Here is a 143,488-nt window from a genome sequence, read left to right on the forward strand (position 1 = left end):
AGGGGATGTGAGAGTACTTTGACTTTGTAGAGCAATTTGGAGAGAATCAACATCTTAAAGCTATTGAGTCCTCTAATCCATGAACATTGTCTTTTATTTATTTAAGTCTTTAATTTCTCTTAGCAAAATATTGAGATTTTCAAAGTAAATATCTTACACATATTTTATTAAACAAATTTCTAAGGATCTTACACTTTTGTTGCTATGGAAATGGCCTTCTTAAACTTAATTTTTCAAATATTTGTTGTTAGTATATGGAAATGAAATAAATTTTTATGTGTTGATGTTGTATCTTACAACATGGCTAAATGTATTTAGTACTTAGGGCGGTTTTGTGTGTCTCTGTTAGCATGTTTTACATGAGTAATTGTGTCATCCACAAAGAAAGCCAGTTTTACTTCATCTTGTCAACCTCATGCCCTCGATTTCCCTCTCTTATATAGCTTCAGACACACTGCAGTGTAGGGTAGAAATGAAAGAGCCATCACCTGCCTTGTTCCCAGAGTCACAGGACAAGCATCCAGCATTTCACTACTAATTGCAGCTTTTCTATTGATCTCTTAAAAAAAAATTGTAGCTTCATTCTAGTCATAGTTTATTGAGAGTTTTTATACAAATGGAAGTTGGGTTTTCTTAAGAACTTTTTCAATAACTAATGATTATATAACTTATTTTTTTATTCTGGTGACTTACATATTTCTAGATTTGAATTGTCAAATTTAACCAAAAAATCTGGCATCTATGTTCACACAATTTTCTTTTATTATAATTTGTCAAGTTTTAGTATCTCTCTTATCCTGGTATTATTAAACAAGAGGGGCAGTAGTCACTGTTCATTTATTTTCTGAATCTGTTGTGAGAGTTTTAGATACGTATTCTTTAAACATTTGATGGAGTTCATCAGTGAAATCATCTGGGTCTCAGGTTTTCATGGGTTTTATGTTTGCTGTTAATGTTGATCTGGAAAGCTTTTGATTATGAACTCAGTTTCTTTACTCTTTGAATTTTCTTTTTTTTTTTTTTATCATTTGTGATTAGTTTGTTTTTTAAGAAATTTGTCCATATCATTCATTTTGTCAAATTTTTTGGTATTTTTTTCTTTATGTGTTGCAGTGACATTACCTGCTGATACTGGTAAAGCCACATCTTTAATATCATGAACCTGGCGGTTGTTCTACTTTGCAGGGATGCACTGAAATGGCTCCTCCTTCACAGAAGGTTCCCTGAACCACACCTGCTCAGAAGGCATGACCTTTGACTTTCCAGGGCGGTCACTGTCTCGAGTGTCAAGGGACAAGCCAAATCCAGTTACCACTTTCTAATAACATAATCGTGGGCAATTTTGCTGATAGTTTCTGACTCAGTTTCTCATCTATCCTTTTAAGGATGAAGTCAACTGCTCAGGGCTGAAGACAGCGTTGCCAATATTTAGGAGAAGTCACTTAGCCACAAGGGCCACCTCTCAGGATAGAAAACTTCTTCCAGCATTTGTCAGGACGGGCTGCTGCAGTGTTGGCTGGGATGTGGTGAGGGCCGCGGGGAGCCCCTGGCAGCCCGTGATGATGGCAGAGCACTCTCATTCCTTTCTCAAGATAGTCATCGAACAGCAGGGTCACAAGAGGGGGAAAATTCCAAGTATGTGTCCTCACCCCATGGCCTCCTGCAGCTGCTGTCCTGGGCACACAATGGGGTCGTGTTATAAGGAAGTCACAGTCAAGAGGCAGCACAAATGAAGTATTTAGTTTTATTGAGTCACATTACAATAATTATGGAGAATACTGGGCCCCAAATGTTGCTTATTCCATCCAGAGGGACAATGCCCTCACTGTCCAGTGGCTGATGGCCATGGGCCTGGAGGTGGCCCCAGCATGCTGCAGCCTGCACCTGCTGAAGCTGCCTGCAGGGGGCTCTGGAGGGAGAGGGCCCTGAGGGTGGCTCTTGGGGGAAAACGGGTCCCCAGACCCACGGTGGTGGGTCGGGATCTCCTGTTCCTAAGTGGTTCAGGCCTGCTTCTCTAAGGGCTTGGCTTCTGTGTCTGCTTCCCCCATATGAACCATCTGGGTCCTGCCAACCATCGACAATGTGCAGAAGCACCAGTCAAGAGATCGTCCTAAAGAAAACAATTTTTGAGGCAGAACTTGAAGGAAAGAAGCAAGTTCTGGGCTGAGAAATGATGATTCCGTGCTAGGGACAAGTGTTCCAGACAGGTCCCCCGTCTTTTGTCCTTGTGCATAGCCAGAGAGCCCCACGCTGGCTTTCTGATCTGCCCTCCCACTCCCCTTTCTCTAGCTAATGGGTAGGAGCTCCCCACTGGCAGCAGACACTCCCCAGAGAGTGTGTGTAGCCCTGCCAGTCTCCTTCCTTCTGTCTACAACCTGCTTCTTTCAAGATTAAATTTGCACATTAGCTCCCCTGGAAAAATCCCACCCCCACCACTGTGCTTGCTGGGAATTATAAACCATTATGTGTCATAAACTGTTAACCACAGGACATGACACCATTCAACCTCTGTGTGTGCGACATTAGCATAAGCAGGATCCCATCATCTTATGAGGATCTGTCCCCCAACCTGTCTGTCTTGTAGACCAGCTTCCCTGGCGATGAATGGCTCAGGGTCTCCAGGGAGTCACTGTGAAGGAACGGGTTTCTTACTGCCTCTGCGCAAGGCATTGGCAAGGCTCCGTGGGGGACGTGCGGAGCCAGGCCTGCTCTCGGACACGCAAACTCATGCGGAGCCTGGGCAGGTGCTCTGTCCTCCTGGTCGGACAGGAGCCAGTTGGGCATAACACAGATGGACAGATGTTTCTTGTTCAAGGAGCTGAGGACTGGAGAATGGGGGAGGGGTCAGAGGAACGTTGCTGTACAGGAGGGCACTCCGCAGGCCACACAGCCTGGGCTCGGGAGCTAGCAGAACGTTCCAGAATCATAGCTGCTATGGTTTGCATCTGTAATGTCCCCCAAGGCACATATTTTGAAGACTTGGTACCCACCCTGGTCCTATTAGAAGGTGGTGGAGCCGTTAAGAAGTGGAGTCTTCTGGTTGTTGTGTGCGTGCCGTTGAAGTTGACAGTGGGACCCCATGTCCTCACGGTCTCTCTCCCCTGCGATGGCTTTCTGCTGTCCACTCCCAGCCAGGGTGTGTTACCTCCCCCCAGGCCCAAAAGCAACAGGGCCACTGCCATGAACGGATACCTCTGAGCCAAAATAAAGCCAAACGAGCCGAAGTAAGTCTTCTTTCCTTACGAGTGGATTATTTCATGTATTTTCTTACAGTAGCGGGAGCTGCCTGGCACAGTGACGGTGTGACCTGGGAGGGCCAATTTGTGTCTCTGCCTCAGTTTTCTACCTGGGGAATACCATCATGATGGAATACCATCATGCCTTCAGTCCTCCTCGTAAGGACTGAAGGGTTCAGGCATGGAAAGGGCGAGGCCAGCGCTGGCAGAACGAGTACTGGACGAGTGTCAGCAGGTTACCATGGTGACAACCAAGGAGGCAGCAATGGAGGTCAAGCCCCTCAGTGCACCAGGCGCCCATTACTCTGCTTGCCTGGGGCAGGAGCTCCAGATCTCAAGGCTCAGTGGGGACATGCCACTCTCTCCAGTGGTAACTCTGGGTTAATTTGAAAAGTCACCCACTCCTCACAATGTGTTTCTTAGGATACTCTACTACCCTCTTCACTTAACAAGTCAATGAAAACCGCAGTACTGACCCGACGCCAGAGAAGCGCTCTGAACTCATGTCTGTCTTCACATAATATGGACATAGTGCGGCTCCTGCCCTCCCGCCAAGGGCCATGACCGATCTCCAACACGTGGCAGACATGTTCATGATCTAGAGTCACAAAGCACAGTGGGGAGTACAAAGGAGAGTGATTTTGCAAGGGTCAAACTTGAAGGAGACTGGGAAGGGCTTCCTGGAGGGGCTGCTGCATGCACTGGGTCTGGAAGGGTGAGCAGACCCTCCTGGGGCAGATGGGAGTGACCCCTGGCAAAGAAGCATCCAGAGAAGGGTCTGAGAGGCAGCAGAGCCCTCCGGGATTTCCAACTTGTCCGACACAGCTGAAGTGGAGGGTAGATTGTAAGCAGGTGAGTCTGGAGAGGTGTGAGAGGGTTCAGCAGGGTTTCACAGGCAGTGATGGTACAGGAGACAGTCCAGGGGAAGGGGAGACAGTGTGTAGAATGAGTGTCAGGCCCTGGTTCTGGGCCAGACATGAGTCCCTTTTGTGCCATGACCCCACCTGCAGCTCAGCCCCTCTCCACGAAGGCTCTTGGCTTCCAGCCAAGGAAATGCCTTCCATCCTAATATTTCAGAACATCTTCAAAATCCTGATTACTCAACATTTGTCCCAAAGTTGGTTGGTGCACTTATTCACTCATCCCACAAATATTATCACGTATTTGCTTTGTACCCAAGACCACCAAGTGCCAAGACCTATTGATGAAGATGCTGCCATTGTCACCAAGCAGCCATTCGGGTGACAGTAGTTGATAATGACACACTTTACAAGTAAGATACTTGAGAAAAGAGCAAGAATATACCATGGAAAAGACAGTGGGGAAGGAGGGGGTGGTCAGCACACCACAAAAATCGAGGAAGGCTTCTTGCAGAGTGCCTCTGACTCCGAGGTTCCTGCTGAGTTTTAGGAGGTGGACAGGCTCTTCTTCCTTGAATCCTGGCTCCTTTGTGCTCCTCAATTTTCCCCCTCAATTTCTTTCCTCCTCTCATTTTTTTAAGAAGCAAGAAAAAACAGGTCATACCTTCTACTCTGCTTTGAAATCTCCTCTGCGAAATACCCAAGTCCTTTGCTTACACGTCCTTCTTTCCCAACCAGAGGATGGGATCCAACTCAGCATTTCTGTAAGCACCCACTTTCCCAGTTCACAAGAACATGCTCCTTGCCGTTTCCTCTGAGCCTCACGAGTGGCCCCAGGGACTTCTGTATGTCTACCAGCAGTCTCCTTGCAGCGACCTCGGCATTGTCTCTCAACATTCTTGCAGTCTCGGCCCAGTACCCAGTTACAAAGCTGCTTCAAAGTTTTAGGCATTTGTTTCAATAGCATTTCTTCCAGGTACCGACACCTGAATCAACGGGAACTACCAAGAAAGGGAACTATTTGGAGGTGAGTCCATTGGGTGAGTCCAAAATGCGTAGGGTAGTCTGGAAATGCTTTCTCAGAAAATCCCAGCTTTTCCTTCTCCTAAGTTCTTCAGCTGAGGAACATAGGCCCGCCCTGAAGGTGGAGGATGATGTCCTTTACTTCAGTCCAGCCGATGACAGATGCTAGTCACATCCACAACACTCCTTCACTACGGCATCTGGATTACTGCTTCTTTGAATGACAGTGCTGCAGCCCAGCCACACTGACCCATGGCCCTGACCTCCACCAGACAGGAATCCCAACCCTGAGAACTGCGGTGCCAGGAAGGGCTTTATCTTGAACAACAAGTCTTACCCTTGACCTTCACCCACAATGGCGTTTACCTGTCCAGCGCAGCAGCATCGCCCTGCAGGTGCCAGGAGGTAACTGGAATCGGCAGACAGAGTGTAATAACCCACGTGAGGTGGTTTGACTAGGAAGAGAGGCTGTGGGCAGAACTTCTTATGTCTGACTATAATCAACGTCCTCCCCCATGACCCCTTGTTCAAAGAAGGGACGTGCTGCCGGCCCTCGTTCAGTCTCTGGTGGCAGGTATACAGGGGCTCTGGGTGCCTCCCTGCTGGGGAAGTCACATCGCTGTATCTCACATCTCGCCTGACAAGACACCTGCTGCTGGGTGCACCTTTGTCTCCTAACACTGCCATAAAAATAAAAATAAAAATAAATCACAGCAATGGCGTGGCTTAAAACTTGAATCTATTGGCTCCCAGTTTGGGGTTTAGAAGTCGGAGGTGGAGGGGTTGAGCAGGCTGCCTCACTTCCAGGAGTGGACAGAGCTCTTCTCCATCCTCCTTAGCTTCCAGTGGTTGCTGTCACCCCAGCTCTAATCGTGCCTCCCCCATCAGATGGAGTTCTCTTGATCTGTCTCTTCATTTGTTTCCCTACTGGGTCTAAAGGTCCAACTTCCCCTTGTTCTGTAAAGACATGAGTCATTGAATGAGAGCCCTTCCAATGCAGTATGACCTCATCTTAACTTGATCCCATCTATAAAGTCTTTATTTCCAAATAAGGTCACCTTTACAGGTAGTGGGTTGGGACTTCAGCACATCATTTTCAGGAAAAGAATTCAATCCACAACGGGCTCCCGCCAACGTAGGAAGGCATCTTTTGCAGACAGGTTACAGTTTTTCCCTTGACCTCATGTTGCCTTTCACACAAAAACTCCACTTTATTCTACTGAATGTGACTGTTGGAGCTTTATTTTTTCTAGAAGTCTCTCAGAATCCCCCAAATCAGGCTGATTAACAGTGGGGAAGCCCTGACATGTGGCAAGCACTGTGAATCTTCTCATCCATATGCCACATTTTTATTCGGACACAACCTTGTCATTATTTTAGCACTTCCATGCACAGAAGAGACAACTCAAAACCTCGAGAAGGTCAAGCAAAAGAACTGTTGACAATATATTGAAAGTTAAGCTGTTCCTTGTCTTTAAAAGAAAGACCTTAAACTATTTCAGGGAGTTAATCCCTGGGAACCCCCAGCAACTAGCTGGATGTGCATCTTCTCCTCTGCATTCATACAGAGCTCTTTACACAGGCTTCCAGAATCAGAGCTGGGCCTGAGTGCTCACATACCTGAACTCAAGTACCTCATCCTTGTGCTCATCCTTCCAAAATTTGGGAGGGATTACAATTAAGTGATCAGACTACACTTACTTATGAGTATGAGAGGTTCCTATGAGAACATGCTATTCTAAGTTCCAAATATAAGAACAAGAGAATGAGATATAGGAAAAATGAAAGAGAGGGGAAGGTATTCAAGTAAGAGACAGGTAGTGACTGACACAGAGAGAGAAAGAGAAAAGGAGAAACAGGGGCACCCAGAAGAAGGAGTGGAAATGAGAGAGAATATGACAGAATTCAAGGCAATGATGTTCTTAGGAAAGAAAGCTTTGTGAAAACAATCAAGCCTGGTGGGAGAACTTCCTACCAAACAGCTCTCTCTCCCAAGGTTGTTCTCAAAACAGGATTAATCTATTACTAAAGGCAGGGAGGGACCTGTGGCAGACACAGACTTGACAGCCCGACCCAGCCACAGCTTAACTTTCAATGCCTTGGCACTGAACGCTTGGCATATGCAGAAGACAGCTCTGGCAAGGGTGACCCAGGTGACTTTATGTTCAGATGCGCTGAATCAGCATTCATTGCGGTCCCCACAGTATATCACCTAGTGCATCCTTCTGGACAAGTCCACATGAAATCAGGAGGCTTGGAGACTGGCTAAGCTGATTGGCTTTATTCTAGGTACCACAGACCAAATGAAACCAGAGTTTTAGATGAAACTAGGTTCTCTGCTTCACCACATTTTGTCTCATGAATTTGAAGAATAAAATCCATGGACAATCATTGAAAACAAAAACGTTTTCAGTGGAGTAGGATTTATTTGAGTGAGAAGAAATACAACTCTTTCAAGGTGAGAGGGGAAGTGATAGTGAGTTTTTCCACTTAAATGTCCTAGTCCAGAGGTTGATATAGCTTCTGGGTAGGGGTGGCACACAGATTAGATATCATGGAGAATGTACATGTAATGTTTTATTGTTAATATTTTCCTCACTCTGTTAAAGGACAATTTATTTGATGATACTTGTTAAAGCACAAGAAGAAAGACCTCCATCCCAATTATAGCAGTTGAGTTTTGCTGTGAAGGAGAAATGCTGGGCTCAACTTAGAATACAGCATAGGTGAGTGAGAATTTATAGGAAGGAGCGTAGCACAGTAAGGGGGTGTCAGTCAGGTGTTGTTGTTGTTGTTGTTGTTGTTGTTGTTGTTACCACTGTGACAAAAGATCTGGCAAGAAAAATTTTACAGAAGAAAAGTGTATTTGGGACTCATGACTCCAGAGGGCTCAATCCATAGATGACCAACTCTTGGTGGAAGGGTGTGGGCAGAGAGGGAGTAGCACAGGACTTGGCAACCAGAAAACAAAGAGCTCTGCTCACCAGGCACAAAATAGAAACTCCAGATGCATGCCCCAGCAACCCACCTTCTCCAGCCACACCCTATCAGCCAAGGCTCTCCACTCATTTAACCTGTTCAAGTGGATTAATCACTGATTAGGTTAAGGCTCTCATAAATCAATCACTTTACCTCTGAGCTTTCTTGCATTGTCTCACACATGAGTTTGGGAGAGATAATACCCATCTAAACCATTATAATGGTCAAACCAACCTAACAGGATTCTTGCTGAAGACAGGCAATGTGGTCATCAGATGCCATCTGGGAGATTCTGGAGGATGATGAGAAACCTGATAAGATATTGAGAGTGATTAGATAGCAAGAGTGGGATGCAAGATTTTTTTATATAATTGCATTTTGCTAGAAAGTACACAGAGGTTCAGAAGTCTGGCAAGAATCTTTGTCAGTCCTCCTCTTATTCAAGATAATAAGAGTCTATCTTCTTTCTTTTGAACACTCTAAGTCCATTTTCTCATTCAATATCCTTTTGCTCATTAAGTAACAGCCGGATTTTCTGTTGGAACTTAAAAGTGGAGGACATTTGCTAAATCGTGCTATGAGTCAGGCATTAGCCTCTTCAGAAGGAGGGGCACAGGCAGCAGCAAAGTGGTGCATTTTCCTGGTTTGCAGTTTGAATGTCACAAAATCTGTCCGTGGTCAGCTGTTCTGATGATTCCTTGGCAGCCCATGCTGCGCTGTCCTGCTTCTGCTCACAGGGCTTAGGAGAAGACAGTTTAATTTCAGCAGTTCTAAGTCAGGGGAGTGGGAGAAAATTGGAAACATCATTTTGGAGAGTTGTAGTCAGCTATTGGAAGGAACTAGAAGAATTAAGGACTCGGTTCAGTTTGTAAGTAACAAAGCCTCAAATTCGATTAGCAAGGCCAGATCTTACTTAATTAGAGGTGCACTGTAGTTGTCTGTTGGGACATATATTTTCACTCTAAAGCATCGTCATTTCTACCAACGATAATCAGGAGGCTGACTTAAAGGCAAAATAAGCTTACTGTGGTTACACTTGGCCTTACTTCCAGAGTCCAGCAGGAATACTGATCAACCACTTAAGCTCTTTCTGAGCTTGCTTTGCTGGAACCTTTCATAAGAAACCTCATTTGGATTTCTGAAAGCCTCTGTAGGCCAGAAACATAAGCCAAGTTCTTGCAGAACACCTTTTAGAGCCTTTTTCATGAATGTCTTTGAAGAGGAAGAAACTTTGTGCTATAACTGCTTGTCAACACTTTCAAAGAAGACTCAGGATAAACCACAATTGTCCTTGAACAACTCAAGACTAACAATGGCCATGGTAAAGGTCTGAGGACTGCTCAGGAGGTGATGCAATTGGCAAGCAGACCTGTTGTTATTTCTGTGTTAAACAACATTCTTCATGTAATTTGACAAAGACCAAATTCTGGGTTTGCACCAGTTTGTACTGAAGCTAATTTCTTAAAAAGACTTCTAAATGAATCCATTCAATCTCAGCCAATTTTGACCACACAAGGTAAAATTTCTTTTCCAAGATTCCTTTTTCCATAAAAGTTTAGCCCAGCAAATAATCCTTGTCAACTCTCTCACATTTCAGAGACCCTGCCCCTCTAGCTTTCCAGTTCCACATGGTCAAAATAGCAATAACCACTTTGACAAGAGGTTCAGTCCCCAGCTTTAGTCGATGAGGCCAGAGAAATGCACTAGATCAGTTTATTCCAGGAATCAGAGGTTTTCCACACAAATATGGATTTGGAGCCAAGAGATTCCTGCATTAACCTCGTCTCTGAAAACGGAGATGCAACTTAACAAGACTCACCAGCAAAAAAATAAAATAAAACAAAACAAAACAAAACAAAACCCTGATGTTTAGGAAATCTATTTTATCAGTCTGCAGTTGAAGCAGAAGAACCAGGGAGAATTTTCCATATTGACAAGAAAGCCCACACCCTTTTATGTCCAATACCAGGGTCACCTGCATACCCTTACCATGTCATGAATCCTCTCCCATTTTCCTGCATGATTAAGAGAGCTACATTTGAAACTTGCAGCCCAAAGTATCTGAACCAATACTTGAAGAGAAGAGACCACTCTGCCCTGGTGAGAGGGCTGCCCTTGGGGTCAGGGAGCCTGGAATCCCGTTCTGCCCTGTTGCTAATTAGCTGTGTGACCTCAGGCCAGTTACTTCACATTTCTGTCTCCTGTGCTCAGTGGAATTGAGAGTACCAAACTCATACTGTGCTTGGGGGATTACATAAGGGAATGTGTCTCAGATGCTAAGTTGTTTGCTGGGAACTCAAGAGGGTTAGCTCTGCCCTTGTTAGTGCGGCCACCAAGCACATTCCTGATTCATAAGCCCTTAAAGCTCAATAGCCATGCTCATAGAACAAACCAGAATTCACATCTCTGTCCTCTCTCACAAACCAGTCTTCGCACTGCTGCTGGGTCACACTGTTAGCTCTGATCAGGTCACTGGAAAGGAAGCGGTCAGTTCCTGATCCACTCGGTGCTGGATGGTGTGGAACCAGCTCACTAATCCCTCTGTGCCTGATTTCCTCGCATGGGGGTTGGGGAGGACAGCGATACCTGCCTTGGAGATGATTAAAGGACTGCCTGATCAGCACCCAGACACGGTTGGCGTGGTGCCTGGCACAGGGAGGTGGCCGGTGGACATTGGCCACCATGACCCTTGCTCTGCTGTGGGAGCTCCCTCCACCCCGAGCCCCAGCGGGTGAGTCTGCAGGAGCTGGAAGCCAGTTTCCCTCATCTGTGGTGGCCAGAAAGACCTCTACTGCCTCCAAGGTGGTGGTGCCAACTGGCTTGAAGCAGGTTCTGCCTGCTCTGCGACCTCCACAGGTCCTCAGGGCAGCTCGGAGCTTCTGGGGTCCACCTGATCATCTCACCTGGATAGGCTCAGCTCTGTTCTGGACAACCAGGGTCTCTGTACTCACATATCAAGGTCAAGCCCAAACAGGGTCTTTGATCCCTGCCTCTCTCTGAGGGAAGGCGGTCTTCCCTTCCCCACCCTCTGGGCTTCTATCAGAGCAGTTTCCAGAGTCTCCTTCGGTCTGCAGTCTGCAGCTCCGCCTCTGATGGAATGCTGCCAAATCCAGGTCCATGCTCCGCCCACACAGGCCCCTGTGCATGGCAAAGCTTACTGTGCCTCTGGGCAGCTCAGAGCCTGCCCTCTGGACAGACAAACACCAAACCTTTCAGCTTTTCCAACTCTTCTCAGTACTCAGTCACAAACACTTCTGAAAGAATGTTTGTTGTTGCAGAGGAAGGACATGATCAGGGTTCACCAATGATCCTCTCCAGGCTCATGGGATCCGTCCCATCTGTAAGGTGGCCACTCACCACTGTGCAGTGGGGTCAGAGCTCTGTCTCTGAGCTGGTCAGAGATCCCGGAAGCTGCAGGGAGTGAGGATTGCCTCCAGTGAGCAGCCAAGTTCTGCTCCCACCTCTTTCCTCAGAATCCTCCCCTGCCCACTCACCTATTCCGCTCATTTTCTGAGTTGTCTATCATAGGCCTGTCTTGACTCAGGGCTAACGAGTCCTTCCAACCCTGGACATGCAGTGTCTTGGCCTGTCTTGAGGTTGAGAGTCTCCTTTCCATGACTGTGTTCCAAGTAGCACACACATTTCTCAGAACACATCTGTGATTGATTGATTTCACAGCCTCCCTCTCCACAACCTGTGCAATGACACTTTATAGCAGCTCCCAACCGGGGCAGAATGGATGTCCCACTCCTTCACTTTGAGCCAGTCTCCACATTCGTTTTTGGCAAAACACAAAAACAAAACATTACCAACAGCAACAATAAACACACAAACACACACACACATCAGAATAACGTGTGAGTGTCAGACCTTGAGAAACAACACCTGTCTCTGCGCTTTCTCAAACCCCCACCTGGGCTGCCCCAGGTCAGTTTCTGCCAACCTGCCCAAAGGAAAGGCTTCAGGAAGCAGAGTGAAGGCAGAAAGACCAGACCTCCATCAGCAGAACCAGGCACCCATGGGGCCAGAGCTCAGTGCTAGTGCCTTGTTCCTCTTTGCTGAGATCAGCAAACTGGATCAAATTAATCCTAACATTATGCATAACTAAAAAAATTAATTTTTGAAAAAAATGCCCACTTTTTTAAGCTACAAATTTTGGGGTGATTAGTTACTTATCAAAAGCCAGTTGGTATACTATCTCTTAGCATTTTTTTCTGTAAAAGAGTAAAATGGAAAACAATGCTTATCATACATGCTATTTTCGATACATATAAGGCAATGCCTATGAAATAGTGTACCTAAAGCACGTAGTAGGCACTCCACAAACTGCTAATTTCAAATTAATTCTGAAATTCTAGAAATTTTTCTCATTCTTGTTTTGGGTAATTTGAGGAACAATGGCATCCCTACCGAAGTAAATATAGGATGGAGTTCTAGACCTCAGCATTTGGCCTAAATTATAGACTTCGAAGAGTACGCGTGTGGATGGGTGATCGGCACACTCCGACTGCAGGGGAACTGGCCTGAACGGTGCTGGGGCTCTTCCGCTGGCTGCTCGCTGATGGATCCACCATGGCCCAGGGAGTGTGTGCAGATCAACGCGGAAGACCAGCAAGTCTCCAGGAGCGCCTTGGCTGGCCTTCTGGTTGTGCTCATCTTGGAAGAAGGCGCCACCATAAGCCCCGCCATGTGGCTTGGCTCCCACACTTTTCCTCTGAATATGATTAATTGCTCTCTAAATAATAAAAGTCTTCCAGGAACAATAGAAGGCAGCTACTACAGATTGTTCATACATATTCAGCCGAAGCCGCTGGGAAGTCAGCCTCCCAGGAGGGCTCGGAGCTGGCACTGGAAGTGAGTGAGAAACCAACTCAGACATAAGACTGCAGAATACTGTTTACCTGCGCGAGCTGGGGGGAGCATTTGGAGCATCAGGCTTGTGTCAGCCTGGACGCTGGAAGAGGGTCTGGACCTGCTGGCGAGCCTCTTCCTGTCTGTGGCCACTCAGGTGCCACTCAGGGGTCTAGTGCAGGATCACTCAGGCCATCCCAGCACTTTCTCGTTTCCCTTTTGACTTCACAGGTTCCATCCACCCATTTAGAAATCATTTGTTGTCCCTTTAGGTGCTGGGAAAAACAAAGTAAGAGACTCCGGTCCATCTGCTGTCAAGAAAACCACACTCCAAAGAGGAGAACAGAAACCCAGGGAGGATCTGCAAGTGCCAAGAGAAGCTGGTCAGGGATGGCGAGCGGGGAGAGGAACAGATGGCCAGAGCCCATGTGGGCTGGGACCTTGAGCCGGGCTCTTGGAGGAGGGTAAGCATCTTCCACGTGAGAAGGGAGCCAGGAAAGCCCATGCCTCGGTGGGGTGGCCTGGCCACAGTGAAGGACTACCTTGGGTGAGCTGGGTGAGTGAGAAGCTGCAGCAGTCAGAGCTGACTGTGAACTTGTGGTTCAGGGCTCCAGGAAAACGCAGACCTCCCTCTGTTTCACTTTGGGTTTACTCTGGCTGAAGTTTGGCAAGAAGAAAAGGCTGCAGAGAGCATTGGAATGCTAATCTGTCTGAGTCCTTGGGGACCTGGGGGACAAAAGAAGCCTCCAGCCTGCGGTTCTGGTGCTGCCTGGCTGTGCAGACTCCTCCCCTTGGGTCAGCACCAGGCTTTCTGGGGCATGCGCCCTTTAGTTCCAGACATTTTTCTGGGAAAGAAGAGGGTCTGTATAATCCAACTGGAGTCCTTGGAGTTAGGAAAATATGAGAATCATGTTTTATTTAGGATTTTCAAAGTTTTGAGGAAAGTACAAAGAGAAGAGCCAGCAAATAGCAGAGAGAGGTAAAAAGTGGCAGGAAAGAATGAGGGAGGGTGGGGAGACCCAGACAGTCAACCCCGGAAGGTTGGGTTGACTCTGGAAGATTCTTGATTTAAGTCTTCATCTGGAGGTAAATAGGGAGCCTACATCCTGGGAACAAATCTTTACTCCTCACACTTCAGATAGAGCCCTAATATCCAGAGTATACAAAGAACTCAAAAATTAAACAATAAGAAAACGAATAACCCAATCAACAAATGGGCCAAGGACCAGAACAGATGCTTCTCAGAGGAGGACATGCAATCAATCAACAAGTACATGAAAAAATGCTCACCATCTCTAGCAGTCAGAGAAATGCAAATCAAAACCACCCTAAGATACCATCTCACTCCAGTAAGATTGGCAGCCATTCTGAAGTCAAACAACAACAAGTGCTGGCGAGGATGTGGGGAAAAGGGTACACTTGTACATTGCTGGTGGGACTGCAAATTGGTGAAGCCAATTTGGAAAGCAGTATGGAGATTTCTTGGAAAGCTGGGAATGGAACCACCATTTGACCCAGCTATTCCCCTTCTCGGTCTATTCCCTAAAGACCTAAAAAGAGCATGCTACAGGGACACTGCTACATGGATGTTCATAGCAGCACAATTCACAATAGCTAGACTGTGGAACCAACCTAGATGCCCTTCAATAGATGACTGGATAAAAAAAAATGTGGCATTTATACACACTGGAGTATTACTCTGCATTAAAAAATGACAAAATCATAGAATTTGCAGGGAAATGGATGGCATTAGAGCAGATTATGCTAAGTGAAGCCAGCCAATCCCTAAAAAACAAATGCCAGATGTTTTCTTTGATATAAGGAGAGTAACTAAGAACAGAGTTGGGAGGAAGAGCATGAGAAGATTAACATTAAACAGGGGTGAGAGGTGGGAGGGGAAAAGGAAAGAGAAGGGAAATTGCATGGAAATGGAAGGAGAACCTCATGGTTATACAAAATTACGTACAAGAGGAAGTGAGGGGAAAGGGGAAAAAAAACAAGGGGGAGAAATGAATTACAGTAGAGGGGGTAGAGAGAGAAGATGGGAGGGGAGGGGATGGGGGATAGTAGAGGATAGGAAAGGCAGCAGAATACAACAGACACTAGTACAGCAATATGTAAAACAGTGGATGTGTAACCGATGTGATGCTGCAATCTGTATACGGGGTAAAAATGGGAGTTCATAACCCACTTGAATCAAAGTGTGAAATATGATATGTCAAGAACAATGTAATGTTTTGAACAACCAACAATAAAAATTAAAGAAAAAAAAATAACATTTATGAAGAACCTATTTCTAAGGAATGTCCCATTCACAGGTGTTGGGGATTAAGACTTCAATTTTGAATTTTTGAGGGAATAAAATTTAGCTCTTAATAGGCAGAATTATAATAAGTTAAATATTATTTAAAAAAACAAAGAAAAAAAATGAAGCCATACATTTTGCATTTGAATTCAGGAAACTCGATTCTAATCTAGTTCCTGTGTCGTAATCGAGGGAGACCCTAGTCAGAATGAAAGGACCATCTTTGTTTACATTTGTAATATCCGGGACATAGGATCACATGTGAATCTCTCAGAACACGACACTTGTAAGGAGCGCCCCGGGGAGGAAAGTGTTCGCAGATATTGTGGAACACATTTTATAACTTAAGTATCTCTTCCATGTAAAGCATCACAGTACAGAATTTCCTAAAAATAAAAGTTGACTTTTTTATATGAAAAAAAAAAAGAAACTCCCGGCTTGTGAATAAAGCCTGGAGATGCCCATGTGGTGGGCAATAATTTAAATGTACCCTTTTCCTGTGACAGAAATTCCAAACCTTAAGCATGTGGAGCAGCTCTAGCTCTTCCCCGGTGCAGACAGGCAACGTAAGTAAGTGACTGAATGTTCTGCCTTCAGCACCTCTTTCACTGAAGAGCAAAAACTGGATTTTAAGGATATCCTGTTAAACAATTCAAAGTTTCCTCCTCCTCCTCCTCCTCCTCTTCCTCCCCCTCCCTTTCTCCTTCCCCTTCCTCTCCACCTTCCCCTTCCCCTCCCCGTTCTCCTTCTTCAGCTTGCTTAAAGTCGCTACCTTATCCCATTCTCCCTCTGATTCCATGTAAGTTCCCCAGGGCCAAAGCCTGGGTGGGAAGGTGTTACGCTGTTGACCGGTGAGGAGTCCTTGCTTCCCCAATGTTGAAGAATAACACCAGAGAAGCACGCCGAGGCCAGGTCAGAGTGGAAAGTAGAAGTTTATTAAAGGACAGCAGAAAAGACTTCTCCCGGAGGAAGAAGGGGACCCAAGAGGTGGAATCCGTGGAAGTGCGGTTGTCTCCCCTTCTTATAGTTCCTTCAGTGATGGAATGTAGGTGGGCAGGCCCGAAGGGTGGGGCACAGGTGGGTCAAAGAAGTAATCTGGGCAGGAAGGACTTTTGGGTCAGCATCTTCAAGTTTGCTGGGAGCTGTTCATTAACACTTCTTTGGGATGGGCTCTGCGCCTTGGGGACATTAACATTCCAGGAGTTGTTCAGCTTTTCCCGGACTTCATTCCCAACATGGCCTCCATTTTGGATCTTACTTGATATTAGACCTAATTTACCTAACTACACTGACCACCTAACTTTAAATCAAAGGTGCTAGGTGTTCAGGTGTCAGGGTCCCTTCTCAGAGCTCAGTGGATTTCCATGTGACAGCTGACCCCTGGTTACTGGCACCTGGACCCTCTGGCATTGCAGAGATACATGTTTCCATTGTCCCCCACCCGGGCCAATTCCTCTCTGCCAGGAGGGCAGCCCACATTTACTCAAATCCATGGGTGGCAACCAGAACTCAAGATTTCCAGGATGGATGGGAATCACAACATCTTGACTCCAGTCTCCAGCGCATGAGTGGAACCTCTCTCAGGCTAACAGGAAAGGCAAAGGGGACCTTCCTCCTTCCTTAGCCTTCTGCTGTCCAATGCCTCTGTCAGAATGGAAGTTGTTTTCACTATTAGGTTACTGAAAAACTTGAGATGCAGAAACAACAACACGTGTCCAAGTTCACTAAGCCAGTGAGTAAACCAAGCACTTCACATGGGGTCTCCTGACTTCCTGATACTTGGGCTTCTCTAAACCTTTGCTAGGGAATACTCAATTGCTCTAAGGTTAGGAATTCTTCCTCATTACCTTGTCCCTAAGTTTTGCTTCTGGAAGGAAACACAGACACTCATTCAACCAAGCATTTATGGCCCTCTAGCTGCACAAATGCTGTGCTAAAGATGAGGTGAGAGGGATAAAGAGACCAGCCTCCAACAACATAGTCTCCACTGCAAACAAACAAAAGACAGTTCGCAGGATCCAGAGCTTCTGCGAGGCATGGAGATAAAGACTGGACGTTTTAAAACTGTTTGTCCCTGGGAACTGTCACTGTGCTCCCCGTGAGCATGGCTCCTCAGGGCCTCCAGCTACTGTCTGAACGGTTACTCTCATAAACCTCAGGCTAAAGGGACCCTAGGAGTCAATGTTGGCATCCCAGTCAGAGAAGGTCAGGCCCTCAGCAGGTGAAGTCTGCACATAACTGAGGCCAAGGCAAGGCTTCGCAGTTCTGTGCCAGAGGGACTGTTATCAGGGAAGTTTGGGTGCTCGTGTCTCACGTGTTTTGACCACAGTAGCAGCAGGTGCACAAGATCTGCGATGAGGATGGTGAGGGAAGGAAAGTCAGACCACACAGTCAGAAACCAGGGTTGGCCTCTAGGGCTGTCAACAAATTAAGCAAAGGCAATTCTTGAACAGGAGGGGGCGCTAGAGGGCCACAGCAGGAAAGTGAAAGTGGGATTGGGTCAGGGCGCAGGAACCAGAGCCGGAAGACCTAGGAAGGATTTAGGTACCCTAGTTGGGAGGGACAGTAGGGGGTGGCCATGGTACACCAGGGAGATGAATCTGGCAATGCCTTGGATTAGTGTGGTGGGGCTACAGAGCAAAAATGCCATGAGTGGTTTGTAAAACAGGAATTTCTTTTCTCGTTGTTCTGGAGGCTGTAAGTCCAACCCCAAGGTGTCTGGCGTGTTCTGAATCCTCTCTCTAGCTTGCCAGTGGCCTCCTTACTGTGTCTGCATGACCCTTTCTTATGTGCATGTTCCTGGTGTCCCTGGTGTGTCTAATCTGCTCTTCTCATAAGGACTGCAGCCTGATGGGCTCAGGGACACCCCGCCAGTCTGCCTTTACCCCCATTGCTCCTGCAAAACCCCCGACACAGTTATGTTCTGAGGCTCTGAGGGTTAGGGCTTCCACATCTTGGAGGCACAATTGCAAGGGTCACAGGCAGGAGAAGGAAGAGATGCCTGAGACGAAGGGGAGTGAAAACTGCCAGGGACAGTGAGGGAGGGACAGAAAGGTGGCCGGGAGGCACGGACAGGGCACAGCTACCAGAGGCATGTGCGTGGGGCAACGTGTGGAGATGCCCTCAAAGGCACGCCAGCCACCAGCAGGTCAAAAACGGCACACGAGATGGGAGCAACCACCACGAGACTCTCCTTTGCCCGGGAAGCAAATGCTCCAGGTTGCCCAGTTTCTAGGAGAACTGAGGTCACAGACACCTTGGATTTGGACTTCAGCCATTAACCCCAATGAAATCAGCCTGTGGTTCCCATGAACCGCTGAGCAGGTCCGAGAGGAAACGGAGGCCCGTGCCAGTTCCTGGACAGTGCGCGTGCCCTAAGGACCCCACTGATGACAGAAAGTGGGAGCTCGCCCAGCCCTTTCAAAAGAAGCAAGTGCAGAGATTCTGAGGGACATTCCAGAGGCCCAGCCAGGACAGAGCCCGTTTTGTTCTTTAGATGGTTTTAGTGAACTCCATTCTCCACTGGGGAAGATGGGCTTGGGAACCAAAACTAGGAACTGGGAATTTTCAGTCAGGCAAAGTGGAGACTCATTACGTGGAACCTGAGGGGACCTGGCCACATCGGTGCCGTAGTCCACAGAGGAGAGGGTCCTGGCTTTGCTTAGAGTCCATGCAGACGGTAAGAGTCAGGGTGGAGGATGCAGCTCAGTGGTAGAGCACTTGCCAAGCATGTGTGATCTCCTAGACTCCTTCCTCAGCACCACAACAAGAAAAAAGATAGATAGATAGATAGATAGATAGATAGATAGATAGATAGATATGCACACATTTATATATAAAAAATGCTGGGGAGACCCATGGAAACCAAATGACTATAAGTGCTTTAAGGCACTAAACTTTTGCTAATTTGTTAGGCACTAACAAAAATCTAAAAATCTAATGTGCCTACCAATCATCAGGGGATCCCTGAGATTCATCCTAACTAGTCTCAGGCAATGCAAATTTGCCACTCTAGAATCAGATCTGCAGCAAACACTAGTTAGATGCCTATTGAGAGAGCTTCCGATTCTATGGTTACAACCAGCCAGGGAAGAAAACAGCATGGGAGTCGGAGGAAAAAAATTGTCACCAGTTGCAAATATCTAAACTGATTTTTGCAATTTCACTAAAAACCGAATAATTATATTGAGCAAGTTTAAATGCATGTGGAAGTCGTTCACGGGAGTCATTTTCAAGGAATACATAATGCTGTGCAGGAGGAAGGAAAGGGCCAGTGATGAAATGAGTGTTGGGAAGAAAAATGCTGCAAACTTCCTGCTTTGCCTACGTATTGCATATGCAAGGGATGGGTCCTGTGCAGGGTTGACCTGCTGCATAAACAAGCTGAGCATTCTGAGCAACAGGAGAGTCCGCCAGAAATGAGGGGCCACTCTTTGTCACAACGAAAGTCTAAAACACCGGAGCCTCTGGGGGACACCTAATGCTCATTATTGTTTAATGTTTAATTTATCAGGATTAACTTGTGGTCTAACTCCTGCTCTTCCCACTTCTGGGGGGACATACCATGCCCTATTCCATGTGGCCCTGCTTTGCAATTGAGACCTTCATCTTTGGGGCTTCAGGGCACCCCCTCCAAATGTGACTTCAAGGAGAAAATTCATAAGAGTTGACAGAGTTAGATGACGAAGGTTCTTCGTAGGAAAAGTGAAGGAGACATTGATTTTTAACAGAGCATCCTAGGGACAGATAGGACAGAGGAAGAGAGAGGAGCAGAAGGCAGTCGGCAGAACCCAGGAGTACCACAGGAGACTGAAGAGGACGTGAGCCAGGAAGCACAGAGAGTTCAGTCATGCCTAGCTTCTGAAGTGCCACCACAATGGGGTGACTGGGTGCTGAATGCATTCTCAGCTGGGAACCGAGGACAAATGGCACTTTGCCCACCACAATGCATTACAGGCCCAAGCCCAGTGTGTCCAAAACCCACCGCCTTGGGACGGTTCCCCTTTAAGCCTGCGTGGGCTGCCCCCTTCCCCACAGTATGCATTTTTTTGCAGGTGCATATGCTTGTATTTTGCAAAACAGAAACTTGCTTTGTTGTAACTTTCCCTCTTTTTTGTCCTCTTCATTGTCTGCAGCTCCTAATTGGTATTTGTAATAACTCCCAGTTTAGTATCATCTGCAAGTTTCATTAACATGCTGATTGCTCCTTTGTCATTAATAAAAACATTAAATTATTATTTAACATTCATTGTGCACCAACAATGTATTAGAGTTGTGCAGGATATAAGAGCGGATCCCGCTCTCTCTGCAACCTCATTTTCTTGTCCCTGAAAAGTTCTCAAATAGCTGAGCACAGAGGAGTTTTTGTCCTCCTCCTTTGTGGACCCCAAGGGAGGCCTACTTCAGGATCTTTTGTGCTGGGTGGAGTCATCAAGCAAAATCCCTGGAGCTTCTCTCTCCTGAGAGTGAGTTTTGTTTCCCAGCTGCTCACCTCTCAGCTTTTGCTCTTGCCATTGATCAACAATTTATACCCTTTCAGTTTCACCCCATGCCCAGGCTTCAACCATATGGATGAGCATTTATTTGCTCATTCAAGCAGCAAACATTAATTGAACATTAACTGCTTGGCCACCATGCAGCTGTTCTGGAAATGCCACCCCTTCATGCCTCTGTGCTTTCCCTTCCTTGCCCTGCTGCTGCCGGAAGTGCAACTCCTCCCTAACTGCACAGGGCACCTTCCGAACTTGCCCTGATGCAGGGACAGTTTTCATGCATGCTTCCTCAGGTCCCAAAGCCCTCCCGCATCATCCCCCACAAGAGTACCATTGTTTGCACCAAATCCTCCTGAGCTCTGCAGCTCTGCACTCTGCTCATCATAGGCTTCTGCAGAGCAGGTGTCTGCTGGGGAGTCCCTGGCCACTGTGCCTGGGCATTATCCCCTTCACACTCCTACTGACCTCAGGTTAAGCCCATCTTCTCTGCAATGGGCTCAGTGCACCTCGACAGCTTTACTTTCAGGGTTTTTAATTTTGTTCTGGCTCGTTTCTAGTCTATTTCAAATTGTGGGGAGTGTCGATTTCCAAGGTGGTCTTGTCCTACCAGGACAGATTAGGACAGGAGCCCACGCTGTGCAGTCCCTCCCTCAGTCCCAGCCAGGCTGCACCTAGCCATCTGCTCCCAGCCAGCCACCCCCCGCACCCCTCTGGCCACCATGAGTCACCCTTGACAAGCAGTGGCCTTGGCCTCTTCCTAAGCCCTGTGTTCATTTCTGCAGGCTGCAGGGTTGGACTGTGACCTGTGGTCTACCAGTCACTTATTATTGGGTAGAGTCTTAATGATTCTGAGTCTTAGTTTCCTCACCCAAGTAAAGAACTGTGGCATTAAGGGTGTCCTCCTTCCTAGGATGGTTGTGGGAATCCTCCTCTGAACAGAATGTTTACCGAGGATGTGCACTGCCTCTCCTGCAGCGGGTACCCTGTCCCCTGTCCTGCAGCGGGCACCCTGTCCAGCCTAATGCGGTCCAGAACCCCTGGGGGGTGGTCCTCCTGTGGTCACTGGGGGTGGGAGTGAAAGGTGTGTCTTCTGATTTAAAAGAATCTCTGGTTTCATTGTGTCTGAGAGCCGCCTCCCCTCAGGATGCCTGGCCTTTTCTTTCTTTCTTTTTTTTTTTTTTTTTTTTTGGTTTATGGAGCTGGTGTGGAAGCCGTAGGAGTGGGGGCTTCTGTTTTCAAGTGGGATTTTTATCTTCAGACAGAACATAGTTTAAACTCTTGCAGGGCCAGAAAACAAGCGGCCTACATAACTGAAGGATGTCTCTGCAGGTCAGTAGGTGCAAATCAAGAAGGTGTGGGGAGAGCTGGCAGGAAGGCTGGGTCAGGTACACCTGGGCCCCCGGTTCACTCTGCGGCATGGGGCCGCCCCAAGCCCATTTTCTTATTATAATCTGAAGATAATGACTTGCAGGCTTGTGAGGCTTAACAGGCCCCTTGGAAAGGAGAAAGCCAGGTGATCGCTATTAGAAACCTCCCGGTTCTAATCCGGATTTCTCCCCAACTGAAGTGAGGCTCTCCCTCTCTGCCGTCTGCACACCCTCATCTGAAGTTTAATCGTCTTCCTCGTTTATTTAGCTGAACAACCCCATCTGACTGGCCAGGCTCCCACACACTCACCCACACTGCGGGCAACAGGAGCCAGTTCTTTCATTTGACAAGTGTTCAGCAAGTCCCAACTACGTGTCCTACAAGAACACAAGTTGGTGACCTAGAGAAGAAACACCCATGCTTACACTGTCCATTTCCAAGTCCCTGGATGACACTATGGCATGTTCCACAGTCAGGAACTTCCCAGGTTCATGCCCTTCTGGATCTGGGGCCCTTAAAAACTGTTTCGATGAGGTGAGAAACTCTGAGAAGAGCTCATGCTTGCTGGTGCGTCCCTACGTGGTGAAGATGTGAATGTATGCTCTGCAGGATTTCCTCAATGATAAAGAGATCAATAGGATAAGTAAAAACAGATTTTAGAAAGACTCAAATAATTACCCAGGAAATGAGCAAATGACTTTTCAGAGTGCAAAATTAGGATTTTCCCCTATGGAGAATTTTATTCCATTTTTCTTGGTGTTTTATTTACCACTTTGTCATTTGTCCTCAGAAAGATCCCGTGAGGTACATTTTACCCTCGTTTTCAGATGAGGAAACCAGTGCTCCCAGGCTGAGGTTCATGCACAGGGAATCAGCCCCTTGGGCCCAGAATCCAGCCCTCCCCGACGTTGCGGATAGTACCGTGCTCTGTCCTGGTGCCTCGTCTGGCTCCCAGTCAAGGCCAGCTTCCTCAGTGCACACCCTGAGCGACTGGAAGGGGAAGAGCAAGCTGTGACTGGGCAGGGAGCAGTGATCGCCGATCACTCTCTATAGAGCCAAGCTGAGAATGTGACCTGTCCCATGGTCCCAGCCACTTCACAGTCTCCCCAGGGAAGCCTGGGGTGAGGTCAGCATCAAAAGCCACCCTGGGTATAAGAGCCGGTCAGCTCAGTATTGTCCCTTCCTTTCAGGACCCTGTAATTCGAGTTCTTGAGTTTTTTTCTGTTTGAAAACACTGACAAAATATATTTTTTAAATTTTTGGGAAAAAAAATGCTTATATATACACACAAATCCACTTGCAAATAAACAGCAGGATTTTGGGGAGCAATCCCCACCTGCCAGGTTAGCTCGAAGGGATTGAGGTTCAGCCAGTGTGGGGAAGAGTTGCTTCTGAACAGCCCCCAGGTAGCACCCCCAGGCAGCTGGTCCTCAGACTCCCGGGATTGGCCTCCCTGGGACCAGAGTGTCCACTTGTGGACCACATCCCCTCAGAGGGGCTCAGTGGTGTTCCCTCCAAAAGATGTCCCAACCCCAGGGCCTGGGAAGGTGACCTTATTGCAAATAGGGCATTTGCAGATGGTTAAACTAAGAAGAGGTCACCATGGTGGGCCTGGTCTAACTGCACCCTTACAAAGGGACACATGCAGGGAGAAGGCCATGTGAATGTGGCGGCAGAGACTTGGTGATGCATTCACCAGCCAGAAAATGTCACGGATTGCCAGCCATCACCAGAGAAAGCTCTAGAAGGATCCACCCCTGCCCACACCTAGCCCTGGGACTCCCAGCCTTCACACTGTCAGGCAGCAGATAAGCTGCTGTAGCCTCCCAGGCGGTGCGTTTCTTCAGCAGCCTGCGGCAATGAACACGCTCGCCCAGATCCTCTATAGCAAGGGCCACGTTCCTGTGCCTCTAGGAGGCTGGCCTCCAGCACACACTCCATCCCAGCAGATCATGAGGCAAGGGCCTGCGCTGTTGGAGGGACCACTCCCATGAATTCTCTTCTCCGCCCATTTCCATGGCCAACACTTCCTTGTCTGCAAGATCAGCTCACATACGACATCCTCTGCACAGGCCTCTCTGACATCCAGGACTGCAGAATGCCCACATGTGGGGTCCCCAAAGCCTGCTGTGCATTGTCTACTACAGCATTTGTACTACTTACAACAATTGACTGCCTTCTCTGTCCCCTCTTCAGACCAAGAGCCCCCGAGAGCAGTTGTACAAACTCTTTCACCCCCTCGAGTCACCAGCTAAGAAACTGTGCCTCACCCTGTGCCTCAAGTCACTCAGAGTGGATCCTGAAATTTAAATATGGGAGAAGAAACTCTCCCATTCTCTATCCCTGGTCTAGTGTCCTGTTAATGAATGAGGTATATCCCTCCCTGAAGTTTAGCCGGGGCAGATGAAAATCAAGGAAACACCCTGATCTCTGGATTCCCCTTACAATTGGTCCTCTTTATCTGCAGGTCTGCAAGGATTACCTCGAGCAATAGTGCATCGAAAACATTCAGAACAAAATTTAAATAACTCTGTACTGCACATGCAGACTTCTTCCCTGTGATTCTCCCCTAGGCAAAACATCCATTTAGATTTTATTAGGATTTATGAGCAATCTATAGGTAACTTAAAGTACGTGTGGGGGGTTGTGCCCAGGTTTTATGCAAACACTGCAACTTTGTATGCAGGGACTTGGGCATCTGTGGACTTTGGTATCCGAGGGGCTGGTTCCTGGAACCAGTTCCTTGTAGATATTGAAAGATGGCTGAATTTCTTATTAAATAAGAAATATCCATATTTACTTTTTTGCAGCAGAGAGAGAGAATGATCACTGAGTTTATGATGCTCCCTGTAAAACATGGCAGGTTTGTAAGCCCTCATCTCTGGGGCTGGGGTTGGGTGCTTGAGCAGGATGCTTCGCAGGGATGCTTTTCTAGTCTGACACCACAAGGACCCAGAGAATGGTACATGTGGCAACTCAACCCCAAGGAGGCAGATTATTTTGTCATCTGAGAGTTGAGACCACTCCCAAGAAAGAAGATCCCCAATAAAAACGCTGGGTTTACAGAGGGACAGAGCATCCCCCGCCTGGCCAGCCCTCTCTCCCTCCCACCTCTCATCCCAGTATTTCAATCTAGTGGTCAGTCGTCAATTAGGCGTCTACAAAAGATGGAGCCAAGCAGGATTTTAAAAAGTCACCTGTATTCCAGCCAAAACATCTTTAAAAAGAAATCCCTTTGAAAGGGGGACAAACTACGTAAGACACAATACATTTAAAATATGTATTGAAGTTACAAATGAAACTTTTTCCATGTGATTCCAAAGTACAAAACACAACATTGAAAGGCGTCCAAACAGTTCTTTTATACATCACAGTGTTAGTGGCACAAAACGTACTGACATTTCAAAAACACAAACCAAATTTGTTTTTTGTTTTACCACCACTTGTCAAATACATAAAGTATACATGTGCATGGCTCACTCACGCATGCGTTTACACAAGATTCAAACACACCCACGGCAAAGTGAGCAAAGGAAAGACAGGTCAGGCACGTGGCACGTGGCACGTAGCTACCCTGCGCTGAGGGCTCTGGAACTGTGGAAGACAGATTGCGCACACCAGAGGCGGCCAGAGACCAAGGAACTGATGACCAGCGGGCATGCTCCCCAGGGGACGCACCAGCAATGGCGTCTCACGTGGGCCCTTTCGCTCCATTGGGGGTTTTTGGCAATCATCTGTCATAATCCCTTCATGTTGCTTATTTTCATAAGGGCCTGGGTCAATTAAAAGGAAAAAACAAGCTTTGGTATGTTCTAAGGAGACCTTCATGGAGCATTGAACATGCAAAATGTTTTCCCTTGATGATCTGTGATTTACATATGTATATACATATACACACACAGGTGTGTTTATCAATAAACAGTAATCTGAGAAAATACAAAAAGTCCACCCTGGTTCATTCCAACTCCCTCATGTTTACACTACCAAGGGAATTTTTTTTCTTGTAATTTGTTACATAACTTTTGCTTTTTGCAGCCTACATGAAAAAGATAAATTCATCTCGAAGTCATCTTTTCACCTCTGACGTTCGCTCTCCTATGGCAGAATGTGCCATATGGAATATATTGTAAGGAGAATGTGTTCCCTTGGAAGAGGTGCCAGGGGTTCATTCTGCAGTCTGAGCCGCTCCTGGGAGCTGAGGAGGAAGAACTGATTAGGATGTTGCTCATGCAATCAAGGTCTGCCTCAGCTTAGCTGTGAAGTCAATCTCTGCCACCTGAACAGACTTGGTCCCCCAGGACATCTGTGGGGACACAGGACACTTGGCTGAGCCAGACAGAAACCAGGCACCTCTAGTAAAAGCCTGGTGAGATGGTGAGCTGCCCAAGGGCTTCAGGTAGCTACAGGTCAACCCTGGGCCCCCACTGGTCCACCCTGCAGCAGCCCTGGCCTCTCACTAAGGGCCTCTCCCAGTCCCAGGAGTTAAAGGCCTCTCAATGAATAAAAGTACATGCTAGCAGGACATCAAAGAGAAAATCATCTGTGAAAGTGAATGTCACTTTCCAACCAGGACAGACCATGCCGAATAACAGTAATGAGTCCATCTACTGAGTGCAGATAAGACCTAAGTTCACACGGAGGACCATCCTCTCATAATCTATTTACATTTTACATCCAGCATGTGAAGATTGCATTGCTGTAACAAATGGGTATGGCATTCCTTACTAAGAGAAAAGGATTCTGATGAGGGAAATGCTACTTTCAGTATCTTCCGGTGATCTTACTGGCATTTACATAGGGGTGGACAGTTTCACTTTTATATTAAATCACACTGAGCAAACAGAGGCAGGTTTGATACAAAAGCTCAGTGCTTATCTGACTGCCCTGGTGGCCCCAGAATTGCTGTGGTCTGTACCTCACCAAACCACATGCTTTTGAAGCACATTGCACACGAAGGCACAGGATGGTTGGGGCTAGAGATGTGTGTCATGGGGCCAGAGACTCCTCCAAGACAGGACATGCCACCCCTCTAGGAATAAGGGGTCTAGGCTCCCATTCTGGGCTCTAACCCTCCCCAAAGATGGGGCACTGCTGAGTGGACTCATGTGATGGACAGCAGCTATTCAAGCCTGGGAGGACAGGGGCATCATGAAGGTCTACCCCAGAGGCCACTGGAAAGAGGGCCAAATGCCTTCCGCCTTTGATAGGCAATGTGGCCAGGCAACTGTGCCTACAGATTACAGGTTTAAGTCCCAAGTCCCCAGGCCACTGGCTCATGGAGTTGTTGCCCATCTCCAGAAAATTCCTTTCATGCATAACAACATCTCAGACTGCAGAGACCCACCTGAAAGACAGCCTCAGCTACGTTCTTATTTAGTTCCTGAACTTTTAAACTGCAATTACAAAGAAAACTTCTCGAACATAATTTTGATGCAGACTGATCTCCTAAATGGCTCTTGTTTCATAAAGAAAATCAATACTAGAGGTGAAGAGAGAAGTGATTCTGTTTCGTAACTATTCACTGTCAAGAAATAAAGAAGAAATTTGCAGGCAGGGAAGATATACTAGGACCTGAGACGGATGTGTAAATGTCGAGTCAAACACACAAAAAATAACCTCATATTTAAAATGTGCTTGCAATGAGCAAACAACTGAGATAAAAGGACTTTGCTTTTGTTTTACTCCTTGGTAGAATTCTTAATAAGTCTTAAGAAATTCCACTGTAATAAATCCACAATATTTTCTTCTTGTTCCTGGCAAGCACATGTGGCTCTCATAGTAAATTCTCTTTAAAGGAAACGCTTTATCCACCCTTCAGACTAGTGATGGAGTAACGTGCATCTTATTGATCCGTGCATTTCTTTGCCATGGAAACAGTCACACAGAGCCCTGGGAAAGACCAAGTGGTAAAATCCCCACATCAGAAGTGAACTGCAAGCGTTTTATCCAGTCAGGGCAAACTGGTTAGCTACAGGGCTTGGAACTGTGTGAGACACATGATTTTTCAAAATAATTAAAGCATTTTAAAAATGTGAATATCCAGAAACTTCTGCCCCTTCTCCAAGGGCCCCCCAGCCTCTGGCAGAAGGCCCTGGCTCCCAGGATCAATAATGCAATTTTCTTTTTACTGTCTGACTTGAAAACTGGGGCCAGAGGCCAAACCATAGTCATTCTGAGTGGAACTATTTCTTAGTAAACCATTGGTTTAGAAGACATTAAAAACTATTTGCCGCTACCTGGGTGAGAAGGAACAAGCCCTGTGGGTATCCTGAATCCCCATAGCAGAGGGAACAAAAGGTGACTCTTGTGGAGATGTTCCTTTAAACATGTCAGTATTTTCCAATAAAAGCAGCGACATAGGAACCGTGTTTACAACAGTACACAGCTTACAGCATTCAGAAAGTTATTACAGCAAGTTTCAAGAAAAACACAGAGTGCATAAGGCTTTCCAAGTCTCCTGAAAAGTGGTCAAGCCAGAAAAGTCGCTGCACTATAACTTCTTAAAATGCACATTTTAAGAAAGGCATAGGATGGTTCATATGCACCTTGTTGGTTTTCACTACTCAACTAGGATAAAAGAAAAGCCTTCTAAAAAGGACCTCACTAAATGCCATTAGTAATAAAAACAGTTGTCACGAACTGAGTGCTTTTTTCAAGTTGGAATAATTAAATTCTGTCTGAAGACAGATGTGATCCGACCTCCCTCAACATGGTGCCATCTTGAAGCCAAGGAGGAGAGGACAACATTTTGAAGGAGAAGGTCTCTGAGCCCCCACCAGATGTTCCTAGCCTACCGCCATGCCCCGGGGAGGAAAGGCCTGGTGTACTTCTGTTGACACTGTCGCTCCGGTCTGTAGAGACTGATGCTGTGGGGACGTGCCCAGCCCTTGCCTGTCTTGCCTTCCCCAAGACTAGGCGACCACACCCGGGGCCTTGGCAACACCTTGACATCGGTCCCTGAAATCACGGCATCCAGCCTGACACTGTGAAGCTCAATGGGGCACATAAGGCAAGAGAAATGTTTAGTGGGGGGCTGGGGGTGGGTGGGGAGCTACACGTCCCGGAGGCGGGGTCTCGGCAGCACCGTGCTTCCTCTAGGTGGGTAGCGGGTCATCGTCCCCCTTACTGCACTTGCACTTGCAGCAGAGTACAAACGGGGTGGCCAGCAGCAGGAATGGAGAGGCCACCAAGAGCAGGAGCCCAAAGCCAGCAAAGATGCCCACGACCTGGAGAAGGAGCAAAGAGCAGAGGTAAGGAAGCCTGGTCCATGGGTTCCCTGAGTGTGAGCAACACCACCACCCCACATCCTCCATCCACCCACCCACCCACCACTCCCATGCATTCTCTATCCCCCCATGAACCCCCGTCCACCCGTCAACACGTCTGCTCAACCAAACACCCTTATGTGCATTCATCCCCAGTTCTGCTCTCATCCACACATATTGGCTTCCCTTCAATTTTCCCCCTTCCTCCTAATTCCTTCTCTGCCTTTCTCCTCCCTTCCCTTCTCCCATCCATCTGTGCCTCCAATGAGCTGAGTTCCCTCTAACAATGTCCCAGGTGCTGAGAGTGCAAAGGTGCCTGAGATCTTGGCCCTCAAGAAGCACTCTGGTGGAGAAAGACCAAGATGTAATGGAATAATGCATCTTACAGAAACTGCCCTCACGCTCCAGGTGCAAGGGATTCCAAACAACAGTCACCAACATCTTCTGGAGGAAAGAAGGGTTCCCCATGGGGACAGCTGGGGTTACAGAGGTGTGGAGGTGGTTAGTATACAAGAAAGACTGGGTAAAGCATCCCGCCTGGGACAAGGGGAAAGACACAGGCATGGTAAGTTAGAGGACGGCCTGACACTTGTCATTCCCAAGGATGAAAGCCCAATACTATTACAAATTTTGATTTTTCTTTAAAAACATGTTTATCCCTTAGTGTGTGTAAATGCTGAAAATAATAAGCTTAAAACATAGGCATATTGTCGTAGAAATCAGATAGTGCTGCTGTGCGAGGGAAACATACTTTGCTTTATGACCAGCTTGTCCACCAGCTGCACCCCTCCCAGGCTGCAGGGAGTGCAGAATTGAAATCCGAGGATGGAGTTAGGCTGCCATCTAGTGCTCAGAGTGATAAGTATGTGAATGCTCTGGGATGTGTTCTGACTCCACTTTTCCATGGGCCTGGTTTCTCAGCTAAAGATCTCGAAAAGCCATTGTCAGATCTAAAATTATCAGCTGCTAAAGCATCCCAGATGTGTGAAGGAAAGGATACCTTGAATGGGGATTTCTTCTGAAGACCACACACTTGCACACGCATCCCATGCACACATATATGTGTTTATAAGCAAGACTGCATTAAACAAATGAGCATCATGATGATAAATTGGGTGGTGCACATGCTGGGGAATCACTACTGCTGCCCAGCCAGAGACCTTCCTCTGCAGAATGTGAAATCAGTGACTGGATCACAGTGTGAATTGGGTTGTGCTTTGCTAAAATCACTTGCACACTAATGCCTGGGCCCATAAGAACATGTGGAAAGTCTTATTTGAAAGGCTCTCCTGAGAGCCCATGTGACTGGTACATAGTTATCAGTCTCAAAGGAGCCACAGGCCCCGAATCTCTGACCAAATGCTCACATTTTTGCCAACCTGATGCCCTCTTCTCTTCTCACTTGGTCTATCCTGTCTAACTGCGCATACTCTTTGACAAGCCGGGTTACCAATCTATGCCAGCTGGTGGTAGGTGGATGGATATCACCAGGAGAATGCGGCCAAGAGGAAATCATGAGACAATCAAACACCATGAAACAGACAGAATCACTTGGTGAGCTTGCTGGAGGTGTCAGGCACCAGACCACAGGCTAGGAGACAGGATGGTACCGGTCAGAGCCCTGAGAGGGTCACTGAGAAGCACAGTGACAGCCGCACCAGCAACCCTGAGGTCTGCAGAGAGCCAGCCTCCATTGGTACCAGATGCTGCGTAAGGACAGAACTCACTCTTTGTAGCCACTTCAAGGCCCCACCCTGGCCCAGTGCCTCTCATGATGAAGGACAGGCAAGTGGTTGTGGGACCCACCCTCTGGAGGGAGAATGACAGTTCTCCGAGGAGTCTCTCCAGGGAGTCCCCAAAGCACATTCAAAGGTTTGGGGAAACTCAACCACAATCAAAGACCCAGGAAAGTGTACAGGGCGCCTTTGATGTGCTGGAACATGACCTCAGAACACGGCAAAGGCAGGCAGAGCCCAGTGGTGTCAAGCGGATGCTGAATTGTAGTCCAGTCCAACTTTCTCACTTCAGAGATGCAAAGAAGCTATTCTAGACGTTCCAGTATTGGTTTCAGATGACAAAGCTGGCATTCCAGGGCCCACCTCACTGGCTCATGAACAGCACCTGCAGAACACCCCACGTGAAGCTTCCAGGAGATGAGCACTTGAGAGCGCGTCCTGCCCTTCTGCTCAGGACGGAGACGTCCCCGGCAAACCCATGCTTGCATGTGTGTGTGTGTGTGTGTGTGTGTGTGTGTGTGAGCGCGCGTGCACCATCGGGGCTAAAACAAGTGCCGCCATGAGCAGAGCTGGGCCTGGGTGAAAAGCTCTTCAGTGCCCGGGGGAGAAGGGAGAGCCAGCACTGGACAAGCCCCTCTCCTGGCAGAGGCCAGCGGCCTGCGTGTGGGTTCACTCTAGAGAAACAGAAATGCACATTCCGGCTCCTCCACGGCTCAGCTTGATTCTGGGAAGGCAATGGAAGAAGGAGGCAGGCGCCTCAAGCCATGGAGTCCACACAGCAGCCTCTGGTCCGGGAGTGGCTATGCAGATGCAGGAAGCCCCAGCAGCTCCCGAATCCCCTCTAGATACAGCCCAGGCAAAAACAAGGGCTGAGAAGGATGTGACCCCCTGTGGTATCCTACACTGTTGGAGAGGGTTTCTATGGGTTGAATTGTGTCCCTCCAAAATGACATGTTGAAGTCCTAAGCCCCTAGGTACACAGTGACCCTCTTTGGAAACAGGGTCTTTGCAGACGTAATCAAGTTAAAATGCGGTTAACGGGATGGGATTTAATTTAATTTGATTGCTGACCTCATACAAAGAAGGACTTTGGACACAGAGCCAGACACAGGAAGAGAACGTGAAGCCCCAGAGAGGAAGACACCACCTGGGGTCAGGACTGGAGGATGCTCTCCAGCCAGAGGGCTCCGAGTGCTGGCAAAGCCCAGAGTTAAGGAGGCCAGGGGGGCTCCCCACAGGGTCAGGGCGAGGCCCTGGCCACACCCTGGCCCCAGACTTCTGGCTTCCAGAGACAATACGTTTCTGCTGTTCTGAGCCAGCGAGTTGGCAGAGCTTGGTGGCAGCGTCCTGTGCAGATGGACTCACATGGAGGTGGGAGAGGAGCATTTAGGCTAAGCATCCCCAGGAGAGAAAGCGCCTACAGCCAAAACCAAATCTCCTGATTAGAGGGCAGCAAACGAAGCCCTTGGGCCAGTCAGCCTCATCACCCCTTCTGGGTACTTCTGGACAGGAAATAGGATGTCCTGGAGGGTGTGAGGAAGGAGGGGTGGCATGGTGAAGCCTCTAGCAGTGCAGGGCCTGCTATTTCTCTAGGCACCACAGCTGGGGGTACTTGACTCCACACACACCCCGGAAGAGCTCATCTAGCCACCATTCCTGAAAACTTATCCACACTGAACTTGGTAAAGCCCCGGGTTTTTAAGAGGTGCATTTCCTGGCAGCCAGGGGACTTGCTATGGCCCTGTGTAGGGCCTCTGTCACCTGTGGCTTGTTCTAAGCTTGAGGAGGATGGGCGTGATGCCTTGGCTAATGTCACCCTGGCCCCCATGGCTTGGGGCATCCCAAAGCCTCCTGCTCCCTGTCTGTAGTCTAGACTGCGACCAGCACTAGGCCAGAGACATGAGCAGCTACTGCAAAGGGCTGCCTCCAAGGTCCCCTAGGGCAGCCCAGGCAAGCAACAGGCGGCTCACGCTGTGGGGAAGATGCTGCGTGCAGCCAGTGACATGGGTCACCCACAAGGACACCTTGCTTTATATAACAGTGCTCTTGAGGGGAACGCTCACTGCAAACAGCCCCTGCCTAAAGTGCACCACTTGAGGGTTTCCAGGGCACTCAGCTGCAACTGTCCTTTCCTGTCCCCATTCCCTTGTACCGACTTGCTGAGCTCAGGTCTTCTCTGGAAAGCCTTTGGTTAAGCACCAGTAGACCCGGACTCAGGCCATGAGCAGCAGACAGGCAATGTGTGTGATGCTGCAGGAGATGCTCGGTCACTCACCATGGGGCCAGGGCACCCCCCGGCCAGCTGCCCAGCAGGACTGTGTTGCCATATTCCCAGCTCTGCCTTTCTACACAGCAGCTCTTCAGCCAACTGTCCCCTTTCCTAGAACACACACACACACACACACACACACACACACACATCCAGATCAAAGGTCCAGGCCAGCTACCTCTTACCTGTGTCCGATGCCAGATCACAGAGGCCCGAGAGTGGCCCAGCTTGTTGCGGCAGGGCCCCTTGTCATAGTGTATCAGGAGGAAGTCATCCTGGGGAAGACAGAGGAAGGGACAGGGAGAGGGGATCGGTTCACTGGGTCTCCACCGCGGCTACATCTCCTTTGCTTCACACGCAACCAGTGGAGACAGGAGGGCAGGCCTGTGCCACACGCCTGCCTCCAGCCACCACTATTCACAAGGAGCAGCCCAGGGCGACAGTCACCTGGCACACTGGAGAGGTCCTGAGCCAGATGTCCCCAGCCCAAACAAAGCAGGGCCTCCCTGGGCACAGTGGCCATATCCTGAGCTTGCAGGAAAGAGCAAGCCGTGCCAGCTCAGGGCTTGTGGACAAGCAGGTCAAGTGCTACTCCCTAGGGCCCGAGGCCTGGCCTTGCCTGGTCCCAGGGGAGGACCCAGCAGAGGCTCACTCCAGAGACTAGAAGATCCACTTCACTTCTGTGCTGTCTTCAGCATCAGCTACTCATCTAAAGCCGCTCCCTCTTGACTCAGACCATTAAACTTTTTTTATCTAAGAACCAGCCCAGGAACATCTTCTCCCCACAGGGTCTCCAACTGTACAGAGTGAGCAGAGACTCCTTTCTTGACACTCATGGAGACATCTGCTCGATTCCCCACTCGACTCTCCAACCACTTCATAAGACAACCCCCCAGACCCGCAGCTTCCTGGAACTGAGGCAGGCAACGCTACACAGTTCAGTGCCTGTCATCCAGATCCCCATCAGCACTCCTGAGGCCGTACTCCACGAACCTCTGCTTCTCCACGAAGGAGAGCCCCTCCCCACCTACCGCTAATCCAGGAAACGGCAGCTCTTCAAAATGGCCCCATGCAGGGCCAGCGCAGTGCTGTCCACTCATACAACTGACTTCTGTCAACAACCTCCTTCTGAGGAAAAGTAAGCAAACACAGGGCCCCAGGTGACAGAGAGACAGGAAGCCACTCTTTGAAACTGCAGCACTGGACATGAGCTGCTCTCTTGTGGCTCCTGGAACCACTCAGCGAGGCCGGGTACTAAGCTTGCTTTCTCTCATCTGGAGAAGGGTGCCAGCCGCTAGGGTGCTGAGGCTAGTCTCCTGGGGTCTATACCACGGTGCTGTGCAATCCTGCGAAGCCCTCGCAGAGGCTGGCCTCCCTTTGTTTGCCTTGGCCCTCTTCTGTGGGAAGGCAGGCAGGGCAGCTGAACTCACAGCCTCTTCCCACCCCACGCTTGCCTTCAGCAACGACATGTCTGGCCTCTTCTGTCCACTGTTAGAGCACGCCTCCTTCCTCCTGAGGAGGACTGAGCTCTTTCCTTCACTTGGACGCTCATGCACACACCACCTAGATCAGTTCAAGTTCCATTCTTACATCTCATCTCCCAAACAGCCTATCACGAGGTCTTGTTCTGTAGGTTAAAATGGTTTTGAATCTGTTTTCTGGAAAGTAAACTAAACCACATGGCGCTACTCAGTTTAGAAATCTTTAATGATCTCTGCCAGCAATAGTGCATTCTGCGCATCAGAATCCCCTGGAAATGAAGGCTCTAGGCTTTACCTGCAGATATAGACCCATGGATCCATGGCAGGTCCCAGTGCAAACTCTCTAAGTGATTCTGACCCAAACTGTCCTTGGATAGGTGTTGGGTGGGTGCACGGGACCCTGTGCTGAAGGCCAAAGCCCTTTGCCTGCCCATAGAAACCTTTGTGGTGACCTGAGTCATGGGCCCAACAGTTCTGGTCATGTTCCTTTTGCTTAGCACCTTCTGGTCTTCAGGTCCTTAGCTGAGACCCCGCCCCACCCCCCACATCTGGTACTGGGCTGCTCCCCGGCTGCCCGTGGCCTTCACCCTCGGTGACAGCCTTCTTTATAAGGATGCTCTCATGTCACATGCTAGGGAGAGGGCACGCTCCTCCAGATCAAGGACGCGGCCACCCTCCCACCCCGAGGAGCTGCCCATGCTGAGTGCAGGTCTTAAGAAGACTAGGACAGGCGATTTAAGATGTGCTTTCTTATCCCCTGACAGAAGCACTCTGAACGCGTCCCACATTGTGTCAATTTAATTGTGATTTTAAACTTACTGATGCAGCCCTTGGGCAGAGCGATCCCAGCAGCTGCCGGGAATCCAGCAGTGTTTTTATGACAAGGAGTATTTTCCTTCCTGTTGATCAGAGGTGTCACCCTACTTACGGGGGCACGAGAAACAACAGGCCATGTACAGACAGTCACGGTCAGTCAGCTGCACAGGACAAGGACTGAGGCTTTGGGCAGGTTCTTCTGTGAGGCTTAACGTGTCCTGTCCAATTCTGGCTTGAAGCCACCTGGCCCAGGCATCAGTGACAGGTTTTAGAGCTTGAATGGTCAGAGGCTGGACACTGGACACCAGGCCCCTTCCTTGCCAGCCAGGGGCTTTGGGGAAACACTAGTAACTTCCCTGGACTTTCTCTCAAGAAAAAGAATTCATAGTCCTAAGTCATGGAAGTGCTGGGTGAACAGAGGGTCTGCAGAGCCGACTGACCAGGAAAGGCCCTCCTCAGCACTCACCAACCCTCTACTGTCTGCTGACTAGAGAGGACCAGCTCCCGTGAGCAGTGGATGTGGGCACAGTGTGACAAGTGGGGAGCACCAGGGAGACTGCCTGAGGGGTGGGCAGGATCCTGAGAGGAGCACCGTCCACTCATCTGTGTCTGGAGGCCTCTGTGTCATGGCGTGGGCCTTGGTGGGAAACTGAGAAGAGCCCAGGGGGAGCCTGAATGCTGGGCTGGCCAGGGCTTGGGCTGCCTTCCAGCCACACACTTGTGACCTTGTCTGAAACCATGTGACTGTCCTTGATAAGCTGCCCAAACAGAATCTGCTCCTTCAGAATCTGCCCCCTAGGGTCACAGGGCTGTTTTTCAGCGCTCTTTGATCTGCCAAGGACACAAAGCTCACAGTGGGGCTGTGAGGAACGGAAGCCGCCCGCACCCAGCCCTCGACCTTCTCTCCCTCTGTGCGCCTTTGCTAACCCACCACCAGGCCCTGTCACATGCAGAATATTTGTGCCTCCTCCACGGACAGCCATTGGGGACACCCTTAGCCCCAATGTGATGGTGTCAGGAGGAGGTCTTTGATGGCAATTAGGTTTCCATGAGGTCCTGAGGGTGGAACCCAGGATGGGATTAGCCAGTGTCCTCTCTGCCACGTGAAGACACAGTGAGAAGGTGGCCAGGAAGGGACCTCAACAGGAGTGGTAACTGTCTGTACCTGTCCTAAGCCCTGAGGAAAACACCCCATGGCTCACGCCACCCCATCTGCACATCTGCAGCTAATCAACACAGCGGCCAAGCTGATTAGGTAGCACCAGAGGACTGAGGCTCTCAACACCCCTGAAAGCCAGGTGGAACCCCAAGCCTGCCCGAGCATCCATGCCCAGAGCTGCTGAACGGGTTGCCTGGACAAGTGGCACTCTGAGTTGACGTTTCCACAACTCAGGACAAACGTGCGATCTTGTTACTTCTCCGTTTCCAGGAATAACCTCCAAGCTCTCGGGGAATGGCTGGTCGTTTCCCACCCCAGCTTGACCCTCAAAGCCCCCTGGGGCCCTAGACCCGCGGCAGTACTCACATCCAGAGACTCCAGGCAGTACCAGCAGAAGGCGTGCTTACAACTCTTGCACATCATCTGGGCGCACCCTTCGTCTCGCTCGATGTAGACTTTGCACTTGGGGCAGCGCTTGATGGGTGCGTCATCCCCTTCCATCTTGAAAGCAGAGCTGTCGGAGAAAGTCCGTGAGGGACCCATGCAGAGGGGCCCACCAGAGACTGGCAGGCAGTGTGGGCCACACGGGAAGCATGGCTGACTGTGGTGACCAAGACCTCGGGTTATGAAGTGACATAGAACCTAGCCTAAGAAGCAGGGAGTTGAGAAAACCAGCAACCAGAACACGGCCCCAGCTGGGCTGGATCAGGACTTTAAAAAGGAAAAGCAGTGCGTGTCTACAGGTGGGTGCACAGAAAACACAAGAGACAACAGGGCAAAAGGCTTCAAGGAAGGAATCTGAGCGAGGGTGCTAGACTGGAACGTCACGTGCGTCTTCCTGTGCTTGTGTTAGTTTCCAAAGGGCTGATGGTAAACTTTATGCAATTCACTGTTGTCAGAAAGAATTAAGTTATGAGTACACACAAACACAGTCTATTTGCTTTCATAGATCTAGATGGCTCATCTCACAAAACTGTTCTCCTGAGCATTCTGCTTGGATTTGCAGTGGCTATCAGTGCGAAGGGCTTGGGCCTGGGCTGGTGCCGGCTCTCCTACAGTCAACTGGGTGAAGGCTCTCCAAGCTCTCCAGTGTGAGCATGAGAGAAGGTCACTTACACCCAGAGCACAGGTGGCATCTTGCTTGTGTGCTGTGCTTCTAAAAGGGGCAATGACTTAATGCTGTGGTGAAAAGGTAGCACAGAGTTCAGGGAGGATGTCCAGAAAAAAAGCACAAATGCTAAGTGAAGTCACCACCTCTCATGGTGTATCGAGGGCAGTGCCTGAACAGATTGCGTCAGTTCAACTCCACAGGAGAAAAATGGGTGCACTCTGGGCCAAACATTCATTCACAATATGCCCACTGAGGCTGAGCAAATGCTGGCATTTTGCATGCATCCTGGCTGAAGGATCTCCCCCAAACATCAGAGTATATACAGGAATGAAACAGTCTCACTTCAGTCTGACTCATCTGGCTATGAGACGTGAACTTTCCTTATCATTTCATCCCCAGGTTCCTAAGTGCACTGAAGCCCATGCCCAAGCTGAATGCGATTCTGCTTTGTCCACTGGTAGAAGGAGACAGGCCATAAAGCTCTCCAGAGAAGCTGTGCACCCTGGCAGCTTGGAGCAGATCAACCCTAGCTAGGCTCTGACGCCTTATCTTCATGGCCTCCTCTCCTCTCCCCGGAGCAGACTAACCTGGCTACCAGCATCATCTCTAAGGAGTGGGGAGAGGTCCAGGAGGTTTGCACAGGTCAGGTGCAAAACACAAAGGCTGCCCACACACAGTTGCTGTCTGTGCTGTGACTGCAAGATGACAAAGCTGTCTGTAGCTCAAATTCTTAAATTTACAGGCAGATTGCAGATGGGACTGAGAGTGAGTGAGGCTGCCCTCATGACAGATAGACCAACACATTTGCACGTGCCTCTAAAGGCAAGACCACAGTGGCCTCTGACAGTGGAGTTAATCCTGCAAAGAGCCTAAAGTTTCAAGGGACCAAATCCTGAGACTGAGGCTGATCGTCAGATTAGCTAGAACTGCTCTGGTGTGAAAGCCAGGTGTGGCCTTAGAGTAATGAAACCAACATTCTCATGTGACCCACAAGCTGATGTTAGAAGAAATGCCATGGGCAGAGGCAAGACCACCAGAGGCAAGACCATACATGCTTTGGGGATGTTCAAAACAAAACCTGTGGGAATACCCAATCTGATGCACTATGTTCTGCCTGAATGCAGGCACGGTATAGACTGTGGCCTTGAATGATTACTGGTATCTGGATCACAGATAAAATTACTACTAATAACAAGTGTTAGCACTACTCAAATTTAAAAGGGTGGACTGGAGTCTGTGGCACTTTAACCACAGTCTACATGCCCTGCGGCCTCAAGGGGTGGCAGGAAACACTAATGGGTACAGCTGGTCAAGTGGGGACAGAAACGTGGGCAAAGGGAGGATTTAACCTAAACAACAACAAATCTACTACAACTAAATGTTTACAGTCATACATGGCAACAGCCTCATTTGGGGAGACAGGAGGGTGTTAAGAGGACTGTGGGTTTCTCCATAAGCCCCCTCCCAGGGCAGTGGCTGGGGCTCATCTCCCACATGAGAACACAGACTTGGTATGGCCAGATACTCAGACTCCCAGAGAAGCCCCAAATTCCAATTTTTATGTGAAATGTCCTGATTTTTAAATGTTCACAAAATTAGACTTGTTACTCTTGATTCAAGTCACCCTGGTGAAATGATTTAAATGAGGCTGTGATATCAGGGATGGAGAAAACTGAGTCATTAGGCCCTAACCTTTGCTCTTTCCCCGTCTATGAAAGCGTCTCTCCATAGGAAACCCAGGGCTAGAAGCCTCGTCCTTCCCGCCTGCAGCAGACGCTCTTTTTCCCCACCCTGCTCTTCCTGCACAGGACGGGGGATCCACTCACTCTCACCAAATAGCCACTTGGCTGCTTCCTGGGGCAGATGCCCTGACCTGCCTCCTACTTATAATTATTTTTAATCCAACCAAACAAGAAATGTGTTTCTTCTAGCAAAGTGTGGAAGCATCTAAGACCCCGAGTCTAAGTGAAGAGAGATGGCTGGTGTCTACCTGGCATCTGAGTGCTGGATGCATGCAGCTCCAAGGTAGACACACAGCCCCTGTGGGAGCTCAACCCAAGGGAAGAGTCAGCCACAGAGACAGATGATTTAAAACACAGCATGTCGAGAATGGCCCATGCAGACTATCTCCAGGGGGAAGAGGGTGGAGTCGTGACCCTGCGCTGGGGTCGGGCAAGCTCAGCAGAGGGGACTCAAGCCCTGTCTGAAAGGTGGCAAGGAGTCTGTGGAAAGCAGGAGCCGGGAGAAGGGGCACTAAAGGCATAGAGACCAACAAGCAGACCAGGAGTAGGCCAGGGATGTGGCGTGGGAACTAGAGGTCCTGTGGCGGGACGTGGAGCATGGGGCCTAGGGGAGAGGAGGAGGGGAGAGAGGAAGACACAGAGTAGCTGGTGCAGATGCCTCAGGGTAGGCAGTGGGCAGACATGGCAGTCCCCCCATCTATTGGGAACCTGGCCACTCTACCTAGTAGGGCCAAGTGACAGTGGGAAAAAAAAAAGAAAAAGAAAAGACTTGGGTATTACCAATTTCTTATGGTTCATTCTATCACATTTCAAGATACACAGAATGAGGCTACAAAGTCTACCTGGGCAAATAGCAGGATCACCTGGCTGTGAGGAGGAGCAGGGCAGAAACCCTGCCTGCTTCCCAAATCTCCCAACAGACATGGAGTTTTCGGGAGACATGGGTCCTCGGCTTCCGTCAGCTGAAATCCTGGGTTGGTGATCCTTCTGGGGTCTACACCCCACCCCTGTTGAGTCTTGTTCCTACACCTCTGTTCAGGATCCACTCAACACTGCACTTGTGGGAAAACAGGCATGGCAGGACTCACAACCCACATGGTGACAACTGTCTGCTCATTCGCTTTTGCAGGCAGGTAGTGGAGAGTGTGGTTCTTGTGGATTCTTATATTTTCAAAGCCTTGCCTAGTCCTGGTGAATGATTCTCAAAAATCAACCATCAAACACATAACTACAATCTCGAGAAGGAGAGTGCGCATTGAGGCTGACGGATGCACAGCCATGTCCCCCAGAGACACGTTCCTTCTCCGGGCCTGCAGCCCGCCCACCCCCACCCCCCCGCCCGGTGCAGGAGGTACCTGGTTTCTCCAGGGAGGAAGGTGATGGGCATGGTTTCTGGGCAGCCTTGCCCGGGGTGCCAGCGGGCTCTGCAGGCGGAGCAGAACTCCATGTCGCAGGCTTTGCAGTGCACCAGCTGGGGGGTCTGTAGTCCCATGTCCTGGAGCTGGCACACAGCCTGGCAGGAGGATGCTGGGCACCATGTCCGGCATGGATCAAAAAGCACCTCTAGCAACAGGAGACAAGACAGGTGAGTCAGACCTGGAGCAAGGGGGGGCTCACGGGATGGGCCTGGAGCAGTTCTGTTGGGCACTGACCAGTGTGGGGAGCAGGAAGGAGGATGTCTAGGTAAGGCGACCAGCAGGTCAGCCCTTGCAACTCTGTCCTGCTCTCCCACCTCTGCTCCAGCTCCTCCTGAACTCCAAGCCTGTTCCTGTGGTGCAGCAGATTTCCAGACACCCCAAGTGTCCACGGGGATGCTGCCCCTATACTTTTAACCAACTGTGTCCCCCAGGAAGGTCCTGCTCACCCTCTAGGACAGGCTCAGAGCTCTCAGGCCCCTGCACTCTGGAGAGCTGTGCCCTCCTGTCACTGTATGCATTTTGAGTGCTGGCACTATGATTCCTTGTCTGCCCCAAGGACACAGCTTCCTGAAGTCAGGCCTGTGTCCTCTTATGGCCTCAAAATGAGGCCCAGGGCTCAGCAGTCTGCACTTGGGTCACACTTGTTAAAAGACAATCAGAAAGGAGGAAAGGAAGGTGTCTGAATTAGATGGTTCATCTGCCTAACATTGTCTCCCTTCCCAGATTTAAAAAAGCCACAAACTAAGTACTGAGTAAAATTAATCCTCTGCCAGCCGGATTTCACCTCTAAACTAGAGCCCCAGTCACTAAGAATCCCGATTTAATGGAATTAGTCAGGAAGTTTATTTTTAAAAACAGGATATGCTGACACTCCTATTTCTTCACATCCTTTTCCAAAAACTGCATTTATTTAAACAACTGGTCCTGGGCTGCCCTTTGCAGTAAGCCTGGCTGTTCCCTTCACCCACTCCTGCCCCGGCAGACACTGATTTCTCAGTGAGGCTAGATGGGGGAGGAGGGGTCACATGGAATGCCTGCATTCTGCCAGGAGGTGATCAGAGGCCAGCAGCTCCAGGGCCCCTGTCGGCTTCTGGCTCCTGGGCTGCTCAGTGGGGTAAGGCCATCCTTGAGAAGCAATCTTGGGAAGTGTGCTGAGGCAACTTGGAAAGCAACAAAAAGCCCCAGCAAACTTCTCAGCCCTGTGACTCGTGGCCAGACGGGTCCGGCTCACCTGCACGGAAGAGGGGAGCTGGACTCACTGGGGATCTGCAGCAGGCTGGGGTGGAGGGGCCCAGACCTGGCCTGGACAACATGGTGACTAAATCCCTAGCCGCCCTCAGGTATGTGCCCTCCTGGGGTGAACCCATCCCTCAGTGAACCAGCAGCCAGACTCAGAGCTCCAGAAACAAGGTCCTGTTGGGTGTAACCTTGCTAATGACCTGGTCATTTAGCACAGGGGCTGGAACCCTGTGGGAAGGGCCGGGCAGTGATTAAGTCTTTGTGGACCATGCGGCTTCTGTGGCATCTGCTCGGCTTTGCTGTTGGGGAAACCCGCATGACAGCATGGCTGGCCACCTGCTGACCCGACAGGACTGTCTCCTGCCTTTCGTCACGGGGCGGATTAACCAATAGCACAAAGCCACCACCTCAGTAGGGCTGGCGGAGAACCAGGAACTTGACAGCAAAGGGGCCTGGAGCTAAGGAACCTGCGGACGCCCTCGAGGCGCCCCTGGTGTGACAGCATAGACAAAACCAGCCTCGAGCGGCCCATAGTTTCCCTGTAGAGGTTCCCGCTGTCCTGTCCGGCACACGCTGTGGAGGCAGAGCCGGGTGACACAGCAAGTACAGGGTGTGCTCCTGTCGCTGGGGGTGCTCCTCGCCATCTGCCAGAACTCAGGATGGTGCAAGAAGTGGCCTGGGCAGCTCCCACGGGAAGGACAAGCTGCTTGCTTGCCTGGTGGCCTTCGAGGCCCTGACTCAAGCCTGTACCTTTGCTTGCTGGCCCTGCCTGCCCTCTGTGCACTGTGGGTGAGTCCAGCCTGGACCCGGACTAGTATGTGTCCTCCACCTGCACAGCTGCGACGCAGGCCCGCAGGACATGGGCTCACACACCTGCTGGACACAGGATTCAGAAGGGGAGTCCTCCTGCTCCCGCCTCTCTGGCCAGTGTGCTGTTGGCTGGCAGCCTGCCCAGAGCCGACTGTCTGCTTAGACCATCAGGTCCCCACACTGGCCCACACACCCCATCCCACCCTGCGCTCTGAGAGCCTCTGACAGCAAGACTTCCCCAAATCGGCCACCTCTCCTGCCCTTCCCAGAGCCTACCACCTCCCATCCCCACCCCCACACGACAGTGAGAGAGAGTCCTTCTCCCTGCTCAGGGGAGGCCCACTCTGCCCACACGGAGGGGAGCAGAGGCCTAGTGAAGGTTTCCATGGTAACAACTCAATTTTGTGACATCAGTCCTTACAGAGATGTGCCATGGCACTGACTGTCCCCATGTGAATTCCCTATGGGCAATGTGCTGACTGCCAGCTCCTGCATGGCCAGGGCCATTAAACCCCAGGAACACAGCCCCTGGTTTCTGGCTTAGACAGCTATTAATATCCCACTGCCCTTCCCAGCTGTGTACAAGACAGGAACCGACGGACAAGGAAGTCCACAGCAGGCAGCTCCTGCGTTGTGTGCCTATCTACCTCCCCACCTAGGTGTGTCTCATGACAACCAGCACTAGACACCACGTCTTGCATATCATGTTATGTCCACCATATTCTATTCATGCATATATGAACCCTATTTTCAAACAAGGCAAACAAGGCATTTTCTGAAATGGTAGAAGAAACTAAATAGAACTCTGATCCCCAAAGAGCTTTTAAGGCTGCTTGTGACTCAGGATGGTGAGTTAGCTCTAATATTAGTTTCTTAACTAATCTTAATAAAAGAGGGTCCCAAGAGCTTCCTATTTGTAAAAAATGTTCAATGCTTTTCAAAAAGGTGTTTTGTTTCAACAAATTTGCTGTAAAGGACAAACCTAGCACACCCTCAGGGACTGCACTGCCCACTGGCTGGTACCCTGGTGCCAGCCATTGGTGGTGGGTGGGGCTCTGCTGGGAGACAGTGAGCTCAGTCTCTTGTCGGGCCTGATGACTGGTGGGCACCCCATATCATTTAACCTTACTGACCTTGGCTTTCTTTTTAAAACACAAAACACAGAACAAGGCTTGACCTTGGCATTCCTTTGCCCAGGAGTCATACACAAAGTGGGACAGAGTACCCAGGAAGGTGCGGTCCCTCTCCTGGGAGGACATGAACTTCAGATAGATGGACTCAGAAAAAACACCTGCAGCCTTGCAGGGCGGGTGCTCAAACAGGAGCAGAGATGCTGCAGGCAGGCACACGGGGTGGGGGTGGGGGGGTGATCAGCAGACCCCCTCTCAAAAGCCTGTCCCCACAAATGTGCTAGAGGTAACCAGGAGGGAGGGAGGGAGGGAGGGAGAGAGGGAGGCACTCAGGGAGGATAGCAGCTTCAGTGCCCCTCCCCTTGGTGCCTGCTGGCCAAAGGCTTCAGCTAGGGAGGTGGATAAGTTTAAATTAAAGTCAAGGCTGCTAAATCAGATGTGACACACTAAGTTTAAATAAAGACACATTTGCAACTTAAACTCACGACAGGATTTTTTGGTAACTAAATGCTGTTGGAAAAGCACTGAAATTAGTTTCCTTCTAAAACGTCCTCCACTGACCAAACTGTAAGGACACAGCAAGTCCAAGGTTGCTTTCTGATCACTTCTCCAAGCCTGCTTGTTCAAGCAACTAGATAAAACCCATAGCTCCTGTTTCATTCAGAGAGGTCTTTTGAGGTATTAAGTCTGAATTCTTAAAACAAAACAAAACAAAACAAAAAATTTCTAGCACAATGTCAGTAAACTGTTTTCAAGTGGTAGCTTTAAGGGGGTTCTTTTCTAACCTAAGTCAAGTTGGCTTCATTTTTACACAAGAGAAAAAACATTTTTGATGAAGTCAACGTACTAAAAAAATAAGATAAATTTATTAGGCAGGAGAATTTGCACAGCTGCATTTTTAAATTAAATTTGATGTCATAGAAAGTTCATATTCTTGTAACCTAAGCAACCCCTCGTTTCTGTCAAGATTCTCCCCGGAAAATATTTTCAGAAGAGACTAAAAGCCTCACGAATCCTAATTAATCAATTTTATAGCTCCCCACACTGACTTCAGCACTGAGTGATATTACATTTAAGCTTTGAACTGCCCCAGTGTAAATGATAAATGCCAATTAAAGAAACAAATCCTTTAAGTTTCAGTGCCATGAAAACTCCCGTGTGATGTTCATGGGGCCTGACATGCGGGTGCTGCTGCCGCCGGGGATGCAGGCCTGGGAGGGGGGAATACAGCTATCCTCAGCATTTCTGCAGAACAATTTTCAAAAATGAAGGCCATGAGCTTTCAGGGACACGTGGCTTTGGACTGCCCTGCCGTACACTGCCACCTGCCCAGTGGTCCCTAGAAGCCAGCCACCCGGGCTGCAGGTCAGCTGGGTAGAGAATCCTGGTGAGGGCTAGACTTGGTTGGGACAGAGGGAGAGTGGGCCTCAGGGGCCACCAACCATGCCGAAGACCCCAGAGCCGCGTGCAGTGTCCTCACAGTGAGGTCCCACAGAAGGGGACCTGCCCATGTCTCTTCCACTGCTCTTTTGCAGATTTGTAGGCAGTCTGAGGCCCAGAACATACATGAAAATGAGTCCAGGGGGGCCCACAACCTCTTTCCGAGACATTTTATGATCTGGGGTACTCTAGACAGCAAGGACAGAGGCCCCTACCTGACAGTCAGACTGTTTAATGCTTTGCCTTGTGACCCCAAACCAAGTCAAGGCTGCTGTCTACTGGCTCCCCACTCAACCCCGTGGTCCTAGGGAGGATCCTGCCTCTGCATTAGGCTCCACTCCAGCAAGGAGAGCTGTGCAGGGCTGAGAGGGGAGGGTGAGGCTAAGGGTTGGGGATCTGGGCCCCACCTGCCTGCTAGTGTTAGAAACCAGGAAATCGGTCAGCCCACCTCTCTGGGCCTCAGCCTGGCAGACGCCAGCCAGCCTGGCCAAGCTGTGATGCCGAGACATGGGGCCTGATGATCCATCAGAGTGATTATCTCTACCTCAGTCACAGCAGGCAGGGAATCCATGCAGGCTGCATACCTGGACTTGGGCTGCTCTCAGGGCGGGGGTCCTGAGAGGTACCATTTCCATGATTTTCATCTTTTAAATTCAGGGCTAGACTCAGAGTTGAGTCATGAAACTGTTAACCTGCCTGCAGCAAAATGTCCCATGAAGGTCATATCCCTTTAAGGCACCCGCACAAAACTCAGTCCCCATAAACAAATGGCAGTTCTTCCTGCTACCAAACAGATCACTTGCCGAGGCCTTCCCACTGTGAGCTGTTCAGAGAATTCAAAATGTCAGCTCATCTCTAGAAGTTCAATTCACATAAAATTTTTTGATCCTATTTTATAGCTTTTTCACTCCTATCAAATGATATCCACTTACACCTCCCCAGAGAAGCTCCCCCACCCAAAGTTGCCTACATTGTTACAGCATCTTAACTGGTCAATATACTGGGCCACCTACCTCTTTCAAATTGTAGCTTTTTATATCTTTGCATAATTTCAGCTGCGACCATGCACTCAATCTAAAAGAAAAGAACATACAAACGAATAGAATGAGCTGAGGGTGAGAACAGAAGGCAACATAGACCCCAGCAGGATCCGGAGCGGGCGGGAGCTATGCCACCACACTAGTGCTGTCTGCAAACCAGTTTGCTCATCTGCACGTGCCTCATCCTCCTGCAGGCGTCCCTGTTTGGGGCAGGCAGCATCCGGGCAGCTAATTGCAGTCTCTAGTCCTTCTTTGATCAAGAGCTCAACATACTGTTTCAGGCACTGAAAAAGAAGCAGGAAAGCACATGTCAGCATCTTTCCTTCCTCAGTGGAAAGGCGCAGTGAGGCGCTGAGACACTGACCGGCTGAGCACGCTGCTCCACTACAGTTTTATATTTTCACTGTGGATCTCATAGCAACCACCAAAGCAGAGATTTAGTAACAGTTTTTCATCTGCCAAATGACCCTAATCTGCGCCAGGGACTGTGTGCCGGCTCACAGGGCCCAGTGGGGCTTAGGCCCTGCACACAACCTCAGCACACAGAAGCCCATCCCTCATCCTCACATCAAGGAGTATCCCAAACAAGCCGATGTCAGGCACTTCCCTAAACTCTTTATCATCCACCGTTCCACTTCATCTTTAGAACATTCCCACAAGAAACACAGATAGGATGGTCCCACCTTTCAGATGGGAAACTGAGTCACCCCAAGAAGAATGTGAAGCTTACCCAGACAGCAGGAGTTGGGTTCAAACCCAGGTTCACTTGTTGGAGTGTTCACCCGTCCTATGAGAAGCCACGGACTGCAATCCTCCTTTAGCACACCTCACCTACCTGGCAACGACTGATTCCAACTGTACTTTTGGGGAGCACTGTTTAAAATTTGCAGTGAGCCCAAAATATCAAGCGGGAGACATTAGGCAGAGTAGATAGTGAAGGCGATGACACCCTCTCAGCACCGGTTTCCTCTGGCTTTACCTCACTAGTTACAGAAATCCAGTGTCCCCAAAGAGCACATCATAAGCCAGGCCTACCCAGGTGGCCCAGACCTAGGGAGACCAGGGGCAGGAACATGGAGGAGCTGAGCAAGAACTCAAAGAGCGTAGGAAAGTGGGGCCAGGTAGGGAAAGGAAAATAAGGTAGAACACCTCAATAGCATCCCCAAATCAACATCCACACCTGGTCCCAGACAACACTGAAGCAACCTTACTATGACCCTATAGTAACACCATTAAAATGCACAGTGATAAAAGGTGATCAACTTCACTAAGAGTGCGTGGTTATAGGAAGGCATGGATGCATGGGTGCCACTGCAGGCCAACTGAAAGGCCTGCTCTTCTTCTGTGAGTAGCAGCACTGTTACTGTCTCTCCACCAGTCTCATGTTCCCAGTCCACAGTCTGATTAATCTACCTGACAGTTGTGAAAAAGCCTAGAAAAATTCATGGAGAAGAGTATATTCCTGATATAAAGAGAATCGTTTGATCTAAATGGGTAATTCTCTCCATTCTTGCAAACCAGGATATTTCATTCATCAAAGACTCAAGATAGACATTTCTTTAAAAATGGAAATCAAAGCCATCCCCTGAGAAAGCTGCTTCCCAGAGCTTTTCTCCAGAGTGATGGCTTCCTGTGCAAATGAGAACGTGGGTAGCTGTGAGCAGAGGCCCTGACATTTCAGCCTCTATTCCTGTGGTCTGCTGAAGCTTTGATGACTGCATGGCCCTGAACTTGAAAGGTCATGGCTACATCTACCTTTTGGCAGCCCATTCTTCAGGGACAGAGCCCCTGTAGCACCAGGCAGAGGCAAGCCTGGTCTTGGACACCAGGGGGCAGGGTTGTCAGGGACAAACTCATCACCCCTCTGAGAAGGCCTTCCCCATGCCGAGGCCTGCGAGGAGGAAGAGTGGAGTCTTGCAGAGCCCACCATGGCTGTATCTGCTCTGGGCAGAACCGCTGACCCACCAGGAGGCTCTGCTGCTGGTTCAGTGGGTGGTGATGGGCCACGGCAATGACCTGCTTATAGCAGGAGGAGAAGTGGAAGGTCCTGCCTGTGTCCAGCCAACACAAGGGGCAGCAAGACCCTCAAGGGCATGGGATGAGACACAAGCAATGCTGGTCACTGTACTAAGAGGCATGGCACAGTGGCCCAGTGCAGTCAGGCCAGAGCTCCCTCGAGGGTAAGACAGGGATGCCCATCTTCCGGGGCTTTTGCAACAGTAAGAAACGGTACGTAGAAGCATGTGTCATACAGCACCAACTAGGAACAGTGGCCCTGCTCCCTCGTCTGCCCAGCTGATCAAGGACTTATGAAACCCAGGCCCTCCACAACAAGCTCATTATTTCACATTCTGTAATTAAGTTTGTCTAAGTTTGTTCTCCGTGGGACACCGGAATGTCTTAAGTCAATGGAATGCTAAAAACTCTGACGCCATCGGGCAGAGCAGTTCATAATGACAGAGCACTGTTATCCCTAAGATTCAAAACACAACAATTAAGACGGGTGTGAAAAGTCTCTCAACATCACTGTCCAAGAGCCTGCATGTGGCAAGGAGGCTGAGTGGCATCTGGCTGTAAGCAGCCCAAGTGTGGACGCCAGTGCCCTCAGAGGACGTCTCCCCGTACAGAATGCAAGAGGGTCTGTCTAGGGAATAACAACTTGTTTACCACAGAGAGCAAAAGAGGGTCTGAGTGGCTGCTTGTGCCTCCATCAAAACCGGCCCGTCTTCTTGCAGTTATGAAGTGCGTCATGACTCAGCCATGTTTCCCAACCTGGCAGCAAAAATGTCTTGGAATGTGCACAAAAGCATGAACAGAGAAAGTTTTGTGACAATAAAGATTCAGTTCCAAGGCAGAGAGGAACACAGTTTCTCACGATCCTATCTATTGTAGCTCCCAGGGATCAAGTGCCTTCCAAGTGCCCGGCTCTCTGCTAAGTCACCTACGTTACCAAAGAAGCATGCACGAGGGTCTAGGAGGTGTTACTGCAACCCACCCCCCGCCCCGGCAGAAACCAGGCTCTGAGCAGCCGTGCTCTGTAAGCACAGCACCAGGTGGGTTTTGTTGAATGGGTTCTAACTTTTTGCCTACTTCTTCCTCAATTAAGAACTCTTCTATAAGCAACCATTTATTAAGTCTTTTCTGATATCTCAAGCATGGTAGGGCAAAGAACCGTGTGTGCCTTCATCCGAGTCGTGGCGAGCACGGGGTGCTACGACCGCACTGAGCCCCCAGACATGCAGACCTCCTGGCCTGGAGGGAGGAAGGTGAGCGTCACCCACTGTGCTCTGTGCCATGGGCCATGACAAGGGGTGGTGGGGCTCTGCCTGGCCACCTAAAGGCGGAGCTGGGGTCCCTCTGGGTGGGGCCAGGGAAGACTCTGGGAGATGAAGGGGGCCCGAGGGACAAAGGAATTCCAGGGAAGAGGCATCAGCTGCCCGAGGGGAAGAAGGGGAGAGGCTGTGGAGCCACAGAATGTTCTAGGCATTTCATTTTCCACTGTGGCTTCCAACTCTGAAACCCAATGAGGAGACAGCCTGCTGATGTGCAGAGGTTTCTTGCCAAGAAGAAGTGGGACAGAGACGTAGCTGCCTCACTGCAAACTCCAGCAGGTCTGTTTTGTCTCTCCTCCAAGGCCTTGGCTGCCGAGGTCCCTACCCGCAGAGGGAAGCACTCAGATATTATACTCAAGGGTGCCTGAGTGCCTTTGGCCTACCAGGAACCACAGCTTATGAACATCAGCCACAGGCTGGCCCAAACAGAAGCATGGACCCCCAAAGAACAGGGTTTGAGGAGCAAGGGCCCTGGAGCTCCAGACTTGGCTGGAACTCTGGCTCACCCACTTATAGCTGTGATGAGGCCTCACATCCTGCGGGTGCAGAGTGAGCCTGGCAGAGAGAAAGGTGGTCCCAGGACTCAGGCTCCCCGGGCATTCTTCAGCACGTCTGGAGCCATTGGTACCAGGCATCCATTAGTGTTTCTCCCCGACCAGAAGGCAAGTTCTTTGACAGTAAGAACTGTGTACTATTTTTATTAGAGCTAGCAGTGCTGGTGGGCAGGGAGTGATAGGCCAGTGCTGTACATAGGGACAGGCGGTAGAAGATGGATGGACAGACGTGCAGAACGTGCCCAGAGTAACCAGCTGCCTGGCAGCAGGCATTCCTCTGCATCTCAGCAGAAGAGCTGGAGACCCCACAGGGTCGTCTACATACTGCTCTGGCGACAGCTGAACGGCACAGCCTCGCCCTCTGATAGACCCCACAGACCATCGCAGAGGCGGCGGCTCCACCAGCACAGCCTTAGGACAGCTTTGTGGGACCCTGCCAGCCATCCTGCTGAGTGGCCTGCCCTGCAGGTAGAGCTAGGTATGGCACTGGGCAGGGACAGTGAGCACCTGTTCCTGGAAGGCTGTGGACTTGGTCCCGCATGACTTAGTGCATGGAGAGTGAGCTGTGCCGGCTCTGTTCTCTTTCCAGATACCTGTGACTGCCACTGCCCTGCTGCCACCTCTTCCAAGAGGTCGGTCTAATTACTCAATGAGTTGTCAGGTCGGAGGAAAGTAAATCTCTGTCTCATCATGTGGGATCAGGCTGCCCTGGTAAGAAGGAATCAGAGCACACAGTTTTCAAAGTGTCCTTTAGCCCGGGGACCCTGTGTTCTGATGAATGTCCACAGGATGACCTCATGTGTCTAGAGTAGTTGGAATCAGGCTGTTCTGCTGGCTGGCAGAGACCATGACCTGAAACCCCATCCCTGCCTGAAGGCCAGCCCCAGGGCTCAGGACCAGGTGCTTCCCTGGGCACAGACCAGGCCTCTCCTCTGAGCCTGCGCAGTGCAGAGGTGGGCAAGTCCAGCAGCCAGGGCGGCCTCTGCAGAGGCCTCCCCTGGGGTTGGCTCTCAAGTGGGGACAGGCAGCCTGGGGGGTGTGGACAACTTGGCCTGGGCACGGTGAGTTCCAGAGCTGAGAAGAGACCAGAGGACTGGTGGGCATGAGCCGGCAAGCAGGGTAGTGTGGGGGTCCGCATCCTCAGAATCTGGTCCTAACCCCCAGCGGAGGACTTTGCTCAGAGCCTGTGAGAGCTTTAGTTAGTTTCTCCAGCCTGTTGTGTGTTCCCTAGTCTGTAGTATGAAAAACGCCATGAACATGGAAGATGAGGGTTCTGTGAGCCCTTAATGAAAAATGGCATTGGCTCCTCCCACTTGGTGTTCTGTGCCATCTCCCAGCCCACACTTTCACCCAGCACCTGAGGTCAGGCCCTGGTGTCAGAGCTGGGAGGGAGACAGGGCTGTAGCAGTCACCACTGCTCACCTTACCTACCAGGTAGGCCGCACAGCATGCTCCAGGGGGAGAGGGGCTCCCTCGGACAGCACACAGCATGTGCCTCACCTCAACTAGGGATTGTGGCTCTCCGTTTTGAGGCTGGAAAGCTTTATGGCGATGGAAACTGTGCAGGGGTAGAGTAAGATTGGCAGGCAAGAAATCTCCTAGGGGTAACCACAGCAATTGTTGCTGATGCCCCAGCCTTCCAATCAGGGTACCACCTGTGCGAGAGTGCATCTTTATCCCTTTGAGGAGTGAGCTCCCCCTAAGGCCTCCAGGGCCCCTGCAAGCAGGGAAAGCCCTGGGTACAGGTGTCACGGCCGGGCATGTCAGTAACCAGTAGACAGATGCTGTCCTGCTCACATGCATTTGGGAAATGCAGGCTGGGGAGTGCCTGGGCTGTGCGTGCTTGAGTGCCCAGAGGGTCATGGGGTGATTGGAGACAGGAACGCCATACAGTGTGGGCAGGCCCACCATGCCACAGCATCGTCCTGGGTGCTTTCTGGACAAACGTTCCTCAGGACACCCACCTTGAGAACTCTGCCCCAACTCCTTCACGCCTGCGGTTCTAAGCTGACCTGAAGAGGAGCCAGCCTGAGGGCACTGTACCTCCTCCTCCTGCAGGCCCTGGGTCCTCCATCGCCTGCCCAGGTGTGGGTGACCAGAGACGCCCTAGAAGGGAAGGTGCAGGACCACAGAATTATGGCACAGGACACCTTCTCCCTTCTCAGGGCCCAACACGCAGGGGCCTCCTGTGCTTCCCAGTACCAGGTGGAAGGTGAGATGCTGTCGACACATTAATTCCTAATTAGGGGTTGCTGGGGACAAGCCCCAACGGTCTTGCTGCTTCTCAGCATTCCCATCAGCGCCCCCAGGACACACACAGTTCTGGCTTCCTCCTTTCACGTTCCTCGGCTCCAGATAAGCTTTGGGTCTGAGGTGGAGTCGCTTGTTCCTGTGACTCCCGTCTTGTGGAAGCAGAAAGTCAGTGACGGTGCCACAAAAGCCTTGGCAGGACAGCCTGGAAGATGGAATATTCCAGAAGAAGGAACACAGGATGGCCTCTGACAGCCTGTGGGTGACCAGAGGGATGCCAACATGCCAGGGACACCGTGGAAAAGGGAAGCCCGGGCAGGTGTCCCCTCCTGGTGAGGGAGGCCGCTCTGTGTGCAGCGCACCCTCTGGAAGGATGAGGCCCACTAGCGTGTCAGGTGGGTGGAGGCCACGGCTTCCCCTCGGTCAGCGTCTCCCTCCCTCCCACCCTCCCCTCGGCAGAAAAATGTCAAAAGCAGGTTCCTTCCTTGTGGGGCGAAGATATTTTCCTGGGGCTTTAACAGGGCACATTTGTTGGTACCGCCGTCATTTCACTTCCGTGAGCCTCTGTTGATTCTTGAGTCCCGCACTGACCCGGGTGTTTGGGGGATGGAGCATGAGCCAGGAAGCCTTCTGACCACAAGAACGAGCGGGCAGAGCATCAACAAGAAATGGAAGGACGAAGGCTTGGATCAGCTCATCATCCTTAACCGTAGAACAGAGGTGATGGGGTGTGCTGGCCTGCGCCCCGCACAGTGACGGTGCCGCTGCTGGTGAAGAGGCGGAGACACTGTCTGAGCAACAGACTCTAACACCACACTTGAAAAATCCACAGGCTGCTGCCCTTCCACCCAGTGTGGCAACTGGATTCAGAAGCAAGAACCTTGGCTGTATGTGGTATCAGGACGGAACCCAAACCTGGGGGCTAGGAAGCGCTCTGCCGGGGCCGATGTTCGCTTCTTTAGAGAATGAAGAAAGGTTTTCTTTCTTCTGCTTTTTCAGATGATAACTGTGGTGTTTTCGTTGTGGGCCACCAGCCTGCAGCTGGGAGAGTAGCCATCTCGCCTGCTTCTGCTTCTTGGCTTGGGGTGTTCTTGCTTTGCTAAAACCCCTCAGTCCATGGCCACAGTGAATCTCCAGGACCTGGTGCTGCTTTAGGAACTGCATTCACCCTGCCTGCCGCACCTCTGCCCTCGGAGCCCACCTACCCCAGGCCACGAGCTCCCAAGGACCTGGCCACCACCCGCCTCCTCTCTCTTGTCGGAGCTTATTTTCCCTCCCGAATGGGAAAGGTAAACAAGGGCACAGGGTGGACTTAGATCGACTTAAAGAGAGTCACTCCTCTTTTTTCCTTGCTCCTTTTTTTTCCTGATGCATATGAATTTTGGATTTGAGTTAGCCCTGATTCCAAGAGCGTGAAATCCCCATACTCATTAAAAATAAATCATCAGGCCCCAAAGGAAGGTCGGCTCCATCTTAAAGACATTTAAGTGTGATTTCAAAATGTGGACATTCTCGTTCAGCACAAAGCAGTGAAAGACGACACTAATAAGGGAGTCTTCCAGCTACTGCGGGCATCATCAGGTCAGCCCTGTCCTGATCTCAAGCGTGTGATTTTTAATCTAAATTCATAGGGAGAGGTGGGGAAGATCTTCCTGACTGGCCAGGGAGAGTGTGTGCTGGGACAAGTCTTCTAGACTGTCCACCAGCCTCGAGGACGCTGTTTAAGGACTGCCTTCTCACCACCAGCTGCCATCACAGACATCTAATCTGATTGCCTGCCTGCACGCACAAAGAATCCCAGCAACCTAGTGAGAGCCTTGACCAGGAGACCCCATCACCCACCACTACCGTTAATCCAGTCACTTGTGAGGTCTGGAAAGACAGGAAAAGGCTCTTCCCCATGTTCTTTTGAACATGCACTTGAGCCAGAGACCAACCAGGGTACAGAAGATGCACTGGCACTGGGCGATGGTCGTCATCTGCTCCACTGGATACTCCCCGAGACACAGCTTGCAGGACACCAGCGGGTCGAGGGCCAGGTCCCAGGTGGGCCGGTACCTTGCTGTGGTCATCGCAGAGCAGTCTGAAAAAATGAGAGACGCACAGGGTCAGACCTCCTCACCTGCAGCCTTCACAGGACCCTAGCTGGGTCACACCTCCTCTCACCAGCCCTGGGTGTGAGCAGCTGGCTCTTGATGGGGCTGGAGTTCTAGACAGAGCTCCCGTGGATCCTCAGAAATTTTAACCAGGGGCCCTTGACTTGGGTCTGAGGTGCTTCCCTTCCCATTTCCACGGTAACTCTCATGTCTATCCTCAAAATGGCAATCGCTCCCCCCTTCCCTCCACTCCTCTAAGGTACACTTGACATGGCACCTCCTTCCAACACAGCACCTACCCCAGGAGAGCAAAACCTTAGCAATTCTGGAAGAGAAGCTCTTGTTGGATTTGGCTCTTCTCCAGTGACCGCTGGAGAACATGCCTGGGAATCCCATCAGCGAAGCTTTTCTCTGCAGCCCCTGGGTCTGCACAAAGATGCACCTTCTCCAGCCTCCTGCCCTGTGACCACCCTCAACCTCCAGAAACTGCTCTGTGCTACTGGCTTCTTGAACCAGCAGATTTCCTGGAACACCAAGTTCCAGGAGGCATGGCTCTTGGGCAGCAGGGTCCACTTACTGGAGGTCAAGAGTGTATAGTGGATCCCAGCACAACGCTAGAAATAACCCTCACTTCCCCAACCTCCTAGGACTCTCTCTGGCCACAGCCTAGCCCATCAAGGCCAGTGCCCTGGATTCCAAGTGGTTTTCTATTGCTCAGTGGTGCACTACTGAACCACTGCTTGCTGGATGGTCTCTCTCCTGCCCCAGGCAGTCAGCAAGCCTGGGGGAGACAGGAAAGGTGTGTCTTTCCAGCCCTTAGCTCAGCACCTGGCCACAGGGCCTCCCAATGAGTGCCTTCAACTGCTTGAAGGAACAAATGCTTGTGTCTGGGATGTTAATTGTCACCTGGGCCCCTACTACTTGATTTAAGCCTCATGCCTTTATTTTGTGCATTCATGCTGAACTTGTTCTTCCTAAACTCTGAACCAAGAAAAATTCAGTTAAGATTCTAGATAAGATCTCTGCTGTCTGCGCAATCTCTGCTGTCTGCACACTCTCTGCTTGCCACCCAGATTTCAGGATCCACAGGGTGTAGATAACAGGTGGCTTCCTTGGCCCTCCTGCTCTGCACAAGCTTTTGTCTTATCCAACCTCTGAATTAGAGCCCAGGGCTGATAAGCACAAGGACCAACACAATACAGGAAAACACAAATGGCTCTGGGACCCTGGAAAGATTCAAAGAGAGAGAGTTCCCCACCCAAATCCTCAGAATCCATTCAGGAACTTCCTCTACCAGTGAGAGGTTAGCTGATACTGAGGCAGCCTTCCAGGGTGTGTGAGTCCTGCTGGAGGGAGAAGATGAGGAGAGAACATGCTGGACAGAACCCTCAGCCCAAGACCTCTGGGGTGGGCCTGATGTTGGAGAGGAGAAGAGGAGGTCATGTCTAGTCGCGAGGCAGGAAGATGCAACCATCTCTCACCAGAGGACAGGGTAGGGGAGAAGGAAGGGACTCTGGCTGGGGACTCAGTCCATGGGTAGACCAGCACAGGAGGGCTTAAGAGAGAGCCACACAAGGCCTGCCTCACCAACACAACACGGAAAACCCAGGTACCCCCGTGCTCTGCAGCTAGGGGCTGGGTCTCAGGTTGCTCTTACTCACGAAAGCTACCCCTAGGGTCAGGTTGCTGTTTTTCTGTTTAATTCACATCATCTCTTTCTCAAGTTTTGTCAGTCAAAGCTTCTTGGGTGCCCCTGAGCAGATATTCCCTGAAGACAAACCACTGCCAAGTCCCATGCAGGGCACCGGAGGGAGGAAGCCAGCGACCCAGAGAAGCTGCAAACCCTGAACTCAGCAGATAAGACAGGGACAGGTGCAGAGCAGCATGAGGGCAGACATGTGATGGACAGGCCACAGGAGCTCACAGGCGAGCGGAATGATAGGAGTGACCTGGAGTCACCCTGGAGACAAGGACAGCCATCCACCCAACACTGCAGGGGATTGGCAGCGGCAAGGGCAGACCAAGTCTCCCAAGTGCCTCAGAGTAACTCACTCTGAAGTACACGTGTCTCCACTTTGAAACAAATTCAAGTGATTTTTGGACTGGGTGTCGCCCTCAAGATAATCTAAACCAGCCTCCTAATTTGACTAAAAGTGACAGCTCGGGAAGACTTGGACAACTGGGGTCACTCAGCTCTCTGGAGTGAAGAGGGTGGTTTCTCATTGGACCCTGGAAGTCACATTCATTGGGAATGTTTGCACTCTGAACTCCTCACTATTGTTACTGTTACTATTGTTGCTGTTGTAAATACCCATGAGGGATTTCTGGGTCTACGATTGCCCTTTGTGGTTCTCAGTATCTTTTTCTGTCTTAACCCACAATGATTTTTTTTCAAATCATATTCTTTTAAAGTTCAGTGTGCACAGTGACGGCTGTTTGGACTGGAACATCAGCCAGCCCTAAAAAGGATCCCAGTCCTCAACCCCAACAGTGAGCTTCGGGTGGGCTTCAGAAACCACCTAAGGCTAGAAACTTTCCCAAAGGACAGCGGCTGCCCCCTGGCTTCCCTGGCCTATAGAGTGGGACCAGCGGTTGCAGATGCTATGGAGGGGGGGGGGGCATGTGGTCCAAACTGCAGGGCGCTGCAGCACTGGTTTGGGGGTAAGGGAACCCAGCAGCCCTGGGCTCATGTCTGCAGGGATGACTGGCCCTCTTCTGTGCTCACCCTCCCTGAGTCCCCTCACCTGCTCCAGCCCTCTACAGAGGCGGTGAAGGGGGAGTGAGAAGAAGCATATTTAATGTCGGGGAAATGCTAGCTTGGTGAGAAGGAGGATGATGCCCTGTGGACTAGAGGTCAACATCGTGCAGCCGAGAAGAGACATGATTAGAGTGTGCAGTCGGGAAGTTCACAGGCGAGGCACCCGTGGGAGAGAGCCTCCTGCCTGGGCATCAGCTGTGCCCTAGGGTTTCTGGGGGGACACGTGCCCAGAGTATGTGGCAAGGGGAAAAATTCCAAGGCCCGAGGCTCCGGCCACAGCCCACGCCTGCCTGTGAGCCATCTCCTGCCCCCGATCCCCGTGCAGCCTGAGCCCCAGGCCCAGCCCCATCCAGCCTTGCTCACTCCCAAGCCCTTTCTCCCAGCTCCAGAGCTTGACTCCATTTCCTGTGGACAGCCTCGCTGCCAAGACCCTTGGCACAGCATGGAGGCTTGACCTCTCTTCCTTCCTCTTCTGCTGGACCATGATCTCTACACACCCCCCAGACGATGTGGCTTCCACTGTCCTTGGCACCGGGCAACCTCAGCCCTTGCCTCTGCTCCTATTCCAGCCCCTCAAGCCACACGTGAAGCAGGTCAAATCCCTATCTCAGGCACCATATCTCTATCCTTTTGTTTTTGTTTTTTGTTTTGAGATGGGGTCTTTTGTGTTGCCCAGGCTGGCTTCAAACTCACGACCTTCCTGCTCAGCCTCCCAAGTAGCTGGGGATTACAGACGTGCACCAGAGCACCTGGCTCCGTGTCCGTGCCCATTCCCTGTAGAGTGCAGTCTCTGAACTGCACTCAACATCATGATTCTGTTGGTGGCCACAGGACATATTTAAACAAGCCTATATTGTGCAAGCCAGCCACGGCCCTCCCTCCACAGCATGGCCTGAATATGATTCTGCAAACACCGGACAGCTGCAAACTGGCAACAGGAATTTGCTAAGAGAATCACAATGCACAACAAAAGAAAAAACAGTCTTTGTTTTCGTATTGTGAATGTCGAGTCATATGAAACAAGAAACTATTTTAAGAACATCTGGTCAATTATGAATATTATTCAATTACAGCAATTCCAAGTGTTTATAAGGCACGTTACTTATTTAGCATGATGGCGGACATGCGGTGGAGAAGGTATGGATAAAAGACATCGAGACCTGGAGAGACAATGGCCCATGGAGGAAGACGTTCACCATATTAACAGAGGGGCATTGTGGCTCTGTGACGGAGCTGTCCCTTCTCTCAGCTCCAGGGCTGCATCCCTTCCACCCTCTCCTTCCTGAGCAAGACAGGTGCCAGCCATCCCTCTCCCACTCACTCTCACGACTTCCTCTGGGAAACCCCACTCTGCTTTCCTGGTGTTGGCCGGTCACCTCCATGTCTCTTCCCCCACTGGACTCCCTTCTCCATCCTTGCCACTTCTCCAAATCTTGGCAACCCTCCATGCCCAGCACTCACCCCCATGCCCAGCACCCACCCCCCGGAGTCAGGGAGTCTGCCCTGACTCCTCAGAGCCCTCACCTGTCCCCCTTCCTCTGAGTCTCTGGTCCTCCGTGGATGGCAGCAGCAGCTCTTCCTGAGAGTTTGCTAGTACTCACCTCCTGGGCCCACCCACAACTGCTGAAGCAGAACCCCTGGAGGTAGGGACCCACAAGCTGGGTTTTCACAAGCCTTTCAGGGGATCCTGATTCACAGTACAGTCTGAGAACCACTGGTCTCTACCATCCCACTCCATAGCACTTCCCACTCTCCACCTGACTCCAAAGTCCACGTGGGCTCAACTCACCAAAGCACAGCTCTCCACAATACCCAAACCAAACAGCCTGGGATGGCAGGCCTGGGACTGGACTTGGCAGGCTTTATTTATTCTTTATCACAACTCTTTCTGGGTTAAATGTGGCTTCTGAAGCCCATGCTATGAGTTAGTTCATCTCCCCAGCTTGGTGCATTATTCAAGGGCAAGGGCTGTGATTCCTCCTTGTGGGCAATGTCAATCACGGGCGGACACTCCATAATTACAGGTACATAGCCACACATACATGTGCAGAGTTCGAGAGAGCAAGAAGTTTTTCAGTGTACCAGGCATTGTGCTGATGAGCTTCACACATTTCACACATGAGGTGATGGAGCAGAGCTGGGTCTGTTACTATGAATTCCTGTTTAGCTTAACATAGAGGCAGACGGCCATGTGATGATATTTGGATGCATGTACACACACTAGCCAGCACACACCCTGCAGTCCTTGTGTCCACTGAGGGCACAGACACAACGATGCCTCCTGCCAGAAGCACTGCTGGTGCCCAGAGGCTGGATTCCAACATGCTGCCCCAACCTAGAGAACCAGGGTGTGGTGGATACAAGGTTGGTTCTAGCACTAGGGTAAGAAATACTCTGGTTGAGCTCGGAACACCCTGTGGTGCCAGAAAGCAAGACAGTGCTCAGAATAAACAATCTCCCACACATTGATGATATGTCAGAGCATCGCAGGAGCCAACTGAGAGAGTTCCCAGTGGCTAATGCTGAAAAACTCTAAGCAACACAGTAGCACGTGTTCCAACCTAGAACACAAAGCAAATATCCAGGAGGCCATAAATAAATGACTGAATAAATAAATAACTAAAGGACTTTTCCCATGTGGAAAATTTCCCCACAGTTGGGGCAGCCAACCCTCCCCCCACAAAGAAGGAGGAGGAGCACAGCCTCCCGCATACCTTTAGGTGGGCTACACAGAGGGACCGCCAGGAAGGACTTCTGGTGACACTGCAGCAGGGATGCTCGAGCCCACAGCCTCAGTGGGGTGGCCATGGTCAGCAGCACAGAGGGCCCTGGTAGATATGATGGGGACACTACCAACCATCACCCCAAACCATAATATCAAATAAATCCAATTCTACAAAACACCTGGCCAATGCCCTCAGAACCTCCAAGGTTTCAAAAACGAAGGAAGCCTGAGAAACTCTCAGGCCCAGAGAAGCCTAGAGAGATGTGACCCTCAGCCAAATGTGGGATCCTGGGGCAGAACAGGGAGCTGGGTGAAATAAATGTCCATGCAGTCTGATGACCCTCTGAGCGGGGACCTGACACATCAGCGCTGGCTCCGGGATCCTGACAGAGGCACTAGACAGATGCGAAGGGGAGCAGAGGAGGCCCCTGCAACAGGACTCTGGCCTGCCGAGGAGGCTTTCTGAAGCCAAGTCTATCAGTCTAGGTCTAAACTGCCCAAAGAAAAAGGTTATTTAAAAAGAAGAACTTTGCCAGTAAGCCAGTGGAGTGCAGCCTGAACAGGAAGGCACAACACCTGAAACCAGTCTGTCCCCAACCTGCACTGCCGCGGCTGGCAGGAAAACCTACGTGAAGCACAGGACTCTGGGTTTTTTGTTTTGTTTTGTTTTGAGAGAGAGAGAGAGAGAGAGAGAGAGAGAGAATTTTTAATATTTATTTTTTAGTTTTCAGTGGACACAACATCTTTATTTTACTTTTTTTTAATGTGGTGCTGAGGTTTGAACCCGGAGCCCGGCGCATGCCAGGTGAGTGTCCCCGGCCCAGGACTCTGTTTTTAACCACTGGACTTAGGGCTGATTTAGGCCCAGAAGGATCACAGTAGGCCCAACTGGGCCATGAAACATTTCTCAGGGAGGGTAGCTCACGAAGGTTCTGTATGAGGAAGAAAAGGGACGCCAGTTCTCAGACACTGCACTGTGTGGGCTCCCCTAAACTCAGGCTCTCAGGGGAGCAGGGACCAGGGCAGGAGCCACCTGCCTACATTGCCCTTTCTGCACGGGGCCAGATGGTGACAGAGACACTGGAGGAAAGGACACGGTCCTGGAGTTAAGCAGGGGCTGTGAGGATGTGGGCCTTTAGCATAAACCTCCCTCGTGAGGGGCCAGGTCAGCCTGCAGGGCAAGGCAGAGGTCGGCGTCTGACTGGACACTGAAGTGGGCGGATGTCTGCTCACAGAGAACCAGGGACCACAGCCTTTCCTGTGGGCCTCCCCCACTCCCCGGCACCTTCCCTCAGCTAGGGCACAGAGGGAGAGCAGGCCAGGCTCTGGGCCTCTGGCTCCCGGACTCCTGCTGCTGCCCAGGAAGCATCTCCAGAGGGACACCCTGGCTCTGGACAGAAATCCTGATCTAAGCGGCTTTGAGAAATGGCCAGCAGTGGCCAAGGCTGGGTCTGAGCCTCCCCTCGGGCCTCAGCAGAGCTGTTCGTGGCTTGGCAAGCGTCCCTCCTGCCACGGCTGGGCCTGGGGAACCTCTGCCATTCCTGGGGTGAGGTCGCTCTTGCAGGACAGAACCCACAAGCCACCCTTCCCAGAGTGCTCGTCACACATGTCACACATGAGCTTGAAACGCCCCAGGAGCTTCGCCACTCAGGCCTGCTTCCCACAGAGGGGCCCAGATGATGCCTTCTGACCCGTCCAGGAATGAAATGCAGCGCAAGACACAAAGGGCCTGTTATTCAGCTCCGGTTTATGGGCCCAGATCAGCATGACACTCAGGACTGAGAGCGATGCTTTAAAATCAAACATCCAGCCATAAAATGCTCTTTGGCTCCTTCTCCCTTTCAGAGAGCACCGCCTTCCTCCAGGTAGCTTAGGGATTTGCCAACACGCTGCCAAAACCCGCCCCACCCCACCCGACTTTGGTTTTGTCATCAGATAAGGGCAGGTGATAGGTGTGCACTGCAGGGGTCATGGTGAAGGCTCTGAAGTGGCCTGATGTGAACCACCACAGGTGGGTGCGGCAGTGGCTCACCCTCTGTCTGCAGTTCATTAGGTCCTTCCAGTCGCTGCTGTGGATGGCCAAGATGGGCCTCTGGCCCACTCAGCTGGGGTGTGAGGGCTGTGTCCTTCTGCTGCCAGGGCCATGAGCCTGGGGAATTCCTGGGTTTGCAGCTTGTCTGTCCCCTGAGCTAATGGAACAGGGCATATGCAGGCCACAGAGTAGCAGGGGCAAGTCTAGGTGGAGAGAGGGCTCTCTGGAGACTCAGCCCTGGGATCCATGACCAGGGGACCCTGAGGCCTCACTGTGCTGTGGAGCCTGTAGCCTCGTCTGCATCCAGGGGGCTGGCTGGAGAGCCTGCTTCCAGATTCCCTGAAGCACTGACCTCTAACCCTGACGCCCTGGCTCCTCTAGCTGGTCTGAAATCATGTGACTTAGCTCCACAGAGACAGGGGAAGGGATACTAAAGTGAAGAAGTGACAAGGATAGAATGTGCTTCCTGAAGCTGAAACCCTCAACACAGACCAGTGTCATGATACCACACACCAGTGGTCAGGACTCGTGTCCTGTTCGGGGGTCATCAGACCTTCGGCGGACCCTCCTGCAATCCCCTTCCACTGCAATCCCCTTCCACTGCATTCCCACACTGCCTGCCCCAAGTCTTCCTCTGACCACTGTTAGCATCCCAGGAACAGGCATTGGGCTTCTAGAAAGTTCTACACACTGTTACAGCCGGCAAGGCGGGGTAGCCCCCCACAGGGCAGCCTCCCTCAATGGTCACAACCCTCCCTCTGGTCAAAGCGCCTTTGAGGACCTCAGGGTGATGGAAGAGGGAGGAAGAAGATGCCACAAATAGCCAGGAATCAGCTCAGAGCAGCCCGGAGAGTGGCTGGAGCCCCCGTCTTTGGTCAATGTTGGCTGCAGATCTCACTTTCAGGTGGGCCTCCCGCCAGAAGGTGAAGTCAAACTTGGGACTCTCAAAGCGGATGCCCTGGGACAGGGGGTTGAAAGTTCCCACATGGAGCTTACTTTGTGGTGGTCTTTGCTTCTCCACAGCTGGACAGGGAACGGAGGAGAGAATGCAGACACGGAAAACAGAGGCTGGACACCAACCCCAGGGGGGACACAGCCCGTCCACCTTCCAGTGCAAGGGAGAGAGCCCTGGGAAGGCTCTCACGGCCCAGCAGGAGGGGCTCCTGGAGTACAGGACGGGGCGCTGCGTGACAGGGCAAGCCAAGCCCGCCTTTGCTCCAGGCCAGGTCAGGACCAGCCAAGTTCCAGAGGTTGGGGACACTGGGATCCACAAGGCCACCCCACACACGTGGCTTTATGCTCCAAATTTCCCTGTGTACATCACGGCTGTGAAGAGGAACACAGCACTTCACCCCGGGGAAATGGCAACGTCTGAGGACATCAGTGCTTGCCCTGCCTGACCACCACACCATGCCCATGCGTGAAAACATCATTGGGACCCCACACACGTGGACAATCTGGGACCAAATCAAAACCCCAAAGGAAGGCCTGAGGGAAGTGAGAGGTGGCACTGAGTTCACACAGGCAGCAGCGGAAGGTGGCGGCCACTGAGTTCACACAGGCCGCAGCTGAGGCCTCTTTTCAGTCTCCCATGGACAGAACCATGGCTTAGTGCTACTCTAGATGCATGAAGAGCTGACAGAGAACAGAAGAGTCAGGTACCCCCTTCCAGGAACTGAGGAGACCGAAAATAAATAAGAAAACCAGAAAAAGACACGGCTTTGTTAGCTGGCCATGTGTGTTCAGCAGAAAACGTCAGCAGGGCCAGGCAGGGGCCAGAGATGGTCCTGGGCGCCCTTCCTCCAGGGGCAGCAGACACAGTGACAGTTCACATAGGAGACCAGAGGATGTGTCCTTCGCGGCACAATGACCAACACGGCTGTGGCAGGAAGGTACCTTCTACATATCCTTTGAAAGAAGAGTAGCTAGAACCCGCTGGCCAGGTGGGGCTGGGCTGGGAGACGGGCAGGGGGCGGCGAGTGGCTCTGGGGCTTCCCACCTCCCACCTCCACAAGCAGAGGGCAGGGGTCGGGATTCGCAGCACCCCCACCTGCCCTCAAGGCCCCTGAGGGCCTCTGCAGGTGCTGGCTCCATGGTGCCCCACAGCCCCAGCAGCAGAGACTCAAGTCTGAGCCAGGCTTTTTTGGGGGGGTGCGGGGCGGACGGTGGGTACAGCCTGAAAGTCAAGAATTGTTTTTTTTCTTTTTTACATTTTAAAGATTATGAAACAAACAAGTCACAAGCGAACAAAGACTCACTCGGAGGCCATGGGGGCCTACACTGTCCACCTTCCTGCCCTTCACAGAAGTTGACAACCCCAGCTTTCTGAGTCTGGCCTCCATCAGGGGAGCACTCCTGACAAAGCTTGCACAGTCAGGAAATCCCCCAGAAATCCTCCAGGAGAGTGGGTCAGAGGTCAGGACCAAGGACAGGAAGGGAGCCACCTGCATCCGGAAAATGGCCCAGTATTTGCATAACAATGCGCCTGTGGAATCTGAGCTGCTGGGAAGAGGAGCTGGTGGCTGGGGCTCCTCTCTGCCTCTGCCACAGCCATGCTCTCACAAGTCTGCACCTTCCCCTCTCACACTAAGTTCACGCAGACCCTGCCCCCCAGGGACTGTTCTAGAAAGAGGACAGCCCCAGGCAGAGGCACGGAGCTCCCAGGAGACTTCTTATAGAAAAAGAAAACTGGGGTCTTGAAATCCCACTGCAGCCCACAGTGGGCACAAACGAGGCCAATGTCCAGTCCGCCTGGCAAGCTGTGTCCATCCAACTCCAGGGTCCAGAGCTGGTTCAGGAGCATCTGAGGACACCACAACAGGCCAATCCCGCCAGGACACTCCTGGCTTCCCTGAGCTGGACAAGGAGCCCCTTCAGGGCAAGTCTCTTTTCTAGCCGTTTCCACACTCTCCTGTCCACCCCTGAACAGAGGCTGAGTGGACCTTTAATCACTCAGTTTTATGACCCACTGGCGCCATAGCTGGGCAGAAGCTAAGGCCTTGTGTGTCAGGAGCCTGGACCCTTTTCCAGTGAAGTAAAGGTCTGAGAACTGTTAAAGGCCCTCCTTTATATAAACAAGCACAATCTGCCTGAGAATCCCCCAGCCACTTCTGCAGAGCTAATGATGTGTTAATGCCACCAAATCACATGGGCTACTCTCCATTAAATTACCCCCTCTCCCAACCCTCTGATCCTCTCTTTAAAACAGCCACCGCTGCAGTTGTGCTGTCCCTCCTGTTCACTCCAGAGCCACCAGGGGACCTCTTCTTCCTTCTCAAAAGTGCCAACTCCATCAGGGAGGCAGTATCATGGGCTGACTGCTTAAAAACCTGTTCAGAGAAGAAGACTGCTGTATCTTGTTCTTCCCACTGCTGCCTAGTTAACGAGGTCAGGAAAATACTAGGCTCTTACTAGGCTCTAGTGGGCAGTGCCCGCTTCCTTGGAGGGAAGAGGCTGGCTCCTCCTCTCTGTGGAGCCCAGCAGAGGTGATGCCAGGACCCCTGCAGCTGGCAACACGGAGGGGCCCCAGACACCTACTTTCTGACCATCATGCTTCCCATCCTCTTGGGATACACTTGGGATTAGCTGCAGTGAGTCTGCCTTCCACTTTATATTCTGCAATTTCTTCAACACCAGGGAGAGGGAAAGTCAATCCAATCATCTTCATTCAACAGATTAAGAACTAAGGTTTAAGAAAGATGCTAAACAAATCACCCAAAATCCCAAGATCACAAGCAGCAAGGCCGGGATTTGGAGCCCAATGCCCCTCGACACCCACCAAGCTCCAGGGAGCATGTCCCCTGCTCCAGGCTCCTGGAGCTCAGGAAAGCTCATTGATGAGCAGTAACACCTGTTCCCCACACAAAGGAACAATTGCTAACGTGTCCCTTTCACCTTTAGAATCACAGGAAGATGCCCTCTGAGAAAGAGTGGGCATTTCTTGTGACTTTTACACATAAGAAGAAAATCTTTTGCATTAGGGAGTCCACCAGGTGTTCAATAAGGCCTTTGGCTTAAGAAGGTAAGGAACAGGTCATTACAGAAATAATGCAGAAATAAACCCGGAGCTCAGCGTTCCCGACCACACTTATACAGAAGCTATCTGCTGTCTTTCCTGGCCAGTGTCAGCCAATGTCTGTCCTAACACCGGGGACACCTGCCATCTCACAGGCGTGTCTCCAACCTGCGAGAAGAGGCACCATCACCACATCCTCGGTCAGCACTGAAGCCCAAAGGCCAAGGTTGGATCTGCCACAGCTCTCACAGCCCAGCAGAGACAGCCTCTTTACAACACCCCTGAGCCCTGCGAGCACTCAGGAAGGCTCCCACCCAAGGCCCCCACCCTGGTAAGGGGACCCCACGCAGAGGGATTCATGAGGGGGAGAGACTGCAGCCACAGCTATACTGCAAGCCCCTTCCTGTCCTCTTTTCCCAGTATGCAAGACACCCCCACTCTCCATTTTTCTGGGAATGACACTGAAAATCCACTAGGCAGAACAGCAAACCCCAAAACTTACTCAAAATGAGTTCTGACATGGTGGCAACGACCCCTGCAGGTGCAGAAACAGAGCTTGAATTTCAAGAGGACATTCACAAAAAGAGAAGAAGAGCCCAGACCAAGGGCAGAGCATCGGGGCTCAGACTGCAGAACCAGCCTGAGCGTCCTGGGCACGAAGCTTTGAGCGGAGCCCCGCTGGGGGGAACTGAGCCTCGTCAGATGAACTGACGCAACCCTTCCTGGAGGAAAACAGAGACAAAAACTTCCAATTATTCCCAGGAAAACCCCGATGAGGACTGGGAACAGTCTTCAAGGGGAGAAGCACTTGTCTGGGAAGACCCATGAGATCCCAAGACTAGAAAGCTTGCTTATTTCCAGCCCCGTTCCACACTGGGTCTGCACCCCGAGGACCTTGTCAGGGGTCCCTGTGCTTGCAGACAGCGGCCTGGGGAGAGGGCACAGTTGCTGAAGAGGTAATGGGTCTAATGGGACCAGGTGTTCTGAAGGTCTCTCATTTGGCTCCTCAGTCACTCGAGAATCATTAATACAAAATCACAGCATCAAAAATAACAAGCCCACTCTGTCCAACCAACGTCTCCTCACCCCAGTCTGTCACAGGGCGCTGCCACAGAGGCCAACTATGAGGCTCCCGAGGTTGGGCAAAGATGCAGATCCCTGCTCCCCGGGGCCACAGAGGGCCACAGGCCTCCTCGCCCTCCCCTGGCCTGTTTAGCCTTGTGTCAGGAGGAGGAGGGGCGGAGGCCGGTGCAGTCTCCTGGGGCTCCTGTTGACCACACACCTGGCATACCAAGGTCTCATCAGTCTCTAGCTCCCTGGGAACAGTCCGTGCCTCCCCACGGTGCACAGTCAAAGTCCTGGGAGTATGGAGGGCCCTGTAGCTTTAACTACATGGAACAATGGGCCACGTGGATAGTAAATATTTACTGACTGGATGACTTGATAACTGCCAGCAATGAGGTGTGATTTTCTCGGCAGCAAAATAAAAATGCTTGTTAAACAAGGACCACTAATGTTCAGCATTGATTTGGGCCCAATAAATTTTATGTTGAAATTTTCAGAAGGACATTGTCCAGTCACCTGCACGTGGGCGGGTTGCACTTGTGTGGAAAGGAGCCAGCCTCCCTTCCAGAGATGGGGCAGGCCTGGCTCCTGGCCGAGGCCCGCCCTGGGCCAGCTCTGCAATCTTGGCCCTGCTCCTGGGTTCCTCTCTGCACTTTCATTTACTGGTGGGCAGAATGATGGGGCTCGTTTTCCTCCTATAAACTCAGCGGCACATTGTAAAAACTGTGACAGCTTGGTTACGGTCCTGGAGGAACTAGTAAACAAACGTGGCTGATGACGCCACAGACGGTCTTGAGAGGCAACTTGCAGCCCTGCTGGCGCATTTTAAAGTGTCAAATACCTCAATCCAGTAGCCCAGTTTCTGGAAGTGGATCTGTGGAACAAAAATGTGGGGCATCAAGATGCTCGTCGCAGCTCTTCCAATATCAGGAATTTGGAAGTGCATCAGTATCTTATTTCAAAAGGGATATCAGACCAGTCAAAACAGAAAAATGGGAGCCTGTGTGTGGAAGGAAGAACACTCTGCAGTTCTAACCGGGGCATTCAGGAAGTGGTGCTGGTAGCTGGAGGGTGAGCAGAAGAGCCACGTGCTCATGAAGGGGTCACTGCCGACGCAGGGAGACACATGAAGACACTGGTTAGACTGAGAGGTTGCTTTTCCTCCTCGAACATGCCTTTCTAGCTATACATTTCAGAAACCACAAAGCCCAGGAAAGTCAAAATGAATAAAAATGCAAAATCTGCAAAACTTATCACAGACAAAAAGTCTCCTTAATATACAAAACCTTCAGAAATCAGTAGATGAAGAAGCAACAACTTAACGAAAATGATCAAAGGATGAGACAGGGGTTCCTGATAAAGAAAAAAAAATGACCCCAAGTGTATGCACTCTTAAGAGGATTGCTGATTTCACTACATCCAGATGCTGCTCACTAAGAACAAATGTGCAAATACTCAATCCGTCTGGCAAAGCCTTCTGTCCGTGAGGCCCTGGCTAGAGCCACTAGCACAACTCCCGGCTGGAGCGCAAAGCCCTGCAAACGGGAAACAGGGATGTGCCAGCGAATTGCAAAACCTTGCCTTTCCCTGGCTGACCTGATGATCCCCCGCAGCCAGCCGTGGTGGTGCTTAGGGCAACACAGAGAGGCTGGAACCAGCCCACGCAGGGGGTTATTGAAACACACCAGGGATGGCTTGCAGCAGGGACCAGCTCTACAGGAAGAATGAAGAGCCCCCAGTCTCCAGGGCTCAGCCTCCTCACGTCCAAGGAGCAGAGGGCGCTCACATCCCTGCGCCTGCGTGCGCCTGCACTCACATGGGGAACCCGGGGATTCTAATGACAACTGCCACCTAATGAGCTGGGGAGACCTGGGCAGGGCAAGAAAGAATGCACACAGATGTCACCACATTCTCAGGACAAACTTCAAATGACTTCAGCCATAAACGTTATGGATTTTTAGAAATTACAAAGATTTTAATAAACATGAATGCCATTATGATAATTTAGAATAAACCGACGCTCTGGCTCCTCTTCTGGTCTCTCTCACGCCGAGGAATCATGCCTGCTCATTCCGGACTCCACTTGCCGGCTCGAAGTTAGGAAATGTATTTTAGTATCCTATAAATTATGGAGAAAGTTCCAGATGATATTTTGATACACGTTTTCTTCCCTGAGCTGAGTTCCAAAAATGTCAGTGTATATCTGTTCTCCTATGAGTCTCTTCCTAATTGAAAATCTGAAATTTATTTTATTGTCAAAAGGTGTGATATCCTTGACTCATCCGCCTGTCAGAGCTAAGGAGTTAGGCAGGCGTCTGTCAGATCAGGGAGCAAGAGAGCCGGGTGCCAGCCATCCAATGCATTTGTTCTTCCCACAAGGGAAAAGGAAGCAATGTTAACGCCAACAGGAAGCAGGAAAGACAATGGGCAGCATATCTGCAGGACTACGGTGCCAACCCTAGCCCTTCATCCCATAGAGCTGGTGAGGTGGGCGTGGTCACCCCCCAGAGAGGAGAAAACTGAGTTTGCTGATGCCACGGAGACCTGTGTGGTGGAGACAGGGCCTGGACTGGACAGGGTGGCTCTAGCTACTTACCCACAATCCTCTGCATGATCATGCTCTGCAGTGATACTGGGAGTGCCATGCAGGAGCCACGTGCTTCTTAACAACTCGAGGCCAGTGCGCAGCAGCCAGTCCTCCTGAAGAGCTCCACCCTGCCCGTCGCTGCTGGTGAGCAGGAATCAGCCAGCTTCCCTTCCCACCTTCCAACTGAGCTGCAGCTGGCACAGGACAGATCCGAGACCAAACAGTGAGCACCAGCTACTGCCCCAACAGGGACTGCACCCCTCGATCCTGAGGCCCACACTCATCCTTGTACAGGGAATACTGTGCTGCCTGAAGCCCAGGAGACGTGGAGGCCAGAGGTCAGCAAAGTTTCTCTGTAAGGGCCAGGAGGTAAGTGTGTCAGTCTCTGTGGGCCACGGGGTCTGTGTCTCCACCACCCACTCTGACTGAGCCACCAGAGATAGAGAGAGAACCAACGGCAAGGCTGGGCTCCAGCAAAACGTACTTGGGCCCCCAGACCATAGGCTGACCTGGGGGGCAGAGACGGCTTTCTGTGGTGGTGAGAATCTTATTTTTCCCAGCCTCTGAACAGTGTTGAGTACAGTGACAAAGACGTGTTATAATTCTACTCCTACGCCCAGAGCTTCAGCCTGCCGCGAAGGCACTTCCCAGTGTAGTCCTTCCCCGCCTCTCTGCCAGGGCAGCTCTGCAGAGACTCCCAGCCTGGAACTGTCAGGTGACAGGAAGAGCCTGCTCTCTGGGCCACCTGACAAAGCATTTCATCTTTTGGCTTGATGACAATTTGATGACCTTCTGGTGCCATTCACACAGAAGAAACAGAGAAAAGTGCAATAAAATTACCCCAACTTGTCTATGACAAACAGGTGGCAATCATGGGACAAGGGCCCAAGTCACTTTATCCACAGAGCCTGAGCCTAGTGTCATGGATGACATCCTGTACTGGAAAGCTTCAATCTTCCAGGATCAGGGCCACCAGGTCTGAATCCCAGCTCAGCCACCCAGCCACAGCTGTGGCACGTCGCCTGGTAACCACAGCTCGCCACCCGGACTGTCTTAAGCTGTCCTGGATGCACATTGCCCCATGTAGTCCTCTCAGCAAGATGGACAAGGAAGCTTTATCCCCATTTTATGGGAATATGGAGGCACAATTAGTGTCACGAAATTAGTAAATGTCACAGCCTAGTTCCAAGCCAAAGCAATCCAGCTGTAGACCCCAACTTCTACCGTCTTCTGGGCGTCTTGGTAATGCTGCTGCTGTTGCTGTGGTCACCACACTGCCATCATTAGAGGACTCACACCTGTGGAGCCACAACTGACCCCATCAGCCTTCTCACTGATGGGCTTCGCCAGATGTCCACGTTCGCAGGACATTTTCCTCTGGGAGTTGAGGCCTGCATGTGCCCAGGAACAGAAGGCTGTCCCTTGTCCCTATCAGCACACACAGTGTCCAGCCTTGGTCGGGACACAACCAAGACACAGGTGGCTGCCTTGTTAACTGTGGTCCTAAGAAACATGTGTGGCCAATGGCCAACCCCTAAGGTAAGACAGTTCATATGCTGGAGGCCAGGAAGAGAGGAGGCCACAGCGGGGTTGCCAAGGGACTCTTCCAGGGCCACATTCCCACCCCAAGAAACAGCAATTAGCCCACAGAACAAGCCACCTGGGGCTGCTTCTGTTCAGTCCCACCCACCTGGAAAGTTGCTCTAAAAAGGAAAACTAGGTTCTAAATATTCAGATTCATGTGCAGTTCAAGAGCGTCCGCGGGGTGAACACGGGAAGTTACGTAACCGCTCTGCAGCTGGGAGGTTTCTCCCACCTTCTGACAGATACAGGAGGAGGCTCCAGCAGTTCAGACCCACTCCGTCCTGCTGCAGGACAGCCCTGCCCCGGGAGCCTGTGCCTAAAGTCCCACTGCGAGTGGGGACGAGGAAGGGAAGAGGAGGTCGGCAGGGAAAGTCAGAGCCCACTCTGCGTGCGCTTTTGCTGGTCTCAGCAGCAGTGGCTGTACCCAGGTGCCCTGTCTTCTGCAGCTACGTGGCTGAGACTGTGGGCAGGGCGGGGGAGGAAGGACCAACCCCACCCGGGGCCCGTGCAAAAGGAAATGAGCCTCCTCCTTCAAGGCCTCTGCTCATGGACGGCCTGCAGACTCTCCCTTGTTTAAACCAGCGGGAAAGACCAGAGAGAAAGCTACATGGACGTCAAAATGACCGGACAGGAAATCTTTCTTATTGTCCTCCAGTGGAGAGCATTCCAGGTCCTACAGAAAGGCGGAGGGGCAGGAAAGACAAGTGTGGAGTGGGAGCTCAATCGACACCCACACCAAAGTCGGTCAGAGCTGGGAGCACCCCAGGCACCCGGCTCTCCAAACCACATTTTTAAGTTTACCCAGGGTCAGAGTCAAACAGCAGAAACCGATTAGGAGGCAGGACTCCAATTCCCAGGTCAGCCTGGTGGCCACCCCACCCTACGGAGACACCAGGGTTCTTTGTTTCTGGAACATGTGACCCTGCTGTTCAGCAAGCTGCAGTTCAGTCCCACAGGCTTGTGCCCTGCCGAAATGTGCAGAGGGCAAGAGGTCTGCTGGACAGCAGGGCTGGGAACATCTCCCACTCATCCTGAAAGTCCATCTCGCTGTCTGCAGACCCTGCCCAGGCACACGGTCGGTCAGACACTGCTGCTCAGGCCACCCCACACAGGAGCCCTGAACATCCCTGAGCCTGGCACAGGATGAGCAAGATGGGACTAACATACAGAACGGCTGGACACTGGGACCCCACCCTGCCCCTCTCCACCCACCAGGTCTTACAGAGCCAAAGATATTGGCCCGTCTTGAGAACCCAGACAAGGGAGCAGTATAACATGGGGCAAGCGTCCAGAGGCTGGGCCACAGAGGGGACACTGCACTCCTGTCCCTGGAGGGCCCTGTGAAGCTTCCTGAGAGGCTGATGTCCAGCCACTGCAGCTTCTGCAACAGGGACAAGGTAAAGAGGCAGCAGAGATGTGAACACAGAGCACAGGGAGCCCGGCAGGAAGAACTTCTGCTTCCCTAGACTGTCCAGAGGCTCCACGGGTACCTGCTGCGCCTTCTATACAGGAAGGACCACAAAAAGGGAGGGAGACATTCAGGAATGCAGGTTAGCGAGAGCCAACAGTGAGCGTGATGGGTGCACAAAGCTTGTCCTACAAGATCTGCTTTTTATTTTTTGCAATTAATTTTCTGAACTAAATTTTGTAGAGATTATGATTTGGAGGCAATAGGTTGGGCTCAAAAATTGGAGAGGAGGCTGTGGGAAGGACAGAGAGCACCAGGCCACCAGGGAGTCCCTGCAGAGGAGCAAGTGGCCCAGCCTGCAGCTGGTGCAGAGGGAAGGCGCGGCCACCCACAGTCTGCCTGGTGGTGAGCACCACGGGTTTGCATTCCCGCGCGTTCCCTGCCCTCCTTCACCCAGACCCATGGAAAGGTCTGCCCACAGATTTCAGGATATTCTCAAGCTGTGTTTTCTAAAGCAAATAAGGAAAGTCAGAAGGTTCTAGACTGTATCTCTTTAGCCCTCAAAGAGGTGGCCCTGAGAGGGACAGAGCTTGACTAAGGGCTGGCCAGGTGGGATGGCCACTGCACGAGGCCCGGGTGCCCCAGGCTCACTGTCTTTGCGCAACACCATCTTGGTCAATAACTTGTGTCTTCATTCCCTGTCAGAATTGCAACACCCTCAGGAGGAACAGCCACAGTTCGAGAGGACAGTCAAAATCCAGTGTCCCGTAGTCGCAGCATTAAGAGTCCTGAGAGAGTCTCTGTCCTCCTGCCACGGACATCAACTAGAGACCCGCAGCCCGGAAGCCCCCGCGAGTCCTCCAAAGAAGGAGTCCCGGAGTCCAGTGGGTCAGTGCTCCCAGCTTCAAGGGACGTGCCTACCCTTTAATTCATCTGGTCCCCAGCCAGCCCTTGGGAGTGCCCTCAGTGTGCAGCTGGGAGCACAGAGGTCTGCGGACGGTCCTCAACCTGGCTCCACATGCCAGACCCAGAGACAGGATTCCTGTGCAGACGACTTGCTGGGAATGTCCTGGGAAAGGCCACAGCAAGGAAAGACCAGGGTCCACCCCCACAGACACCTCCGTGGTAGAGGCTGCAGAGCGCCAGGGAGCCTGGGAAGCCACAGTCACAGTCTGTCTCTTGTCACCTCCTCTAAGAGGCATGGACCTGGGATACTGACCTGCCAAATGTCCCCCAGGCTTCCCTCCAGCCACAGAGGCTCTCTGCACTGCTGGGCCCTGGGCGCTGAGGGGCAGGCACACCCAGTGGGCCACAGGAGGCCCCACCAGACCTCACAGTGTCCTCCTTCCCCGTGCTGTCACTGCCACATGCCCCAGGGGGAGGTTCAGGAAGAGAACAGAGCAGTCCCCCCCCCCCCCTGTAGTGACTTGTCTGATGACTTCGACTGTCGTTGGAGGGACAAGGACCTACATAGACAGTGATGGGTGTGAACTGATGAGGACCTGGATTCAGGGAGGGACAGGGACAGGGAGAGAAGCAGCAGGGAACTGCCAGGGCAGCCTGTGGTGGGAGGTCTTGGCCCTCAGGGGTGGCCGCGAGCCTGTGTGGGACAGGACAAGAAAGCCAGTCTGCCAGGAGAGGGGTCTGCGCAGGGCAGAACCGTGCTGTTTAGAGGACAAGAGGGCCGCCAGGCAGAAATGCCCAGGACGGACAAGCAGAGCCCCCTGCCTCCGCCCACCTGCAGCAGAGCCTTGCACAAGCCACGCACCTGCCCTCAAGACCTGCTTCCCGCCCAGCTCACAGGCCCCTGCCTACGATCCTTCTGACAAACAAAGCTGAATTCTCCAGCCCACCGCAAAGCAAAACAGCCTCCAGATCAGGTCTCGCCCACCAATATTTACTGCACTTCAAACACACAAGGGTGGGGTGGCCAGTGAAAGGAATTCAGCTCCACCTATTAATCTTCACCTTAAAAGACGCTCTGGACAGTGGGACGCTTTGGACACCCCAGGACTGGGATTTCTCCACTGGCAATTTATCCAGCTCCCCAAACAAACCTCAGGGACAATTTTCCAGGTTTAGGGGAGACACAGTGGTTACACCTGCGGGACTGTCCAGTCTTCAGTGGTTGTTGTTTTTAATTTCTCCATCCTAGCTGGAAGGTTAGAAAATAGGGAAGATTTGAAAAATAACTCAACCTTAAAATACTCCTAAGATTCTCTGACCAACACTGTCACCATGGTCCTTGCACAGTTCATTTAGCCACCACCTTTTCCTACTGTTAGGAAATAAGGCAAACAGTGGCTGGAAGGTTAGGGCAGGACAACTTTGTTAAGTGAACAACTCCAGCAACAGTGACTGTGTGGGTCCAGCATTTGCTGGGTTTTCCGTTCATCCATTTTGTTTCTGTTTTTGGTGTCTGCACCCAGCAAGGCTCTACTACGGAGCTACTTCTCCATCTCTCTTCATTATAGATGTTAAGACAGGGTCTTGCTAAGTTGTCCAGGCTGGACTTGAACTTGCTGTCCTCCTGTCTCAGCCTCCCAAGTCACAGGATTATAAGTCCATGCCTCCATGCCCAGCCCTTCCTTCCTTCCTTCCTTCCTTCCTTCCTTCCTTCCTCCCTCCCTCCCTCCCTCCCTCCCTTCCTATCAATTTATTTTACAGTAGGATGCATTTTGACACACTGTACACAAATGAAGCACAACTTCTCCTTCCTCTGGCTGTGCATGGGGCAGAGTCACTCCAGTAGTGTAATCATACATGCTTACAGGGTGACGATGTCTGTCTCATTCTACTGTCCTTCCCATCCCCACAATCCCCCGCTTCCCCTCAATCATCTCTACACATTCTTTTCTTTAACGTATACTTTTCAGCCCTTTTTTTTGAATGACACTAAACTTGTATTTTTTCTTGAAACCAACATGTGCACCCTGCTGAAAAGCTATGAGTTAACTAAATGAAAATCCCAATAAACATACAGGCAAATTGTCTGTCCATCCACCAAATAAAACCCTAACCATGTGGTGGGTAAAGGAGGGACACCAAGAACAACTGGTCCGTGGCGTGCTTACTTCGCTGTTTGCGTGGAAAGCCAGGGGAGCACCTCGTCCGGGACGTCCTGAAGATGGAATCCTGCAACACCCCCCACATGCACTTGGGGCCTGTCCACTCCACAGTGCACTGTTGTCCATCAACTCCACAGGTGCCACCAAGTCACCCTGGCACAGCAAAGCCACCCAAGTTAATTCCACATCGTGTCCTCCCCCTCTAAGGCACAGGCCCCCAGACTCTATAAGAGCCCTGAATACACAGACCTCCCTAAAACCGGGTAACAGAAAGACAACTGCCCTGCCTGGATGGGGGTAGGGAGCCATGCTTCCACTGGGCTTAGCAGGCGGGCCGGGGCCAGGAGGGCCCTGCTGGAGCCTCCCCCAGGTGCCACCAAGAACTAGGCCTCCTGTGAACCTACCCTCCTCCATGAGCCCAGCAGGGTCCTCCTGACCTTGCAGACCCAGGGTCACCGTGCCCAGCACAGCCTGTGACCTACACAGCTGTTTGCAGTTCTTGGACTATCCCCTCAGGAGGCCTGCAGGTGGGGAAAAGGGACACTGTGGACACAACTGTCCACACGCAATCCCAGGTGAAGCCCCTGCACACACAGGCATGGCACACTAACCCCCTGCTATGCCCAACCGCCCTGTCACCTTAGTGGAAACCACACGCACCCTGCTCTGAAGAATGAGGATGCAGATGGGAGACGCGCTGGGCACCGCCTCCCGTGTTCTGTCTTCTCTTCCTCCTCGGCCACTCGGCTAGGCAGGTCTTCTACCCTCCGCCGCAGTGGAGCCACTTCACTAGGTACTCACAGCCCTGTCCGTGAGCTGTGGAAGAGGTCAGCAGGCGAATGAGGAGGGCACGGCACCAAGTCCCCTCAGCCGCCAGAGTGACAGCTCTAGATGCGCAGGCACCAGCGGAGTACACAGCGTGCCTGGGGCGCTGCTGGCTTCAGGCCACTTGGACAGGGGACCACAGTGAGCTCCTTCTAGTAAGTTCAGTTCCTCAGCAGGTGCCGGCCCACAGAGGAGTCGGGAACCCAGGTTCTACAACCAGACACAGGACGGGGCGGGACAGAGGGAGGGAAGCCGGTGCCATGCCTGTGGGTCCTCTTCCCGCAGGGCGCTCCCATTTCACCTTCCTGGACCTCCAGGTGCAGGCCGACGGCTGCTAAGCAGACGTGGACGTCCAGTCATCAGACAGGCCTGAGAGGGAAGGAAGTCGGAAACAGCGGTGGAGCCTGGGAAGACCAGCCACGGAGGATCCACACGTGACAACCAACGCCCACGCGGTCGGAGAGCAGCCTGTCCCAGGCCAGGTGCTGCCAGCCCTTGGAGGTACAGACGACGGCAGCACAGGGCTGGGCTGATCGGAATGTGCTGCCAGCACTTCAGCTGAGGCTCCTGGCAGCCAGGTGCTCCCAAAGGCCAGGCTTGCATTCTTGGGTGGCAAAGGCTGACACCTCCTGTGGGCCCTTGGTGTCGCCTGCAACCCTTTCAGTCTAGACCTCAGTATCTTCTCATGGAAGGCACATTTCAGAAAAGGTGTCCTCAAAAATGAGCCATGGCATATACCCAAAGGACTTAAAATCAGCGTACAACAGTTACACAGCAGTCAATGTTCCTAGAAGCTCAGTTCACAACAGCTAAGCTATGGACCGACCTAATTGAACAGATAAAGAAAATGGGATATATATACACATGGAATATTACTCAGCCATAAAAAAGAATGAAATGATGGCATTTGCCAGTAAATGGATGGAACTGAAGACCATCATGCTAAGTGAAATAATTCAGTCCCCAAAAACCAAAGTTCTAAATGTTTTCTCTGATTTGTGGATGTTGACTCACAATAGGCAGCAGGGAGAGAGGAACGAGGGTTCATTGGATTGGACAAGGGAGAATGGGGGGAAGGGAGCAGGCACGGGAATGGGAAAGAGAGTGGGACGAATTGGACAAACATTCCCATGTTCATATGTGAACACACAACCAGTGAAGCTCCCATCATGTACAGCCACGGAACGGAAATTCATGCTCCCCGTGTGTACCGTATGTCAAGACACATCCTGTCATGGATAACCCTAAAGAACAACGTTTTGTAAAGTTAAAAACAGTGAGCCACAGGAAGCTGGGCCTCTAGAGGCCAACGGCTCCTCCCAGGGCAGCCTAGCTCTAGCCGAGGTCCGGCTTTCCTTGTCTGCTGGCTTCTCACACAGTCACCTCATCCACCTGTCTCTGTAAACCACCCTTACAGTCATGTCATCTCCCCCCAGCGATGACACCAAGGCCCAAAAGATCAAAATGGCACCTGAGGGCCTAAACCTGGAGCCCTGTCCAGTCGAGCCCTGACACGGTCTCTGCAGAGGGCCTGAGCCCTGGGCGAGGGACAGGACTTCACCCTGCCTCAGCGCCCGGGCTGACTGAGGCTGGTAAAAAGACACGGCAGGAGTGGCCAGGTTAGTAAGCCTCAGGGACTTCCAGATGCCACCAGACACTGCAGTGAACACCGTTTCCGTGGCACTGTACCCAGCCTGGGAGTCCCCTGGGGAAAGAGCACCTAGTTCTAGGTGGCCCCACCAGGAATGCCCACACGGGAGGAAGCGGGCTTCCGGAGAACAGGGGCGCTGCCCCAGGAGTTGAAAGCAAGCCGGCAGGAGGACAGAGCGGACAGCCAGGTGCCCAGGGAAGACTGGACCTGAGGGGGCCCCAGCGAGAGCCTGCAGGGATCCTCTCCCAGGCCCCGTGGCCCCGGAAACAAAATACGAATCATGTCCTTACTGTGCAAACCCCATCTCTCCAAATCATCGACTCCTCAGGTTTGGGTCCCCATCAAACCTCTTTAGACACCAAGAGCTCAACTCCCAGAGCCCTGGGCACAGCAGGACTCAGGAAAGACCAGCCAGGTCGGCGTTCTAAGGTGAAAAGTGCCCCGGACCGGATCCATCTCAAAAATACCTCCACCCTCTGAAAACAGCCTGTCTTTCCTGTTGGCCCCGGATGGCACACAACGGTTATCACCATGACATCTGAGTGCAGAGGGGCCAGAAAACAGAATCAGAGCAGAAATCAAATACCTACAAGACAACCGTGGGCTGATCAACCTCAGGTCAAAGACAGTGCAGCATTTATTATTTTTTCAATTCCAAAGGTTCACCTGCTGTCTTAAAAAAAATGAAAGAAAGAAATGATCTATGAAAGACAAACCATAAATCCATGAACCAAGAAAGACACTCAGCAAACCAGAGTTCGTTTCAAACAACAGAGTACGCTTAAAAAAGAAAGAAAGACCTTTATTCGCTACCAAACTTGTGAGTGTACACACACACACACACACACACACACACACACACACACTTTAAACTGGCATCATACTGACCAATGACTTCACACAATCACTTCTTTGCCAATTTCAAAATCAAGCACAGGCCAGTACTCTCGTCGGTTTCTTCCTGCTAAAGGAAGTAAACAAGCCTCTTGTGTGTAAGCACAGCCCGAACCCTGCAGCGAGTGAGCTGGCAAGAGACGTGCGTGTCCTCACAGCCCCACTCTGGCCCAAGCACACTTGCCAGGGACTTCTCAGAGGTGGAAGGGCTGCCGATTGTCTGGCATGGCCGATGCCTCCTGTGGGTGAGGAAACTGAGGGTCCATAGGGAGAAACAGGCCTCTTCCAGGAGGGAGCAGACCAGTGGCTCTTCTGACTTCCATAATCTTTTCTCTGCACTTTGATACGTGCAAGTGACAACTGTTTGCTCCTTAAACTCGAGATGGCACTCAGTTTCTTGGGTGATGTGTTGTGGTACTTGCTGCCCACAGTACCTCTGTGGATGCTCTTGCTGACCCAGGAGCCCAATGGACTCAGCCGTGCAAGGTCCCCTAGGGACAAAGCAAAAACTCTCTCCTTAGCCGGCAGCCAACTGCAGCCAGGCTCACATAGAACAGTAAGGCGACCCGAAGAGGGCATCTGGAAGCCCCCGTGCCCCTGGCTCTGTTGCAAAGATTCCATTCCAGACAGATGTCTCCTCGGACCGTCTTCTCTGGCCCTCTCCTCCTCCCTCCCATGTTTCCACCCAGCTCTGCAGCAGCTCCACTGCCACCCTCCCAGACACCAGGGCAGGCTGCGCATCTCCACAGAATCCCAGAACGTGAGAGCTGCGAGGTCTCAGGAAACAGAGGAGCACAGAGAGTAAGGGAGCACCTAGGAGGGCAGATGCAGGTGGCACCTGCAGATCAGACACCGGTCCTGAGCTGGTAAGTCCCGAGAACCCAGGAGCTGTGCCCTGGGTATGCACCTGCAGCCTGATCCGTCTCCGGAGCTCACTCTAGAATCCTGCTGAGGTCTAGGCTCACCTTTCCCTCCCACCACCTCTCACCTCCTGTTTCCTTTCCATATTTTCCATCTCCTGGCAACCCCCGGACATCCTGCAGGAGGAGCAAACTGTGAAAGTTCCCGGGCTGCATGGCACCAAGCCCCAGACAGGGGTCCTGGGAGTCCCAGATGGGCCAGGATGCTTCTGAGTATCAGATGGCCAGCCTCACCCCTGGGTTTGGAGGCCCTGTCCTCCCCCAGAGGGGCATTCAGGACGGGTCTCAGGGTGTTCCTGTGTAAGCTTCCTCTGTCCCCTGCTCGTGGGCAGTAAGGGAAGCATCAGAGGAGCAAGGTTGCTGTGCAATGACCCCACATGGGCTGTCCTGCAGGAGGGTCTGAAGTGCAACTAGGAGGCCCAGCAGCCAGAGAAAGTGCAGGTCTCCGCACGGCACCCAGGGCCTTCCAGACGGGCCTGGATCTCAGCCTGCACACCCCAGCTGCATATTACCATGTCACCCAGGAGACACCAAGCCCAAGTCCCAACCTGCTGCTCAGACATCCTTTAGCGGGTGTGTGGGGCAAGCAGCAGCTTCTTAATACCAAGCTCTACTGTTTGCTTTTGCAACATGGGCACAGACGAGCCAGTGCTGAGGCGAAGGCCCGGGGAGAACAAGCAGAGCTGTGCAAACTCCCCGGGAAAGGGGCCTGCTAAAGGTGAGGTCGTCCCAGGCAGACCCTTACCCACAGGAGGGCAGGCCTGGACCTGACCCCATGGAGACGGTGGATCGATGAAACATGTAAGTCCAGGGTGGTGTCTGCCTCGGGGGGTGAACTTATCCAGGCACATGTGTCAATGCCATGCACACATGGCCACCAGAGATCCTCATCAAGAAACAGTTCCCTAAATGACGTAGTTCATTATAGTCATCACAAAACTGCAGAGGATGGTGGCTTTTAAACTTTCTTAAAAAAAAAAAAAGCCTCCCAAATATTGAACATAAACATACACCATCATAATTGCAGGTGATTTAGGAAGCAGCTGAGTGGGGCTGGCTGTCCCTTATAGTTGGGTGAAAATATCAGCCCCCTTTGGTGCCTGGGTGACAGGAGGTGGGACCATGAGCCTTCAGGCTTCGTTATAGCCAGGCCCTTGGTCAGGAGAGCTAACTCCTGGAAACCATGCAGGAGAGTAACTGTCCACGTGTTCACAGTGAGCCTGCGTGGGGACAGAGGGTAAGCAGCTCAAGGGCCCTCCTGCTCAGACACACCTGGGCCCCTGGCCAGGCCAATCGGCACCACAGGCCTTGGGCCACCTGGGACAACAGACAGCCAATGCAGGACAGGGAAGAAGCCCAGAGCAGCAAGGACATCGTGGAGGAGGGAAGGGCCCAGGTCTTCCACCCCAGCTCAGTCACATGTTATGTTTGATTCAGGGGGAAAAATGCCAAAACAAAACCAGTTTGTAAACCCCTGGCTCACTAACACTGAGAGCCCTGCAGAGTGGACACACAGCAATTTCACAACACCGTGTGGGGTTGGGGTCCTGCAAAGGCAGTTGGGCCACCTGCCTCAAGGGCCAGGACCCTGTGGTTGGAAGAGAGGTGGCCGTCTCTCAAAGTCCTGTGCTGGCAGGTGCCTTGGACAAAGTGGGAACCGCACCAGCATCCGTCCAGGCCCAGGCCTCTGGGCCTCCTCCCTCATCTCCACAGAAGTATCCTGGGACTGGGAAGGAGCAGCCAGTAGGGACCCTCTGGGAAATCAATTATGGTCACATGGACTTACCCAGAATAGTGGACACAGAGGCTGTGGTTTGGCACAATATAAGCCACATCAAAGTCCCACAAACTGACCACTGTGATTCAGGAGAGAGGCTGCCACGTAAGCAGGCTGGAGGTGTGAGTCACAGCCTGGGGCAGATAATGCCACAAAGCGAGCCTGAGCCACCAAAAGCGCCCTCGATGGGCCACAAGGCTTGGTTCTGTAAATCAGTACTAAGGGGCCAGGGGCCCCAAGCCATGGGGTCTGAGGCTTGCTTTTTAGATAGCTGCTTGAGCCAAGGTACAACATCCTTTTGTCTGTCCCTAAGCAGTGATAACCAAAGAAGAGGAAGTAAACAAGACAAGTGTACCTTTATTATGAACCATTCCTTTCTGCTGTTCACCAGGAGTGTCAGCCCAGAGCGGGGACCTGCAGGTGGCTGCCCAGGTCCAGCCCAGTGGTGACCAAGTTCCAGCTTTCAGGGCAGACAGGCCCACCACGCGGTGACTGCAGAAGACACACAGTCCTTCTCAGTCGCCCTGTGCTTCCATCTCATCTGTCACTTTCCAGGCAACGTGACCACAGCCCTCCAGCAGCCCATGTGCATCCCTGGAAATCCATCCCGAGCCCCACCCCAGTCTGTCACTGCCTAACTAGACGCTTCCAAGATTAGGCAGCCCCAGCGGCAGCCCCAAAAGAAACACCAAGGACCCGATAAGGAGCTGCTAAAAACAGACACACGGGGACTGAGTGGGCAGGGAGCCTGCAACGGGCCACGGCACCTCCAGGAGACATACAGCTCAAGATTGGAAAGTTGGTAGGAGGAAGCAAAGACATTTCTTTTACTTAAAATAAAAGCATTTGTGCCAGGCATGGTGGAGCACGCCTACAATCCCAGAGACCCAGGAGGCTGAGGCAGGAGGACTGCAAATTCAAAGCCACCTTGGGAAACTTGGTGAAACCGTGTCTCAAAATAAAAAATAAAAAGGATTGGGGATATAGCTCAGTAATAGAGTGCCCTTGAATTCAATCTCCAGTACTGCAACAACAATAATAATAATAACAACAATATTAAGCTAATTTAAAAATCTTTAAAATGCATTTGAAAAGAGGTGGCTCTGAGAATATGCCTCAGGTGTTCTCGAGGCTGTCACAAGAGGCTCACAACTGAAGGCTCGCCAAGCCCAGGGGCTCTGAGAGTCGACCGAGTCATACAGTCACACAAGGCAGGGTGCCCACTCTCCCACCAATGCCACAGCTCTCTGTGCAGCGTCCTTTGAGCCTAGGATACCAGTGCCAAAGGGGACACCACTGGACCAGTTTCCTCTCAGCACACATTTGCTTCTTTCCAAACAGCCACACTTTGCACACACATCAGGGGATTTGAATGGGGTATTTTTTAAATGCAATTACTGGGGCTGGGGTTGGGGCTCAGCAGTACAGGGCTTGGCTTGCCTAGCACACATGAGGCCCTGGGTTCAATCCTCAGCAGCACATAAAAAATAAATAAGTAAAATAAAGGTATTGTGTCCAACTACGACTAAAAAATAAATATTTAAAAAAATGCAATTACTTCGCTCAGCAAACATTCACTGAGTGCCTTCTATCATCCCAGCAAACTCAGCACCGAGCAAATGCATGGCTTCTGCAGGGAACTCAGAGCCCAGTCACAGCTAGGACATCCCTGAGAGCAGAGGCGAGGGCGTGGTTTCCAAGAGGCACATGGGAACGAGAAGGGGTTTCTCAAACAGACTTGCTCTGGGGAAAGCTTTCTGCAGACACCTGACCAAGGAGAGAAAGGACAGCTATGGCCTGTGGGTTGACGATGGGTCCTCCCAGTTCCCTGATGGGGGAAGAGCTGAGAGCCTGAGAGGTGAGGATGTACCTGGACCAGGAGCTGCTTCATTGGTTCAGGAAGACCCAAAGCTTGCTCCTGCAGCCCAGGAAGCCACAGATGGAGCTTTCAGTAGAGTGTCCCTTAATACACTGTCATTTAAGAATGAACCTCTGCAGCATCGGGGCAGAGAAAACAGAACGTTGCTGAGGTGAGGAAGAGTCTAAGGGGCTCGGCGTCTTTTCCTCAGCACAAGCATGAGGAGTGCACACCCCCCCCCCAAGCCTTCCAGGGTGGAGGGCTATTTTCGGATTGAAGTGGAGCAGCATCACAGGATAACCCTAGATTAAAACAGCACCATCAAGGAGAAGTGAGGTCCGTGGGAAGCAAAGACTCTCCATCTTAAGAGATTTCCAGACTCAAGACCCAACTGGAAGCTACCATGAGGCCAGGGGCTCTTCCAGCAGCCCAGGACACCTCTGCCCTGCCATCCGCAGTTTGGGCCAACAGGAGCTGCTCTTCTGCTAAGGGCACCTCCCCAGGATCCACGAGGTGACTCCAGAAAAGAGATGCCAAAACAGCGCACAGAGGGGCCCATGGAGGCTGGAGCCGAGGAGCCCAGGGCTTCTACTCCACGCCAGCACCTCCAGCTCCTGCCCCCTGCCTCGCCACTCTTCCCCGTGCAGACTGTGTACTGGATGGTGACCATGCTGAGAAAGGGGGCTGTCTTCAACGGGTTCACTGGAAAATAAAGCCTACTACCTTGCATCTGTTAAAAAAAATCCAGAAAAAAAAAAAACAGAAATAAGAAAAGAATTTGCCAGTGGGCAGCCCGGACTCCTTGGTGTCAGACACAGTTGTGCATGAATCAGACTGCCCGTCACACGCGGTCTGGGCTATTCTGTACCCCGTGAGCTCTACAAGGCCAGGAGGAGCCGCCGTGTTTTCACAGCCCCCACAGGGCTCACAGCCTTGTCATATTTTTATAGCTTCTTTCAGGGTCAGGCGCTGAACGGATTTTGTACTCACTGTGCATTTAACTAGTATTTAAGTGTGCCGATTATAGCTGCAAACACACTTCTCTTCCAGTGTGTGGTTGGAGAGGTGGAGGGGGGGAAGCTTTGGAAATTTACAGCCCAGAAATAGCAGTGGTCTGTCTGCTCAAGGAGAACCAGCTCCTCGGTGACAAACCGCGGGCGCTCGGCAAGGCCGGCAAACACCGGGCGCAGGAGCACAGGGCTTCCGTCCCCGCGCTCCGGGACCCAGGCCCTCCAGGGTCCTCCAGGCTGGACGACACCCCAGGACACCAGGGCAGCTCGGAGGCCACTGGCCAGCAGGGGCCATCCGACCAAAGTGTCTAGACATGTGTTGACCTGAAAGGGAATAATTAGAAGGGAAAATGTGCCCATCGTTTCCTAAGTGGCTTCGCGGGGGGAAACGACTCCACCTGGTTGTAGAAATAGGCCATGGGCAGCAGGGGTCCTGGACGGGGCCTGGGGGCCCTGGACTCCAGCCTAACCCCCGACCCTGCCACTCCTCTGGCTTCGGGTTTCTCCTCTGCTGAATGTAGGCGCCAAATGTGACGCGAGCTCTCAGGGTCCCGCGGGTTCCCTGGCATGGCATGGGACCCAAGCGTGTCCGATCTGGGCCTGGCTGGCATTTTGCTTTAATTCAATTTTAAGACAATGGCCTCCTGTGGAGAAAGGGCCCCTACTCCGCTAAGCCCCAAGGAACCCCTGAAACCCTGCACTGAACGACTCCGTGGTCTGGAAGCCGAACCTTCTCCAACCCTACATTTAGACTCCTATGAGCCGGATGGTGAGTCACACAGAAGCAAAGGGCCACGTGCTGATCCTAAGGGGCCCAGTCTGGGGTCACACACACCCGACAACCACAGGCAGCAACAAGACCAAGAGGTGCCCCACAGCTTCAAGTCACTAAAAACAAAGAGGGAAAAAGAGGTTTTCGAAGCATACTAGTTATCTGCGTGGGGAGGGAGGCCATGGGTCTCTCCACGTGTGTCCACACAGGATCACTCCAAAAAACGAGGGTAACAAAACTACCGAATAAATGAATCCAGAACACACTCGTAAATGACTCATGTTCACACAGCTGTGTTCCTTCTGTTTGTACAATGGATGTGGAAGCCCCCTGCGCCTCGCACAGATGAGATCTGCGTCATCCATCTGGTTCACGTCGACCAAAAAGTAACTTTTTTCCACCCTGACTCTCTGATATTGCCTATTCACTGCCCGTCTACACCAGAGTCAGGAGAAACGGCAGCAGAAGGTCCCTACCTGCTTGGATGCTGTGACTACGGACACAGGCTTTGGACCAAGGAGCACGTGTGAACCAGGCCTGTGGGAACAAGGGAGAAGGATCCCAGAGGCCTGCTCCCCTGCGCACCATGAGTTAGGCTCCATGACCACCCCCCCCAACCCCCGGGAAATAACCAGCCACAGCAAAACTGAAAGAGCCCACAGCAGCAGATCCCCCACGTCTTCTTGCCAACCACAGAGTTCAGGGCCCTTGTGCTCTGGGAGAAGAAAGGAGTTAAGAAATTTTTTTAAATTTTTTTCTTTAATTTTACACATGGTAAAATTTCAGTGGTATCTCTTAGAGAAGAGAAATAAAGTGTATAACTCCCCAACTGTAGAAGGACAAAAGGAACAAGATCACAAATAAACAAATGTGTTCACAAAGAAAAAAACAAGAAGATCATCTGGAGAAAAACTCCAAACATATAAGACCATGAGAAATAAATGGATTAGGCTTGACAGCAAAAGAAAGAAATGTGAAAGCTGGATTTTGAAAAAGAAAGAAATAGATGAGGATCCAGAAGAAACTGGAGAGCAGAAGTTGTAGGGTGGAGGAAAATGCCGGTCAAAAATAAGTAACTAAATAAACCTTAAAGAAAAATAAAAAACACAGGGAGACCGGAGGTACACTGATAAAAGTTCAATTCATTATGAGCTGTGATAACTCTGACTGTGTACACACCAATAGCTTTGAAATATAAAAAGCAAAAAGAGTAGAATTATTGAAAAAGGATCAACTTGCTGTCACACCGAGGAAATTCAGAATGCATTGCTTAATACAGCAAATGTGAAAAGTGGTAAAAATACAGAAGACACAGAAAAAAAAAACACCATAAACAATCTAGACTTAATAGACACATAAAAACCCACAGTCAATAAGCTGAGAATTCACAACACATAACATTTACAAAACCTGACATTTTACTAGGGCAGAAACAAGCACTCAGCAAATTTCAAATGACAGGTACCATATGGACCATGTATCCTGTCCTCAATGCAATTAAGATAAACATCAATAATAAAAAGATTTTTCATGTTTAAAAATCCTAAGAATTATCAATAACTCATGATGTAGAAGAAATTATGGAAATTTAAAAATATGTAGAAATTTAAAAATTTAATGGAAATATAAACTTAACAAAACCTATGAGATGCTATTAAAGCAGTACTGAGAGGGAAATTCATAATCTTAACTGCTTATAATAAAAGAAAAAGAGGGTTAGAAATTATATAGCAATCTCCATCTTAGGGAAGTAGAAAAGAAACTACAGACTAAACACAAACAGAAAAAAAGCAAATACCCTTAAGAGATAAGAATAAAATTAAACACACACACACACACACACACACACACACACATACACACACATAAAACAGTTACAAGAAAAGGCCAACAAATTCCAAAGCCCAAATGTTCTTGTAAAAATAATAATGAAACATACACTACCAGGCAAGTTGGTCAAGGAATAACAAAGACAGTCAGTCTATACTGGATTTGGCATGAAAAACAGCTAAGATTTAAAACTCTATGTATACACTCATGCTAATTAGCATGGGAAGAAAGGGACTGTGCATACACCCTAGAAAATACAAGAAAACTGTCTCCAGAGAAGCAGGAGTGCAAGGAACCACATAAAGATCTGCACGCCCTAAAACCATCGACTAGTCAGAAATCTTCCACAGAGAGATCATGAGGTCTTACTTTCAGTTGAATATTACCAAAATTTCAAAAGCAGATAATTCATATGATACACAAAATCTTCTGGGAATGGCGGAAAACGAGAAAATTAGAGAGAGAGAGAGACAGAGAGAGAGAAAACTGTTAAAACACACAAAAGCACTAAAGAAAGGAAAAACAGGCCAAACTCTCCCATGAGTAAAGAATCAAAAATTTAAAACAAAATATGAGCAGATAGAATCCAGATGTGCATCAGATGTGTATTTCAGCAAGCTGGTTTTTCAAAGGAGTACAAGAGAACTTGACATTGAGTAAATGGTAAGTAATATAACACAACCAGAAAAAAATTGTGAGACTCTAGGTCATCCTTGTACATGCAGAATAGGCCTTTGATAAATCTCCGCATTCATTTATGATGGAAACATAAAACACAAACTGAAAACAGAAACACAAGGGAACTTTCTCAGCCTAATAAAGAACACTTAGAAAAAAAGTGACAGGAAATGTCATTCTTTATAAACTCTTTATAAAAATCAGGCACAAGGAAAGTATATCTCCTATTGCTTCAATTCAACATTTACTTTAGGACCTAATGCAAGCAGAAAATGAGAAAAAGAAAGTGCAAGAATCAAAAAGAAATGAACATTTTCATTATTCAGAAATTATTTTTATATATAGAAGAACCCACAGACAAAATTAAGAAAATTAAAGGTTTGTTAAGTGATGGTATGCAAAATCAATATATAAAAATTGAATTCATACACAAGAGCAATGTGCTGTTTCCAAGAACCAAGAGCAAATTCCACAAATGATGACTCAGATCCATCTAGAGAAAAGGACAAACTTTAAAAGCAAAAAATGTAAGATGACATAAATACAGAGAGATAAAATGTTCCTGGTTGAGCAGACATGACACCACACGCACGCGTGTACACACACACGCACATACACACACAGTATACTTTTTTCTTAATTGATTTACAGATTTAATGCAATCCAAACAAATTCTCAGTGATGTTTGCTGCTGTTGTTTTTGGAGCCGATGCTGTTAATTTTATAAACTATCTCTAAAATTTCACGGAAGGACAAAGGCCCGAGTACAGCCAAACCCCACTGAATAAGAGGCTGCCCCTTCTTGGGGGACCACAGAGACCTCTTCCAAAGGTGACGTCGTTCCCAGCAGGCTGCCCTGACTCAGAGGTGGCAATCCAACCCACAGATAATGGAGACAGAAGGAAACCCACGGACCTACGGAATGCCAACACACAGCAGAGTGCGCGTTTCAGATCAATAGAGAGGAAAGGGCTGTTCAATAAGAGGAGCCAGGTCCTAGGGATTGTATTTCTTTATGGATTAAAAAATATCAGATTCCTACATCACAACCAACAATTAATTCTAAATAATTTTTAAAATGTTAAAACAAAATACATGGAGGCGACTTAAGACCTTGGAATACAGAATATCTTAAATATAATGGCAAGGGTGGTAGAGTCTGTGTTAAAATCCAGAACCTCTAGTCATCAAAAAGATACTTCATAGGAAATGAAAATATACGGCCCAATCTGGGAGAAAATCTTTTTTAAACAGGAAGCTAACAATAGTTTTCAAAAAATAGGCAAGAACACTTTCAAATCAATGGGGAAAACTACCATCCAATGGCGACTCGACCAATGGACGTCACTGCACCATAGAGGAGCCGGTCAGCGACTGGCCAGGTGCACTCATCCCACTTTACTGCTAATTTAGCAAAAATCAAGAACAATCAATGACAGCTGTGGGAACAAGAAAGGCCAGAATTTAAGGAAACATTTACTACTCACTGCTAAGACCATGTGAACTGGAACCGTCTGAAATCTGAGAATCATGACATTTCCTTGCAAATATGATCCTGAATTCACCTTTGGCCCAGATGCTCTTGCTAAGTGTCTCATCAAGAAAAATGACACTATGGGCCAGAGATAAGTACAAGAATATGCCCAGCAGCACGCCGTGTGACATCCCAACTGAAGACGGCCAAAGCCCCCGCCCACAGGAGAAGGCAGGATGGTTCTATAAAGCGGAAATGAACAGATACAAGGAGCGATGGAGGACATTGTAGCCCACTGACCAGGTCCACTCACAGCTTGATGTCACTGTTGATGAGTAAAAGGATGAAGAGTGACAGGAGGCAGAAGTTGGAACAGCAAGGGAAGATGGGAGGCGATTTGGCAGCAGGTGGGACTTCAGGGCTGCGAACACTGGAGAAGGTGCACATGGGGAAGGTGTGGAGGAGGCTCCGTGTGGAACTCGGGCTCATGGACATCTGCTGATATTGCTTCATCACTGAAGTGAGGTTTCCTGTCATCACATCCCACCAAACACGTCTCTTAAAAGACTGCTAATAAGAGTACTGAGCCTTGATCCCAGAAGCCTTGACACCTACGACTGACCTTATGTGCCCTCAATATTTCTAGATGATTAAACACAAAATGTGTGTATTCATACATATGTAAACATATATGCATATTGACATATTATTCATTTTTCCTGAGAAAAACAAAGACTATATATATATATACATATATATATATACACACACACACACACACACACACACATATGCAATATATATTATAGTGGTCATTTTTCACTGAGAAAGAGAAAGACAAGGAAAATGTTTGCTGAATACCCTCTGCATAGTTTTACTATGCTTTAACTGCCTAACTGAGCCTATTTAAAAAAAAAAAAAAAAAACACTAAGCTCAATTACTTAAGCGAGTAATTAACAGGTAAACTTGTGAAACTAAAATACCAAGTTTAAGACGAAGAGCAAAGAAAGACTGTGAATGGATTCAGAAAATGCAGAGTTGATTTATCATCAGGGGATTTAGAGAAAGCATGGCTGGTGTGGGCAAATCAGGCTTCTAGAACGGAGGTCCTGGTCAGTCCCCCAGTACCTCCCTGGCCAAAGATACCACTTGGTGCTAAAGAGGCCCAGACTCATCTCCAGGTTTCTTTTGATAACAGAGGCCATCCTCCAATTTCTGTCCCACTGAAGGCCTTTCTCAGGCCATTGGCTGTCAATTTATTCTCCATTTACTGGAAGTTTCTTAATTTCCTTAGGGGGGGAAAAAAAGCAAAGTACTCCCTAGATCTAAATCCACAAAGGTTTGGCTACTGGATTCCAGCAGATACCAAATCCCTCTGTAATATGGCATGGTATTTACACAGAATCTACAGAATCTCCCAAAATACACTTAATTGGAGTATTTGTTTTGCTTTTTTGGTTTTGCTCCCTTTGGTACTAGGAACTGAACTCGGAGGCACTCAACCACTGAGCCACATTCCTAGATTTTTTTTTTTTTTTTTAATTTTGAGAAAGGGTCTAGCTAAGTTGCTGAGAGGCTCACTAAATTGCTGAGGCTAGCCTTGAACTTGCGATCCTCCTGCCTCAAATCACTCGCATTACAGGCATGCACCACAGCAGAAAGCTTCCCACAATATCTTTTAAACCATCTCTAGATTATTTACAATACCCAAGACAATGTAAACGCCAAATAATTGCTAGATTATGTTATTTTCAGAAATAATGACAATAAAATATCTGTACACTTTCAATAAGACACAATTTGTTTTTCAAGTACCTTCAGTCTGTAGTTGTTCAAATCTGTGGATGCTGAACAGGAAGGGATGTGTTGTAAAATGCCACCCCAGGGTAATCCCTCCTCAAAGGTTCTGAAATAGGATATTTCCCCTTCCTGAAAGAAGTAGTATAGGATACCTTCTGCTTCTAGTTCATCAACACCTTCCTTTCCTACTCACAGTGAAGAAAGTTTACCACAGCAGGCTCTTGGTTCTGATTTTTCAAAACCTCAAATTGCACTTAATTTTATTTCTGTTTGACTTCAGCCTGCACTACCACATTCCATCTGAATCGAGCCCAAAGGACCCAGCACAGAATTCCACAGCACTGTGTGCTCATCTTGTGTGGCCTACACGTCCAGGGATGGACACCCCAGCATCCCAGAGCCCCAGAGCCTTCCTTCCACGCCCACCAACCTCATTCACTACTGGACTTCACAGCAGTGTTCCTAAGCTCTGCAAAGCTATTAATCTGAGCTCAATACCTGTATCTAGCAGGGCACAGTTCTGCTGGGGCTCAAGAGCTCTTTGAGCCACACCAAACATCAGCTGATACCACAGGGTGCCCTCACCAAAATGCCAACATCCATAAATGACCCTGCTTTACTCCCAACACCCATGTCCATCTGAACCTTGAAAGGTCTTGCAAGCCTAAATCATTTTCATTCTAAATCAAGATACTTTCCCAGATTTTCTAATGCTCCCTGATTTCCTGGTGCTAAGAGTGCCCTGTGAAACACGTATCGGGCACAATGATCACACGCTGTTTGGAAGCTGGGCATCCTGGCCAGATCCACCTCCACTTCAGCATCGTGAGCAAGCCTACCTCAGTCTCAGTTTGCTCGATGGGGAGATGGGAAGCTCTATAGCTCACAGGGTGCTGTTTACACTGATAAAATAACCTATGGAAGTTCACTTACACCTTCAAGGAGAGAAAAAAATGGTAGCTATTAGCCACAGCCATTAGTTGTTTCATGTCACCCTAGGCCATTGTACAGGGTCCAAATCTGCATGGCTCCAAAAGCCTGAGAGTAAAATCAAACTCCCGCGAGGCTGACCCTTCTCTCAGTGCTCTGATGATTCTTAATCAGATTCCCCAAATTCCTACAGCCCTCCATCACATGCAGAGTACCCCCCTTCAGAGACCATATAGACCATCTGACACCCAGCCCTCCTTGCAGCTGTGAACAACAACGCCCCTGGCCTCTTCCTCGAATCCTCTGTGGTCTTGAGATTTAGCATTAGGCATGCACACACTGACCTCCTCTCCCCTCCCGCAGGACCCAGGTGGGGCTGCAGGTGATCATTTGAACATGTCTTCCAAAAGTCCATGTGCTGGAAACTTAATCCCCAAATTGGAATGTTGATGGCATTTGGAGTTGGGCCCTCTGGGAGGTAATTAGGATAAGGTCATGAGAGTGGGGTCCCCATGACAGCATCAGTACCTTTAGAAGAGGAAAGTTAGCACTCTGGCTCTATCTTGCCATGTGATACCTTCCATCATGTGAAGCAAGGAGGCTGAGCAGATGATGACATCAATCCCTTGAAATTCCCAGCCCCTAGCACTGTGAGCTCAATAAAATTCTAGTCTTTATAAAGGACCCAGTCTCAGGTAGGTAGTTATAGCAACAGAAAAAAATGGTAAACCTTAGCCCATAATTAATGTTTAGTGACAGATATCTGTTTTACACCTCATTGAAACCTTCCCTACTCATCAACTCATCAGATCCTCCCCAATGACTTTTGCCATTCCCACATCACACTGAAGAAATTCAGGCTCTTCAAGATAAGCTGGTCCCCAGGGTCATCTGGCAGGAAGGGACAGGGCTGGGACCTGCACCTTCTTTGGCTCTCCACATCCCTCTCTCCCACCACCTCACAAAGCCCCTCATTTACTCTATGTGACTTGGAGCAGAGATTTCTTGGGTTTTTTATGTTTGGTTGGCTTGAGTACAGCTTGAAATAGTTTTTTAAACTACACAGGCCTTTGCACATCCACAGCTGCCATTTTACATTGGCTAAGAATTTAAAGCACGAGCAAGGCCCTCGGTTTGACTCCTACATGCCACAAACAAGCAAATAATAATAATAAAAAAAAAGTTCTAAGAATTTCAAATAGTTAAAACAAGATGTAACTTATGGCATAATTGGAAATACCACCTTTAAAAAAAAAGTTCATTAAAGCTAAAAAATCTTTCATTTCCTTCATGTCAATTACTTTTAAAATATGTATGAACTTCTCTGACAGAGATTTTATGACATCACCTTATCTCTTGGAAACTATATTACCATTCTTATTCTCCCAACATAATTTTTCAACCTCATAATATCATCTGATTGATTTCTACATTTATTATTGAAAGTATTTTATGTATTTAAAAAAAAGAAAAATATTTTATTAATTTTAAAAGTTTGTTACTATAAGGTGTTGTATACAAAATTAATGTTTGTAATTACTATGTTACATAACTGATCAAAATAGCATACAGATGAAATGAATATAATATACTTGTTAGGTCTAAAAAGCAAACATTTATTAAAAACAGAATGATTTGGATTTTTTCTCTTAATGTTTATATACCCATAGATAAATATCACTTGCATTTATAATAAGACCCAACTGAAGATCAACTTTGTCCCAATTTTTCATTGTTAGAGATAAAATAAATTTCCCCTTTGTTCACATAAGTACATAAATGGGAACAGATGATGGAATGTAAAAGTGAAACTCAAGGCTTTGACCTTCTTCCCCATGGATGCCCCAAATCACAGAGTGATCAAACAATGACTGATTTTGGTGATCATCTGACAACTTAATCAGCAGATCTTCCCACAAAAGAAAACCTCAGAAACCACCAGATCTGTAGGAGAATATACCTCCAAGACATGACTCACTCAGGTCCTGAATTCTGGGAAGTACATTCAAAGACTGTAGAAGACGCACTCAAACCCACTCCTCCTTCCCGGAGAAGCACCAAATCTTAACATGATTTTAGTATAAAAATGTGTCATTTCACATTTGCCAGTATTATTTGCATATTTAGATCTTTCCAGTCATCTAAAGGGCAAAGGGGGCTCCCAAGGTCACACCAACTGGCCAATCAGAGTTACGATCTACCAGAGGGGATTTCCCCTTGTTTTTAAGCTCAAGTAAATGTTTTTATATTTATTATATTTTATGAATACTTATACATATTTTATATATATATATATATATATATATATATATATATATATATATAGAGAGAGAGAGAGAGAGAGAGAGAGAGAGAGAGAGACTTTTTAAAACATTGGAAGATACATTAAGGAACACAACTGATACAACAGACTATTATAACCATTAGAGTCAGGATTAAAGTGAGATTGGTAACTGAGTTGTGTTACCCATTTTATAACAAACTACAAGGGCAAAACACTGATGAGTTTCCCATTAATATGTAACAAAGCCTTCAATGGAACTAAAATCAGGAATCACTTATGAAGTTCTAAGTATGAGAGAAGGCTGTACAACAGTCTTTGGTAAATGTATATGCAAATATTTACAAAGCTCTGTTAGTCTTTGGAGAAGAACATCTTTTAAACGCATTTCTAAATTGGGGGGACACAGTCATTCTTTTGAAGCATGTGACCCAGATGTCCTTCGGGGTCTCTGTGCTGCCGTCAGACTGCTTTTCTTCATGCTAGATGCCCGGCAGCACCCCATGCACCTGTGCGAAGCACATTGTTTTAATTCCCTCGTTCATCTTCACATATTTTCGTGGCTCTCAGCTGCCCACCCTACTCCTGAGGTTGCAGAAGTTCACTTGGGTTCCAGCCCCATTGTAGCCCAGCACTGTGTCTGAGCTCTCCGGCTCTGCTCCTCTGCTCCCCCTCACAGGCTCGGGGTCTTGGCTGCAAGGGGCAGAAGCCAGGCCTCGCTGCCTTAGATGTGCTCTGGCCTTTGCTCAGGCCTGTGGAGCTGCAGTTCACTTCCTGAGCCTGCTCACATAACTCTGAGAGACTCCTGTCTCCACAGAAAGAAGCTGCCTGGGTCTCCTCCCACATCCAGCGGCAGGTAGCCCTGCATGTGGTGGCGACTTGCTAACTCCACATCTACTCTTGATCCTGAAGAAGACCTCTTCATGTAGGTTGGAGGGCCAGGCACCTCCTGTCCACTCTGCAGGTGCCCACCCTCCACTGTGTGTAGGCACCAAGGAGAACTCGGTCAGCAGGAGTCAGCGTCTTAGACCCAGCCATGAGCGTCCATCCAAAAGGCCCTGAGTACTCAAAAATGGAAATAAACAAAAAAATGTATCGAGTTCACTGTGCAAAATGTGGTTGTTACTATTTATCATAATGCTGTCCATCACATCTCAGAACAGCATCTCCAACCACTTCCTTTTCTAAAAATATCATTCATTTCTCCATGCCGGTGGCTCAACACCCATGGAGAACTGGAAGGGTACTGTGTTGATATTTGCATTTCTAGCTGGGGCTTTCAAGTGACCTTTGCCCTACAGGCCAACAGCCCAGAACAGAGCAGTGATGAGCACAGAGCAGCTGCACTTCTCCAGATCCTGGCTGTTCCCCAGGCCCAGCGACGGTCAAGGCCAAGCCAAAGTCTCTCAGCCAAAGTAAGAAGTCTGGTGTTTACCACGATGAAATTTTCATTTCAAGCCTAAACATTTAAAAATTTCTTTGTTTGTGCTAGGATGTCATTTTCTGGTATTTTGGCCTCTGACTATGTCTTTTGTGAATATGAAGCTATTTCACAATTCTTACAATTTGAGGCAGATCCCAAAAAGGAGAATCCTGGGAAGTGGGTGTGGGCAGATGCAGGAAGGAACAGGAGCTTCACTTGGCCTCAGGGCTCTTTCCCAAGGTGCTCACACTTGCCCTCAGACCTGGGAGAGTCTAGGGACCCCCAGACCAGCAAGCACCTTGCAGACAAGGACAGGATAGTCCCACAGTGTTCACGTTTGGGATTAAAAAGATACAAGGCTGTGCTGTACTCATCCTCCATGGAGACAGCCCCCTCCCCAGGGCAAGGTCCTGACCACAGCGACTTGGCACTGAGAGGGGCAGCGACAGGCAGCCAGGTACTCCCTGTTCACCCACTGGGCAAACTGGTCATGTAGGTATGGGCAGTGGCCGCCCGAAGACTTCCCAAGTGGACACAATGAAAACACGCCAGGTGGGGGGACTCAGGTGCCGGGCCAGGGGAAGGAACAACAGAACCGTCACCTCCCACAAACGCACCGTCTCCCAATTCCACACACCACGTCCAAGGCCTCAGCCCAGCCACCCCCGTGCCTAAGCCCCTGGCACTTGACCGTCCTCCTGCATCGCCAGCCATCTAGCCTAATGCGCTGTCTCCTCGCTGCCCCTGCTCCGTGCCCACTGTGAGGAGTGTCCTCTCTCGCCTGCACACTGAAAGCCAGCCTCACTCTGCTTGGCCAAAGGATCAACCACGTTCTGATGCAGGGTGAGCCTTTACCTCCCCAGCTGGGCTGTCAGGGGAGGACACAATCCCCTGCACGGGGACCTTCAATCTGTAGCCACAAGCTCTGGTGTGCTCCCTGCCTCTTGTCTGCAAACTGAGTGGCCCTCGGTGACTACTTCACAAAGAACAGATGAGCAACCGTAAGAGAACCTTCCACTTCAAGTGACAACCACATATCCTCCTTTGGGTCCCTTCCTAGAGTCACCCCGTGCCTCTCCTGAAGTCAGTCACTCACCCTCCCACAAGCCGACTTCCCTCCTGTGCAAGGAGGCTTCGTCAGGCTCTATCCTACACTGAGACGTCACTCAACCACTCCAGCACTAGGCTGAGTACTCCCAACTACTCATTCTCCCGACTAGTTCTCACCACCAATTCCACCCCAAATTGTGCTCCTTCCTGCCCTGCGTGGCAACCGAAGCTCAGCACCTGTCCACCTTCTTGCTCCAACTGCTCCCGGTGGCACTGCCTTCCAATGAGGCTTGTGCAGCCATAGCCACCAGACAAAAATATCCACGCCAAAAGCACCAGTGACCCGGATAGCAGGGTCCCAGTGCCACTGGTCCCCACCCTTCTTGGGCCACGAGCACCTGGACACAGCTCCTCACGCCCTCCATTTGGAAATGATTCCAAGTGACCTCCAAGAAGCCACACTCTTGCTTCCCTACCTCTCTGGCTGGTCCCTCTTAGTCTCCACTGGCTTGGCCCCCCTTCTGCTCCCCCCTCCTTAACTCCTCCATCCCTCGGGACCTTCTGATCTTATTCCTTCAAATACCAGCCACTGGCCAGACTCCCATCGCTGTCCGACTGCACAGACATCAGCTCTGGAGACCACTGGCCACCCGGCATCTCCACTGCGTGTCCTGGGATCCTTTCAATCCCAATGTGTTCCAAACCCATCTCCTAGTCTCTCTTTGTCACCAGACCTTCTCTGGCCACAGCCCTTCCCTTCTCAGGAGGTTCCAACTCCGGAAACTCACTGGAGCTCAACCTCTTGGCATCACCATTATTCCTCTTTTTCTCACACCCACACCCACTCAGTCAGGCCATCTTAAGGGATCTGTCTTCAAAAGATTTCCAGAAAGTGACCACTTTGCTCTACTTTCACAGTCACCAAGGAGCGCGTCTCCATCGTCCTGTCCACAGTGGATCTCCTGCGGCCTCCAAGATAGTCTCTCAGATCCAACTCTTGTCCCCCACCCGTCCCGTGCAGTTCCCAGCCCAGAGGCCAGAATGAGTCTGTTAAGGTGAAATGCAGATTCCCCTCCTCCTCTGCTTAAAACCCCACGCACATTTTCCACCTTGAAACCCAGAATTCCCCTAGTGGCTGCAGGACAGGACATGCCAGGTTACTGCTCTCTCTCCCACCTCAGCCCGCTCTCTGCTGGCTCCTCACCTCTCTGTGCCTGACCTAGCATCCTGTGCTCCACTCACACCTCCAGCTGCACTGTCTGCACAAGAGCAGGTACCTGTGCTGCTGTGCTCACTGCGTGTAGCACCGGGAACAGGGCGAGGCACACATGGGAGTTAAGCCACATGTCCTCACTGAATCAATGAGCCCCTGAGACTCTGGATACATCTCTGTCCTCCTGCATCTATTTCCGGTCTGCAACATGAGATTAGCAATGTCAGTCTCACCTGCTTGTTAAGAGCAGAAAACGAGGACTCATGAAATCTTTGCAAAGCACAAATTCCACAACAGCTGAATATATTGAGGGTGTTCCTTAAAGTTCTCTCAAGGAGACATGCTGGGAATCTGCCTGGGTACTGCTGGGTAAGAGGATGGAAAAATCCAGCCAGGCAGCCTTCACTCTCTCCCAACAATGGCTGAGACTCCTCTCAGAGGAGCAGCTAAAGGTTTCCACACCTTCATTTACTTCCCAAATTCAGAATTACCTGTGAGAAGTCCCAGGGGCGGAGCAGCGCAGTACCTTCCTGCTAGGTCCTGGGGTCCTGCTGTGTAGATGTGCATTCAGCAGCAGGCTGCTCCCTCCTGCTGGGTGCCCACAGGAGAGGTGGGACAAGAACGCTGGTCCTGGAGGTCCCTGCAGACCAGGAAGGGGGCCCCTGGGAGCCTCAGACCCGGCAGGGAGTGAGATACCTGGGAAGGCAGAGAAGGGCGCAGGTGGTCAGGAGCTGCGCAGCAAGGCTGGCAGGGGCAGTGGTCCCTGGCACCCACCCCTCACACCACCACGTCCAGAGGGAAGGCTGGGCATAACCACTAGACATCTTACCACTCGAGCATCTGTAAAGCACAACAGTGAAGCAGAGAAAGGACTAAGGTTTACTAAGTAAAAGACCAAATTCCACCAAGAGGTTAACAGATCAGTCCACCAACACATGCCATTCTCAGAACACAGATCACCCCAGTGTGTCCCCTCCTGTCCCCTGCTTTCCTTCTGCACCAAGCCTGTGCCAATGCTTCTCCTATAGGGAGGGTTTGACCTCAAGGGCGAGCTTGGGAAAAAACCTCTAAAGTGAATAATAAACAAAAAGGGAATTAAAATGGTACAATAGAGATCATCTATTTCATAATCACACAAAAAGCAAAACAGAGGACCACAGGAACATGAAAGAGAAGAGCTATGGGAAACCAAGCAATAACTGGACCGACGTCCGTCCCACGTGGTCACTTGCCACATGACATGGCCAACACACTCCAGGCGAAGGAGGACAGTGGTAGAACAGGCAAAACCCAAATGTGCTTACATGAGACTCGCTTTAGAACAGCACCAAAACCAATAAGATAATTACAAACTTAACAAAAGCTGGGAATGGTGTCACATATCTGTGATCCTTACAACCCAGGAGGCAGAGACAGGATCACAAGTTCACAGGATCACAAGTTCAAGGCCAGCCCCAGCCACTTAGCAAGACTTTGTCTTGAAACAAAAAAAAAAATAAAAAAGGGTCAGGTATATACTTAGTAGCAAAGCACCCCTGGGTTAAATCCCCAGTTCCAAAAAGAAAAAAATTTAACAAAAGACACGTAAGATTTGTATAACGAAAACTACCAGAACATCACTAAAATAAATAATAAATAAAAATTTAAAAGCCCTAAATAAAGAGAAAGATGTCCCAAGTTCATAAACAAGAAATCTGAATCTAGATGCAAGCCTTATCCTTTTCATATTGTTACGATAGTAGCACATTCAAAATTGATTAAAACCTAATTATATACAATGTAATCTCTAATAAAACTTCATCTTATTTTTTGCAAAAATTGACTAGCTGATTCTAAAATTCATTCAGAGAAAAAGAAAACCTGAATAGCCAAAATAACCTTGGGAAAAAAATAAACTTACAAAAGATACACTTCCTACCACCAGGTCTTACTTGAAAGTTATATTACTATCAGACAACGTAATACCAGCATGAAGACACAGATTGATAAATTAGAATTGGCAACCAGAAACTGTTTGTAGTTAACTGATTTTTCACAAGAGTGCCATGACATTTCAATGGCTAAATAATAGTTTTTTCAACTAATGGTGCTAAAAAAAAAAATCTGAATCTAGATGCAAGCCTTATCCTTTTCATAAAGTTAACTTAAAATGATTCTAAAGCAAAATGTTGGACTTAAGCTTATAAAACTCTCAGAGGAACACATAAGAATAAATCTTCATCATCTTAGATTACCAATGGCACCAAAAGCAGAAGCAACAGGACAAAATACTGATATAAAGGCCTCCACCGAAGTTAAAAATGTTTGTGTGTCTAAGGACACCACCAAGAAGGTGAAAAGACAACCCACAATATGGGAGAAGATCTTTTCAAATTATATATCTGATAAGGGACTTATATCCAGAATACTCAAAGAATACTTCACAATAAAAAGACAACCAGAAGGATTTAAATAGACATTTCTCCCCAAAGACAATAATCAAATGGTCAAAAACACATGAAAAGATACTTAATACTCAACACAATTACTGGTGCAGGGAAATGCCAATCCAAACCTCAGTGAGATGCCACTTCATACCCACAAGCTAGAATCAAGACAGATACGGACGAGTGCAGGCAAGGATGTGGAGAAGTCAGACCTCATAAAACACTGCATGGGAAGTTAGGTGGAGCCACTGCTTTGAGAAAAGGTTCAGCACTTCAAGGTCATCCACAGAACTGCCACATCCAGGAACCACACACGGAGGTATATACCAGCCAAGGCAACAGAAGACAGCTCCACACAGAAACCTATTCATGAATGTACAATGCAGCATCATTCACCATCGCCAAAAAGTGAAAACAACCCCCTTCCCCATCAACCGGTCAATGGGTAAAAATAAAGTGTGGTATATCCAAACATTGGATGCAGCCACAGAACAGATCGCAGCATGGATTCCCGCTGCAAGACGTATCCTGAAAATACTGGACTGACTGAAAGAAATCAGACGCAGAAGGCCACACGTTGCGTGAAATCAGTTATATGAAACACCAGGACAATCCATAGGGGCAGGAGCTAAGTCACTGGTTTGAAGAAGCTTGGGGCATGGGAGAACAGGAACGAGTGCTAATGGGACAAGGAGTTTCAGAGGCCACTGAACTGTTCTGGAGTTAAGTACTGGTGATGGTTACAACACTCAGAATATGTTAAAAAGCAGGAAAAAAGTGTATTTATAATGGTGACTTTTATGCTATGTAAATTATATCTCAACAAAATTATATTTTAAAAGAAAGAAACACATCTACTGGAAGAAAATTAAAGGGCAAGGCAAGATTACATTAGAATTTCCCAAGTGTTGTTCTCAGAGTAGATCTTTGCTCATCGGGATTGCTACGCTGGTATGTGAACTCTGCTTACTTTTAGGCTTTTCTGATCAGGAAGCAAAGAATAATGTTCATGGCCTCTACTGCCCCTCCATCCTGGCACCACTATCCCAGACTCCAGATAGAAGGAAAGCCATGAGGAATCTGCTGGACGGACTCACGCATCTTCATGGTAGTATTCCTTCCTCGCTGCCCACTCACTAAGATAGCAACTCTGCCCCCACCCAGCCTGAGAGTGCTGATATTCTTGCAGGGTGGTAGGCAGGTTGCTGAGGCTAAAGCTTCAGAGTGACCCGACTCCAGACACCTGCTGGCCCTGGGCTGAGCAGCCCTCTCACCTTCTTACGGCCCTGCCTGCTCTGCCCTGACAGCATTAAGACATCTATTGCACCACTAAGCTACGTGTGTATTTTCTGCCTCACTTGGCAATAAATTCTCACCTTCAGACAAAGACAAAATACATCCCCTCTGCTCCACCTTTCTGCCATTTTCTCCCAGGTAAAGAGTCTGTAAATAGAATGATCACCTCCAGCAGGAAGGAGAGCTCTCTGCTGAGCTGGGGCACCCATAGTCAGAGCCCTTTGAGCTGCATCAAGAAAAGCTTTATGAAAGGGAGAGCGTCCACAGAGCCCTCTGCCAGGAGGGTGCTGGGAGCCCTGTGTACTCCCTGGGCTGTCGGCAGGTGGCAAAGCCCCTGTCCCCATCTTCCCCAGCCTACTGCCACAGGCTGGCTCCCATCTGCACTGCCTCAGCACCAGCAGGCACAGCTCTAAAGGGCAGCAGCACTGTGCCTGGCCACTGACCTGCGTCTTCTTAATGTACAGCCTCCAGCCGTGGGCACCCTCCTGGGAACCAAGAACTAATCCCCTAGATCTTCAGTGATAAAGCAGCCAGGACCCAGAGTCGGCAGTCCCTCTCCCTGGATTTCCCAGCAAGCCCTGAAGTCCTCCATGCCTGCTTCTGCAGAACAATGCATGTGGGGACTATCCTCCATTCCCCAACCTGCTCCTGCACCCCCACGACTCACGGAGATGCTGGAGGAGGACGCGGAGTGGAATGAGCCCCTACTCCCGAGTTCAGACCACACAGCAGCCCTTATGCCCACATGAGACCCTTCAAGATACTTAAAAACAAAAACAAAAAACCTACTGTTTGGCCAGGCGTGGTGGCACATGCCTATAATCCCAGGGGCTTGGGAGTCTAAGGCAGGAGGAGCATAAGTTCAAAGCCAGACTCAGTAATTTAATGAGGACCTAAGGAACTTAGTGAGATACTGTCTCAAAATAAAAAGTAAAAAGGACTGGGGATGTGGTCAAGCACCCTGAGTTCAATCCCTGGTACAAAAAACTAAAAAGGAAAAACAAAAAGAACCCTGCTGTCTATCCACTGAAGCACATACAAGGAGAGGCGCCCCACTTCCTAACAATGTGCTCCTGGGATGACGCCAATAAATCTTTCACATGAAGATGGACACTGCTTCAAATTAGGGACAAAAGACTCAAAGGTTTAAAATAACCTGAGAAAGCCAATCTGATGCAAAAGCGTGTAAAAGAATATAAAAGGGTCCTGTTAGTAAGTTACTTATAAGATTCCTCCTTGTTAAATACGCACAGGAAGTAAGAACAGGTGAAATCGCTAAAATAACCAACATCTGAGAAAAAATATAGAAAAAAGAGTAGAGACAACCACTGGAACCATTGTAGTCTCAGTTTACACAAACACACACACAAGTACACACAGTCACACACAGGCACACACGCGCGTGCACACACACACACACGCGCCTTATCTTAGAGATAAAAGGAGAAACAATCAAATAAACCCAGGAGAAGGTACTATTTTCTTAGGTTGCTCTTCACGGCCTCTGATATTTTAAGTGAGAGTCGAGTGGAAGGAGGAAGCTGGACAGGAGAACACACAGGGACACCTCGGCCAGCAGAGGGGCAGGCAGGACCTCCTGGAACAGTGGGAGAGGGCGAGAGGAGAAGAGCCAGGCGGGTTTTGAAGGCAGTTGCAGAAGCGACTGACTTTAGGCAGGAAGAAAGGGGAGGGCATGACGGTGCTCCAGCTCTCCGTCTTCAGCTACTGTGTGAACTGAGCTGTCAGAGGCTGGGGTAGCCCTCATGCCCATGGTACCCAAATGGGAACTAACCAGTGGCACGCATGGGCTCCTGAGGCTCATCTTGCTGCAGACCGAGAAGCCCCCAGGGTCCATGCTGTTACGTTCAGGAGACCTCATGAGCTCCTGAGCATAGTGTCAGATGGAAAGGACAGCAGTGGCCTGAGGAGGAAGCCTCGGGACCTCCAAGGCCAAGACACAGGTGCAGCACAGGGCCTGCTCAGAGGTCACAGGACAGGAATCAACCTGCAGAGTGACCTTTCCAGAACTTAAGGGGACACGGCAGGCCGCTGAGCCTGGGTGAGGGAGCCCGGGAGGCTCTGGTCACACACGGCAGGTGCCTGGGCAGCAGGAGCGAGGCTTTCTCTCCAGCTACATTTATCTGCTAGCCTGCAGGAAGCTGGGCTTAGCCAAAGCTGGGGTTTTGCCAGGTGATGATGAAAGTAGGGAACAGAACAACATTCCAGAAAGAAGAGTAAGAACAGAAGGTGGCAGAGAACACTGAAAGGGAAGAGCGGCCAGAGGTATGTTTAGAGGGTGAGAGTGTTTTTAAAGGTCAGGTAAAAGGAAGTCAGTTGCACTGAGAGGTGGGGGTCAGAGACTAGGACATGATGCCCTGATGTTAGAATCCTGGCTCTATCACAAGAATGGGCTGGACAGGGAGATACAGAGGGAGAAAAAGGGGGTCTCAGTGTTAAGAGGACCTGCTATGGGGTTGCAGACATGGCTAAAGTAGGAGCAGCAAAAAAAAAGTAGTGATTCAGCCGAGAAAGTCCTCAGCTAACATGAAGGAGGGCCTGGAAGGCACGGAGAAGACCCAGACGAGGAGGAGGAGGAAGAGGGGAGGTCTGATGGCTAGTGCAGAGCCTTTGCAAGAGAAAACCCGGAGAGCTACTTAAATGTCCACCAATATGTAGCACTGTCCATCTAGTGAAGAACAAGCTGGTCCTGCAAGCATTGGCGTGTGAAGATGTTTGAGACACACACAAAATAAAAAGTGTAGAACACAACAATTTACATAGCATGGCGGCATTCATGAGCATAATAAAACACACGATGTCTCTAGAAGAAGGCAAAGGGGGAAAACCTATTGATGGTCGCTACATGGGACCACAGGGAATTGTACTTACTTTCACTTTATTACTTTTTGAACTTTTTTCTGACTTTTTGCATTTGCAACTTGAAATTTTCAGAGACTGAAATGTTTGGCATAGCTTACTTTACCAATAAGTTTCCACACACTGAGAATAACTTCTTTTGTCTCACAATGGATCGTATATCCTAAATGCAATGTACTGCAAACTCTAAAATTAAAATCCCACTCAAAGACACCATTTCTTTGTATTCCCAGCTCTCTGAAGCAAATCTCTAGGGCTGGGTCTCTCCAAAAATCAAGAGGAATCAGGTTCGGGGAGCTCCTCCTTTTCTTCCCTCACAGGCTTGTCTTCTCCTGGTGAATGGACACTTCGGACTGTGCTCACCTGTGACACTCCGCTCACAAGGTGGCACTCACAATTCCTGACACATTACATACCAGAAATTGACAGCGCTCTCTCTACTTCTCCCCCAAGCTTTCAACCCCCAAGCCTATGACTTGTTCAGTGGCCACTGAGCTTCCAATTTAATATTTCAAAACAAAAACAAATAAACAGTGTAGTTCTCTGCAGTTAAGCTCGGCAGCCACCCTAAGTGGAGGTTCCCATGCATGATCTGTTTGACTGCGGTATGAATGGCGGTCTTGTCCGGCTTCAATAAAGCGCCTCTCTGTTGACAGGCATCGTGTTCCAATGGGGCTGCACCCTGGGAAACCCAGGGCCTCACAGTCGCCCCTTCAGAGCTGCCTCGAAGAGAGTCATTTCTCATTTGCCTTCTCTGGGGGAAAATAAAGTACTCTTCAGCAATGAAGGGATTTGCCGAGTTACAACTATGGAGCACACTCATTGGCTCACTGGCTATCAATTAATTAAATGTTTTTTTTTTAACTTCTCTGTTGTGATAAAAGGCACTTGGCTAATTCTAGCCATCATTCCTAATTCTAAGAAATTACTCATAAAAATGAAGCTAATTCTTAGGCTTGAAACTGCTCACAAAGAACCAGTTGATTTACCCGACTGGATACTGAATTAGGCACAAAATAAGAAGCTTGTTTTAGTAGAGGCCTTACCCCAGAGAAAAACCAGTTTATTTAGAATGGTGAGTGAAAACACACACTGACTATACAGAACTCAGAAAGCAGCTCCCTTGACTGACTTTGAAAAGGAATAAGGTAGATTTGTATGTGCTGTTCAGGGTGGGGGTGGGGCGTCCAAATAGCAATGCACAGTATTTTCTATCTAAAGATGGTGTGTGGCAGGAGGTGGAGGTGGGGGATCTGACACTGGGAGAACCCGTACCTAAGCCACCATCGGCAGTAACACACACCTCCGGTTCAGAAGACTGAAGGCCAGGGCAGGAGGAAGATCGCCTTGCACCATAAGATTTTGTACTGTTACATATTTAATGTATTATATGTATTTTTAAATCCAAGTTAAATCCACTGAGCATAAAATTAACTGTTTTAATTTAAGTCAGCATTTAGCACATTCACCATGTCATGCAGTCAGCAATATAACCTAGTTCCAGAACATTCCTATCTCCCCAAAAGGTTCCTCGCCCCAGGAGCAGTCACCCTGCAGGCCCTCCTCTCCAGGGCACCACCCGCAGTCTGCCTTCTGCAGGTGGCTCTACCTCCTCTCTGGATCTTACATATAAAGAGAGTCATACAATATCGAACCTTTTATGTCTGGCTTCTTTTTTAGTTCCTTTTTTTAAAACTAAAGTTTAAATAAAATATTTCTTGGAATAATTCCATCAAAGTCATTCAGAATTTTCAGATTTTCAGAATGGATGAAAAAGCAAGACTGGCCATGCAAGGTGGCACACACCTGTAATCCCAGGGCTCGGGAGGCTGAGGCAGGAGGATCAAAGGTTCAAAGCCAGCTTAAGCAACTTAGTGAGGCTGTAAACAACCTAGTGAAACCCTGTCTCAAAGTAAAATAAATCCATAAATAAAAAGGGCTGGGGATGTGGCTCATTAGTTAAGCACCCTCTGGGTTTAATCCCTGGTACAAAAAAAAAAAAAAAAAAAAAAAGCAATACTGAACTGTTATTTGTAGTCTGCAAGAAACCCACTTTCAATACAAAGATTGCAGCTAGAAGTAAAGGGGTGAAGAAAAGATGCATTGTACTAACACTAATCAAAAGAAAGCTGGAGAAGCTAGGTTAATTTCAGACAAAGCAGAGTTCAAAACAGAAAGCTCATCAGAAACAAAAAGAGACCATTCCAAAATAATAAAGGGGTCAATTTTCCAAGAAGACATAAAAATTCTTAACACAGACACACTACAGCAGTGCATCACAGTTCATGAGGCAAATCTGATGCAACTGTGAGGAGAGATGGGACAGTTTGCTATGGAGGAGCTGCAGATGTTAACTCCACTTCCTCAGAAATGGATGCTCCAGCAGGCGGAGCGTGCGTAGGGACAGGGCCGACCTGAAGAGCACTGACAATCCACCTGCTCCATCAAGAATATTCCAGCCACCAGCAGCGCTGCCCACTCCCAGGCATATCTGGGCCTCAGTGCTCACCTGCACTAACACAGAATCAGACCAGGGAGGCTTTCCCTTCACTATGCACACAGGCAACGGAAAGGGTGGCAGGCCCCCAAAGCCTGGTTCTCCAAGCGCAGGTGTAGACAGCACCTGGGTGGCTGCCATGTTCATTCAAAGTTCACTGCAAAGTCACAATCCAAACAGAAAAATAGAGACAGGAGGAGAAGGCGTTTTGTTTTTCATTTAGCTGTTTATCTTTGATTGAAAACTAGAGAAATTAGCAGTCGAGGAGGGTCCACATCTTTCCCTCTTTGGTGTGCTTCGGGAAGGACCTCGGGGCGTCCTGCATGCCAGGCCAGAGCTCCTCTGCCAGCTCCAGCCCCAGCCCTGAGGTTCCCCGTTTGTGCAGGCAGGAAGGGCAGTCTTTGGTTCAGCCGGGACACTGTTCTCCAGACGGAGTCTGAAAGTTCCAGGCAGCGCGTCCTCTCGGTTCCCACAGCCCCCACTGCCTCGGGCCTCCCCACCTGGCAGCTCTGAGGGCTACTGGAGAATCCACCTTTTGGACAAGCCTAAAATCCTTCTTTGAATTTCTATAGGCACGATCCCTTTAATCATCAGAGGAGTCCTTTCAACCTATGACCCTGGAGCCACTCTCACTTTATAGACGGACACAAGGGGAACATTTGCAGAGAGGTCTCTGCACAAGTCCCAGTGGGGCCGGAAGCCCCGGGCAAGAGTCACAGAATCCGCCCCTCCGTCACTGTCTGGCACCAGTCTGAGCACAGACACCCTAGGGGATGCGCGCATCCTGAGCTCATGCCCCAGTCCAGTGGCCCTGGGCACTGTCTGCAGGGCAGCATGTGCCCCTGGCAGCAGGGCCAGGGCTCTCTCCCCAGTCTCATATTATAGCAGCAGGGCTTCTTCCTTGTTTATTAATCGTTTCTTTTTTGGTCCTTGCAACCAAACATCCACTTAAGATATAGGGCTTATCTGTGAAAACACACCACAGCTGCGTGTGAAATTAAGTCTGGGTGTGCACTGGGGGAAGTCAAAATTTACATTAAATGCTTTAAACTCTATTATGTCATGAACTCCAGACACTACTTAGTATCCAGTGAGGGACTGGCTCTAGCAAGATCCACAAATGTGCAAATCTCTTACAGAAGATGTCACAGTATGTGCTTATAAACTCCTGCAACATTTAAAACATGGTGCATAAATAGTTGCTATGCTGTGGTTTAGGGAATAATGACATCTTCAGTCCCTGTTTGGTCCAGAGAAAATGTGTTCCCTGAATACCTTCAGTCTGCAGCTGGTTGAATCCACGGATACAGAGGCCAACAGCAAAACCACAATAAAAGAATCAAAAACAGAAAAAAATGTCAGAGCCCCTGTGAGTTATGATTCTCTTCCTCGGCATATTTTCCATGTCTGTAAATCATATTGCACATACAATTTGGTCTCACGATTATGTTCACTTAATAATATATTACAAACATTTTCCCATGGCCACAATCTCCCAAAATCTTATCTAATTAGAGCATGCTATTTACTTAACCATACTTAGATGTTTTCCATTTGGGGTTATTATTTTCAAAAACAACACACTAAGAGAAGCATCTGTGCATAAAGCATTTCTTTTTCTCCACTCTTAGCAGCATTTCCTGGAGCTGGACTGCCCAAAGAGCAGCTGCCTACGGGACAATGCCTAAAACACACCCCTGAAGCCACCCCTCCCCCAGCTCAGACCCAGAAGTCCACTCCTCCTGCCGGCCAGGGTAATTCACACCACTTCCTTCCTGCCCCAGCGCCCACTTCCTCTTAGAGAAAAAGCTCCTTTTAGCTAATTTCTCTTTGGAAAAAAAAAAATTCTGTAAAAACTCATTTCATGTTTCCCAAGAAAACCTTCATCTTATCTCCCAAGGTATTTATCATCACATAATAGAAGTGACATTGCCACCAGACTGGTTCCCACATGAACAGCATGGTGTGGGTAATGTACACAGTCAACGCAGGGGAGGACTCGAAGGCTTTTTAAAGTCAACTTTAAAGTGTGTCAACTTCCCAATGATTATTTTTATTAGCAGCACATTTGGGGTCAGTTTGCAGAGGTGAGTGTTTTTGAATACATAAACCTTCAGGCAAGATCTTAATCCCTTTTATATTTGTACATAGTAATATATATATATATATATATATATATATATATATATATATATATACACACACACACACACACATACATATACATATATATAATGTGTAATATATATACATGTAATTCTATATAATATATGAATACATATATATGTATGCATGTGTGTGGAGATATAATGTATATAGAGAAAGAGAGAGGGGGAGAGGGGGGGGGGAGAGGTATAATTTTGTTAACAGTTCAGCATGCTGAAACTGGGTATACAGGGTCCTTTGTTGGAAATTCAAAAGTGAGTGGGACATGGCCCTCTGCTCCACACACCCCTGCAGAACTGGGACTGATGGAGCTCAGCCGGCCTTGTCTCCACCATCAAGCAGAGCTGGGAGAAGATGGTGCTCCACTCGGGGACGTGCTTTGTTTCCAGGCCTAACCTTTAGGCTGACCTTAAAAATTACCCTTTATTTCAGGTTAGATATGATTTCTAATTTTGCTCAAGTTCCTGTTGGCTCAAGGGCATTTCTATTTGCTGAGATAGTAAACAGATGGGCCCACACCAAGCTGGGGTATTTTTCAGTACACTGAAGCTCATGCTGATTTCCAGGTTTTTTAAGATATTCCCTTGGCAAAGCTCACCAGCCTTTGGCACCGTGCCTGTCCTGTCCTGTCCAGGGAGTGAAGGGGGACTCACTTCCTTCCCCGTCCTTCCCACAAAGCCAAAGCCAGCTGGGAAACTGAGGAGGCCCTGTGGAAGAGGTACCAAGGGGCGGGCCAGGATGTAACCCCAGAGCCAGGGTGCCTGGTCAGGAGAGGCCGAGGTCAGCAATGACGGCAGGCAGTCAGCAGCAGGGACCACAGTGTCAGGTGACAGCAGGCAAGAATGCCAACCGTAGGAACAGGCCAGGGAAAGACACTCAGAAGACGCAGGGAAAATGTGGGGTGGCGTAGATGCAAGGACACAGCAAGAAGCACAGAGGCCCAGAAAGGAGGCCATCAGTGAGGCCGAGGTCACAGAGAACAGTGGGGCTGGTGAGAGGGTGGCAGCTGGCGGGCAGCACCATTTATTATCCAGGATGCTGGGAGTGGACAGGGGTTTAGAGGGAACACCCAGGTGTGGAGGGTCCTCTCCACCCGTCTACACGGGGCATGGAGGATTTGAGGATTGGGCAGGGGCCACCCATCCTGCCAATGGAAGGCAGAGACCTCGCCCACAGCAAGCGGTTGAGGCCAGGCCTTAACCTTGAGAGCAACACTCCCCAAGGCTCTCAGATCAGTGGTCATGGGTCCAAGGAAGCAATGGGAGCTGCACATATAATTTGGAATTTTCAGATAGTAGGAAAAAAGAGAGAAATGGAGCAATTTATTTCAATAATATTTTGTTTAACCAAGCATAATCAAAATTTAATAGCTTAATATATGAACTGCATAAAATTATTTCTTACATTCTGTTTTTTGCATGAGATCTTTGACACCCCCTGACAGCACAGCTCAGCTGGCACCAGCAGAGGTCCAGGGTGCAGAGCCTTGTGGGCCAGCAGCTCCGTTTGGACAGCCAGCTCCTAGACAGGCTGTGTTTCCCCTCCACTTGTCTGCACCAGTGTCTCCTCCTGCTCAAGGAAGATGTCCTGCCGTCTAGGGAAACAGCTCTCACCTGCCAGGCCACAGATGAGGCCTCCATCAATGGCCGTGGCTCCTGCTGGGGAAGCCGGACCCGCTGCACACAGCCAGGGACGGAGAGAAAACAAGGTCACTGTCAAGGAAGCAGAGCTAAAGGCCAAGGGGGAATAAGTCCCAGGAGTGATTAAGGTATTAGCAGATAAGAAACGCTCAGCCAGCAGCCAATCCACACACAGGAACACTAGGCCATCTCAGAGGAACTGAAGGTGAGTCCTTGTGCGTGTCACTCAGGCAGGACCCTCCACAGCACAGCGCCTGGCTGAGGCTGGGCTCAGTAAATCTCAGGAGAAACGCTGCTCCTGCCACGTCACACAAAGAGATGGCCACAACGCCAGAGGAGGGCTTCCAGTGCCTTCCCTCTGGTGGTTTTTCCTAGAGCAAAACTGGAATGTATAAAATGGCAACATTTCAAGAGCTGAGTCCTTGCACTGCCGACCACAGAACACCACACCCTACCTTCTTCCAGAAAGCTGCACCAGCCCCACCCTCCCTCTAGTCCCCAGTCTGCCCTTGAATCTCCAGTACCAAGTAGATCTTGCCAAACAAATAAAAGTAAATCAAATAATGACAATATAACTGAATAATACATGAACATTATAACAGATGGAAGTGTTCCTTGTGCATTTGAGCCCCTTTGAAGGGAAACACCCTGGACTGGTCAACAGCTCCTCATGGAGCACCTGTTGTGCGCAGCCTCGCAGGTGCTGGAGGCACAGAGGTGCAGGGTGCTGCCCCCCTGCTCTCTGCGCCCACAGACGACAGGCACAGTGGCCCCACCACACGAGGGCTACATGCCCATCGACACAGACCTCATTCCGGGTGGACTCCTGCTTTTCTAGGAAGAGCAGGTGAGGGGAAAGAAGCCTGGCAAAGCCTGGCAGGGACAGCACTCCTGGGCAATCTTTACCTGCTTCTCCCTCGGTGCTCAGAGGGAGGCTCCCCCTCCCTCCCACTGGCTTTGTAAAGACTTTTCTCTCCCTGAAGGGCAGTGGCAGATGTCATGGCCACCAGCTGCCCCACCTCTCAGAAACCAGATACACAGATGTAAGTTCGCATCTGAGGCAAGCTATGTTGACCACGGGTGACCCGCATGAAGGCAAAGGATGCTAAGTCCAGGGAGGCAGAAAGAAGAGAGCCTGGGTTCTCAGTGGGACCACAGAGCAGCTGCACCAGCCAGCAGACTTCTCCCTTTAACACCTTGTCACTGAGGAGACAGACATCTGGTGGTTCAAGTCCTCCTTAACAGGGAGTGTGCTGCCAGCCAAGCATTCTAACACACACTCGTGAACATACAACTGACATGTGGGTGTGCACACACACACTTATGCAGTCACTGGATTGTGTCTCCCAGAAGACACGCTCAACTCCTGAGCCCGCACATGTGTCTGTGAGCTCACAGGGTCTTGTGGATGCAGTCACGTTACGATGACCACAGTGGGGGGAGCAGTACTCCACGCGACTGGTGGGCTTACGAGAAGAGAAGGCACAGAGGCAGGGAAAGGGAAGCAGCTTGGGGCCTAGGTGACGCATCTGCCTGGGGTCTGCACCTCGAACCCTTTCACCTGTGCTTGCTCACATCACAGTCCGACTTTCCTGCCTGCGTTTGTCCTAGGATGAAAAGGAGATCTCATACTCACATCTGGCCACTTCTGCCCTGTGTGTGACAGCAGAGGAAAGTAAGGAAGGGATCCAAGAGCAGCATCAGTGGACGAGAGACACACATGGAGGCAGGCAGTTCGCAGGAGCCCACAGATTGATGAGATTAAAAAATTCAGTTTCCTACCACCCTGCTGGCCTCCTGTGACCAGAATGGCTCAGAGCTCAGGGCCGTGGCAAGTGCTCCCTAGAGACAAGGAGGAGGAACTGTGATCTAAGGGCACAGAGAGCCAGCTCTTCCCATCTGTCCCCAGGGACTGGGAGCGTCCAACCCTGGAAAGTGATTAAGAAGAAATATACACTGTTCAGCCAACAAGTGTCCCATCCTGGACACCAACACTGGCACCTTCTGAAGCTCTATCCATCCCATTGCCCTACACTCCCGTGCAGCAGTGCTCACAGTACCAAGAGGCACCTTGTGACACTCAACACAAGGAAAAAATAACCAATGCGACCAGTTGACTCCTTGGTGCTCTCCATCACATGAGAGCGGGTCCCACGGGCCTCCGCAAGCTTGCACTCCTGCCAATGCAGAGGTTCCCTGGGGCATACCCTGTCACATGCTGTGAAGGCACAGTGCCTCCACCACCATAGGAGAACACAGCAGCTCAGAACGCAGGCTCCTGGGACAGAGACCACCCTGAGTACCAGAATCGCTGCACACACACTGCACTATGTGGCCACTAGCAGCCCTTCCACTCCTCAAGAGGAGACCTAGGAACCTCCTGCCCTCCTGTCATACCTGGCAAACACTCCTGCAAGAAATTGCCACCATGTACTAGTGACAGCATCCCAGGCTTTCTTTAGAAAGAAAGATGACGGTGACGATCCCACTTTCTTGGGATGCTGGGGTTCACACAGCAGACCCTGCTTCTCGGCATCCTTGAGAGCATCCACCACAGCTGCCCAAGCACCCACTTCTCCACCTCCCACCTCTTCGGAGCCCACCCCTCCCCCACAGGGCCCACCAACCCCTTCAGAGCCTGGCTTCCTCTCCCACGAGAGAGGATGAGCACAGGCCGGCACCCAGTCCTGGCCTAACTCAGTCACCCATGACATCACTCCCTCTGCAAGACCACAACATCCCGAGGCCAGCACCACATCTCCTGCTGCAAGTGCATCACAGGAGACCACAGGCTGCAGGAGCCCAGCAGCAAGTCCATCAAAGGCTCACCTGGGTCACACGAGCACTGAACTATCTACAGGTCACGCTACCAGCCACAGGACCCCAGGGCCTTGCCTCCATACTCTGGGCCTCCAAGGATGCCTTCAACCATGCTCACTCTAAACCAAGCCAGCGTCCACACCTGCCTTCCCACAGTCCTGCAGGGCACTGCTCTGTGACCTGACCTTCCGTAGAGAGGATGTGTATTATCAGTGAACTCTGCTCGTGCTAGAGACCAGAATTTCAACTCTCCGTCCATTTCCTCATGACAGTCAACCCTAGGTGTCCCTCTAGAACCAGGCCACTCTTTTATGTCGTCAACCACTTAACAAAGCTTCATTCAGAAAGAGCAGGATAGGCGCCAAGGGAAAGCCAAAATGAATAAGTTCCTACCTTTGTGGAGCTCATAACTCACTAGAGGAACTAAGTTACATAAATCACTAAAATTAGATTATGTAAAGCAATTTAGGTTCTGAAAAATGTTGCTATGGGAGCACCTGGGGGAGAGAATCCTTCTGCATGAGTAGAAGTCCGTCAGCCCAGAGCAGAGGGAGAGCCTGAGCCCCCTCTGAGCTGTCCTCCTCCTTCTGTGTGTGCCTCCAGTTCTCATCTGTAAAACGCCAGTACACAGGAGTGGGTCCCCACAGCTCTCCGCCTCCGTGAATCTCAGAGTCGCCCACCCAGTGGTCCTCAGGAGTGGGCCTGCACAATCGCCCACCCGGTGGTCCTCAGGAGTGGACCTTCACAGTCGCCCACCCGGTGGTCCTCAGGAGTGGACCTGCACAGTCAGCCACCTGGTGGTCCTCAGGAGTGGACCTGTACTGTCACCCACCCAGTAGTCCTCAGGAGTGGACCTGCACAGTCAGCCACCTGGTGGTCCTCAGGAGTGGACCTGCACAGTCAGCCACCTGGTGGTCCTCAGGAGTGGACCTGCATAGTCAGCCACCCGGTGGTCCTCAGGAGTGGACCTGCACGGTTGCCCACCCGGTGGTCCTCAGTAGTGGGTCTGCACAGTCGGCCACCTGGTGGTCCTCAGGAGTGGGCCTGCACAGTCAGCCACCCGGTGGTCCTCAGGAGTGGGCCTGCACAATCGCCCACCCGGTGGTCCTCAGGAGTGGGCCTGCACAATCACCCACCCGGTGGTCCTCAGGAGTGGACCTGCACAGTCAGCCACCCGGTGGTCCTCAGGAGTGGGCCTGCACAGTCAGCCACCTGGTGGTCCTCAGGAGTGGACCTGCACAGTCAGCCACCCGGTGGTCCTCAGGAGTGGACCTGCACAGTCAGCCACCTGGTGGTCCTCAGGAGTGGACCTGCACTGTCACCCACCCGGTGGTCCTCAGGAGTGGACCTGTACAGTCGCCCACCCGGTGGTCCTCAGGAGTGGACCTGCACTGTCACCCACCCGGTGGTCCTCAGGAGTGGACCTGCACTGTCGCCCACCCGGTGATTCTCAGGAGTGGACCTGCTTAGTCGCCCACCTGGTGATTCTCAGGATTGGACCTGCTTAGTCACCCACCTGGTGATTCTTAGGGGACTGGATCTCCACAGTGGCCCACATGGGTAAATCCATGCCTGTAAAGAACAAGGTGACATTTGTGTAGGGCCTTCAAGGATTGCTAAGAGTCTGGCACCTGGACAAGACAGAGGATAGTCCAGTTGGTGGCTGTTGACAACACTTGCATGGATTCTGGCTTCAGCACACACCTGTGTAAGAAAAAGTCTAAACTTGAGGAAAGAGAGGCAGCTGGTAGCTGAACTTGTATATTTTTAAAGGGGGTGTCTCCCACCACTGTGGCTGAGTGGGGACTCAGGAAGACTGCACCCTCTGAGAGCAGGCTCTCCTCTTTCAGGAGACGTGGGCAGATCTCCCAGGGGCAGGTTGTGGGGCCAGCACGTGGTACGGGAACCTGAGGTGCCACTCTAGAACATGTGCACAGCAGACCAGTCAAGGCGGAGGCTGAGGGTCAGGAGAGGAGGCTTATGAGCCATGTCACCCCCGAGACATCCAGACTCTGAGGTGCACTGAGAGGCTGGGTTCCTGGCTGTCTGCACAGTTCACAGGGGTCAGAGTACATCTGAAAAACATTCTAGTTTGATGTTTCTGAGGTTCCCTCCTCCCAGGAAACCCTACCAACCATCTATCCAGCATCTAGCATGCCCTGCTCCACAGAACTGCTGAAACTCAGCTCTTTGGAAGCCTAAAACATTCTCCCAACAGCTGTTGAGGGAGACACGTATATTCCTAGGTCAGACACAAACCCCTGCTCAGTCAATGACCCAGCTGTGCAATGGTCACCAGGCACTTTCAGAACCCGGATGCTCCCCCTTTGCTCCACAGGTATCTATCTGCAGGGCTGTGCTGGCCCAAAGCCTGCATCTGGGCTAGCTCCCAGCTCCATGGTTCTCAGCTCATGGCCTGAGGCCTGGAGAGGCCCCCTGTCCTCTTGAGCCACTCTTAGTAGAAGAGCCTGCCCCTGAACTCTAAGGGCAAAGGCACTTCAGGTGACAGCCCACCATCCTCCCCTGAGCCCTCCTCCACCAAGCCAAACTGGAGGGACAGGAAGGAAATGCAGGCCGCACTTCTCCATCACTTCTAGGGCCTCCAAAACACCGCTATGAAAAGGAAAACACGGATGGAATTTTTCGGGAGACGCCAGCAATGAAGGCATTGGGGCTAGAGGGGATCAGCCTGGGCAGCTCTCAGAGGCAAGGGGCCACCTGGAACTCCAACCAACAGATAAGCTCCACCCCTCTATGCCATTCCTATGTTCCCTATCCACTCCAGGCTGTTTCTTGCCATTTTCAGGCCTCGAATTTGACTTTGACCCTCCAATTTATCTGGCTAACTCCAATTCATCCTATAAGGCCCAGCAAGCGGGGCCCCTCTGCACTCTGTGCCCCTCAGCGCTGCCCTGACTTCCCGGCTCAAGCGACCTGTGAATGCTTCTGCTTCCCCTCCCCCGACAGCATGTCCTCCGGGTCATGGCATCTATCATGTTCCACAGGCCACTGAGCTCAAACTCAGACTCAGCACTTAGCACGAGTGAGACCTGGGACACCTCGGCTCCAGGCTCCACTGACGAGGAGGAACAGGCAAGTGTACACTGGGCTGGGTGAGAGCTGCTCCAGAATCCAAGCCAATCACTGATGCTGGGGCCTGGCGCACAGCCAACGCTTAATGAATATTAAGTCTGTCTCCTCCATATCCAGGGTCAAACACAGAGGAGACGATAAAACGCTGGTTGCCAAGCTTCCTCGGGCCCTCAAGGAACTGAGTGTTCCCGCTACCACTGCATCCAGCTCAGAACTGGCTCCCTAGAGAAAGCCCTTCTCCCAATCCCGCGGAACAGCCAGGAGGAACATTCCGATTCAGATCAGACTGCAGATTCACAGAAGGAAAGAAGATGGGGACTCCTCCACACGCCTTAGAGCCCTAATACCCTTGGAGAAAGGCCATCCTTATGAAAGTTAAAATATATTTTTTCCTTAAAAGAGTCCTTACAAATGCTTGCACATGGTGAGCTGCCCTGCAATATTGGTTCTCCTCAAAAATACCACTGAACCAGCACAATTTTATTTCTGACTCTAGAAAAACATTTAGGCTAACACGTCAATGTTACCCTGAAGGAACTCTGGTCCTCGCAGGAAGGGGAAGACACTTACCCAAGGTCAGACAGCTGGGTCAGAGAGTCATGCAGCACCAGTGCACTCAGGTGTGTTCCTAGTTGCTTCAATTTAATTTCTCCATCTAATTAAGAAAACGTACTCCCGTGGACCAGCAAGGCCAGGACAGCGAAGGAGCCTGGCTCTGAAAACACCTCAAATGACATAGTTCTTGGATCTCGAAGGTAGAAAGGGACCCAGAGGAAACAGGGATAGTCTGAAAAGATTCTCCTCTCTCACAGTCTCTAGGCAGACTCTGAGATCCCACTCCCCAGGAAATCAGGGGGTCTGATGGCCTGGCAAGTTCTGAGGTGCAATATCCCCAAGAGGTTTCAGATATTCAGGTTCCCCAAGGAGCAAGCACTCCCAGCCTGCTGCAAGAGCAGAGGGAGAGAAAGGACCTGAGTCCTGGTGCCAGGCTAGACCCACTGCAGCCCCACACCACCAGCACTACCTGCCCACTCTCCAGCCCTACTTCCTCCTGGCCACAGTGGGGGCTGTCTGCAAGGTCCCACCTACTTCTGTGACTCCCAGTGGTAGAGAGAGGCATCCTCCCAGCAGGGAGGAGAAAGTTGAACAAAAGAAGGCAGCTAAGCCAAATAGGAACCACAGTGGGAAAAACAGCTTCTCTGGGCAGAGATGGCTCACAGCTTCTGGCCTTGATCTGCCAGGCTGGCTGGACACGGACTGCAAAACTCCACAGCTTCCAGTTAAGAGTGAGTGTGTGAAGGCCTTTCAAAGCCCCAAGCTACAATAAGTCCCCAAGAGAAGTTCTGTGGTCTAGGAACAGTCTGGAAACAGGGATTAGAAGCAAGCAAACCAAGGGCACCAGAATATGCTTATAAAATACATTTGTCAGGACTCTTGGGTTTCCAAAACCCCCATGCATTGCAGCATTCATCTAAGCGTACCCTTGATTAGTTCCCCCTGCAGGGAGGGGTACCAACACCAGAACTAGGGCATCTTTAAAAGCACATACTGCAGAAACTCAAATTGTGCTGATTCTGGAAATTTTCCATTCCATTCAAACTGGACTGTGTATACCCATTTTCTCAAGTGGTCCCCACTCCACGTGGACTCCAGCAAGTATTGTAGGTAGAAGGTCACACCCTTCAAGAGTCTGTCTCTCAGGTCCACAATGGTCACTGTGCGCCAGGTCAGCCTGAGCCCCCACCCCACTGCAGTAACCACTCTGCAGAAGGGCTCAGACTGCCCACTTTCCTCCAAAACCATCAACGGCTCCCAACACCACAGAGTGAAGCCCAAAGCCCTGGAATTCAAAAACTTCAGGATTTGTCCCCAGTTGACCTCTCCAGCCTTATTTCTTTTACACTCTTTAAAGACTAATAAAAATAAAGCCACAGAAGGCACTAGAAAAGTGCACAGACCTGGTCCCAAATCACACACTGGAGGAGAGGACCCAATAAGCAAGTCTCTGGTCCCCCCTTTGGAGTCACTGGGAAAGGTCAGGCACAGGCATTCATTTGTAAGGCATTTCCCTCCCAAGGGGCCCTTCCTACCACCTTCACCTTGCCCACCTCAAACCCAAGGGCCCTCCCTCACATGGCCCTGACTCTGTTCTCCTTTGCTCTCCCTCCTGAAGACTCCCACAGCCCCCAGGGTGTCCAGACCCCTGCCCTTTGCCTGGCAAGTTACTAACACACTTCATCTGCTAACTCCTCTCACCCTGTCCCATTCTCTGGGGCCAGTGCTCATTCCATCTCCCAGGCTTCACTCCAGGAAAAAAAAACTGTCCAATGAAAGATGTCAGGTCCCCTTCCAGTGTGGGGTCCAGTCCTGCTCCCCACCACAGGGGCAGGAGGGATTCCTCCTTGATGCTTCCTTGGGGTTTTATCTAACTCTCTGTTGACCCTGCACAACGCAGGCTGGGGACAGCATTTCAAGGAGCACCACCCCCATCTGGAAAAAAAACGGAAAGAACAAACTTTTGGAGATGACATCCTAAGACACGCCTGTGAAGACCACTGGGGCAAAATAAGTCATTCTTCCTCTAGGAGCAAGAAGCCTCCTGCTTGCACAAGCCACCAAATCGGATGGTGTGGGTGGCCAGAGAGTGACTGTGGAGGGCAGAGTGGGACAGACCTGCAGGGAACTTCTCCGAAGAGCGGGTCGTCCCTGCCACCAGGGAAGGCGGTATGGGGGCGGGCAGGGAGGGCTGGTGGCAGTGGCACCGGGAAAGGCAGGTACGGGTAGGCGGGGGTGCGGAGAGTCGCGACACCGAGCCCTGGTGTGCACCTCGGGGGACGCCCTGGGCCGGAGCTGCCCTTCGGCGCCATGGGCCCCTCCGGGAGCTCTCGCCCTGTCCAGGACGTGGTGACGGGCGGAGCCAGCCCCGAGCCCGCGGGACCTGGCCCGGAGCGCAGGGACGCTGCGCTGCAGACCCCCACCCCGCCGAGCCGGGGGCGGCGCCCGGGGCGCGAGGTTTTGAAAGTGGCAACCGCGCCGGGGGCGCAGGCGCCATCCCGATCGGGCTACAGAGGGCAGGGCGGGTGTCCTCGGCCCGAAACTGGCCGGTCCCCAGCCCAGGCCGCCGCTGCTCTCCCCTGCCCCGCGGTGACCCGAGCGCCCAGCAGGATCCGCTGGGCAGTCGCGGCCGCGACCCTGAGGCTGGCTCCCCAGCGCCGCGTCCCGCGTTCCCCGCGCCGCGGCCGGCTCCAGTGATGCCGACACAAAGGGACGCGCGCGTCACCCACCTGGTCCCGCGCGGCCCGGGCTCCCGCTCCACCGTGGCTCCGACGGCTCCGCCCGAAACTGGCTGCGGGGTGCCGATGCCCACGGTCCGCGCCTCCGCACCGCGCCGCCCGCCAGCCCGCTCGGCAGCCGCCCTTTATTCCCTCCCGCCCTCCGCCCTGAGCGCAGCCCGCGCGGGGAGCGGCAGCCGGCGGGGGCGCGAGCGCGCACACAGCGAGGGCGCGCGGAGACCGGCCCGGCCCCACCGCCAGCGCCCCCTGCCGTCCCGCCGCGCCCGCCGCCTCAATGCCCGGCCGCACCGGGGCCGGGCTCGCTGCCCCAGGCCCTGTGAGAGCGCCCAGGTCCACCCAGGGCTGGTGGCACCCTGGTTCCTGCTCAGGAGGAACCAATATCAGCAAAAAGGGAGGAAATGGGTGACCCACCCTACCGCTCTTATCGAGGTGCTAGGGAGAGCCTCGAGCAGAGCAGCCAGGGCTCTGGAGGCGAATGCTGCTGGCCAGGGGCCAGACAGATGAGAGCAAGGGCCTGCCTTAGCAGAGCCTCACCTGGATGGTCTGTCGTGGCAACAAGATCGTGTTTTCACCCTACTACCTGGTCGTGTTCGGGAACGGAGAAGAGAGGGCAACCTGATGGCCAGCCAGGCTGTGACTCCCTGGGATGCAGACAGAGTAGATTGTTTCTTAAGATTTCTGGGTCTTTAGGGTCTAAGATCTATCACTGAACATGGAATTACTAAATAGTCTTCCTACCACTCCCTCTCAAAGCTAAATGACTTCAGACATGCATGTAAGAAGGTGCATGAAACACAGGACACGCAGACTCTTCTTCAGGAGTCTATGCAGCATCGTCCTTCCTTTATGCCTCCTCCCTGCCTGGTCTGAATTCAAGCTCGACCACCACTAGCCAGGTGACCTGAAGCAGGTTACTCAACTGCTTTGTGATTCCATTTTCTTATCTGCAAAGTGCAGGTGGCAATATTAGAGTTCCTGGGAGGGATCAAATAAATCAAATAACATTCCTGGCAAAGGAGACTCCACAGTCCTTAATTACTGTTCATCTCATTTCTCCCAAGATTTAAAATAGAAGGTTTTTAACCGTCTTGAAACTCTGCATAATTTGTCTTTCTCTGCTACATTCACATCTTTATCCCCACCCCACCCCCAAATCAGTCTCATCTGCATTGAGGAGTTTTCTGTTAAATAAGAACAAGCACTTGCCTTCTGATGTCTCTGTTTCAGTCAAATTCTTTGTAGAAATGTCATTATTTAAGAAAAGTGCACAATGTGAAGAATCCTAACAACGGCACTTTGTTACTCCAGCCTCTCTCCAGAAGATGAAAAGTTTTGGGCTGATAGTCTGAGTTTGTGGGGAATATATTCACACCTCCCATAGCCTGGCGGGGTCCTGGGGAGTCCTGGAATGAGCTACTTATAAATGAATGATTAGCACACACGGGTGCATGCTAGTGCATAAAGAATGGAAGGTGCACAGGGCACTTACAGATCAAGCAGTCTCTGTTGAAATGCAGATAGAGGTATAGAAGTCAAGTTGCACACAGAGGTATAGAAGTCAAGTTGGGGGGAACTGCTGAGGGCCATATGGGGCTGGGTGCAAAACCAAACCCTCACCCAACTGTGCAGCTAAGACCAAGTGCTCATGGGTGGCCTGTGGCTTCACCACCTGTTCCATGTGCCTCTGCTAATGCCATTGCTGTTGGAGAGATTTGAAGGAAGCACATTGGTAGTGAGAACACAATTGGCAGCAGGCTGCAGAATGCACCTCTGGTATGAGTTTGTCTAGAAGTCTTCCAAGTTCACCATCACCCGCCCTGTGCCTGGGTCTCTGAACACAGGTGTTAGTTTATTTCTATGTGGATTATGGCATCTACCACCCTTTGTGTTTAGGGTATTTATGTTCTGAATCTTAGATCTTTAGAGTCTTAGCCAAGCATGGTGGTAAATACCTATAATCTCAGCAACTGGGGTAAGCAGAAGTATTACATGTTCAAGGCCGGCCTCAGGAAGTTATGGAGACTCTGTCTCATAATAATAAAAAAAATTAAAAAGAGTTGTGGATGTGGCTCAGTGTTTAAGTGCCCCTGGGTTCAATCTCCAGTGCAGAGAGAAAGAGAGAGTCTATAAGATAGTGATGCAGTCATTTTATCCGTGGATTCTCCTACAGAGCTTTGAGCATATAAGTGCTCAATGAACAGTGAGTAAAACTGTTTTTTTTTTTTTTTTTTTTTGATGCCTCTGCGAAACTGTCCCAGTTTTTGTTAGCAACATGGCTCTAAGATCATCCCCACCACTCATGGCTGGTCTTCCACCACTGCCCATGTCATGACTGACCCATCTCCCCAAGGGCGGTCATGTCTACCAGGTTTTAAAAGATGCCTATAGCAGTTTAGATCACCAGTGCCCCACAAGGCTCCTGTGCTGCAGGCCTGATGCCCAGCTGATGGTATATTGGGAAGGGGGTGCTGGTTGGAAGTAGGGATCCAGAAGGGAATACTGGGATCCAGGCTCTTCTCTCTCCTTTGCTTCCTGACCAGCTTGAGATGAGCAGCTGTCCTCCACCACACACCTTTACCATGACACACTGCCTTGCTACAGACCTTAAAGCCTGGGCCATGCAATCACAGGTGGCTCTCTGAAATCATGAATCACAATAAACCCTTCCTCCTTGTTTCTCTCAGGTGTTTTGTGATGGCAACAGAAAGCAGACTGACACAATGCCCATTGTTAAGGGTCTGTGGCTGTCACAGCATGGCTCTGTCATCACAGACTGAACAAGTCTTGGTAGTGACCACCTGTGGGCCTAGTCTGTGCTTGAGGAAAACAACCCAGAGATAAATGGTCCACAGGGTGAAAAAAATGGGAATCCATTTTGAAACTTTTTTTCTAGACACAAAATTGAGAGAAACTCAAGGAGCGCATTCATGGCTTAAATTTTAAAAGTAAAAATAGACAATGGAATTGTGTAAATTTGTAATCACATTCTATAAGTAGAGAGAATTTACATTCTTTTGATTTCTTTGAATTTTTAACTTAAATCCAATTTTCTGTTTCTAGAGAGTGGCCAGAAATAAATGTTAGAGCCCATGCCGACTCCCTCTCCTTAGAGACACACAGGAACCTGGGGAGGTTCGTGGAGCTGGGAATGGGAAATGGGATGTGCACTCTCGTCCTCCGCCCACCTGTGGCTCTGGTCTGCTCAGAAGCAGGTCACAGCTCCAGGTGAGTGGCACAGCCTCTCGGAGGCTTCTTGGGAAAGTTCCCCAATCCTCATCACCCCCCGCCCGCCACTCCAAGGTGCTTCTTTTTCTCAACTTTGACATTACTTCCAAAGAATCCCCTCAGTGGGTGTCCACCTAGAATGACAAGTGTGGAGGCACTGTCTTCAAGTAGCATCAAAAACACTTGAAGGAGAAAGTACAGGTGGAGAAGTGCCTTTATTCCTCCTGCTGTTCATTGACAACACAGGGATAGACTGAAATGACCCCCTAAAAAAGTTAGGTTTGATTTCTAACCCCTGGTAACTCAGAAAACAAACCCTTTTGAGAACAGGGTTGTTGCAGATGATGTGATACCAGAGTATGGATGGCCCTAAGCCAGTAGGACAGGGGTCCTCATAAAAGGAGGAAATGAGGATACAGACACACCCGCAGGGTAAACAACAAGGAAAGAGGAACTCGGGCATGGGGTGAGGCTCCACGAGTCAAGACGCGCCCGGGAAGACCAGCGAACCACCAGAAGCAGGTGGTCCCTGGTGGGCTCAGGAGGAGTCCACCTGCTGAACTTAAGCTCAGACTTCCAGGCCCTGTGATGGTTCACTGGGTGTCAGCCTGACTGGGCATGGGGTGCCCAGAGAGCTGGTAAAGCATTCTTCCTGGGTGCTCTCAGAGTGTTCCTGGAAGAGTAGCATTTGAACCCATGGACTGAGCAGGAAGCCTGCCTTCCCCAATGTGCACCACCCAATTCTTTGAGGGCCCCTAAGGCAGCTGTGCTCTTGCTTGAGCCTGGACATTCATCTCCCCTGCCCTCTGACCCCAGGGTTCCTGGTTCTTGGGACTTCAGACTCCAGTTCCTACCCAGCGGGTCCTGCACCATCCACCCCCCATCCCGTCCTAGGTGCTCAGGCTTTGGCCTCAGACTGAACTTCACCACCAGCTTCCTAATGCTTCCTTCTTTAAGACGGTAGGTCAGGGACTCCTTGACCTCCATCGTCACGTGAGCTGAGGTATATGGGTGGATAGGGAGGTGGAGACCCCTGTATTGACTGTCTCTCTGGAGAATCCTGGCTGACTTACTAATAGCCCTCCAAAACTCTGAGACAATAAATTTTTGTTGTTTAAGCCACTAACTGATCTAGCCAACTGAGGGCACCTAGGAGGTAACCACGGATGACCAAAGCATAGAGAATGAGGTTCTTGATCAAAACAGAATGCCATTCAAAGGCAGTAAAGTCAGTGTTAGTAATGGAAAGGTTGATTTGTCAGTAAAAACGAAGCCAGTTCTCCCTGGGGTTCTCCCAGGGAGTGCAGACGTGGTCTTCCGAGCTCACCCCCATGTTCACCTCCAGCAGGACAAGTTCAAAGGACACAAATGAGTCTTGCCTGCCGAGGACATAAATGCCATAGATTCTGGTAGACATTTGGAACCAAAAACAGGTGGAGACAAGCTTCCCTGCTCTTGGCATTTCTCACGTGGAGCCCGAGGCCTTCCGAGTTCTGCTTCCAGCCGGTGGCTCTTGGCTGATTCATCGATCTTTTCACTTTTTATTACACTGCTTTTCTGTAGCAATCAATAGAATGTGGCCCTTGTGGCTTGACAATGTTTCTGAAGGCTTTCTCAATTCTGAAGGATAATTAAATGACATTCAACAGTAGGTGGACTCGGCCTCGGCAGATTGTCAATGTTCCCTAAATACCCATGCGCCTCTCCAGATTCCAACCATGTGACTCCTGTTGTTCCCTGGACTGTGGATGGAGTTCACCTCTGGCTAAGGTCGTGAGTAGACCTTTGAGACCCTCTGACTTGTTGACCCCATCACAATGGCCTAGGAATCTGTACTGAGGTGGTAGCCCCACCAAATGAAATTGGCCTGGGTCTTTGAGCTGCCTGTAGTAGGACATTCCCCAAGACAACTTAAACCTGCATGTGACAAGCTATGGCAATTCGAGGGCTTGATACTGCAGCACGGTCCAGCCTAGACCAGGCAACAGGCTCATTGTGGACTGGTTTTGAGCAGCAGTGATTCAGATGCGCCTGTGTCTTAGAGAGAAGCACAGCGCAGCACTGGGTAAGTAGAGTCAGTCAGGCAGTCTGGGGTGTCAAAGCACATATGAGGCAGGGGACCTGGAAGGAATCCAGGCCTCAGATAGACAAAAATAAGTCACACTGAGGAACCAGGCCTGGTCCCTGACAGCTCAGATGTCTGGAGGACCTTCCCGGGGGAGGCCTCCACCTGTGATATTCCCCTAGGGGTTCACAGAAGCACAGGGAAGACTAGACTCGGTGCTTCACCACGGCACCAGCTTTGGGTGAGCTGCACCTAGTTGCAGTGGAGGCTGCAGTACCTCCTGCCGAAGCCCCCATGCAAACAACCAGGGCACGGCCCACTCCAGGTGAGGGGTGTGGGATGCTGAAGGCTCCCTTGCTGAGGATCATTCTGCCCGAGGCAGTCGCTGTGTGAGGGTTAGATGCCTGGCTTGCTCGCCTCAGGACAAGGCTGGGCCCTTCCAGCCCTGGAGGCAGTGTGCCCTGGTGCTCTCCAGCCCTCTGCTGCCTTCACTCTTCTGGAAGCACTCTTCAGAGGGCCAGCTTCTCCTTGTGGCCAACCCTGCCGCAGGCTGTCTCCCAGGAAACCAAGCTGAGATAACGAAACAGGGAAGCGGGATCCACTCCAGTAAGATGCCAAAGGCGAACCATGAGACTTGCTCCCAGTGGCAGAACCGCGGCGTGGCAGACCATCGGGTCTTCTACTGAGACAAGCAAGGCAGGAGGGCTGGGCCCGAAGCTGCAGGATTGACACAGCCTACCAAGGCAAAGTTCTGGGCACGGGAAGCAAGGACCCGTGAGAGGCTGTGGAGAGCCCTTCTGCACTGCAACAGGCTCCCAAGGCTGTTAGAGATTGCTTGGCTTTACTGCCACTCCTTTCTAAGAAATATTTTGGTGTCTGTTCTTATTTAACTTTTATTCCATTGTGATTTTAAATGTTCCTCTAATCCGATTATTCAGTCTCCATAAAAGACAGACAAAACAAAAGTCTCTCTCCACGCACAGCAGCACCTGCACCACTACTGCGGGCAGCACAGCAGCAGTAACACAACGCAAACCGCGCGGCTGCCCCATCCCGGTCAGCTGGGCAAACGTCTCCAATATTTCAAACTTTATTTGGGGACTGATACTCTGACATGGCCATGGCTCCTCTAAGTCACCTACTTCTCTGCCTCTCCTGTGCTCCGGACACTCCATCACCTTCTTACTTAATGCCTTGTCTGCCTTCTGCATTCAACATGAGCACAGCATTGAGAACTCAACATCCCCCATCCTTCCCTCACTTTGCCCACTGTGGCGGTCCTCCTCACCCTTCCTTCACCATCTTCTCCTCCCACAGCACATACCCTGGGAACGCTGCACTCCTGCTTCTCCCATCTTCAGCACCCTGTTTACCTATTAGTCTACAGGATCACCCTCCCCACTGAACTTTGGGCCCCTGAGCCAGTAAACAGGTGCTTAGTAAATGAGCAGGTTCAGCAAGGTGGTCATCTCGTGCTGCACGTTCTTTAAGACGTTTTCCCCAGGCTTAAGGGTCCTCCTGTGGCTCACATCAACTTGAGTCAGGACACTGAGCTGTGACACGAGGTTACACAGTTCACCCTTGTTGATCTCAGGGTATGAGGTATGAGGCTCACTTGGTGTCGTCTCACCAGTGGCTGCTGGTCACCAGGTAGGAGCAGGTGCTCTGCCACTTACAGTAGGGCCAGGTCCCTATAGGCCCATCCCAGGCTGAGCGTAGCAGACATGGGAGAGGCATCACCTGGTGTCAGATGCATCACCTGGTGTCACCACAGCTTGCCAGCACACTGAGCTGTCCACCGAGTCCCCTCAGGAACCTGGGTCTCAAGGGAGCTTCAGCTCACTGCTGTGGGTCAGCATCAGGAGAGGATTGGACCACACCCAGAGTCTGGAAAAGACGGAGGTTCACAATTCAAAGAGTGGCTTCTCTATCACTTTCAAATCACAATGAAGTAAAAACCTCTTGAGGTCCAAAAGTTGCTCGTCAGGAGCACCAAGCTGCCGTGACTGCCTGCGAGGGTTCCTGAGTCCTCACTCCATCTTTGTGCTACGCCCTCACTTTGCTGCTGATGAAGTGAAGGCTGTGAAGGTGACGTCACTCCCTGAATCACACAGATAGAAAGGGACACTGTGCTCAAGCCACAGCCGGCAGTCCTGAAGCCCCTGTCCCCACCTTGTGCCCTCTGTCTCACTGTCTCCCTGCCTAACTCTTGTCCTAACTTTTGCGGATTTCTCAAAGGTGAAAACCCTGACTCCTGGTCATGGGCATTTCCTGTGGTGTCCAGTCCAGGCTGGCTCGTGCCAAACTGCTTCTGAGTTGAACCTTTAAGCTCAAGGATTCAGCAGGTGTTGTCAAGAAGGCGAACAGGTAGGAAGTGGCTCAGACTTGCCTTCCTTCCCTCTGTCCCCGTGCCTGCCCTGCACCTGGGAGGAGGTTTGGGCTGAGAATCCCACAGAAGCTTGATGGGAGTTGATAGGGATCTTATGGGGAATCGGGGGCGAGGGGCTCACAAGTTCAGTTGTGATGAGGGACTTCAGGCTCCATTGCAGTTGATGAGGGGACTAGTGAAAACACTGGAACCTTCCAGGAGCCACCAAGCCGTTCTAGGCAATGTTATCTATCCAAATACCACTGACCCTATGCAGGTGGCCCTGTGCCGGCCATTAGTGCAGGGCTGCGGGCATCCTGGGGCACACCACACCTCAACCTGCTTAATGCTAGGGGCCAGATCGTGCCCTCCACAACTGGCCTGTGAGACCTTTCCCCAGTGTGGCTGTATTGGAGTGGGGGTCCCTGGAGGTAAGGAAGGTCAAATGAAGTCCTGAGGTAGCAGCCTCTCTGACAGGCTGTGGCCGTGGGAGTGCAGGAAGTGGAGGCCCCGAGGAGAGGCTCCTGATGGCCAGGAGGAGCACACACTGGGGCATCCCCTGCTCCTGGGCCTCACACCTCCAGGTGCTCAGCCTGTGGCACTGTGTGTGGGTGGCATGAGCTCATTAGCAAGGGTCAGCTCAGCACAGCCTGCACTGAATGCCTGGATCCAACAGGCTTCCTAGAAAACGTGACGTGGAAGACGGAGGAGGAGTCCATCCCAAGAACACACCCTAGGTGCTCTGACACCCAGCAGCAACTGACTTGGGAGGATGATTGGCTCTGAAAGCTGATTAAACTCCAAGAAAGAACTAAGAGGTCGGTCAGTTCAGAGTGTTGCTGAGGGAGTTCCAGGAACAGGTTGAGCTGGCCCTGGATGAAAAAACAGCTTCCGGGCAGTTTCCCAGACCCTCCAGGAACGAGCTGCACAGAGAAGCTCTGTGTGCATACATATCTAAGGGTGTGTGCATAATATCTATGTGTGTGTGTGTGTGTGTGTGTGTGTGTGTGTGTGTGTGTACATGTAGATACACATATGTGAATGTGTGTGTGCTTGTCAACTTTCTGTCTCTGGGACAAAATACGTGAAGTCGGTAATGTAAAAGGACAGAGGATTATTTCGGTTCATGGTTTCAGAGGTTCACTACATGGTCCCTTGGCCAGGTTGCTTTGGGGGCTCTGGCGAGCCAACACATCATGATGGAGGAAAGACACCCACCTCTGGCAGCCAGGAATCAGAGGGAGAGGAAGGGGCCACGGCCCCATATCTCCCAACCACCAGACTTCCTTGCACAAGGCCAATCCTCCTAACGGTTCCACCACCTCCCACAGCACCCCTGGCTGGTTGCCAAGGGTTCAGCATGAAGACTTTGAGGACACTCAGAACTCAAACCGTGAGTTTTACATACAGACACACATAGAAAAGTGAATTTGCAGAACAAGGGTGCATCCACACTCCAACAAATATGTAAACAACTCAGAAAACAAATCCACCCTCTGCTTTCTAAATAACTGTGGCTTTTTAAAATCCACCTATTAGTGTGAATTGTTAAGAACAGACTGTTCTCATTAAAGTATACCATGCTAATTGCCTTTAGAACCTTTATAAGAAATTATGTGGAAATAAAATGATTGCATATGAACTCAGTTCTGTTAAACGATATGCATAACTGGAAGGGACTTGAGCTAAATTAGCAGCTACCACTGGGTGATGTAATTATAAGTGACTTCTATTTTCTTCATTTTGCTTTACACTGTTTTTCAAGTACTCACCAAATGTGTAGATTTTAGAGTTATTAAAAAAAGGGTTAAGATCTTTCTGATCTATGAAACCCATCTGAATGGCATCTTACCTATGCCAACCACTATGAGGGTTTCTGTGTCATTAATCATGACCTGATGGGAGACATGTTCATGAGCACTTGACGTGGCACTGTGCCCTGAAATGTGGCTGTCAAGGGCCTCACCACCATGATGAAAGACACGTATTTCCCCCAGAGTCTCCTTGCCTGTCCTTGGGACCCTGGATCTGGCCTGGAACACTGGGGAGGTTGGCAGGTGTTAAAGTGGGGACAGCAGAGGGTGGTGCTGCTCCTGAAGATGGGAGTGTTTATGACTGGAGTTCACATGCAGGGCTAGTTGGAGAATGGTGCAGGTCTCAGGAGGACCACATGCAAGTCGAGAGGGGGCCAGGTGGACACTAGGGCCAATAGGCAGAGCCCCAGGATGGAAGGAGGAGGCATAATCAACTCATGGGCTGGTGGCATAGAGGCAAGACCAGCAGGATTTTTCAAAGGCGCCATGGTCTGAGTGGACAGCTAGAAGTCAGGGTGCTGGGGACAAGCTCTGCATTGCCTCAGAATGCTGGTGATACCAGCACTGTCCCTCTGTGCTGGATCCGTCCCAAAGTTCAGGAATCTGCCTGGCTCCCTCTCCTCAGCCCGTTTCCCACCACTCTGAGACTTCTGAGTCATCAGGGAGACGCTCACTGCCACTTTGTGTGGACTGCTTACTGCAGAGGGCGGTCATGCTGTGGGGCTGGCCCCATGCTTCTGAGTCGGTGCGTGGACTGATGAGCAAGTCCTGCAGGGACGATGCTGGGACCAGGCCCCTGCCATCCTTCGGGGACCTGGTCTAGAGCAGCAGGGTTCGTTCACCCCAGCCCTCCGCCCCCGGGGTCGTGCATCTGTGGTGAGGGCTGAGCTGCCCTGCCCCTGACTCCTGGAGGAGTTGTCCCTCATGAGATGATCAGGTGTCGAAGGCTGGGTCCCAGGGTGTTGGCTTTGATTTTAGACTGGAAAGTGTATTTTCTCCCGTGGTTCATCTCCATCCAGTCTTCCTTTAGAGTGGGCTGTCTGAAGTGGACTTATTAATATTGATAATCTTGTTGATTAAATTTTAAAGCGCACTTGCCGTTAGCCATTGCAGTTTGTGAAAACACACACTTACTGTCAACACACAACAAAGAAAGACTCATAACAGTCAGCGAGTGAGACAAAACTATTTTAATATATTGCGACATGTTACAAAACAGTCTCTGTCCAAACACAACTTACTTAATAGAATACTTTCAACAAGAGCAAAACACACATAATACATTATTGCTTAAAGGGACCTTATTGCTACAGTGTTTGCTTATTTGGTTTTCTGTCTATGCAGCAATTGGACTCCAAAACCTGATAGAGATAAAATAGGGCCTATTTTTCAGATAATTCAGTGAAACGAGCTCAATCACCTTCAATTTGGGGGGAAAAAGGAAACTGCCCTATGATATAGCATCTAATAATAGAGATGGTTAGTGCCAAGTGGACACTGAACTTAAGCAATAATTGAAAGCACCACAAAACATTTGTACTTACACTTGAAGTAAGATATATAACTAAACTATGCTTCATTGTCTCAATAAAAAGCAACATTTTCCACAAAACACTCATATTTAAAACGGAAAAAAAAGCAAAACACTATGTAAAACACTATGTGAGCTTAAATATTATTGCAGTGTTAAAAATTCCCATTTCTTCCTTTTAAGAAAAAGGGACATTTAAATATTTTAAACATCAATGCTTTACAAATCCTGACGGTAAATGAGAGGGTTAATAGCAGCTCAAACAGCTGGCAAATATACTTAAAATAGCTTATATCTCAAATGCACCTCTTGTTTTGCATCATATTTTCCTTAGAGGAAAGACAAGCAGTTTCCCTCAACTAGAAATAAATCTAATCCACTTCAGAAGATTTGGGCTTCAGTGAGACCTGCCTTCAGATCAGCTGGCTGAGCCCTGGCAGCACATCAGAGCATCTCAGGGCTTTCTCACACAGGGCCAAAGCACACTCATGCAAACGACAAATCCGTTTCATGTTCCAGCTGATTACATCTGGCAAGGCCTGCTTAGGTGGCATCAAAACCCCTGGGGAAAACGTTTCCTGATTCATTTTTTTCTCTTGAAAAAGGACAAAAAGTAGAAAATACAAACAATTATCTAATTTTGGATGGGACACACATATTTCAGTTGAATTATGACTTAAAAACTAAAATAGGAATATATTTTTTTAAGAAAAAATATCACAAAACCAAACTTTTCAAAATCACCAAGCCCTGTAAAAGGCCCTGCGTTCTAGCCCCAGTGCTGCAAAAACAAAAACATATAATAAAAAAGGGAAAGTCATAAAACAAAAAAGAAAAAAATTTACCAAGTCCTGAAATTTGATTATGAACAGGGAATTTCTACAAGTTTCCTAATGAAATGAGACACTAAAGTGCCCCCTAGTGAGGCCTTCTGGAATTGCAGTCTAATTAAATTGGCAAAAAAATTTTTTTCTATGATTTTGCTTCCTTGAAACAATGATAGGAAATTATTCTATTCCAGGTAATGAGATACTATCTAAGTTACATAATGAAGCCACATGATGTATTTATACAAGGAGAAAATGTTGATCAAGTGTCATTATTTCCCATGCTTCCCTCTTAGAGCTAGAAAAGAAAGGAAGAGTTTTCTCTCCTACTGGCCTAGACTGTATCTTGTTTCCACTGACTCAACGTTAACGGAGAAATGCTATAAGGTGCTGTGGCTTCACTTGCATAAACTGCAGGTGCACTTGGCGGGTTTTTATGGAATAGCCCACACTGTCAATTTTCAGAGCTTTGAAGACAAACATCTGGTCAAATGAAAAGTCACATTTTCACTTGACACTCCCATGCCCTGAAAAGTAGGTGGTCACAGCAACTGAAGTCCCACTCTTGTTCCATATCAGGGAACGTGGAGTCTGCTGGTTGTGCCAAGGGTCTTTGAAGAAGAATCTGTGTAGCACAGACAACACGGGCACCAGAGGTCCCTGCGCCCAAGGAACAGGTGCTCCTTGGAGATAGATGAGTTTCCCTCATTGTTCATTAAAATGTCTGTGGACCATTTCTATAATTCTAAATAAAATCCCCAAGATTTCAGTGATATAAAGACAGAAAATGAAGGAGCTTTTTTTTATAATGATTTTTTTTTAAAGAGAGAGTGAGAGAGGAGAGAGAGAGAGAGAATTTTTTAATATTTGTTTTTTAGTTCTCGGTGGACACAACATCTTTGTTGGTATGTGGTGCTGAGGATCGAACCCGGGCCGCATGCATGCCAGGCGAGCGCACTACCGCTTGAGCCACATCCCCAGCCCTGAAGGAGCTTTACAATAAGCAGAAGTAACTAGAGGCAGTATTTGATAATATTTCTAAGGTGAAAAGTAACATTTCAATCAATGTTTAGCAGGAAATAACTGATGATCAAATAAAAGAAAGACAAAAATGAAAACAGAAACGAAACTGGAAAAAATAGCTTTGAAATAAAAACACAGCAGTCACAGGAAATTTTGCTGAAAATACCAAACCCATTGGAATTATGGATTGCTCCCCCCCCCACCCAGGTATCCTTGTAGCTTATTTCTCACAAAGGCATCTTTGAACTAGATTATTGTGCTCTTGTTCACAGTCGGCTTAGAACCTTTTAAATAACAATACAGCACTAAGCCAACTAACTGAAGTATGGACTTCAGTTACGCAGGTGATTTCTATGTTCAGTGCCCACAGGCAATTCGACGTGATGCGCAGGTTTCTGGCCACTGAGAAAGACCAGTGTGCAGGTCCTGCAGACCACGGCAGCCACACGTGGGGCTGCCCTCCAGTGGGTTGGCCCTTGCTCTGCTGACAGTGTCACCAGTCCAGTTTCAGGTCGGCCTTGCTCCAGACATACTTTCCTCCTCGCTTCAGAAACATACGTTCATCAAACCCACTGAATTTTATAGCTTCTTCCACTCCAACGTCCAGGATAGACATGGAAGGATCCTTCCGGCCACTTCTGCAGTTCAGAAAGCGCATCTAGGAAATTTAAGAAAGAAATCAGTCTATTTCCATAAAGTTTATGCTGTAAAACCCATTTTAAGGTATCAATGCAAAATATTTTTTTAATATTCCAATCATGTCAATAAATGATGACTGAGAACGGTGGCCAAAAACTGAGCTCCCTAAGCGTCAACCCCCACTCATGTAACTCAGGCACGGAGGAAGAGGTGAGGTCCGCTGAGAGCCTCAGGAGCAGGATGAGGGGCTCACTACCATGGCCCCCAGCAGAGGCGACATGCTGATCTGGAGAGACTTCTCCCCGGTGTCGGAATTTGTTTTGAAAGTTTAAAGGGAAGGGAAAGATCCCGTGAAGGCTTGGGGGCTTGGGGAGCACTGTTGTGGGAAACTGTAGGTGATGGCCTTGCTAGTGAGACAAGCACACAGCCATGTCACTCTGCGTCCCAAAAGGATTCTTTCAAGAGTGGGAGAAAGAGTGGTAAGAAAGCAGACGCTGAGGCAGGCCAGCACCAGACCAGCAGAGCCACATGGGCCGGCCTCGCTCTTTGCTTCATCCTGTCCGTCTTATTTTAATTACTTCAGCCTCTTTTCCCTACTTCTTGTGCAAGAATGAGGTCTTTAGGTTTCGTGTGACCTACACTGAGAATTTTGTAGAGGATCAAATCATATATGTTGAATCAGAAACTTGTTAAATTGGCAAAAGCAGATTTTGGATCAAGTACGTTTGATCCAATTCTGTGGAGACCAGACGGGTTGTTGCAGAACGTTGGTCAAAGCCCCGGGGCCCATCATGGCCACTTGCATTCCCCAAATAAATGGTTTCACTTTCCTCTTTACCTTGGACTTGTTAACTGAACATTTCCATTACTACTCTTTCCCTTATGTCCCACAAAGAAAGCTCATGTTGATAATAAATGAAATTGCTATAAAGCAACTCAGATGAACTTGAAACTAATGAAATATAAAAGTTATCTTAAATATCCCTCAAAGAAAATCCAATCTAAATATTGAACCCATGGTTCTTGTTTGAGCTCATTTCTTCTGAAAAACATATCTTTGAATGGAATTATTTGTCTTTTGTTAGACATATTGACAAAAGTTATAAATCTGGACCAAAAAAAATTAAAAAGACAAAGGAAAAGAACGTGGATTCTTTTCCAGTTGTGAGAGAGTGGGTTTTCCCTTTCCTATGGAAGATGATGAGGGAAGAGGATATGAATGGTGCTTAGAAAGGAAAGGAAGGGCAAGGCCCCTCTGCCGTTGCCAAGGTTAATCAGCCAGGGAGTGAGCTGCCTATCAAAGGAGATGCAGTCCAGGGCCTTTTCACGTGCTGGGGGTCCTTGTGAGGTCCACGGACACCAGGCCAGGCAGGAGCCACACCATATGGCAGCTAGTGCCAATCCAGGGACCTGGGCCCAAGCCAGTGCCTGCGGAGGTGATGGGCGCATATGGCAAAGGGACCCCCAGCTGTATCATTTTAATGACCCTAACTGGCCAAAAACCTGTGACAGGCCATGAAGACGGACAAATGGGTCCTACATGATGGCATTCAGCTCAGAGCTGGACTTGCTGCTGAAGTAGCTTTTCAGTGATAATTTCATAACTCAAGAGAAATACTCACATATTCATCCAGGATAAGGTAGGAGTCTTTCATCTGCAAAGAAGGAATTGCATACAAATTTAGTCCTAAGCAGATTTTTCAGTGTGTATTTTCAACTGTCTATAATAAAATGAGCATTTGGGTTTTGTGATTCTAGGTTCGATATTTCTTGTCTCATTTGAGTGGCTTTTGGTGAGACCCATAAGGGGAGGGACTGTGTGTGTCCCTGCAGAGCCCCACAGGTCCAGCAGGCCTGGATGATCTGCAGCCAACAGAAAGGTCAAGCGAAGGAGCCACAGCACTCCACATTCCCGGACAGTGGCCCCCAGTGTGCCCTGACTGTGGACCCTCTTTCTGATGTACCAAGCAGAGCACTCTTCAGTGCTAGCCCGTGGGACTACAGGGTGGCTTCTCCCATGGATTCTGCCGCGCTCAGCTGACTGACACTAGTGGTGCACTGTGTGTGCGTAGAGGGATTCCTGCGCTCCCAGCGGGTAGACAGACCTTCTGCCCCCACCGACGGACACCTGGCAAAGGTCCCAGCTGATTCACACGGGGAAAGAAACCTGGGTGGGAGCCTTTGGGGAGTTGAGATGCGCAGGTGGGTGAGGCGCTCTTCATACAAGATGGAGACCGAGAACAGTGCCATCTTTCATTGCTTTCCTTATTTTCTTCGCCCTCACACTATGTAATTCAGATGGAGGTGGGAAGATCCCGTCAACAGAGACCCTTCGAGAGGGTTCCCTCCACTTCCTCACTGCTCCCTGAAGCCTGCCCTGCTCTCTCGCCATTTGGGGATTTTCTCACTCAGGCTTAGTTCAATATCACCTTTAAACTCCAGCCATCCATCAAGACCTTCAGAAGCCAAAGCATAAGGAATCAATTTCTGTCCCTGGAATTCCTGACATTATGCAAGCATCCGGGGGAGAGATTTTCTGTGTGTGTATTTTGGGGTGGCAGATGGGAGAACCTGTTTTAAAAATACTTCTTCAAATAACAAATCTTATCTTTTACAAATTGGAAGATCCAAAAAGTTATAAAATCCACCAAATTATTGGAATTTGCACTACTCTGGGGGATATGTATGGATTTTATTTATTTTATTATTTTTTTTTTTTTGCAGATCAGCATTGAGTTTCAAATTGATTTTGCATGTTGGTTTTCAACTTTACTAATATCATGTGATGAGATCTTATCCTGGTAACATAACACTCTTAAATATGCTTTATTCAGTAGACATTTCACTATGCTAATGTACTAATGCACCTGTTCCTGCCCTACGGCGAAGCGAAGCTACCTTCAGTTTATTTCTATTGTTCTTAATGCTGCAGCAACTAACCTTTATATAAATATTTCTTTGCATCTTTATATAAAGATTTCTTGTGTTTTGAAGTAGAATTTAAGAATCAATATATAAGAACACTTCAAAGGTTATCATAATAAATTATCAGTTTGTTATCTAGGAAATCCATGGGCATTATCCTTCTACTAACCACATGAATCACCTCTTACTGCATCTTCAAATTTCATATTTAAATTTCCATTTTTTTTTGAATACTGATAATATCAGAGACTGTTAAATGTTTATTCACTCTTTGATTTTCCTTTGTAAATCATCTGTTTGTGCCCATTACCTGATTAACTTTCTCTGTTAGCAGGTTCTTATTGATTTAAAGAACTTTTTATATATAATACTTTATTTTATATAATTTGGTGTAATTACAAAAAAAATGATAGTAGCATATTTTACTTTTAATTTTTATGATGTATGTAGCTTATAATTTTAACTTTAATGTACTCAAATTTTGGTGTTCATAATTGTTTAAAAATGTGCATAACTTGCATTAATAAGGCATTTCCTCCACTGTGGCAGGAAGAACGGGAATCATTTTTCTTTAGATTTTGAGAGTGCATTCATCAGTGACTTCCTCTGGTAATTCCTGAAGTCCCAGCAGAGACATGCTTTGGCCAACCCTGCTGAGTCTATGAGTGGAATTTTTCCTTTTAGGGTGCATTCAATTGTGCTTACACTAGACAACTAAAGAAGTGGCAAACCATTTCTTCTACCTTCTACCCAACTTCTAAAGTTTTTCCTAGAAACAGTTCAAGTGAATCATGTGATGATGTTCATAGCAAGAGAATGGCATTCAAGAGCTCCCTCCTTCTTTCACAGAAGTAGAAATGCTAAGTTTATAGCAGCATGGGTTGAGATTGCACAGTGATGATACATGAAGTCACATCACCTCTGGGTGGCACTCTGCCTTCCCGGAGGGAGACACTGAAGCTCCCTGAAAGCCCACAGTCAGCAGGTAGCCAGGGTGGACCTGTGCTTTTCTGGCTTGGGACTCACTCCTCCCTCTCTCTGTGCTGAATCCCCTGAAACCACAATTTGTCTCTATGCAAGTCCTTGGGCCAGGATTCCCTGCTCTGGAATCAATCTGAAGGCAAGCAGGAAAGCCCACTGGGCTGTATACAACCTTCTGGTTGGACTCGGGCACCAAGCAGGACACTCCTTTGTGACGCTCTAAGAATTCTTCAAACTCTTCGTCGCTGATGACGAATCTTTGTGCTTCTCTCAGGGCATCGTCTCCACAGTTCTCGCCCTCAATCAGGAGGCACTGGAACACCTGAAAGAGGAGAGCCTGTGGGGCAAGGCCGTCATCCGCTGGCCCCAGCCCCATCCCTGTCCAAACTCCAGCTCCGAGGCCCGGAGCTCAGCAGTCCTGGGGAGACCTCACGCTGGGAAAGGAGACCGGCCTGGAATTCAGGAATATGATGTTAGAAGCACAAACATTCTTAAAATAGAAATTCCTCAAACTGCCTAGAGTATGTTTGATCTAAGTTTATGATCCAATATTTTCAGACTACAAAATCATTAACGTTTTTTGAAGAAAACGGGGACTATTAAAAAGCATAAAAAAATAACAACTGTCATCGTCAAGAGAAAACTATTTTAAAAATATTGTTATTTTGCTGATTTTTAATATATCCTTAGTACTTTTAAACCAGGTTTGCTTTTCACTTAATACGTAAGGACAAATTTTTGAAGTCATTAATGCAGTTTTTCATTCTTCTTTTAAGTAAATAAGTGTGTACATGACTGTGCCTGCATAGGTGTTTTTGTGAGTTTGTACGTGTGACCCTGTGTCCAAGTGTGTGTGTCTGTGTGTGCTGACTGTGTGAGTGTGCGAGTGTGTGTGAGTTGAGTGTGCACACTGCATTACCCCACCCTGAGCAGTACTGTCATTTGAGCAGGGAGGCCCCAGGGAAGGCAAGCAACCAGGCAAGGTGTCCCAGGTGGCACAGGGTGACAGAGCTGAAGCAGAACCCGAGGCTAACAGGCTTTTGTGGAACAGGTTTCTCTACATGGAATTAATCAATAGAATCCGGATTAATTTGAGGCTGTTTTAGTCAGTTAGGGCTCATGTCATAACGCTCTAAAGACGGCCTCTCGGGCTGGAGACATAGCTCAGTCGGCCACGTGCTGGCCTGGCATGCACAAGGCCCTGGGTTCAACCCCCAGAAGAAGATGGCCTCTCGCTCTGTGTCCTCCCTCTGGCACAGGGTTGCCGAGGGCTGCCGCGCCCATGGCCTCGTGGGAAGAGGGCACCCCAGGAAACCAGGGAGCAAAGGGACCAAGCAGGGGCGACAGCTTCCATCTGCCAACAGCCTTTGAAGATCAGCCTCTCAGTGAGTACAGTTTTCCAGGGAGGGAAGCTCCGCCCTCTGAGAGTTAGGTCTTCAAGGGCAAGAAGTGCCCTTGTAGTGGTCAAAAGAGTGGAGTAAAAGTCTGGGAGATAAGAGGAGACCCAAGCAGTCGGGGAAGTCATACACATATGAGAACAATGAGATGGCAGGAGAAGAGAGGAGGGACCAGGGCAGAGGGACAGGACAGCCGGCTCCAGGAGGAGCTCTCAGCCTCAGAGGGCAGCCCGCCGGCTGCTGCCTCGGCCTCCCTGCTCCTCACAGTCCCCACTCGTCCTACCCACTGTCTTCCTTTAGCTTTGTCTCAGCTCCTTCTAGACCGGGGTGCCTCGGCCTACTTACGTACTTCACCAAAAGTTCAAGTTCAATGTCGCTATTTACAATTTCTTAAATAGATTTTTTTTAAAAGTATACTTACTTAAAAAAAAAAAAAGCTTATACTTGCTTTGTTTGCATATGGAAATGCGTTAGGGGAAGAATTTTTAGATTAAAACTTGAATTTTTAAGTTTAAGTTTTTAAGTAGCCAATTGCCAGTGTCTGCATGTTGCCAGGGCTGTCTGTGCTAAGCGGGCTTGCGCGTGTGAGCCTCAGACTCCGAGGTGGGGCCAGTCCCAAAGCACAAGTCTTGGGATAAAGGCCCTGTGTTGCTCCGTGGGGAAGCCTTGACTTCTAATGCCTTCCAGTAACTCAGTGCACACTCAGTGGCATCCGGCTCTGCGGAGAGCATTGGTCCCTGTCAGTCAACTCTGGGTTTCCCAGAGACACACCCCAGCACTGAGCATGACCTTCATCCTCACTGTATCTCAGGAGAACACCATTCCTGGGTTCCCGTGGCTGGGAGTCTAGGGAGCCAGACGAGACCGAGGACCGAGCTGGATGGCCTGGAGCTCTCCAGTGAGGCTCTTTCCAGCTTCACTGAGCTCAGCCAGGAACAGCAGCAGCACTTACCTTCCAGCGAACAGGGTTCAGGGCTTTAATCTGCTCGTTCATGTCCTCGTCCACGTTGAACCGGTTGATGACAGAGTTGATCTTGAAAGCCACTCTGTAATCATTGCACCACTTCCTCAGCTTTTGAAGATTTTCCACATGGTTCTTCTTTCCTTGGCCACGGCCAATGAGGACGTTGACTTCCTCATCAAAGCTGTCACAGGAAATGGCGAGAATGTCCAAGTAGTCACCTGTGGTAAAATGGTCAGCTAGATTTTTCTGTCCAAGGAACAAGCGCTACAGGTCACATCAATCAATTCATGATACAACATATTTTGTTTGCATCTGGGTTCTAACTTTTTATGTGATACTTTCCTCAAACCTATGAAACTTGCTGAGATGTGAACTATACTGGTACTTGTATGGAGTATTCATTTAAAAACCACACATGTGCCTGGGTGCAGTGATGTACACCTATAATGCAAGCAATTTGGGGGGCCAAGGCAGGGGGATTACAAGTGTCAGGCCAGCCTCAGTAGCTTAGCAGGACACTTTTGCAAAATTAAAACAAGAAGGACTGGGGATATTGTGTCCCTGGGTTCAGCCTCCGGTACCTCCCTACGCACAAAGTCTATACACATAATTAATGATGGATATACATATTTGATCATTCTAAAACCCTACTCCCCTACTTGCATGAGCTCCAATTAATATGCTTAATATTTTTCATTTATTTCTTTATAGAAATCATATAATTTATGAACCAAGCAGATAGATATTTTGGACGCTTCCACACTTAGCTATGAGTATAAATTTGCTTTTCTTTTTCTACCACACAAATACAATTGCTTTGTATAAGAGGGAGCATGAAGCACAGCAATTTTTTGGCCAAGTTCACCAGCTTCTTCCTGACGTATTTTGTACCTTTGATTCACCATCTAAATATTCACAGAGACTCTATGCGGTATCAGGTACAACCATATTAGATGCTGAGCAAACCCAGATAAAGGGAGGCTGAAGCAAGGGTGTCGGGGCCCCTCCCTGTAGAGCAGCATATTGACAGCTCAGATAGTGGGTCGTTCGGAACACAGAACACGCTGAGTGTGATTCTGGCATTGAGCTCTCCTCCACTGGGTTCCATGACAGTCTTTTCTACCCTCTCGCTCTTCTGCCCCTGCCTCTGCCTGGGCTGCTCCTGCTCTTCTGGCCTATGAAGGGCAGGCCTTCTCTGGGCCTGGGCTTCCTCACGGGGGTTAGACCTGCACTTCCAAGTTACTTCCCAAAGATGGCACCTTTTTCTTGAATTTGCCTTTGCTTTATGGAAACCAAATGTTCCATTGCTCCTTCAACAGCACTTCTCTATATTACAAACAAAAAGAGTCATTTTAGCTCCTACTTTAAGGCTTATTTTGTGTTACCCAGATGTAACAAGCAATTAGCACACGTACGAGCCAGAAACACTCTTTAACACAACTCTAAATGTCCTACAATTTGATCTTGAGTAAATTTGTAATGGGATATCATACTGGAACAAAGCAACTCACTGAGCATGTGGTCTCTAACCATCCAAAAAAAAAAAATTGAAAACTAAACACACAAAGCCCAGTCGGTTCTATGCAGGCAGCCTCTTCTGGTTGGCTCCCAAATGGGCTTCAGCTGTGCTCTGCCACCCTTCCAACTTCTGCTAATTGCTGATATCCCTCCCTCTAGTTCTCAGCTTCTCTGGTCATGTCTCTTGGGAAGAGGGATTTATCAGAGTGGACCTCTGCTCAGTCCTTGCATTTTTCTGAGAGTCAGAAGCTGTAATGGGGTCTTTCCTATGCCTGCATGTGTGACTGCCACAACATTCACATGTCACCAGTGGATGTGCAAGAGCTGGAGGCCACAGCCTGCTGCAGCCATGTGCCAAGACTCCTCAGGACTGTCGAGCAAGATCCAGGGTCTCTCTGAGTGCAGGGTTAGGCGGTCTCATAGCAGTATGTTCCCGAGTGACCTGCCCTGTGTGAAAGTCCTGGATCCTAAGGTTCCAATGAGATTTTCTGCATAGAGAATGTCCAAACAAGTCTCTGCACTTCACTGATGGACAGAAAGGACAGCCTCTGTGAGGTCAGATGGGGGTGGACTCAGAACAGTATGTTGGGTGTCTCTGGACTCAACGACACACACTTTTACGCTACCCTTTTACTCTATACCTTTGCTCTCATAAGCCCTGGCTTATGAGTCCTTCCAGAAGACGGACAGACTTGGAGAGGTGGGGACCTGTGGCATAGCCCCCTCATCCACTCAGCACACAGGCCCATCCCTGGACCTTTATTTAGATCAGAGGTGGACAATTGGAGGGGCCTGAGAGGGATACAGATACATTTTGTTGGTTCCTTGAGCATCTAAAAATATTTCAAATTATTAACTGGCAGAAGGAACACAGAATGCAGATTTTCATTTATGTTTAATAATATGAGCATCTGGCAAGATTTTATATGGTGCAAAAAAATCAATTAAAGTTTATAATTGGAGGTCCTTGGCCTCTAAGAAGAGAGCCAGTGCTGCCCAGTCCCCATCCTCACCCCTTCCTACTGCGACCTTGCAGGAGATGCTGGGTTCTCCCGTAAACTTCCAAGTGCCTGAGTTTCCATCCCCTTTCCCAGACACACACCCCAGGATTTGTCGCTGCGATGCAGGAGTCCTTCTGCCCCTGCAACACTCTCCACAGGGATGGGCAGGTCCAGCCATCCTGGAGGGACAGGGCTGCCCAGGCACACACCAAGAGAAACCCTGTCAACTGGTCTCCAGTCGCTGCCTCCTGGACGCCTTCCCTGTCTCTGGGTCTGTCTGGCTCCCACAGTGCCCTGGCCTTTGTTCCTCCAAACCCACTTCCCCCTGGTGTCACCCTTCTTGCTCTGCTTTCAGACATTGCCTCAACTCCTCCTTGACTTCCCTCCCCTGAAACTCTAAATCCTCTCAGATGGACCGCACCCGCCCTCATAGCCTTCTCCCTGCATCTTGGGATGGAAATTCAACTGGAG

At 49.8% G+C, this 143,488-nt stretch overlaps 2 protein-coding genes across 6 annotated transcripts in view; both read right to left on the minus strand.

Moving 5' to 3' along the window:
* Positions 1-25,293: 25,293 nt before the first annotated feature.
* On the minus strand, positions 25,294-120,932 carry RNF144A (ring finger protein 144A). Of its 5 annotated transcripts, none has more exons than XR_014018651.1 (10): positions 120,731-120,862; positions 99,123-99,327; positions 54,844-54,989; positions 46,950-47,054; positions 46,744-46,804; positions 41,049-41,256; positions 37,207-37,354; positions 33,570-33,659; positions 26,155-29,340; positions 25,294-25,887 (listed from the first exon to the last, which is right to left on the minus strand). XR_014018651.1 is itself a non-coding variant. In XM_081265311.1 (10 exons), exons 4-10 carry the CDS (start codon positions 54,976-54,978, stop codon positions 29,209-29,211), a joined length of 879 nt encoding a protein of 292 aa, XP_081121437.1. In that variant the 5' UTR covers positions 54,979-54,989; positions 76,905-77,438; positions 99,123-99,327; positions 120,731-120,862; the 3' UTR covers positions 25,294-29,208. The 5 variants fall into 5 exon arrangements, 4 of the variants coding, with proteins under 4 accessions (XP_081121437.1, XP_081121436.1, XP_081121439.1 ...); XM_081265311.1 differs by adding an exon at positions 76,905-77,438 and having other exon boundaries at positions 25,294-29,340; XM_081265310.1 differs by having other exon boundaries at positions 25,294-29,340.
* A 12,627-nt stretch (positions 120,933-133,559) lies between these two features.
* RSAD2 (radical S-adenosyl methionine domain containing 2) overlaps positions 133,560-143,488 on the minus strand; it is a 12,832-nt gene continuing 2,903 nt past the window's right edge. The window contains exons 3-6 of the mRNA XM_081265334.1: positions 140,487-140,716; positions 138,310-138,459; positions 135,854-135,886; positions 133,560-134,250 (exon numbers count right to left, since the gene is read on the minus strand). Of these exons, the coding sequence (XP_081121460.1) occupies positions 134,086-134,250; positions 135,854-135,886; positions 138,310-138,459; positions 140,487-140,716 (578 nt within the window). The 3' untranslated portion in view covers positions 133,560-134,085. The remainder of the gene's footprint in view (positions 134,251-135,853; positions 135,887-138,309; positions 138,460-140,486; positions 140,717-143,488) is intronic.

This window comes from Spermophilus citellus, assembly GCF_964194105.1.
Source record: "Spermophilus citellus genome assembly, chromosome: 13".
NCBI lineage: Eukaryota > Metazoa > Chordata > Mammalia > Rodentia > Sciuridae > Spermophilus > Spermophilus citellus.

Coding starts and splice junctions, on each gene's coding strand:
- RNF144A (XM_081265310.1), bottom strand. CDS start 99,198: ATGCACATCTACACAGCAGGACCCCAGGACCTAGCAGGAAGGTACTGC. Junction 54,990..99,122: donor GCCCCTGGGACTTCTCACAG/GTAATTCTGAAT, acceptor TCATTTTTTCAG/ACTGCTCTGCGATGACCACA. Junction 37,355..41,048: donor TTCCTCCCTGGAGAAACCAG/GTACCTCCTGCA, acceptor TTTCTCCGACAG/CTCTGCTTTCAAGATGGAAG.